The following is a 144,179-nucleotide window of genomic DNA, read 5'->3' on the forward strand; positions in this document are numbered from 1 at the left end:
TTTTGCAAAAACATACCAGACTGACGCTTATTAATAATATAACGTTGACAGGGTAGTGTTTTCAGTGGTGACCTGCTGTGAACCCGCAGCCTGGAACCTGATATTCTTTGACATGTGCTGAAACTGACACTGACAATGTGTTATGTGTTGGGGGCCTGTCTCTCAGTGACCTTGGACACTCAGTGTACCTTACATAAACATTACCCAGCTGATGTTCAGGAAGCAATAATGTTTAAATGTACAGATTTTCCCTAGTAAAGGACCCATCACAATGCAAAGGTGAATTCAATAATTGTTGACTTGTAAAATGCCTGTTTTAAAATATTTTACAAAATGAATGAAATCTTTGAGAAGGGGTGATAATATTGTGGTAACACTGGGGCATACAAAGCTACGATAGTTACACAGTGAATAAGGACATTGTGTATAATGCTAGAACAACATGGTAGAATGTGAAATGTAACCACATTGCCTTGTACTGTCTGGGTGACATGAAATAGGCAGTGTCGGAGTCTTTTTGTGCTCTCCCTCCCTATCTGTTGTGTCTTGCTGTGGGTTATTTTCTTGTCTCTGCTGTGAGCTCACCATGTTGACTTTAATAGAGTGTGACAGTAAATTACAATTACCCATATGCAAGATACTTTCAAAATAGTCCATGAAATTAGGCTGCCCTGATATGACAATTGTTTTATAAATCATAGATACATATTAAATAATTTAATTTACATATTAAATCATGTTTACTGCAAAAAATGTCATACATACTATATGATATAATTAGCATCAGACACAGCACGATGAAAACAGGGAGAAAGACTGCATACTGTGGTTTCATGTACTTGATAAGAAGTAGCTACAGTACACAGTAAGCATCTATCTGCCTGTGCATACAGCTATGAGACGTAAAACTACTGTACATGCACTATGAATTCATTATACACAGACAGATTAACTAACATTAATGTTAGTCTGATTAATATTATATTCATTCAAATATAATTGTTAAACTCTCTAATTAAATCCAATTCTAGACGTCATGCAGAAGACAAGACAAATGGAACAAATCTTTGAGCCATGACCAAATTGCAGGGTGATTTTAATTCTTGCCTCACCAGGCAAAACACGCACACAGATACACACACACGCGCGCACGCACGCACACAAGCACACACACACACACACACAGTGCAATAATGGTCATATTTATCATATTCACACTTTATTAATTAGCTGTGTCATCTCTAGGTTATTAGGAGACGGTTATGATGAATACATTTGGAACAGAAATAATTGTGAACTGTTAATGTTGAGTAGGGGAGAGTGGGGTAAGATTAGCCAAAGGGGTAAGTTGAGCCACCCTTGTTTCTAGTAAACCATACGCAAAATTAATCATTTGACCAATGATTAATTTAATGGAGTCCGTAAAGGAAGAAACCACATGGAAAAGTGCCAAGCAAGTTTCAGAAGGTCCAGAAAGCAGATTTTAAACAAGTCAAATTAATTTATTGTGTTTCAGGTTTCGTCATGTTTGGATCTAAACCAAACTACTAGATATTTTAAGATTGTTGAATACTTCAGTTGGGGTCTCAATATGAGGTCCTAAACCTAGCATGAAAGTGCATCCTCGTAGCTGTGTGGGCTAATATAGTCAACATGTTTGCCTTGGGGTACGTTTACAAATGAAAGTGTTTTCTTCCCAGGCATAATGCAAGGCAGTATCACTGGGATATGAGATAACAACAAGACCTGGCCTATGCTAAACGTTTTTATAAAAAAGTACAAAGGGTTTGTTAGGCGTTAAGCCTGTGTTAAAAGATACTTAAAATTATTAAAATACAAAAGAAGTGATTGTGATTGTGTTGAATTGTGTTTGGGAAATAAAGATAGACATGGTTCTAAAAAGGTAGTGGTAATATTTCATTCATTCAGGTGGCTTAACTTACCCTGTCCCGCTGCTCAACTTAACTTACCCTGTCCCGCTGCTCAACTTAATTTACCCTGTCCCGCGGCTCAACTTAACTTACCCTGTCCCCCGGCTCAACTTAATTTACCCTGTCCCGCGGCTCAACTTAATTTACCCTGTCCCGCAGCTCAACTTAATATACCCTGTCCCGCAGCTCAACTTAATTTACCCTGTCCCGCAGCTCAACTTAACTTACCCTGTCCCGCGGCTCAACTTAATTTACCCTGTCCCGCAGCTCAACTTAATTTACCCTGTCCCGCAGCTCAACTTAATTTACCCTGTCCCGCAGCTCAACTTAATTTACCCTGTCCCGCGGCTCAACTTAACTTACCCTGTCCCGCAGCTCAACTTAATTTACCCTGTCCCGCGGCTCAACTTAACTTACCCTGTCCCGCGGCTCAACTTAATTTACCCTGTCCCGCGGCTCAACTTAATTTACCCTGTCCCGCGGCTCAACTTAACTTACCCTGTCCCGCAGCTCAACTTAATTTACCCTGTCCTGCGGCTCAACTTAATTTACCCTGTCCCGCAGCTGAACTTAATTTACCCTGTCCCGCGGCTCAACTTAATTTACCCTGTCCCGCAGCTCAACTTAATTTACCCTGTCCCGCAGCTCAACTTAATTTACCCTGTCCCGCAGCTCAACTTAACTGACCCTGTCCCGCGGCTCAACTTAATTTACCCTGTCCCGCAGCTCAACTTAATTTACCCTGTCCCGCGGCTCAACTTAATTTACCCTGTCCCGCGGCTCAACTTAACTTACCCTGTCCCGCGGCTCAACTTAATTTACCCTGTCCCGCGGCTCAACTTAATTTACCCTGTCCCGCAGCTCAACTTAATTTACCCTGTCCCGCGGCTCAACTTAATTTACCCTGTCCCGCAGCTCAACTTAACTTACCCTTAACTTAAACCATAAACGGGGTAAGTTATGCCAAGAGAACACTTTCTTGGAACAAGCTATGTTTTCAAAACTGTAATGTTTACATTAATTTGGATTATTTCCAGGGATACACAACATCCTGAAATATATGTAGATATCTTATAAATAATACTATATTTCCCTTGACGAGGTGATGCTGAATGTAAAAACAAATCTCAATTTACCCCTCTCCCCTGAATCTCTGTAGGTTAGGTTAGACATCCTATACACTAGCATTAATGATTCTGTCACAAACATGACATTACATATGACCATTTGTGACAGTTAAGAAGATGTAAATGCCAAATAATTTTACAAGGTAATGATTTGGGCAGTGGTGAGCAAACAAGCAGGTTGACGTTTATTGTCATGAATCTTGCCCTGTAGTCAGAACTGAGAGATTTCCACTAGATGGGCCGGCCGCAAAATCAAATTGTCGATATCGTAAGAATTCATGAAAACTAAAATATGCTTTTTTATCTTAATTTAAGGTTAGGGTTAGGCATTACGGTAGGCAGTGTGGTTAAGGTTAGGGCTAAGATTATGTTTAAAAACAGATTTTCTGACTTTGTGGCTGTGTCGGCTAGTGACCACTTTGCAGAGTTACCTCCAGGGCAACAATCCTTACAATAAATGCCAACCTGTGAACAAACAACTCTTTGTGTTGAGTTTTACTCATAAATGACTGTCTGTCATGTTCTGATGGGTTGTTGTGATGTTGCTTTAGGAAGAAATTGGTTTACTGTATCATTGAAGCGCTGTATCATCAAAACAACTCGACAACGTAGTGGTCAAATGTAAAAACTTCGCTCCTGAATTCTGAAATTACTTTAAGAATGAACAAAAGAATGGCAATTATTATGAGTATAGGCAGATGTACAAAAGTGTTGAGAAGACAGAAAGTAAGAATGGTAAATGACATTAGAATGAATGTTCTATTTTGCTTGTAGACACAATTTGCTTGAAGGCACAGACGATTCTGCACCATTTCACATCATTGCTATTACAGAGGTCCTCTCCATGGGAGACGGGAGTTGGAAAGACAAACTAAAGCGTGATGTAAATACTCTCGGCAGTGAAGAAGCTTCTTTCCTCCCTCCTCCTCTCCTCGTGATTTGCATTTCAAACAGCCGTTGTTTTGCATCTGTCTATTTGCATGCCATCGCATCCTTGCAGGTGGTGGCTTGTCTAACTGGGTGAGATGAAAAGCTCTCTGTGCACGTGTGTGTGTGTGTGTGTGTGTGTGTGTGTGTGTGTGTGTGTGTGTGTGTGTGTGTGTGTGTGTGTGTGTGTGTGTATCTCTACACATATTGTATCAATAAGAATTCCCAAATCGAAGGCGCTTCCACTTGTCACAAGCAGGGCACATTGCTTAATGAGACAGTCTAGGCAAGAGTCTCTCTCCATAAAGCCAATGGTCCAAGTTCACAGTCTATTTATTGAAACATTGTCCAGTTGTGTCTCTGCGTGTGGCTCATCCAAAACTTAGCCGTAATGCATACAGCAATTCCCAGCTCAGCATTTATCTGTCACAGAAAGACAATGTCCCGCTGACAGAACACAATATGGAATCCCATTGAAAGACTTGCCAAGCTATATTTTTTATCTGCCCGTTAGTTAGTCTCAGGTAGGAGATGGCTGCCATGGCTAAACCCATCTCTGTCTCTCAGAGGACACAGTCAGGGAAGTAAGGATGAGTACTGTATGACATAGGCGTTCCTCTTGAGTTCACATCAGTCACTCTACTCATTTGATAGGGCTGCTCATTTGCTATTGTATTCCTCATTATATTCTGGGGACTGAAGCAGATCTTCACTTTTTTTCAAAGCAAAAAATGTGTGTGATTGACAACTGGCCAGGCCGTGGCACATTCAGGGTCTCAGTCGATTGGCTGAGATGTTTTTTTTTGCTACCGCGCCACCTGAAAAAGGAAAAAGAAGAAGAAATACAGGAACTTCCAAAAGGTCCATTAAATGCTGGGTCACCCTGAGCCAAGTCTTCTTTCCTGGGCATCATTATTTCTGCTGCAGCTAGCCTAATCCACATCTCAGACATATTTTATGTAGTTGACATGAAAATGGAAGCAAATAGTTTATTCCTCAGCAGATGTTAGATGGGTGTAATATACCTGTCCAGAAAGCTTCATGTTGGACTGTTTGTTGTCCGTTTTTATTAATCAATGAATGTATGCAGCACATGTTCAGCTGATTTTCTATTCTCTTTGAGTTGACTCTCATTAGATATTTCCCTACTGCATATCAATTTGAAGCTGATAAAAGCCAAGACATATCACAGACTTGCACATTCCTCAAGTCTGTAGTTTGTCCACAGGCATTTAAGGCTGTCAGATTGAATTACATCCCATTAAGATATCTGTATCAGATGGTTTACATGTATAAAACAGTCTCATTTCATGTTTTTCTTTTGGTCCCATCTTCCACAGGATTACCAAATGAGGCTTGCTTAGCCCTCTGTGGCTGATTGGGAGCAGCAGTGTTGATTCTGCCTATGGGAGCAGTAATTGTGACTGATTGTGGGATATTTTATCATCAAAGCAAGGCTTATTGCAAGTACTGTAATCGCATGTGATGATTCCGCATAAACACTGTCGTTCAATTTTTGCATTAACTAGATGTGCAAACATGGGGGGGATAGAGAGAGAACAGGAGAGAGAGAACAGGAGAGAGAAAACAGGAGAGAGAAAACAGGAGAGAGAGAACAGGAGAGAGAAAACAGGAGAGAGAAAACAGGAGAGAGAGAACAGGAGAGAGAAAACAGGAGAGAGAGAACAGGAGAGAGAGAACAGGAAAGAGAGAACAGGAGAGAGAGAACAGGAGAGAGAAAACAGGAGAGAGAGAACAGGAGAGAGAAAACAGGAGAGAGAGAACATGAGAGAGAAAACAGGAAAGAGAGAACAGGAGAGAGAGAACAGGAGAGAGAAAACAGGAGAGAGAACAGGAGAGAGAGAACAGGAGAGAGAGAACAGGAAAGAGAGAACAGGAGAGAGAGAACAGTAGAGAGAAAACAGGAGAGAGAGAACAGGAGAGAGAAAACAGGAGAGAGAGAACAGGAGAGAGAAAACAGGAGAGAGAAAACAGGAGAGAGAGAACAGGAGAGAGAAAACAGGAGAGAGAGAACAGGAGAGAGAGAACAGGAGAGAGAAAACAGGAGAGAGAACAGGAGAGAGAGAACAGGAGAGAGAGAACAGGAAAGAGAGAACAGGAGAGAGAGAACAGTAGAGAGAAAACAGGAGAGAGAGAACAGGAGAGAGAAAACAGGAGAGAGAAAACAGGAGAGAGAAAACAGGAGAGAGAAAACAGGAGAGAGAACAGGAGAGAGAGAACAGGAGAGAGAGAACAGGAAAGAGAGAACAGGAGAGAGAGAACAGGAGAGAGAAAACAGGAGAGAGAAAACAGGAGAGAGAGAACAGGAGAGAGAAAACAGGAGAGAGAACAGGAGAGAGAGAACAGGAGAGAGAGAACAGGAAAGAGAGAACAGGAGAGAGAGAACAGGAGAGAGAAAACAGGAGAGAGAGAACAGGAGAGAGAAAACAGGAGAGAGAGAACAGGAGAGAGAAAACAGGAGAGAGAAAACAGGAGAGAGAGAACAGGAGAGAGAGAACAGGAGAGAGAAAACAGGAGAGAGAAAACAGGAGAGAGAGAGCGAAAGTGTGACTGCAAGTGCTTATATTTCATCTTACTTTTATCAAAACCATCAATCATTACATTGCCTTTAGGCTATTTATCGTAATCTTTACACAGGGACCACTTTAAAACAAGTATGCATCATTGGTGTCATTTCCCTGATGGGTTCGTTGTTAAAACAGATGTGTAGTTTGCTTGTCATTATATTTTATATTTCTAAGACACTTATAGATTTTATACTTTGTTTTATGTGTTTTATTTTGGGACCATGGTGCTAGTGCTGTTCTTAACACCCTGTGTTCAGCTGGATTTTACTGTCTCCTGGAGCTAACATTAGCAGGCTAGCCTCGGCTAGCTCCGGCTAGCTAGATTACCTGGCTGTCACTGGCAAAGCTTGTCTCACGTCGGGACCGTTGTTTCTACCCTGAGTATAAGCATGTCAGACTCCTCTATTTTGGAGTCGGATTCAGAGATGGACAGTAAAGTCATAAAATGTTAGACCTGTGATATGTTTACTGTCGTGAAAGGGAAGAATTTACTGATTTATACATTTGTGAAAAGTGTAAGCAACTCGTTGCCTCAAAAGACTGGAAGACTGAACTACTAGAGGAGAACAGAGTCCTGCTGTTTTGATGCAACACTTCTAAATTACCGAGAGGATAATCGAGGGTGCTCTATGAGATTGGGCTACTCTGCAGTAGCTACTGAGGATACCACCTTGGACCATTTTCCCGTATTAACACATCCCACCGACAAGAACGGGAGAACTACTGCGTCTTGTTCTACACCCTCGGGGGCAAAGTGGAATCGAGTTAGAAGAAGGAAAGAAGGAATATTCCAACGTATCCTCCGTCTGCCCTCTCGCCAAGACCTGCAGCTCTCAAACTGTTTCGCGGCCCTGATCCTGGCCCTCCTACAAGGCCCTCACCCGCTCCCAGACCACTCCACCGCAGTACCCAGCGAAAGCCAAGCCACTGCCTCCGTGCGACCTGGGAATCCACGACCTGCCTCTGGGGCTGCAGGTAGCCTGGCGGGTAGAAGAGTTGGGCCAGTAACCAAAAGGTTGCTAGATCAAATCCCCAAGCTGGTAAAAATCTGTCGTTCTGCCCCTGAGCACGGCAGTTAACCCACCATTCCCTGGGTGCCGTAGATGTGTATGTCAAGGGCAACCCTCCGCATCTCTCTGATTCAGAGGGGTTGGGGTAAATGTGGAAGACACATTTTAGTTGAATGCATTCAGTTGAAAAACTGACTAGGTATCCCCCTTTCCTAGTGTGGCCATTGTAGGGAGTTCTATAGTACGGATGTGGTGGTTGCCGGAGCAAGTACATTCTGCTTTCCTGGTGCTAGGGTGCGTGATATTACTTGGGAGCTTAAGGCCATTCTAGACCGAAACCCTGAGCTTTAAACGGTGATACTAATGACATCAAGCTGCGGCAATCGGGGGAGTTGAGCCCGGACACCTTATGGACAGGCTAATGGATACTGGAAAGAGGATTGTCCTTTCTGGCCCTATCCCAACAGATGTTTCTGGAGGTAAATCTGCTGTCGAAACTCTGCCCCGAAAAAGCATTGGATTTTATCGACTTATCCACTTTTATCGATTTGTTTTGGGAGCTACCTCAGATCTTAAAATGAGACGGCTGACATCTGAAAAGAAGAGGAGCTAGAATGCTGAGTTTAACATTGCACATGCACTAAGCAAGTGATAGGATATAGATCCCTTTCTGAGTCAAAATGCAAGCCAAGATCTACTGCTCAGATTTTTTGAGAACATGACTTAAAAAACGTAAGCCTATGCAACATTAACCAATTAAAAACATTTCTGTAGCAATGAGGATTATGTAGTAGTGTCACGACTTCCACTGAAGGTGGCTCCTCTTCCTGTTCGGGCGGCGCTCGGCGGTCGTCGTCACCGGTCTACTAGCTGCCTTTTCCTTTTCTGTTGGTTTTGTCTTATTGGTTACACCTGTTTCTTGTTTGGGGTTTGTTTAGGGCTATTTAAGCCGGTTATGCCCGCCTGCTTTTGTGCGGGCTTGTTTCTCTGTTTGGTTTTGTGCATGTGTTCTTTTGTTTTTCTCCGGACAGTTTGTGTCCTGTTTTTGGGCCGGTCATTGTATGCACCTGGTGTTTTGGCGTGACCTTCCTTTCACCGGAATAAATACAGTTGTCCTTTAACCTCTGCTCTCTGCGCCTGACTCCGCACCCACTACTCCTAGAAGTCGTAACAAGTAGGCTATAGGCCCAATACATTATCACTGCATATTGGCTATGCTTGAATTGTCCTCAGACCATTTAGAAATAATATTTTTAAAATGTTGGTATATGATCACACTGGTAATAGATCATTTGTTATATTACTTGTGATGCTCAGCTACTGTAAGTGAGCATAATGTTTATTTATTTTACTGGACTAATGACCTGCATCTGATGGTCAGTCTAAGGGGGGGGGGGGGGGGGGGGGGGGGGCAGTGAGGCTGATCTTCACCCAACTCACCATCCCTCCTCTCTCCCTCCCTCCACTGAGAAAAGGGAACACAGTCTTGCAGCTGATGGCAAAACTTAAGTGGCACTTCATTATCTCTGCTTCATGCACCAATTCTTGTTGTTCGTCTTATGACCAGAGAAAGTGAAATATTCCTCGGTATTAAAGAAGAAACAAGCCAATAATAATAACCAAGCAAGTTTATTGGAACACTATGCTATACTCAATCCTTTCAGCTGCAGTGCTGGTTGTAGCATTTTATGGCTTATAAAAGTGTTGAACAAAGTGTTGATAGGGCTGAATAAAAACTTGGACTTACTCATAAAAACAGCAGCTCTGAGCTGTATTCGTTGAGTATCTCTGTAGTCATGGTTTTACAAGTTTTTCAATCTCACAGTATCAACTTTGCTGTACGTTCAAGGTTTTCTTTTTACAGTCTATGGCTCGAGGAAACTGTGCAGTAACGTGATCTGAGCTATCTGATTGGCCAGTGGTAGGCCTATAGGTGTTCTACCTTCAGACACATGAAATTATTCAAAATGGAAATGATTTTCCTTCCCGGCGCTAGGGCTGCTGAATCAAGTAGACCTACCGCCAACAGCATGACATGAATAAAAACAATAGGACCACAAGGCTTTTATCGTTGGGTTTTTTACAGACATTTTTGGTGATCGACTAGGAATGCCTTGGAGATCGCGATCGACCGGTTGGTGACCACTACTGTAGAGAATGATGTACCTCCAGATACACATTCTCTATTTTAAATTCAACCATTTTATATATATGATTTACTAAGTGTCCTGCTAAAAATCGACTTTAAAAAAATCCACATATTGCAGAATAATTTACTTTGATTCTTTACATGACAATTGTTCCCTAGCCAACCCTCAGCTAAGAACTTTTTAAACTTCTCATTCTACTCTAAATGCGCAACAGTCTGGTTTTAAGACCTGGACATAGCACAGTTTCAACTGCTACTCTTGTTCTTTGATGTATTAAATTGCTTAAACAATAAAAACCATTGTGCTGCCTAACGTACAGTGGGGCAAAAAAGTATTTAGTCAGCCACCAATTGTGCACGTTCTCCCACTTAAAAAGATGAGAGAGGCCTGTCATTTTCCTCATAGGTACACTTCAACTATGACAGACAAAATGAAAAAAAAAATCCAGAAAATCACATTGTAGGATTTTTTATGAATTTATTTGCAAATTATGAGGGAAAATAAGTATTTGGTCAATAACAAAAGTTTATCTCAATACTTTGATAAATACCCTTTGTTGGCAATGACAGAGGTCAAACGTTTTCTGTAAGTCTTCACACACTGTTGCTGGTATTTTGGCCCATTCCTCCATGCAGATCTCCTCTAGAGCAGTGATGTTTTGGGGCTGTTGCTGGGCAACACAGACTTTCAACTCCCTCCAAAGATTTTCTATGGGGTTGAGATCTGGAGACTGGCTAGGCCACTCCAGGACCTTGAAATGCTTCTTACGAAGCCACTCCTTCGTTGCCCGGGCGGTGTGTTTGGGATCCTTGTCATGCTGAAAGACCCAGCCACGTTTCATCTTCAATGCCCTTGCTGATGGAAGGAGGTTTTCACTCAAAATCTCACGATACATGGTCCCATTCATTCTTTCCTTTACACGGATCAGTCGTCCTGGTCCCTTTGCAGAAAAACAGCCCCAAAGCATGATGTTTCCACCCCCATGCTTCACAGTAGGTATGGTGATCTTTGGATGCAACTCAGCATTCTTTGTCCTCGAGTTGAGTTTTTACCAAAAAGTTATATTTTGGTTTCATCTGACCATATGACATTCTCCCAATCTTCTTCTGGATCATCCAAATGCTCTCTAGCAAACTTCAGACGGGCCTGTACATGTACTGGCTTAAGCAGGGGGACACGTCTGGCACTGCAGGATTTGAGTCCCTGGCGGCGTAGTGTGTTACTGATGGTAGGCTTTGTTACTTTGGTCCCAGCTCTCTGCAGGTCATTCACACTTTTTGCTCACCGTTCTTGTGATCATTTTGACCCCACGGGGTGAGATCTTGCGTGGAGCCCCAGATCAAGGGAGATCATTAGTGGTCTTGTATGTCTTCCATTTCCTAATAATTGCTCCCACAGTTGATTTCTTCAAACCAAGCTGCTTACCTATTGCAGATTCAGTCTTCCCAGCCTGGTGCAGGTCTACAATTTTGTTTCTGGTGTCCTTTGATAGCTCTTTGGTCTTGGCCATAGTGGAGTTTGGAGTGTGACTGTTTGAGGTTGTGGACAGGTGTCTTTTATACTGATAACAAGTTCAAACAGGTGCCATTAATACAGGTAACGAGTGGAGGACAGAGGAGCCTCTTAAAGAAGAAGTTACAGGTCTGTAAGAGCCAGAAATCTTGCTTGTTTGTAGGTGACTAAATACTTATTTTCCACCATAATTTGCAAATAAATTCATTAAAAATCCTACAATGTGATTTTCTGGATTTTTTTCTCTCATTTTGTCTGTCATAGTTGAAGTGTACCTATGATGAAAATTACAGGCCTTTCTCATCTTTTTAAGTGGGAGAACTTGCACAATTGGTTGCTGACTAAATACTTTTTTGCCCCACTGTATAGACCTTTCCAAGGCCTTTGAAACTGTTGACCATTACATTCTCATTCAAAGGCTGACTGAAATAATTCGCAAGTGGTTTGAGAATGATCTGTCTGATAGGCCATAATGCTTGATTTCTGATGGTGTCAAGTCTAGTTTCTTGAACATTATAAAAAGTGTACCGCAGGGGTCGGTACTGAGACCTGTTCTCTTTACTATTTATATAAATAATACTGGTCTATCTGTTAAAACTTGTAATATTCATCTGTAGGCAGACGACACAGTTATGTACACCATTGCCCCAACTGTTGACCAGGCTATGTCAGAGCTGCAACCTTGTTGTCTTACAGAAAGCCGTGGTTGGTTTAAAATGTTTGCTTAATGTAGGTTGACTACATATTTATTCATTAGATAGGTCTCCCATCAATCGGGTTCCCGCCTACAAATATCTGGGCATTTGGATTGACAAAGATTTAATGTTTAGAAAACCTATGGATGAGCAAGTTAAAAAGATCTTGCCTCTCCGTAAATAGCAGAAGCAGATTGTACAGTCAGCTTTCTGCCAGTTCTTGACTATGGTGACATTATTTACCAGAATGCACAGCTTTAAAGCACCTCATTGCTGGAACCAACTACAAAAAACATTACAATGTTCTGGTGCTGCTCAGGCAATTTAATATATTGAATGGGGACCATCTTACTGAGGAATGTAATCGTTTTTCATGAATATATGTGTTGTGCTGTATTTTACTTTTTTTTATATTGTATTTGATTTTTGATTTTTTTAATGAAACTGTATATGCAGAGCTCCCCTGTGAAATAGACCCTGGTCTCAATGGTGACTCCCTGCTTAAATAATAATATAAGAAATATATATTTTTTAAAGATACATTTTCTAATAGTTTCATTACCTTCTAACTGTAATAATGCATGAAGTCATATGATTTCCTTTGCTGTCCCTTCACATATACTCACCTTGGTGGTCTTGACTTTGTTTCCAGAGCTGCAGGACCAGCCAGTGAGATCCGGCAGTACTTTACACTCCTCTCCCTCCACACAGGGCTGCATCTGACACCACCACTTCTGACGCACGATGGATGCTGAGGAAAACAGCACAGTGGGCAGTCAGCCACTTGAAATGAGATGAGATGCAACGTGTGGTCTAGAGAGCACTTCAATATATGGGCGAGATAACAACTTTAACATTGAGAATATGTTGGTGCAATACAAACCCGTTGAAGTACTGAAACGCTACCATCTTATATGAAGCATCCTACCTTCAACACAAGAGGGCATTGCCCTTGTTGTCCCGGCGACCTGACCAGGGAAGCAGGAACACTTGACTGTTTGAGAGCGCTCCTCAATCTTGTTCTTATTGCAGCAGCGATGGGCAGCCACTACTTCACAGGTACCTGTCTTTACCTGTGACGAACCTGAGACAGAGGGATTAGGAAAGGTGGTTACTAACTAGCAGTAGCAGCATGCATAGAGAGGGATGAAAACAATTAAACAGCTCCTTAAAATCAGTCAAAATTACGTGAAGCTGTCTGTGCTATCATTTTAGTGCACTTTGCAAGATATGACATACTGAACTTGCCTGCCTTTCACATACTGCTTGAGTGTGAGAAGAAACATCTAACCATACATACAAGCCAACATAAGAGATTTCAACACTACGTAATTACATAATTCACATCAGTATGCACCAGGCATGCATGTAAGTATGAGGTCTTAAGATTCTTCTGCAGTTGATTAAATGAAGCTGAAGCTTGAATACATCTAAAAGGTATGTGACAAATGTTAAATTTACAATACTTCACGTTTGAACTGCCATTTATATAATAGTTAATTTTTTTAAAATTATCATAAAATTACACGAATTCACAATTCACATATGGTCCTGCGTATAACCGCTAGGGGGCAATGCAGTTCAATCTACCGCTGTCCAGTCTACCTAACAGACAACGCTCACCTTACTGCTGTCCCCAACCACTCAGCAAAGATGGTATTAATGCCGTTTTAGGTTCTCTGTTTTCAATTAATTGAACTTCATGTATAACATTGAACTTCATGTATAACAGCATGTTCATAGTACATCCAGCAATCTGTTGTTAACGCCACGCATGGCGTTTGAGACCTCGCACTTTGTACTTGGAGAGCAATCATTGTACAATTTCACCATCAGGGCCGATACATTTTTTAAACATGGCATCTTGTAGTCTGGTTCTAGATATGCCATTAGGGTATTGAAGCCGACATCCTCTACCAGTGACAATGGCTGCATATCAACTACAATCATTTCTGTAATCAGCGCTGTGATTTTCTCACTCCATCCCTTTAACTTCTCAAAGTAATGCCATATAGGACTTCACTGAGGCCGCTTCCCTCTCTCTCTGCCATCTTTCCAACTGTTAACGACAATGAGGTGTGGACCACTTTATATTGGTGGCAAACCATTTGAAAGATGCATATCTCTTCCTATTTACAGCATTGTTGTGTTATGTATTTGTTTAATTTCATACAATGGGTGGGTCTAATCCTGAATGCTGATTGGTTAAAACTGCATTACAGCCGGTGTCTATTCCACAAGTTATCACCGGCTAAATCTATGACGTTGAAATGCCTATTTAGTCTGTTCCATCTGACTGCGCAATCCAGTGTCTCATCAGCTCAGCCAGGCAATTTATATACTTGATCTACAATGTGAAAAGCCATTATCTCCCATTTCAACAGCAGAGATTTGTATAAACCTTGCTGTCTGTTTCTGCGACATTTGTAACAATATTTCAATTGTTCCAATGGTGAAATTTGATCTCCAGCTGTCCCATAGTAATGAATCTGTAGGGAGTCGAGTTGAGACGGCGTTTCTTCAGCGTTTCTCAGTCAGTCTCAGTCAGCCGTCCCCTCGCCCATACCCGGGCGCGAACTAGGGACCTTCTGCACACATCAACAGTCACCCTCCTCCTTTTTCCGCAGCAACCAGTAATCCGGGTCAACAGCATCAATGTAACAGTACAATTTTAAACCGTCCCCTCGCCCATACCCGGGCGCGAACTAGGGACCTTCTGCACACATCAACAGTCACCCTCGAAGCATCGAGAAGGTCCCATCGCTCCACAAAAGCCGCGGCCCTTGCAGAGCAAGGGGAACTACTACTTCAAGGTTGAATTGATTGAAACGCTATTTAGCGCCCACGCTAACTAAGCTAGCCGTTTCACATCTGTTACACTGGCATAATTTTTATGGGTATATACAAAGAAATGTCAATTGAAAAAAGGTCAAACGAAACGAAGTGCAGCTAGTTTGAAATCTTTCCATCTTCAGTTTGAAGTGATTGTGTTAGCTGTGTTGTTGGCTAGCTCCTCTGAACAACAGTGTCCTGTCGAGTGAGCACATTTTCTATGCCAGGTGAAATCGCGCCTCATTAGCTCACTGTTATGAATGCATCTAAAAAAAAATTATCGCTGGAAAACAGCTTTAAATAAATCCAAATTAGACTACTTTGCTGTTATTCTGGCTGCACTTTTGACGTGACTGTAAATTATCCGTAATTGGCTAGCTAGCATGCAAGGGATAAGAACGTTGCCAGCCAGTATGGCAATGGAGCATTTAGAACGAATACAGAATACAGATACAGAACAAAAAGACTGAATAACTGGGTCGCGTCTCTGGCAACAAAACCGATAGAACAAACGACCGCTTGGCTAGCGACCTTAGATTTGTATCGGGCCTATATCTTGTGGAAGGATGAAATAGTATGAATAAATTCATCAAAATCATGTTTTTAATGAAAATCTATTAAATTATGATTTGAATATGTTGGTAACCTGTTGTATAAAAGTGATAATGCCCTTGAAGCCGGTGTCTGGAGGATACATTGGCACCGTTTGCAGGCCAACGACTTAGTCTCGGGCCTAATAACACCCATGCCAATATATTCTAAAAACACCAGCTTCTCGGGCATTATCACTTAAATAATGTTTGCCTTTATGATGATGATGATTGAGACCTGTCAGTGGTAGTTTTGTGTATGTATGTATGTTTTCTTAACGATAACAATCCCAAATTCGTTCAAACATTTAAACATCACACCCTTAACATTGACACAGTATCAGCGTTCACATCCTTTTGGATTCTGGAGCAACAGAGCCCCCATGTGGATATAAGAAACATCACAGGGAACACAGTCAAAATGGAGGAAGTACAAGAGAAAGTGAACGAGACTAGACCAAAAGGGAAAAGCAGCATTCACAGGACTCCCTTTCGGTCATTGCAAAGTTCTCTCATTTCTAATGAGAAAATATACAATAAAATGTAGGTATTTAAAAAAAAAATCAGAATGTGTATGAATGTAATAAGATATTTTGACGTTGAGGATTGTGACCTTTTGACATGTTAAGTTATTTATATATGTTACGTTATTTATTTATGCCACATTCAGAGGGAACACTGCATAATGCATCAATATTAGTTGCCACTTGAGTTTCAATTACTACAATAACCTTATTTTAACACAAGATTTGTTCATAAATTTCTGTAAATGACCCGTTTCTTATTTATGAATGTATACTTAAATATTATAGTATTATGTAGTCCCCTCCCACAGTAGCTGTAGAAACACCATGAGTCTGGCAAGACAGATACAGTAATTGTAGCATCAGCACTTGTGTTTACTTTCTACCATGCAGACCACAAACACCTATTTTCACCTCATTAGTGTTGGCCTTGCTTAATTCCCAGAGGAGCTGGGAGTACTGGTGACCAGGGGCCATAATGAGTCCAGTGGGGACCAGTGTTCACTGGTATGAATGGTTCTGGGACTTACCTGACTGCCCCCGGGAGCTGTAGTTGCCGGTGGACACTGGTTGGCAGTAGAGGATCACTATGCAGAGCAGGAGGAGGCCCCAGTGTACTGACCACGCCATCTCACAGCTAATAACCTTCATCCGGTCAGCCAAGCAACCACAGAGACATATGTTGTTAGTGAGAAGATATGACACAGCTATCGCACAGTAATGGGGTCTGAAAACTCTGTTTGAAGTTAGAACATTCCGTATGAGATCAAAACACAAACTGTGCTTAGCCTACTCCAAATATTTGATTTCTTAAAAAAGATAAATAGTATCTACATTTTCTGTCAACATTTCATCAAAAAGTTGGATGAAAGCTTGATAAAAGACATACAATAGGCAACCAATGACTGTCACCTAGTGGTTATAAATCATCAAGTTCTTGGGACAAACGGTTATGAGGAGTACAGCTCATCAGGAGCATGTACCAACAATGTGAATTCACAGCCCAAACTCCAATTTAAGTTGCAGCCAGCCAAATTCAACAGGCTGTTTAAAATCAGAACATCTCATACCCTCTATTAGAAATGTAATCCACAATACTGCCACTGTGTATGTACCCATAAGAAGTATTAGACCCAGATTGTTGAGACCACCACGGAGTTAGTAGGACCAGCAATTCTTACAGTACATTGCCATAGTATAGGCAGGCTTTCAGCGCTGCAGGTTTTTGTGCTTATGACACCCAATAACCTGCTCTGAAGACAATTATTTTTTCTCTGTGATTTTATTTTAAGTGATTCAACATTGAATCTGCTCATGAGTTTTCAACCTCAATACGTATGTTTATATATATATATATATATATATACACAGTACCAGTCAAAAGTTTGGACACACCTACTCATTCAAGGGTTTTTCTTTATTTTTTTACTATTTTCTACATTGTAGAATAATAGTAAACACATCACAACTATGAAATAACACACGTGGAATCATGTGGCAACAAAAAAAGTGTTAAACAAATCAAAATATGTTATATTTGAGATTCTTCAAAGTAGCCACCCTTCGCCTTGATGACAGCTTTGCACACTCTTGGCATTCTCTCAACCAGCTTCATGAGGTAGTCACCTGCATTTCAATTAACAGGTGTGCCTTGTTAAAAGTTCATTTGTGGAATTTCTTTCCTTCCTAATGCGTTTGACCCAATCAGTTGTGTTGTGACAAGGTAGGGTTGGCACACAGAAGATATGTCATGTATTGTCATGTTGTGTCCTGTTCCTGTTCTTTCTCTTCACCCTGTCTCCCTCTGCTGGTCGTATTAGGTTACCTTTTCTTCCCCTCTTTCCCCCAGCTGTTCCTTGTCTTCTCTAACTACCTCGTTCACCCCTTTTCCCACCTGTTCCCTTTTTCCCTCTGATTAGGTCTCTATATCTCTCTCTGTTTCTGCTTCTGTCTTTGTCGGATTCTCGTTTGTGTTTCTCATGCCTGAACCAGACTATCGTCGTGTTTGCTGCAACCTTGTCCTGTCCTGTCGGAATCTGCCTGTTCATCTAACCTTGTCCTGTCCTGTCGGAATCTGCCTGTCCATCTGAGCCTACGTGTGTTTCGTCATTAAAGAAACTCTGTTTTGTTAATTCGCTTTTGGGTCCTCATTCACGCACCTGACAAGATATCCCTATTTGGTAAAAGATCAGATCAGATCAGAACAGCTCAAATAAGCAAAGAGAAAAGATAGTCCATCATTACTTTAAGACCAGTCAATGTGGAATATTTCAAGAACTTTTAAAGTTTCTTCAACTGCAGCCACAAAAACCATCAAGCTGCTATGATGGAACTGGCTCTCATGAGGACCGCCACAGGAAAGGAAGATCGAGAGTTACCTCTGCTGCAGAGGATAAGGTCATTAGAGTTACCAGCCTCAGAAATTGGTAAATAACTGCACCTCAGACTGCAGCCCAAATAAATGCTTCACAGAGTTCAAGTAACAGACAAATCTCAACAATAACTGTTCAGAGGAGACTGCGTGAATCAGGCCTTCATGGTCAAATTGCTGCAAAGAAACCACTACTAAAGGACACCAATAATAAGAAGAGACTTGCTTGGGCCAAGAAACACGAGCAATGGACATTAGACCAGTGGAAATCTGTCCTTTGGTCTGATGAGTCCAAATATGAGATTTTTGGTTACAACCGCCGTGTCTTTGTAAGGTGCAGAGAAGGTGAACGGATGATCTCCGCATGTGTGGTTCCCACCGTGACACATGGAGGAGGTGGTGTGATGGTGTGGGGGTGCTTTGCTGGTGACACTGTTTGTGATTTATTTTAGAATTCAAGACACACTTACCCAACATGGCTACCACAGCATTCTGCAGCGATTGGCCATCCCATCTGGTTTGCGCTTAGTGGGACTATCATTTGTTTTTCAACAGGAAAATGACCCAGCCTCCAGGCTGTGTAAGGGCTTTTTGATCAATAAATAGAGTGATGGAGTGCTGCATCAGATGACCTGGCCATCACAATCACCCAACCTCAACCCAATTGTGTTGGTTTGTGATGAGTTGGACCGCAGAGTGAAGGAAAAGTAGCCAACAAATGCTCAGATTATGTGGGAACTCTTTCAAGACTGTTGGAAAAGCATTCCAGGTGACTACTTCATGAAGCGGGTTGAGAGAATGCCAAGAGTGTGCAAAGCTTTCATCAAGGCAAAGTGTGGCTACTTTGAAGAATCTAAAATGTAAAATATATTTTCATTTGTTTAACATTTTTTGGTTGCTATGTGTCATTTCATAGTTTTGATGTCTTCACTATTATTCTGCAATGTATAAAATAGTATACTGTACATACAGTATATGTATATATCTATGCACAGTATATACAATAATTCCCTTCTATTGTTTTTGACTCAATAACCTGGGCCATATCACCCTTTAACAACCCTCTCTCTGAGCTGAGCACTTCTATCCCATAAACCCCATCCCCCAAATATAACAGCAAGTGTTCCAAACCCAAAAAAGTCGTCCCAGAAAAACTAGGACAAGGGTTTCTTCTTTTACATGTAATTACAGTGATGAATAATGCACAAAGGAAGAAGCATATCAGGAGAATTGACTGAGGTATTTTTAACTACCATCTGTTCTTCAACAAGGTCTTAAACCTGTTACTGTCTGTCTGTCTGTCTGTCTGTCTGTCTGTCTGTCTGTCTGTCTGTCTGTCTGTCTGTCTGTCTGTCTGTCTGTCTGTCTGCAGTAGGTAGCCTACCACAGTGTGATGGAACTCACCAAGGGTACACATCACATATCAAACGCCACAGTGAGCAGGCAGGTTATCACATTACCTCTCGGTGACCAGATGAACAAGACTAGCACTAAATAGACAACAATGCTTTTGTCATACACCCACTTTAATTCAAACAAATCAAATAATTATTCCCCTCAAGATCCATAGTGTATCTGCTTTCATTGTGATGAAAAAAAACAGCAGCAAGGAGAGGTCCTTCAGCCAGTCACCTGTCAAACGCAATATTAAAAATAAAATATGCATTGATATTAGGCCTACAGTATCTCAAAGTCTGTGTTGATCAACCCCTGGGGGGAATAGAGCTATTTACCACTGCTGGCAAGGATGTTATTGCTTTTATTGTGAGATCAAAATCCTTTTCAAGAGACATTAAAGAAAACAACATTTATGAGATAATTTAATCCCAGACAATTACCACTAGACACATAGATAATTCCTTGTGAACTAAAATAGCTTGGCATTACAATACGTGACACAATACAGGACTTGGGCTGTACAGTGATTCATTATGTCCACAGCAGTATCTATCTAAAGGGCAAGTAGTAGTATATGTATGTTTGTGTGGTGGCTGTGGTGATGTTGAATTTATTACAGCCATTTCCTTACATTTAGCCTGGTAATCACCATTTCTAATCTAAATAGAAGCAAAGTCAATCAATTTAGAAAACCAAAATGTCCAAGTTATTTGGAATCTAATCCACAATGCTGCAGCTGCCACATCATTGGACTGACAATTGTTTGCAGATAAAGCAGTCTGTCATTGACTGACGACCTAGTTAATTTTATCACATTCATGAAATAATGGATCGAATTAAGATATAGTCATCACTCACTTACCTTTGTCTTAGTCTTACAAATTATAGCCATATATATTTGTGATGCGAAAGTGGCTACTTTCCTGATGTGAAGTTGCGGTCCATCCACCTGACAGTTTATAAGTAATTCTCATATGCATGATAAATTACACTTTGATCTATCTGTTCCTATCTATCTTTGCTTTTATATAGCTAGTTTCGTACTAACCCCTAACAACTGGTTCCTAGTGAGTCGTCTGTAGTGTAGAGAAAGTATTATCCACATCGATGCGCAATAGGCGTGGAATAACGGTTGTAAAACAGTCCCCTCCTAGATAATTATTGGTTTCCGTTTAGTTTGTTTCTCTTCCGTACTCCGCCTCTCGTTTGGTGTAAATACTGATGAAAAACCGCGTGACACGTCGCTCCACTCCAGACTTTTGCTTTGAACAAGATACAGTCCGAGGTGGAAAAAGAAAAGAAAGATAACTTTCACTGCTGTTGAAATGTATTCCATCCCGGGCTTCGGAGATGTCCTCTTCTCATTGATAGACGAATAGACTAAACATTCAGGTTAGGTATCATATCTGCATGCAGTCGCCAGTGGGCAAAATGTGTGATTGGTATGTCCTTCCCCAAAGCTAAATTACACCACAGCTGAGGGCACAAGAGACCAGTTTTCACATGATAGGCCTACCGACTGCTTAGCACGCCAGGAGGCTTTCTCGTAATTAAAAAACTTAATCAAGAATCCATCTGTTCCCAGACCACACCAAACCTCAATCATTATGATGCGTAAGGAAGGATTTATGAGCTTATGCTGATTGAACACAGTGGTAGCGTGTGTGGTTACATTTTATTCACCAGCTCACTTACTGCGGGGTTTGAATGACAACATATCTGGGGGTGTTCCAATTTAAAACTCATCTTGCTAAAGAAAGTGTGAACTGTAAGTGGTTTATTGTAGTGGAAAAGTAAGGAGTTGGTCCCCATTGTATTACGCGCAATAAGGTCCGCACCATGGGTAGAACCCAATAACGAGGAATAGTTGGGAGTTACTTCTGTGTCCTCCTGCGACAAGGATATTGGTCATCAACCGAAGTAAAGACAGTCAAGTTGGATATTCGCGCTTTCAAAACTCAATAGCTTTCAAACCACTTGAGCCACAGACTCCAAATAAGTGTCACGATATTTGAGAAATTGCGCACAACATTGCACAGGTCTTATTTTCACGATTTGGACATGAATTCGCTTTCCAAAGCTAATAAACATGTGGAAATGTGATAGCATTTTGTATTCCTAGTTGAATTAGTTAGGGAGCGTAAACCAAGTACAAAAAAAATGTACATTCGAATTTCAATTTCGAATTTCTATAGCTCCTTGGTCATGTGACCTTATTGACTAAAACAAGGTTCAGAATGTCCACTGACTACCCTTCTATATTGCACACCCTTTAGATTGTCAATTTTCATCTCACAAGATTTGACATACATTTTTCCAAAAGTAACATTTCAATAGCTCCTTGGTCATGTGACCCAGTGACTTCAATCAAGGTTCAGAATGTCCACTGACTATGCCTTCATATCGCACACTCTGATGTTTGTCTACTTTCATCTCAGGCTATTCGACTTAAATCTGTAAGCTTGCAGGCCTTCATTTTACATGGGTGTTAAAAACAATGTTTTAAAGTTAACACATGTTCCATCCTCGCAATAACTATCTTTCACATGGACACTGAAAAGATCCGCAAATGACTGTATGTGGTATGGATCAAGGACAGGAGAGGTGTTCGAACAGAGGTGCTTAAAGGAAGGCGCACAGGTAGGCCTCATGAAAACAATGTTTCATATGCACTTTTTAATCACAGTAATAGGCATTGATTTGTCAGTCAGAGTGAGCTTGACAACGTGAAATAATCCTTTTCATAGCATCACTTTCATATACTGTACATTAAGACAAATCCTTCTACGTTGAGTATTAGAACCCAGTTTACAGAACCTGATAATGACTTGATATTTGGGTGCCTTCACAATAAGCCACCTGCAGACAACTTACAAAATGCAATAGTGCATTTGAGGGTTCGTTTTTCTGATGAAAATAGTTATTTGATGCATGGCCTACTATTTCTAACTGGAAAAATACATTCCTGTGTCTTTTGTGAGTAAAATCATTTTTCCAAAATTGATTTAGATACATTTTTGTGAAGAGGTATGAGGGTTGTGATATGGGTAATTTAATAGTAAAATAATTTCTATATTGCTTCCCCAGTATCTGCATGAACCATCAGGCCAAGTGTTTTTGGTTGACCCTGCTGGACAGAAAGAGAAGGAGGAATTGGAACAAGCTGCATTCAAATTCAGGTTTTAGTTATTCCATTGTACTGGATCTAATACATATTAGCATTTTACATACATAAATGTAATCATTTTTTATGACATACTGTGAAAAACTCTCTAGGCTGCTGGCTCTGTCACTTTTAGATATGCACAGAGCAGACTGAAAAGGGAAGGGTAGCTCTTGACTTGAACCACAGGGGTTCTCTGTAAAGAGAGAGTAATCTAAAAGGCACAGACACACCCCTTGACTTTCAATTGGCACCTTTGACCTGTATGCATTCTCTCCTGATTGGCTCTGTGGTGCAAAGTCTGGCAGTCTGACTAAAGTGCCAGAGGTATGAGGAGAGACATCCTCCTTTGTATTTATGGGAAAAAATATTTCCTAACATTTTGGATCCTATTCTTGGACAGTTAGAAGATCAATGCAAAAAATAAATAAATGACTAATTACTGTCCATGAGTAACAACCTTGTGGGTCTGTGGGTGTTTGGGCCAATAAAGTGCCAACTCAATTCTACCACTGACTAGTCTCTCATGCCTCTATGAACGGGGACACGGGGCAATAGTTTTTAATCTAAACCAAACCTTTTTTTACTGGAGTACACTAACCCCTAATTGGGGCTCTTTTCTTGACACACAGTAGCTTTTTACCAGATAAGAAGTCAAGAAGATCAAAAAGTAGATTGTTGTAAGGGTGTATTACATCCTGTGCTGGCCCCATTGTCAAATCCATTCTGGATTCTGAGTGGTAAAATCATAGCTGAAAAATGCCTCTATGTATGTGTATACATTTCTGCCAAGACAGAACTGCCAAAGAGGGTAGAGTTGCAATCTACTTCAGATACAGCCTGCAGAGTTCTGTCATGCAATCCAGGTCTGTGCCCAAACAGTTCGAGCTTCTACTTTTAAAAATCCACCTTTCCAGAAATAAGTCTCTCACTGTTGCCGCTAGTTACAGACCCCCCTCAGCCCTCAGCTGCGCCCTGGACACCATATGTGAATTAATTTCCCCCCATTTATCTTCAGAGTTTGTACTGTTTAACACCCCGGCCGCCTTATAATCTAAGATAGATGCCCTCAATCTCTCCCAAATTATCATGGAACCTACCAGGTACAACCTCAAATCCGTAAACTCGGGCACCCTCATAGATATCATCTTGACCAACCTGCCCTCTAAATACACCTCTGCTGTCTTCAACCAGGATCTCAGCGATCACTTCCTCATGGCCTGCGTCCGTAATGGGTCAAACGACCACCACTCATCACAGTCAATCGCTCCCTAAAAAACACTTCAGCGAGCAGGCTTTTCTAATCGACTTGAACCTAATTCCGTCAGTAGAGGATGCCTGGTTATTCTTTAAAAGTGCTTTCCTCACCATCATAAATAAGCATTCCACATTCAAAAATGTAGAACCAGGAACAGATATAGCCCTTGGTTCACTCCAGACCTGAATGCCCTTGACCAGCACAAAAACATCCTGTGGCGTATTGCATTAGCATCGAATAGCCCCCGCAATATGCAACTTTTCAGGGAAGTAAGGACCCAATATACACAGGAAGTTAGGAGAGCAAAGGCTAGCTTTTTCAAACAGAAATTTGCATCCTGTAGCACAAACTCCAAAAAGTTCTGGGACACTGTAAAGTCCATGGAGAATAAGAACACTTCCTCCCAGCTGCACACTGCACTGATGCTAGGAAACACTGTCACCACCGATAAATCTACAATTACGAAGAATTTCAATAAGCATTTTTCTACGGCTGGCCTTGCTTTCCACCTGGCTACCCCTACCTCGGTCAACAGCTCTGCACCCCCCACAGCAACTTACCCAAGCCTCCCCATTTCTCCTTCACCCAAATCCAGAAACCTGATGTTTTGAAAGAGCTGCAAAATCTGGACCCCTACAAATCAGCTGGGCAAGACAATCTGGACCCTCTCTTTCTAAAATTATCCGCCGCAATTGTTGCAACCCCTATTACTAGCCTATTCAACCTCTCTTTTGTAACGTCTGAGTTCCCCAAAGATTGGAAAGCTGCCACAGTCATCCCCCTCTTCAAACTGGGAGACCCGCTAGACTCAAACTGTTACAGACCTATATCTATCCTACCCTGCCTTTCTAAGGTCTTCGAAAGCAAAGTTAACACACAGATCACAGACCATTTAGAATCCCATCGTACCTTCTCCGCTATGCAATCTGGTTTCCGAGCTGGTCATGGGTGCACGTCAGCCATGCTCAAGGACCTAAACGATATCATAATCGCCATCGACAAAAGACAATACTGTGCAGCCGTATTCATCGACCTGGCCAAGGCTTTCGACTCTGTCAATCACCGCATTCTTATCAGTAGACTCAACATCCTTGGTTTCTCAAATGACTGCCTCGCCTGGTTCACCAACTACTTCTCAGATAGAGTTTAGTGTGTCAAATCGGAGGGCCTGTTGTCCGAACCTCTGGCAGTCTCTATGGGGGTGCCACAGGGTTAAATTCTCGGGCCGACTCTTTTCTCTGTATACATCAATGATGTCGCTCTTGTGGCTGGTGATTCTCTGATCTACCTCTACGCAGACAACACCATTCTGTATACTTCTGGTCCTTCTTTGGACACTGTGTTAACTAACCTCCAGACGAGCTTCAATGCCATACAACTCTCATCCCGTGGTCTCCAACTGCTCTTATATGCAAGTAAAACTAAATGCATGCTCTTCAACCGATCACTGCTCGCACCTGCCCGCCCGCCTAGCATCACTACTCTGGACGGTTCTGACTTAGAATATGTGGACAACTACAAATACCTAGGTGTCTGGTTAGACTGTAAACTCTCCTTCCAGACTCATATTAAGCATCTCCAATCCAAAATTAAATCTAGAATAGGCTTCCTATTTCGCAACAAAGCATCCTTCACTAATGCTGCCAAACATACCCTCGTAAAACTGACTATCCTACCGATCCTTGACTTCGACGATGTCATTTACAAAATAGCCTCCAACACTCTACTCAGCAAATTGGATGCTGTCTATCACAGTGCCATCCGTTTCATCACCAAAGCCCCATATACTACCCACCATTGCGACCTGTATGCTCTCGTCGGCTTGCCCTCGCTTCATATTCATCGCCAAACCCACTGGCTCCAGGTCATCAATCAGTCCTTGCTAGGTAAAGCCCCGCCTTATCTCAGCTCACTGGTCACCACAGCAACACCCACCCATAGTACACGCTCCAGCAGGTATATTTCACTGGTCACCCCTAAAGCCAATTCCTCTTTGGCCGTCCTTCCTTCCAGTTCTCTGCTGCCAATGACTGGAACGAAATGCAAAAATCACTGAAGCTGGAGACTCATATCTCCCTCACTATCTTTAAGCATCAGCTTTCAGAGCAGCTTACAGATCATTGCACCTGTACATAGCCCATCTCTAAATAGCCAATCCAACTACCTCATCCCCATATTGTTATTTATTTAATGTATATTTGTTGTTTTTTTTTGCTCCTTTGCACCCCAGTATCTCTACTTGCACATTAATCTTCTGCACATCTGTCACTCCAGTGTTTATTTGTGAAATTGTAATTATTTTGCCACTAAGGCCTATTTATTGCCTTACCTCCCTAATCTTACTTCATTTGCACACACTTTATATAGACTTTTCTGTTGTGTTATTGACTGTACATTTGTTTATTCCATGTGTAACTCTGTGTTGTTTTTTGTGTCACAATGTTTGCTTTATCTTGGCCAGGTCGCAGTTCTAAATGAGAACTTGTTCTCAACTGGCCTACCTGGTTAAATAAAGGTGAAATAAATAAATATATATACTGTATGTGGGAATGTCTTATGTCTGTCCTACATGTAGTGTTGGTAAATAGAATATTCCTCAACTGCATATATCATAAATTGCTATTGCAAATAGAAGTATTATGTTCATCAACTGACATTTTCAGATATTATTTTGACAAACACACTTTGGGGCTTATAAATCATTCTCTATTGTCATAGATTTGGTGGGCACTGTCATCTGTGATCTTTGTGATATGACTTTCTTTAAGCACGCACTGATGAAACAGTCACTTAATATTTTTTTCTTAAAGTCTACAAACGCTCTATATTTATTCACTCTGTGATAGGGTTGGATCCTATATGCTACTTTTATTATTGTCCTGTAAATGTGCCTATAATTTAGGCTGTGTGTAGAATGGAGCATAAAGGAAATTACCTCTACTACTAAATTACTACTAGATTATAGTGATAAGGAAAACAGCATACAAATTTGGCCTGTGTATTCATTTGCCTATAACTAATCAGAATTTCATTATGTCAGTGGACATACTGAACCTTGATTGAAGTCACTAGGTCACAAGACCAAGGGGCTATTGAAATTTTAAATTGAGAAAAATTCATGTAAAACGTGTGAGATGAAAATTGACAAACTAAAGGGTGTGCAATATAGAAGGGTTGTCAGTGGACATTCTGAACCTTGTGTGAGTCCAGTAGGTCATATGACCAATGCGCTATTGAAATTCAAAAACGTTAATAAATAATTTAAAATAGTGCGAGATGTAAATCGACCAAAGAAAATGTGTGCAATGTGTCTATGCCACCGGGTTAGCTAGAACCAGTTTTGAAAGTTTTAGGAGTAATGGTTAAATAGTAATTGAAATTTGAACATTTTGATTTGTCACTATGTTGACCTGACGGTCCCTACCTACTGTTGGAGGTAAGGAAAACTACAGGCGAATATCCAACCTAAAACTGCCTTTACCTCGGTTTCTCACCAGTCGAGGTTGCGACACCAAGAATTAAAGAGTGTAGCGAATTCGGTGGGCATTTTCTACCAAGAATGAACATACTAGCCGATGCCGACCCCGTATCGAATCCCAACACGGCTGCTGTATTTAGCCTTGAATCGTTTTAATGCTTTATTTTCCTTACCGTGACAATCTGAGTAGAAAAGTATCGGGCTTCTTCCGAAAATCCTCGTTCCTCTCAGCCTGTACATCTGTCATCATCATCCATAACTTTTTATTATGAAAACCTGTCTCTTTGTCAAACCGCTCACCCTCTTCAGGATTCCAATGTATAGAAGGGTAGCCTAAATGTGTTAAGCCTGAACACCACAGGAGTTAAATCTTATTTAAAATGAGAGAAATTGCTTAATTTATAAATGTAATATCAAGTTCACGTCGAAAACGTAATGTTGACGAAATAGTTTTGATTGTAAAATCAAGAAAGTAATTGAATACAGAATTGGAGGAAGACGTGAGAATGACAAATATACCCTAATTGTTTTATATCAGTGCACAAGGCACACAAGCAGGAAAATTAAATAGTTTATACAATGGAGCATTCAAAGACTGACATTAATTGATCAAAATGCAATTAGATAATTCAGCTAAGGGCTTTTGTGCCCTTAGTGATTTAAGGGGAGGATACTTTAGACACCAGAGGGACAAACAATTGAACACAAATAATTACAATTATATATAATTAACTGAAAATGGAGAGCGCCTGATCGCTGGCTCCATCAGAATGCTTAGCCCGTAAGGAGCAGAGGAGCATAGGTGTCGGGCACAGACAGAGGCCCAACTGGGCACAGATGTGGAGATCATGAACAGAGGCCCAGCCGGGCACAGATGTGGAAATCATAAACAGAGGCCCAGGAGGGCACAGGTGTCAGGCACGGGTATCAAGGGCATGGACAGAGGCCCAGCCGGGCACAGGTGTGGAGAGCATGAACAGAGGTCCAGCCGGGCACAGATGTGGAAATCATAAACAGAGGCCCAGGAGGGCACTGGTGTTAAGGTCACAGACAGAGAACCAGCTGGTGGTGGAGTAGTCCGTACAGGAGCAGAGAACTGATGCGGTTAGAGGTGTGGAATGGATGCTGGGACTCCTACAAAGTCATCTGATTGGCAGCATGTTTTTTTGCATCACTCTTCATCAATGCCACCAAATACCCAGCATACTACAGAGCATTTTCAACAACCTACTTGAAGGTCTGCTTCCTCTAAAGGCTGAACTGCATCTCATGTTGATCCAACAAGTGTGCCTTGTTGCTGGGTTGCCAACTCTGAGCAGTACAGCCCTCCTGGCCAAATTTGTCCAGAGATACTGTATAGCCCTGGTGTACTTTCTTTTAGAACTATGTCTGTTGAATTGGAAAGCATCCTTACTGTCAAAAATCAAATCAAATCCAATTGTATTAATAATACATAATTACAGAATACAGTGCAGTGTAAACAGTGCAATGAAATGCTTACTTGCAAGCTACCTCTCAACATAGCCCTTGTCATACAGCATGTCTTGGGGGTATGATATTTGTGCGTCTAACTTTCTCATTCATCACAATTCATCAGGCTATCCGTAGTCCTGGTAGCATCCACATTAATGTAGAAGTGTTTAGAAACATATTCTATTCTTATTTACAATAAGTGACTTTAAAATGACACAATACATTATTTACCAGTCATTTCTATTGGGCACAAAATAATCTGAAACACAACCAAAACAAAGAGCAACTGTTTGTAGAGTCACAAGCTTTATGTAATCATTGCGTGCTAGGAATATGGGACTAAATGCTAAACTTTTGACTACTTTAATACACATTAGTGAATTTATCCCAATATTTTTGGTTCCACTTAAATGGGGGGACTATGTACAAAAAGTACTGTAATAAAAAGTGCTGTAATATGGATGAAAATACCCTCAAATTAAAGCTGACAGTATGCACTTTGTATCATTGCAAATCCAAAGTGCTGGAGTACAGAGCCGAAACAACAAAACATTTCACTATCTCAATCCTTTAGATGGGGTATTTGGCTGTTTTGACTGCCAGAGCCAAATCACACTTTAAAAAGAACATTTATGGTCCATGGACTAAGGAGTAATGTTAGGCCAAACAGGAACAGGGGACTGACGAGCACAAGTGTGGAGGACAGAGGCCCAGGTGGTGGAGTAGCCCGTACAGGAGTGGAGGACAGGGGACTGACTGATGCAGCTGTGGACTGGATGCTGGTAGAGGGAGTGGGAGTAGGACGAAAGGTGCCAACAAGAGGCAGGGCTGTCTCCACCACTGGAACTGTCAGGCCCTGAAATTCCACAAGCTCCACAAAGCCCTCATCATCCTCCCCTTGGACATCAGGATCACCTGTCTCTAGTTCCTCAATGGCAGCCTTGTGATCCTGCAGCACCAAACCAGTCTGATCGAGGAGGTACTCCAAACCTATCAGCTCCCCTAAAGAAAAATAAACAACATAAATATATGAGAATACACCAGACTGAGAATAGAATAATTCTATAATAACATTTCACAAAGAGAAATGTGTTGCTGTTTGTATTAAATATAAAAGCTGCATTAGATTGTCAATTACATTTAAATGATATTGCCATTACCAGTGTATTTGCGTGGAACAGTGTAAGGAACCATATGTTCCAACTGATGACCTTCCTACTGCACAGACTGCTGGCAATGCAGCTTAACCTGCCAGAGCTTCCTGGGCATTCAGAGCAGCAGAGGACGGGAAAAGTACCTCTCCATCTCTACTGAGCTGCAGATGGTGGTGGAGGGTGGTCCCACTACATTTTGTCAACCCTGGCAAAGTCCATCTCTGGAATCCCATTCCCCGACCACCTGAACAATGCTCACTTATGGTCCACATCAGGCAAAATGTGTTGCATCCCTTGGGAGGGCATAGATCTCTCCCTGAAATCAAAAGACAACAACATCCCCACAAGATAAATAATGTATTGATGATAAATTCCCCGAAGAACAGGTCATCATATCACATGAGACATACTGTGTAGCTCTAGTATATCATTTAAAATGCTAGTCATCACTATAAATACTTCAAATACAGGCTGGAAGGGCTAAAAAGTAGAACTATTAATTTAATTAGATCAATAGATTAAACACCATCAAAAGACGATCCTTTGTTTTACTTATCTATTATCTCCATACACATCATTAATGAAAATAATAACACCAGATTAGTATGTAAATAGTTGGGTTAACACTATTTTGACGGCCAGAGTCATCATACATTAAACTAGCTAACGTTACTTCGATAACCTGTCAGTCAAAACACCAGTTTACTGCGCGTTAGATAGCGTTACTGTAGCGTTACTGTAAATCTTGTTAACCGAATTCTGCCAACATATTACTGATTTCGATCGATAATCAATGAAAACAGCAGACAACAACAAAAATTGTAGCTAACGTCACTTCAGAAAAGAAAGATAATTCGAGAACAAAATTACCTGAGGAAATATATTTTTCCATGGTCCTCTTCTAGCGTTTAAAGATCCCGCCATGACTTCAGAAAAGAAAGAAAACACGCTGGTGTGTTTGGCAAATGCTATTCTTGGTTGCAGACGTCGATATGTCGCAACCAGAAATGTTCTCGACTCGCCGTTGTCAGGGGGCGCCAAGGTATTTGTTTTAAATGTAATTAGACCAGTCAGTTTAAGAACAAATTCGTATTACAATGACAGCCCGGCTTGCTCATCCTCACCAGCCTGGCTTGCCCACCAGCCTGGCTTGCTCATCCTCATCAGCCTGGCTTGCTCATCAGCCTGGCTTGCTCATCAGCCTGGCTTGCCCACCAGCCTGGCTTGCTCAGGGGCAGAACGACAGATGTTTTACCTTGTCAGCTCGGGGATTCGATACAGCTGCATTGCGATTACTCGCCCAACACTAACCACTAGGCTACCTTCTGCCCCGTGGTACTGATCATCTTATTGTGCTTAGGTAGGTGTCAACTACTTTTTTTTCAGTCGACTACAAATTGCCACATGTTAAATATATTTAGTGAGAGAGTCCAGAGCTACTAACCCATGTACAATAAATCAAATGATCATAATCCTAAAAAGTTAAATTAATTTGGGCTGGTGAAACTACCTCTTTGTGTAATCAAAATGTCCGTGCTATCCAGAATCCCTGAACATCCCGACCCCCACTGAAGTTAAAATTATTAAGGTTAGATAGGGTTTAGGGATGTCCCAAAGATATGGAGCGAGATAGCTGCCAAAAGGTTGAACGTACGTATCGTTAGGATTGTAAGAAAATCCATGCATGAAACATTAAACGTAAACGTTAAATTATATCTGTTACTACTATGAATTAACATTTACACGTTAACACATTAACATTTGTCAGTAATAAGGCATTTGCAAAGGACATTGACCGAACGTAGCTAGTCAAGGTCAGCTAGTCAATCAAGCAACTGTAGCCCAGATGGAAGAGTTGCTTTGCAGCTTCCGGTTTCATTTCCAAAATAAAAGTCCAGAGCTTGTTTTAGAACTGCATTCAATAACGACGTTATATACGTTTTTCTTTAAAAAACATTTTGTATTTCAACTTTATTTAACCAGGTAGGCCAGTTGAAAACAAGTTCTCATTTACAACTGCGACCTGGCCAAGATAAAACAAAGCAGTGTGACAAAAACAAGACAGAGTTACACAAACGTACAGTCAACACAATAGAAACATATATGTACAGTGTGTTCAAATGTAGAAGAGTAAGGAGGTGAGGCAATAAACAGGCCATAGAGGCGAAATAATTACAATTTAGATAGTGCAGCACAGGCTTGGGCCTTCAGCAAATGACTTGTAGGAGAATGATAAAGACAGAAAAACTTTGTCTAGAATAACCGCCTGAGCTGCAAAATAGAAAGTAAATATGATTTAGGCCTATTCTGCTATCTAAGTATGTCATACTGTTGTGTGCTATTTAATGGCCATATAATTGCATATTTTATTTTTATAGCTGTGTGGGGCTACTGTGGTGATCATGTAACCTAATGAATCACACTTTTTCCAGTATTTGGGAGCACGGACTGCAGGACTTATATTAGGCATATTGACTGTGGTATTAGTGATTTCCACTCTGTATGTAGGCTCGATATAGCTATTTACGTTGCACAGTCCCGTCACACAGAGGTTATAAAATTTGATTTGATATCCATCACGGGGTCCCAAATGGTCAAGACTATCTATAGCCTATTCTTATTGCCAGATCTGTTTTCTCTATCAGCCACTGCACATGCTTCTTCAACTATTTTGTAAAAAAATATATATTTAGAGGCTATATTTAGAGGCCTGTGAGCTAGGGTGTCTTTTTAAAGGGAGCCCTATAATAAAAACGGTTATAAACACAGTTCTTAAACTATTCTGCAAGACACCAGTATCCAAAATGATAGCCTAAATTGCGATGCCTACAAGATGAAGGCACCCTATTTTTTATTTGGAAAGGCCTAAATTAAACATTGAATTATTAAAGTGATAGGTTAAAGAACTTGAGAATTTAGATTATTTTGAATACACACATGGATTTCAATAAACAAATGGATATGTTCTATTCTCTTTGATTTAGTTCCTATTGCAATGACAATGGATTACATACTGACTGAACTGAATTAAATGTTGAAATATGTTGGATTGAGGAGTTGCACGTATCATGCAGGCTTTTCACTTTAATTGGCTAGTAGGCAAATAGGCCTAAATGAAGATATGACTATTGTTGTATGCCTCCAGAAGGGCATCATCTGAGGTTTAGGGGTGCTTTTCTGAAGGCGCATGGTGCTATGGTGCTGCATGGAGATCACAAGCTCTTCAACTGGGCAGCAGTGTCGCAATGGAGGGAATAGCCTATATGGAGACTACCTAAGACCACCGCAACAGAGTTATTGCAAAGTGTGGGAACAAGCTTATGCCAGACTTAACCTCTCCCTTGTTCATTTCAAAGTCCATATGTTCATGTCAAATTATTTTTTATTCATATTAACCCCTCCTACAGAATATGCTTTGGCAAGATTTTGAGTGATGAAATAAACATCAAAATCTTCAATAAAAACAATATTCTGAATGGCAAAGACTCCAGTGGTCATACATAATTCATATTCTGTTTCATTATTCCTGGTAGATATGACTGGTTATGATTGCAGACAGAGCCCAGAGAATGTGATGGTGCAATATTGAATTAGTCATGCATGGCGATGTCCACATTTTTTCCACATTTTGTTAATACGTTACAGCCTTACTCTAAAATGTTTTTTTTAAAAAAATTATTCCCTCGTCAATCTACACACAATACCCCATAACGACAAAGCAAAAACAGGTTTAGATTTTTTTGCTAATTTATTCAAAATAAAAAACTGAAATATTACATGTACAGTGCCTTGCGAAAGTATTCGGCCCCCTTGAACTTTGCGACCTTTTGCCACATTTCAGGCTTCAAACATAAAGATATAAAACTGTATTTTTTTGTGAAGAATCAACAACAAGTGGGACACAATCATGAAGTGGAACGACATTTATTGGATATTTCAAACTTTTTTAACAAATCAAAAACTGAAAAATTGGGCGTGCAAAATGATTCAGCCCCCTTAAGTTAATACTTTTTAGCGCCACCTTTTGCTGCAATTACAGCTGTAAGTCGCTTGGGGTATGTCTCTATCAGTTTTGCACATCGAGAGACTGACATTTTTTCCCATTCCTCCTTGCAAAACAGCTCGAGCTCAGTGAGGTTGGATGGAGAGCATTTGTGAACAGCAGTTTTCAGTTCTTTCCACAGATTCTCGATTGGATTCAGGTCTGAACTTTGACTTGGCCATTCTAACACCTGGATATGTTTATTTTTGAACCATTCCATTGTAGATTTTGCTTTCTGTTTTGGATCATTGTCTTGTTGGAAGACAAATCTCCGTCCCAGTCTCAGGTCTTTTGCAGACTCCATCAGGTTTTCTTCCAGAATGGTCCTGTATTTGGCTCCATCCATCTTCCCATCAATTTTAACCATCTTCCCTGTCCCTGCTGAAGAAAAGCAGGCCCAAACCATGATTCTGCCACCACCATGTTTGACAGTGGGGATGGTGTGTTCAGCTGTGTTGCTTTTACGCCAAACATAACGTTTTGCATTGTTGCCAAAAAGTTCAATTTTGGTTTCATCTGACCAGAGCACCTTCTTCCACATGTTTGGTGTGTCTCCCAGGTGGCTTGTGGCAAACTTTAAACAACACTTTTTATGGATATCTTTAAGAAATGGCTTTCTTCTTGCCACTTTTCCATAAAGGCCAGATTTGTGCAATATACGACTGATTGTTGTTCTATGGACAGAGTCTCCCACCTCAGCTGTAGATCTCTGCAGTTCATCCAGAGTGATCATGGGCCTCTTGGCTGCATCTCTGATCAGTCTTCTCCTTGTATGAGCTGAAAGTTTAGAGGTACGGCCAGGTCTTGGTAGATTTGCAGTGGTCTGATACTCCTTCCATTTCAATATTATCGCTTGCACAGTGCTCCTTGGGATGTTTAAAGCTTGGGAAATATTTGTGTATCCAAATCCGGCTTTAAACTTCTTCACAACAGTATCTCGGACCTGCCTGGTGTGTTCCTTGTTCTTCATGATGCTCTCTGCGCATTTAACGGACCTCTGAGACTATCACAGTGCAGGTGCATTTATACGGAGACTTGATTACACACAGGTGGATTGTATTTATCATCATTAGTCATTTAGGTCAACATTGGATCATTCAGAGATCCTCACTGAACTTCTGGAGAGAGTTTGCTGCACTGAAAGTAAAGGGGCTGAATAATTTTGCACGCCCAATTGAAATATCCAATAAATGTCGTTCCACTTCATGATTGTGTCCCACTTGTTGTTGATTCTTCACAAAAAAATACAGTCTTATATCTTTATGTTTGAAGCCTGAAATGTGGCAAAAGGTCGCAAAGTTCAAGGGGGCCGAATACTTTCGCAAGGCACTGTACATAAGTATTCAGACACTTTACTCAGTACTTTGTTGAAGCACCTTTGACAGTGGTTACAGCATCAAGTTTTCTTGGGTATGACGCTACAAGCTTGGCACACCTGTATTTGGGGATTTTCTCCCATCCTTCTCTGCAGATCTTCTCAAGCTCTGTCAGGTTGGATGGGGAGCGTTGCTGCACAGCTACTTTCAGGTCTCTCCAGAGATGTTCGATCGGGTTCAAGTCTGGGCTCTGGCTGGGCCAATGAACGACATTCAGAGACTTGCCTCAAAGCCACTCCTACGTTGTCTTGGCTGTGTGCTTATGGCAGTTGTCCTGATGGAAGGTGAACCTTCGCCCCAGTTTGAGGTCCTGGGCTCTCTGGTGCAGGTTTTCATCCAGGATCTCTCTGTACTTTGCGCCGTTCATCTTTACCTCGATCCTGACTAGTCTCCCAGTCCCTGCCGCTGAAGAACATCCCCACAGCATGATGCTGCCAACACCATGCTTCACTGTAGGGATGGTGCCAGGTTTCCTCCAGATGTGACGCTTGGCATTCAGGCCAAATAGTTAAATCTTGGTTTCATCAGACCAAATAATCTTGTTTCTTAGGTGGCTTAAATTTTTTAATTTTTTTTTTAAATAAAATAAAATAAAAAAATTTAAAAAATATATATATATATATATACTTGATTTATTTAATATACTTGCAGTGAAGCCGCTCAACAACTACATCACATTAGTCATGTAACTCCCATCCAGAGCGACACACAGAAGCAACCAGGGTCAACACCCTGCTCAAGGGCACATCGACAGATCTCCCACAAGGTCAAAAACGGGGATCCAAATCAGCGATCCATCAGCCCAAGCACCCAACAGCCAGGCCACTAGCCCTCCAAGATCCCCCGCCACAGTTCCCCAAGAGCTGCCCCGCAACCATCCAAGCCCCCCCTCCATTCCATTCCCCATCCCCAAGACCCCGTCCCCAATGCACCAACAACCAACAGAATGAAAAGAGAAAAACAAAGCAAAACAGAAAACGCAAAAAAAAAGACATCAAGGACAACAAAAATCATAACAGCAAGGCCAACTGAATATGTTTAAGTGCATGTATGGCACTATTTACATGTGTGTGTCCATGTATGTGCACATTTGAATGAGTGTGTGTATATATACATGTGTACAAACACCTGCATGGCATCAGCCTCAGGCAAACAGGCATTAGCTGTAACAACACTGCCCCTAAGTGTCATTAAAACATACTTTTTGTTAGGTTTAATTTTGACTTTATTTTTTGGTACTTTTATCTTTGACTGTCATTCTATCCCCCACCCAGCAACTCCACTCCCACTTGTCTTCAGTTCCACATCTCAACCCCCAGCTTCCCTCAGCCCATTCCATCCACCTCTTCGGATTTCTATGCACCATATATCTTTCAACTATGCTGTGATGTTTAACGTACAGTTTTAATCTATCAAATCCAGAGTTGAAGATAAATACATTTACTAAGAGTATTAGTAATTGACTGACCCAGTCTCTCCAGATCTCCGAACAGTACTATTTCTAGTGTAAATTTTAGATAAATGTTATGCATTTTCAGCCATTCCTGAACCTGATACTAGAAACAGGCTAAAGGAGGGCAATACCAGAATAAATGTTCTATTGATTCTGTATCCTCACAACAAAATCTGCAGAGCTGCGATGATTGTATACCCCAAATATTCAACATTTTGTTGGTGGCAAGAATTCTATATAACAATTTTTGCTGAAAAGCACAAAGTCTTGAATCTTGCGTCATACACCCTGTACCATGGAATCGGTACATAAAATCTGTGTGGCACAGCGGTCAACATCCTGGTCCTCAAACAAAACTGGTATGCTTTCCTATGTATGCTATTTTTATTCCTCTGCCAGTTTTGATCCTTTAAATTGGGCAGACAAACTGGTTCCCTACCTCCTCCCACTGCCACATCCATTTTTGGGATAATGCTATAATCAATTGGTTGTAATCTTTGATTGAGCAGACCTTCCCATACAATTCTGATAACTCCATTAAACATAACTCTACCATTCCAATATAATTTAAAAACAGAATAACCTTTTTTTTTTATGTGTGTGTATTTTATCAACCAGCACATTTGAGTTCAGCCATAATTTGTTCTATCTTTTCAGGGGAATGAAAGTGTAGCCAGCTGTGCAATACTTATTTGAAAGATAGATACTTTGAAAAAATGACATATGGCAATCTGCACAAAGGCAATTTTAAACAATGGATAAGCTTTTCTTAGTAATCTACTTGAGAACCATCTGGGATCAAGTAAAACTTTTAAATAAGTGAAGCTTTTAGAGGTTTAGTGCTTTTATATTTAATCATCTCAACCCACCCAATTCATATTCATTCTATACAGTTGAATACATTTAAACTCAGTTTCACAATTCCTGACATTTAATCCTAGTAAGAATTCTGTCTTTGGTCAGTGAGGATCACCACTTTATTTGAAGAATGTGAAATGTCAGAATAATAGTAGAGAATAATTTATTTCAGCTTTTATTTATTTCATCACATTCCCAGTGGGTCAGAAGTTTACATACACTCAATTAGTATTTGGTAGCGTTGCCTTTAAATTGTTTAACTTGGGTCAAATGTTTTGGGTAGCCTTCCACAAGCTTCCCACAATAAGTTCGGTGAATATTGGCCCATTCCTCATGACAGAGCTGGTATAACTGAGCCAGATTTGTAGGCTTGCTTGCTGGCATACACTTTTTCAGTTCTGCCCACAAATGTTCTATTGGATTGAGGTCAGGGCTTTTGTGATGGCCACTCCAATACCTTGACTTTGTTGTCCTCAAGCCATTTTGCCACAACATTGAAAGTATGCTTGGGGTCATTGTCCATTTGGAAGACCCATTTGCGACCAAGCTTTAACTTCCTGGCCGATGTCTTGAGATGTTGCTTCAATATATCCACATAATTTTCCTACCTCATGATGCCATCTACCGTGCTTCACGGTTGGGATGGTGTTCTTGTGCTTGCAAGCCTCCCCCTTTTTCCTCCAAACATAACAATGGTTATTATGGCCAAACAATTCTATTTTTGCTTCATCAGACCAGAGGATATTTCTCCAAAAAGTATGATCTTTGTCCCCATGTGCAGTTGCAAACCCTAAGTCTGGCTTTTTTTAATGGCGGTTTTGGAGCAGTGGCTTCTTCCTTGCTGAGCGGCCTTTCAGGTTATGTTGATATAGGACTCACTTTACTGTGGATATAAATACTTTTGTACCCGTTTCCTCCAGCATCTTTACAAGGTTCTTTGCAGTTGTTCTGGGATTGATTTGCACTTTTCGCACCAAAGTATGTTCATCTCTAGGAGACAGAACGCGTCTCCTTTCTGAGTGGTATGACGGCTACGTGGTCCCATGGTGTTTATACTTGCGTACTATTGTTTGTACAGATGAACATGGTACCTTTAGGTGTTTGGAAATTGTTCCCAAGAATGTACCAGGTCTTGGCTGATTTCTTTTGATTTTCCCATGATGTCAAGGAAAGAGGCACTGAGCTTGAAGGTAGGCCTTGAAATACATCCACAGGTACACCTCCAATTGACTCAAACGATGTCAATTAGCCTATCAGAAGCTTCTAAAGCCATGACATAATTTTCTGGAATTTTCCAAGCTGTTTAAAAGGCAGTCAACTTAGTGTATGTAAACTTCTGACCCACTGGAATTGTGATACAGTGAATTATAAGTGAAATAATCTGTCTGTAAACAATTGTTGGAAAAATGACTTGTGTCATGCACAAAGCAGATGTCCTAACCGACTTGCCAAAACTATAGTTTGTTAACAAGACATGTGTAGTGGATGCAAAAACAAGTTTTAATGACTCCAACCTAAGTGTATGTAAACTTCCGACTTCAACTGTAGATAGGCACGCTTTATCTTGACTGGTTTAGCGTCCCAGATAAAGCTAAATCTTTTTTGCTCATATGATTTGAAAAACGAATCATCAGTAGGCAGCGCCATAAGTGCGTGAGTAAACTGAGATATAACCAAGGAGTTAATCAGGGCAATTTTTCCATAAATAGACAGGCATTTACCACTCAATGGTTGCAGGATATTTTCTATTGAAATTCATTGTGGAAAGCTCATTTATATCTTTGTGATATGAATACCAAGTATGTCTACTTCACAGTCAGCCCAATTTAATAGGTAAACTGCAGGGTAATGTAAGAGTAGTATTTTTTTAAAGATCCAATACGTAAGTGTACACTTTCACAATGAGTATTTCTGGACTAAAACCTATCTAGAACTTCAATGAGACATTGCTGGGATCTAGCTTGCAGACATAATATAATACTTTTTAAGCCTTCGATTTCTAATCCTAATGTTGTTATTTGATCTGATTTTAATAGCTAGCATTTCAATGGCCATATCGAATTGATATGGTGACAGTGGACACCCTTGTTTAACCAATCTTGACAATTCAAAACTGAGAAGTAGCTGCTATTTACTATTTTACACCTGGGGTTGCTAGCTATATATAACTTTCACCCATTTTGTAAGAAAATCAGCAAAATTGGAAGAAAAAAAAAAAAATCCAGTCTTACTTTATTGAAGGCCTTTTCAAAATCCGCTATAAATACCAGGCCTGGCTTCTTACATGTTTCATGAAGTTGCATTATTTCTAGTAGTAGTTGTATATTATATTTAGGCGCTTTTTGCAAACTCCAAGCGGGCTGTCATGTGCCTTTTACAAAAGGAGCGTCTTCCGTCTGACATCTAAAATGTTAGTCCGTAATCGTAACATGGTGTTTGTATGTTCACAGATTAAATTTCACGTTTCTGTTTCACGCATGGCTTTTCTTTACGATCCTAAACATTTACGGATTGATTTTCTTACAACCCTAACAATACGTACGTTCAAGCTTTTGGCAGGTATCTTCGCTCCATAAAAGGTCCCCTGATACCATCATTTTTATTACAGTCGGTGCTATCTAGTGGTGTTAGTTGTATAGCTCCATCTAGTGCACAGACTAAGGAAACCCACTTTGCACCAACTTTTATTAACAAAACACTTTATTGTAGCACAGTTGTCATTATTATGTATATAAGGAGAAACTACTTATTTTGAATGGGGGAAAGAAGACAGCCATTTGGAGCAAACATTAATAAGTGAAACATAATTGTTAAGGAAAACGTTCCGACTGATTACATTGTAATGATATAAAGTTGTTGACCTTCCACACTACCCGTCATAATGGATCTTACATACATGATCAGTCTCAAATATATTAAAACAATACCACGCTGTATCACTTTCCCCAAAGGTTGTCAAATGTCTTGATAGATTCTGTATGTGTACTTTGACGGTTTAAGAGGTGAGTTTCAGCTTGAAGAGGACCGTCTGAGGTGTGGTGATATCTGCCACTGCTAGTTCCTGTCCATCAGACAATCCCAGTTCTGCAACACCACAACATTACATGTACAAGATGGCCGAAACAAACATAGGTTTATATAGTCTACCATACACATATTTGAAGAAAAAAACATCTTACCTTTCAAGGTTTTGCAAAGGTTGGGTCTAGTTCTTTCTTCAATTGAAGCTACAGTCTGTAGATATAGTGTCTTATTTTTCCCTTCCAGGGTTGCTGTGATGGCTGGGGACTTCATTTGTCTGGAAAAGATGAATGCTAACAATGCCAACTTCACAATTACACCTTTCAGTAGCGCTAAAAAAAAAACTGCCTCTACTGTATGAAGACATGACAGACATCAATATCAGTCAGTCAATCTGGTTACTAGCAGATGTACTCACAGGGAGGCGTTCTCAGTCAGGTACTCCAGGACCTCCTGTAGCTTGGCAGAGGGTGGGAACTGTAGATCCTGGGGCACCTGGCTACAAGCTGAGCAGTTCTCCTGTCAGACCAAACAAGAACATGAAGACACAAAGTACTTCTGACATCACGCCACCCCCTTACAGCCTTGTGTCAATAGCACTGTCAGTAACATTGGTACAGTTCTCCTTAATAAAATGGGCAAATATATACCCATTAAAGACACTCATCTAGGTACTCCTGAGACATTACTAACCTTTCGCTCTGCCTCGAATGTGTAGGTGTACAGTCCGTCCACATCATTAAATACCAGATAATTATTCAGTGGAATATAAGCGCTGCAAAGTCAGAGAAAAGTAATTTGATACCTGGTATGAAACTGACCTGTTCTCTACAGTGAGTGCATCATGTGAAAACAGAATTATTCATTTCACAGTACTAACCTTGAAGCCATTTTAAAAACTTCAGTGGAGCAGGCAGCTACAGAGCAACAAAAAAGTGAAATAAGTTACACTACTTGAAATGTACAAAAGTAGCTACTTGTAATCAAGTTGGGATCCATCAAGATAAAATGAAGCTTACGTATGTAACCACAGTTATGTGAGCTATATGGATCACTCCAATATATTTGGTATCACTCCGTGGCGGAGGGATACATCCGAGGTGAGAATTTACAGATTTACTCCCGTGTACACCGCCCCTATATATAGACCCCATGGCCACGACACACGTTCTCTACACCATTTTTGAGGCGCCTCTAGCACTGAAGAGGATTGGAGTGATCCATATAGCTCACATAACGAAGGTTATGTATGTAACCACAGTTATGTTTCACTATACTGGATCACTCCAATATATATTGGTATATCTGTACCAGATTTAGTCAGTGCTAGAGGGACCTGGCCAGCCGGTGGCGAAATCCCAGTGTGGGACCGAGACGCAGGGGCCGTCAATGTGGAAGGGGGAGGGTCCCGGCGCAATGACTGGAATGAATTGCAAAAAAATAAAATTGCTGAAGTTAGAGACTTCTCTCACTCACTAACTTTAAACATCAGCTCACTAACTTTAAACATCAGCTATCTGAGCAGCTAACCGATCGCTGCAGCTGTACACAGCCCATCCAATCTACCAACCTCATCCCCATATTGTTTTAATTTACTTTTTTGCACACCAGTATTTCTACTTGCACATCTGCACATCTATCACCCGTGTTAATTTGCTAAATAGCAATTACTTCGCTACTATGGCCTATTTATTGCCTTACGCCATTTGCACACACTGTATATAGATTTTTTGTCTATCGTGTTATTGACTGTACGTTTGTTTATTCCATGTGTAACTCTGGGTTGTTGTTTGTGTCGCACTGCTTTGCTTTATCTTGGCCAGGTCGCAGTTGTAAATGAGAACTTGTTCTCAACTGGCCTACCTGGTTAAATAAAGAAAGTTTAAAAAAATAAAGTCCCTGGAAGGGGAGGCGACGCCCAGGACCGCTGAATCAACCGCAGAGGGAGGTGCCACATTTACCCAATAGTTCCATAGCAAAGGTGCAAGAGGAAGCCCAGCTGGCCGCAGCACAGATATCAGCGAGGGGCACTCTTCTCAGTAGAGCCCAGGACGCAGCCACACCTTGCGCCGAATGTTTCCACCACAGATCCTAGCACTGGCCGGCCAGCAAGACGGTATGCTGTTATAATCCAAGTCCACAATCCTGTGAGAGCACCTCTGCCCAGCCCGCAGGACTCTCACCATAGCAGACAAAGAGCTGGTCTGTTGTTCTCACTGACCGTGTTCGCTCCACATAAGCAGCTAGTAACTGCACAGGGCACATCATGCCGGAGGGAGGCCCAAACTTCCACCACTGCCGGGGGGGGTCGTAAGCAGACAGGATAAAAAGGGAGGTTCAAATGCCTGTCTGACAGAACTTTTGGAAGGAATGAACCTGGCATCCCTGAGCCCAGAGGAGCTCCCGTGCCATAAGATGTAGGCGGTGGGACCTCAGTCGAACTGGGAGGCGTCTGTGCTGACCAGCTCCCGGCGGCACATCCTCAGCATCTCCACCTGAGAGAAAGGAGCGTCAGCGCCACCTCAACAATGCCCTGAGGCACTGTGCGGTCACCCGCCGCTGGCGGTGACGGGGGTGCTTCGGGTGCAGCCGGCGGGAGTTGAACCCCCGTTGAAGAGGCCGGAGATGGAGCAGGCCCAGGAGAATCAGCAACAGGGTTGCCGGCGGCAAGCCCAACAGGCGTTGGCAGGTCAGGGTGGATACCACCAACCCCTGCCAAAAGTGGTCGAGGCAAGATAAGATTGCCTGAACCCTTCTGGTGGACAGGTGTGGTCTCATGAGGACTCATGAGTCCAGTTCCATGCCAATGAAGGCCACCCTCTGGGTGGGCGTCAGATGACGACTTGTCGTTTACAGTAATGCCCAGCCCACCGATGTGGGTCAGGATCGTCCAGGTAATTGAGGATCAACAATCATCAGGATGTGAGAGGTGCCAGGACAGCATCCATGCACTTCGTGAAAGTGCGGGTTGCCAAGGGGAGGCCGAAGGGAAGAACCATGAATTCCCTTCGAAACGAATCGGAGGTACTGCCAATAAGCTGGGTGAACAAGAACATGGAAGTACGCATCTCTCAGGTCCAGCATCACAGACCACTGGTCCCTGGACACGGCCTGCAACACGTGGGCTGGGGACAGCAGGTGGAACCTCAGTACCCATTGAGGTTGCGGAGGTCCAATAAGTGGAGAAGAACCCACATATCCTTTCTGATGTCTTGATCCTGCGGATGGCACCCTTGTCCAGGAGTGAGGAGATCTCTAGCCGCAGGGTTTTCAGGGAGTCGGCCAACATGGTGACACGAAAGCCCCTGAAGGACGGGAGCCGGCACCGAATATGAGTTGGTACCACTCGAGCAGGGGACTCCACACCCTCCTCCCACTTTGCCCTTTGAGACGGAGAGAAGCAGCCGAGGAAGGGTGTGTCAGGGGTCCTGCCGGGGCCAGCCTCTCCTCTGGCGCCCCGAGTGCCTGGGTTTCCCAGCCACGTCCCTATGGCGGTCACGGTTGACAGGTTGTTGCTCCACCACACACTGTGCCTCTCCCCTCTACCGTGCCTCAGCACGAAGAGATTGGGCAGGAGGGGGACCCCACCGTCGTTCGGGTGGCAAAGTTTCGTCTGCCTTGGACTCGGGGCCTGAAGAGGCGGCATGAACCGTCTCAGGGTCTCCCGGTCCCTACGAACCTTTTGGTCTCCTCCAGAATGTCATCAGCCTTGGGGTGATGGGGAGAGTGGCAAATATGCTCTGGAGAGCAGCTGAAAGGCGGGATTAGGCCAGCCAGGGATGGCGCCGGGAGATAACCACCTGCGCCATGGTCCTGCCGTTGGCCACATCCCTCTGGTGCAGGCAAGACACCTCCATCGCTTCCTCTGTGCCCTCCTGCATCTGGGGCAACAAAGGCTGCAGGTAGAACTGCAGCAGCTTGGCCGCGTTTGTAAGGTGGCCAAGAGAGCAGAGGGACCATATGTGGCTTTCAAGTCCGCATCAAAGACTCTGGGGTGTCCCAGCTTCAGTCGCGGGTTCTGCCGTATAATCTCCCGGTCCGGGAGGACCATTGCAGCTATCATGGTGTCCATGGTCGGGTACTCCCAGAGGTCGAGTGACACTGCACCCGCAGCATAACTCCATGGTCCAGTTTCTGCTGTGAGTCGGAAGCGCTCCCTGGCAGAGGCCCAGCAAGGCCTTGTGGAACTCAGGGATGGGGACAGATGAAGAGTCACCACTATCCACCAGTTTGATGTCCAGTGCAGTGGCTACCCGAGTGAGTAGGCTCCTCATTGCCTCTCGAGCCGCTGGAAGCGATGAAGCCCCGCTGCCGGCTTCTGATGGCCTGTCAGCTCGGTAGCCCAGCTCACGGTGGTGAACAGTGCTAGGCTGTTCCTGGGGGATGATGCAATCATTGGCCAACAGGGAACAGCTGTCGTCGCCATTGAAGCTATCAACCTACTGACGCAGGGCATGCGCCCTCCATTCCAAGGTGGTCCCAGCGGTCCGACTCCTGCCCCTGTCCATGACTGGCAGCAGATGGGCTGTGCCTGCGGTGGCTCCAGGCACGCTTCCTGGGAGGGGTACTGGGCCTAGTAGAGGGAATAACAGCTCGCTGGCGCACCACTCCTGAGGGAGCTCGTCCCCAGCCGGAGCCCAAGCCTGGCCGACTCACTCACGCATGGCTCAGGCGTTCTGAGAACACCACACAAAACATACATCCAGTACGGCGCTTCACTGCCCTCTCAAACCCAGGTCAGTGCATAAACAAGGTATGTGGATCCCCAGTGGGTGCCACCATCACACGTGTCACAACGGGAAGCCATAAGCTCAGCCAAGCCAACAGAGCAGGGGTCCGACGCCCTGGGAGAGCTTATGTCGTGACCCACTTGGAAGAGTAGGAACCCGGTGAGGGATAAATTACCCAGCACCTCTGCAAAAAACAGGGAAGACCCATGTAGGAAAAGCAGGCAGACAAAACAAAACAACCAGGTAATGTATTTTTAATAAAAAAAATATAATAATTGGATTTTTACACCAACTGCAATATTACCTAGCCGGTTTAATATCCAGGCAGTAAAAACTCCATTAAGGAACTCCAAAGTTAATGTCTCAATGTAGTGGAAAGCCCACCTTGATAATCTTACACTCTACAGGAGAAGGAACAAGAAAAAAAACCCTGCAGGGTAATTAGCAGAGAACCCATGTGAGCAGCATGTTAAAGCAATTCACAAAACACACATAGAACAAGCCAGTGGGCAAGTTGTGTAAGGTAAATTACAGTTTGTGGCAGCAAGAGCCATCGTACTAATGGAGGCACACGGAGTCGTAGTGTAACGCTAACGAAAAAAAATACGACAAACCACAGGCGGAAGACACAGATCAGTGGAGCTCTCAAGAGGGGCTGGCCATGTGGCCAGCTGCTCCAGGCTGCAAACAGCCAGTGAGTATACTTCCACGCAAGATATTACACACTTACCAGTGACTTACCAAGTGAACTTCAGAAAGGTTGTACCTCACACCATACGGACGTCCGCCGAGAAAATGAAAGACGTGTCGCGGCCATGGGGGTCTATATATAGCAGCGGACCCCAACCGTGACACAGATGTACACGGCAGTAAATCTGTAAATCCTCACCTCGGATACATCCCTCCGCCGCAGAGTGATACCAATATAGTGAAACGTAACACAATGACAGTCAGAAAGGGTTTCCTACCAGCTATTACAGCATTAGTTGACGCGACAGCAGGGATGATCCTCTTCACGACGCCTGAGGCAAAACCATGTGAAAAGAAATCTAGCCACACTGTTCCCAGATTTTTTACAACCAATACTTGTAAGTGGGGGAGGTAGGGTTAATACAATTTCAACTTAAAATTGTAATAGGCCTACAGTGCTCCCCCCCCCCCCATCCTCATTTAAAATGGAACAGAACCTAAATGTTGCTTGCACTATATAGTATGTATAGCCAAAAGCTGATATAGCATGAGAGTTTTACCATCTCTGCCAGACAGGTTGTTACAGTATGGTACTCCTCACCTTGTGTTAGTCTGTATGTGACTCCTGTGATGTTGTAGTCAGCAGCTCTCTCATGGGCCCTCTGGAACACCCACTGGATGTGCTCAGGGTTATCCCCATCCAAACCAACACCCTCTGATGGACAGACAAGAGCCTGTGTCATTATCTGTAATTCTCTGTTATAATAGGTATTATGTTGATCTTAATGTGTGTTATGAAGGGATTATGGCCACCTAAGGGTACAGTGAGCAATAAAACAATGATTTGTTGCCCTTTTTGATTGCAATCGAGAGGTGATAGACAATGAGAAGTGTTATTCATGGACGTACCTCCAAAAGGCTCGTCTTTGGGCCACTGTAGCATTCTGACATACTCAACGCAGTGCTCTGGCAACCGCGGCATAGACGCAATGGTGCACATGGGGAAATTAATCTAGGGACAAAAATAACACAACACATTAGGCTATACAACACATACACCAAAGCGGTCACTGATAAGTAACACAAAATGGCTGCATTACACAACTCACTGTCCAGCTTAACAAAGTAGTGGGCTACTGAAGCAGTACACTATAAATATTATATTTGGCAGGTCTGAGAGAGCTTGTAGCACCTGTGGTGGGTAAAGCGCCAGAGTGCAGTCGATGCACGCGGTCATGCCAGGCAGAATGACCCGAGCATTGCCTTTGAAACCCTCTGTCCCACCGTCAATGAGGGGGATGATGGAACTGGGGTCCAGAACACCATTATTGTAGCTCAGAAGGGATATCTGTAAATGGGGTGATCGGGTAACTGGGGTGATCTGACATTTTACATACATACACACAATCCACATAGCCTATAGTTCATATTAATACATACATACCAGCATGCCATTCATCCAACGCCTGGCGATGATCGAATCTAATCCACAAACAATAATGTGGAATTCTACAAATCCAATTTAAAAAAGTGTCAGCACCATTGTTAAGTACAAGTGTTTTTAGAAAATTCCATAAAGTAAACAAAGTTTGCACTTACGTCTATAGAAAGATTCATCAAAGTCTTGTATTTTGTTGAAGTGTCTAAGCAGAATATGAATTAAGAAAAAGAATAGAACATACTTCTATTACTCACATGCTCAAGCTTAGTAATGCAGTCATTTGTACGGGGTAAACCTACACTCCGGTATTCTACACGTCAGTTGCAAAGGATACGGGACAACTTTACATCCAGGGATGCGATTATTGACAAAGTCAGCAGCCACATCTGCTTTTGGCCGTCCAACATCTTTGGGCCTAAACAAGATATAGAGGTGAGCACTGACATCCGCTGATGTAAAAATGGCTTTATAAATACATTTGATTGATTGAGGTGTATGTTGAAAAGTAAACTTTTAAAGACACTTTCACTTTGTTTCTTCTATCAAACGAGAACACACTATGGTTGTTATTGATAGAGTAAGGGCCATGGGAGAAGGTGGGAAAGGCGAGCCAAACCTGAAAAGGAACTGCCTGTTGAGGTTGGAGATATCGATGGTATCCATGTCAACAACATGAATTTGACGAAAACCTGACAGAGCCTAGATCCGAACAAGGAAAAACCACACATTAAGTTACTGAGCAGAAATAGAACAAGATAACAAAACCTGTTCATGCATTTGCACCTGGAAGCTGGACATTCTCTCTCATACCAGATTTTTGAGCAGCTCACATCCAAGTCCTCCAGCTCCAATGACCAGGATTTTGCATGTCTCCAATAAGAATCCAAGGGACTGAAAGGAATATCAGAGTTGGTGTGGAGAATGCTTTTCTCTATCCCCTAAATAAAAGGACATGTTATTATCTGATTCCTTACCTCAATGCTTGGCTCAAAGTCAGGATGAGTGAATGGGCCGGGTCTTTCCAGGAACTTCTTCACATGGTTCCATCGGCCATCCCAGTCTCCACTATCTCCATGTCCTCCATCTACAGCCATTCTGCACACAGAAAACAAGATGCTCTGCTGCACATATCAACCAGCAATCACTCAAACCTATCACAAGTGTGATGGTGAGTCAAAAATAGATGGCTAACTACGTAGATAAATATAGGTCTGTAGCATGTCAATTAACATCAGGATGATTTCCCTAGAATAGCTAACGTTAATCAATCATTCTATATGTGAAAATTCAGACAGAGGATGCTGCTGCTAACTACCGTTAGCTACCAATCATATTAGCTAACTAGCTAGATACCATATTAGCTAAGGTAAACTGGTTTTCTTTGATGTTGAATTGGGCACACTTCGACTAAGCATGTTCATGTGCCTGGTTCTTAGAATCAGCTAGTTGTCTACTCGAATTAGCCCAATTTCCATAACTAACTGTGTGAAATTGTTGAATCAATGAATTTCCACACTCCATGCTAACAGGCTAACTTAGTTGGGTAGCTCACTAACGAACTGTGCAACTCAAAGCTGCTGCCAGTTTCAAGCATTTCGTCACTAACTTCTCAGTCAGCTCCTCTATTTTCCTTCTTTTCTTCTCCCTAAAGAGGAGAGAATAAAAGAAGGTTCAATGCTTAAACAGCAGCATAATGTCGATTATGTCAGCTAGCGACAATAAATATCATTTTTTGTACTTACGGCTCCTCAGCATCCGCCATACTTTCAAGGTTCCATGTCCTCACTGGCTGTACTATATGTTCACGAAAATCAAACCTGCGTTAGCATATGTGCCCAAAATTCACAGGGATTTGCAATGACTGTACATGAAGGATGTTCTGCGCATTATGTGCAGCACAGCGCAATTGTGATTTCCATCAACATTAATGCACTTGTCTTACTCTCGCGAGAAGCTAAACTGACCACAACAAGAACACGAGCCAACCCAAAGATGTTATATTATATTGACAAGATAGTCGAGTGACTTCTCTAACAATGGAAATACATGTCCTCAAAGAAAAGCAGGCAAGATCAGGTGGGACCATTCTAGCTTAACGAGAGGGCGGATACACGTGTGAAGAACAGATACAAGTCCGATATAAAGTTGCCCAGTAGAAGTGAGGATACTCACATTTTTCCAAATGCCCCAGGAAGGAAAGGTGGTCCTGGTGGTTTACAAAACTAAAAGAGAAAAAGTGACATCCACTCTGAATTACCTAAAATGATATATCCCATATTGGTCTTTAACAGTCAGTCCAACCTGTACTGTGCGAGTAGGCTACAGTAATAGTAAGTCACTATAGAAACAGATACATGTTAAATTCAAAGGTTTTAGATTGTTCCACTCAATGTCACACGTCAACAGAAGAACAACAAAATGGTATGTTTTAAGTCCAAAACTATGCACACATCAGGAGACCACTTTTGAGTTCTGGAAAAATCGAAGAAATTTAGTTTTTTTGTGTGTGTAGTTAGCCTTTCTAATTCAATTTCATTTGATTAGTAGTGTTTCTGTAGTGGATGGGGTTGCAAAGAAAATGGCTACTGGATTGATGCAAATAATCATATTCTGTCAGTTAGGCTAGTTAACATTTAATTGAGAAGGTTTTTGAGAAAACCTTTCCATCTACCAGAATACGGGGAGGCCTATCATTAACAGCTTTTTAAAAATGTTTTATTCCTTAATTGTTTGAAACCTGAACGTTTTACTTAATTATGAGGCTTGTTTTACCTTACTTGAAAGTAGACAAAAGCCAAAATCCCTCCACAGAATCGTGGAGGCAATTTATTTTTTTATAAAGACTTACTCGTATGCTTTTCTCCTGTTCTATTGATTTTCTTTCAACTTTCTATCATTGTCTAGCAGCCAAAGGCATCGTAGTCATATTAGCAACCAATGATAGTTGTTGCATATTTCAATCACCCCTCTTTCTACATTTCTGATGGATAATTCCTTCTCTGCCCATTTTAGAACGGCGTTTTACTGCAAATAGAATTCTGGAAAATTCACGCGAAGGTCTACAGTACATAGCTGCCCCTAAAATGTTAAATAATATTTTATCCAAAATATAAACTAAATATTCGGATCTGTTCCATCAGCCTTATTAATTGAAATGCCGTATACCTACACTACTTTGGTACGTATTAGTGCCCACGTGGGGAAAAGGTGTGTATAAACTACACCACTGAACCTAACCATTACGAAACTTAAATTCGATAATAAGCTTCACGTTTTGGTTGACCAAATGTGACACTCGTATTAACCTCCATTTAAAAAATGTAAAAAAACATCCCAATTCGTGGTCTTATTTTCGTTAACAGATTTGTGGCGAAGTAAACCCTCTCGCTTCGCCTCTTCCTCTCTGCCCGAGCCCATCCTATAAATTACTTTGGTAGCTAGTCTCTGGTATTACTGTTCAGTTGATCTGTTAAAACATCCGAGCAGTGAACTCGGAGATGGCAAGAATGGAGCTTGCACCGCTCAGACCATGGGACGACTTCTTCCCAGGAGCTGATCGTTTTGCTAAACCCGATTTCGCAGATTTAGCTAAATGGAACAACAGGGTGATCAGCAACTTGTTATACTATCAGACCAATTACTTCGCAGTGGCCATCGTGGTTTTCCTGGTCGTGGGGTAAGTCAGCTTGCTAGCATTTTCCACCCAGCTGCTAGCTATCTTATTTGGTTTGTCTGCAGTCTGATTCACACCAAGTCATGGCTACTTAATTGTCATGCACGGGCATTTTATTTACAGCAATGAGCAAGATTTCCCTATCTTTTCCTATTCTCCTCACAACTGCAACGACGAAATAAGAGATGCAGTCATTATCATGTGATGGAATTGGAATGGAGTCTGGTACTAGCTGGCCTGCTAAAAACAAATGTAGCTATCAGCTGCCTGCAACTGTGTGAACGGTGAACATAATTACTAACGTTAGGTGGTTTAGGCCTGCTTGTAACCAATTTATCACAAATTGTCATTTGGGTACCTTTTTTTATATTTTGAAATAACCATTTGACAGATGAATTTCCAATGTTTTCTAAATATATTTTTATAATAGTTTCTACAGCATATTTAACACATGAATGCTAAAAGTTGTCCAAGCAGTTGGATCCTTATCTCAGCCACACATTGCATGTACAATGTAGAAGTGTACTTGTAATACCCGAAGAGCAGTTTTGTATGTGTGTCCTAATTGCTAAATTGCAGCTACGAGAGTTTTCAAACTCTCGTATTATTTTTGAAAATGGCAAAAAAAAGGAAAGGTGTTGCTCTTATTCCAGCCACCAGGGTTTGCTCTTCGTTGCTTTTATTGTGTTTTACAACTGCCCAATTAATTGTTTTGCATTGCCATACAGAATTTGAGTGGATGTAGATGTTTTGTGTAATGTGTTTCCCATCTGTGTAGATTTCTGAACCCTCTTGGGATGTTTCTGGGCGGGGCAGTGGTTTCTCTGGTCTTCATGGTTTCGGTGTGGGCAGGAGAGAACAAGAATTTCATCAAGAACTTCAAGAAGAAAAACCCCACCCTGTTTGTCATTGCTGTCATGGGAACGAGCTACTTCCTGCTGTCACTATGTGGTGGAGTGATGGTCTTCATCTTTGGAATTACTTTTCCCTTGCTGTGTGAGTCTCAGTATATTCCATACTCTTGGGGACAGTTTCTTGGACACAGAGGCTTTATCTGTGTTTGAAAAATCTGACCCTTTAATGTTTGATTTTTGTTAGTCACACAATGCACACAGTAACTAGCATATAGATTTAGCCTAGCTTTCAGGCCTTTTTCCAGTGGCAACCTCCATTGGAATATGGTGCAAACGTGGAGGATTAGTCACAGGAGGAGGAGCAAACTGTTTTTTCAACCACTCCCATTCTGACTCATTGAATGGGTTCAATATGGGGAATGCGTGTGCTTCTCCACCTTAAGAAAATGCTCCCCCCCCAGTTAAACTTTCAAGAACATTGTTTTGGAAATAAATAGTCAAGACTAACTGCTGGATTCTGAAATGCACATTACAGAACACAATGTTTTTAGGGTAATTGGTGGTTCTGAGAAAAGGAGTGCAGGCAACAGCTGCCACATTGTGGTGGGGATCAGGAGGCAGTCAGTGACGGAGCCCTTCCCAAGAGGGCTGTCCTGTGGCTGCCTGCGTGTGTTGACTGGTTGCTATGTACTGTCTGTACAATACTCGACTACATTTACTGGCTTACATCATGCAGTCAGCATCTCTGACGAGGGGAGTAAAGATGCCTCTCCTTAACCATAAGTGTGCATTGTATTTCATCACATATACCTGGAAACTAATTATCCTTCTCGGTTGAAGCTGCATCATTTTAGATTAAGGCACAAACGTCATGTTTCCATCTGTCAGAATATGAAAATGCTATCTCCATTGGGAGTAGCGCATCGTGAGCGGGTAGGAAACTAATCCAGCCTTTCTTCCTTGTAGTGATCCTGGTCCATGCGTCTCTGAGGCTGCGCAACATGAAGAACAGGCTGGAGAATAAGATCGAGGGAGTGGGCATGAAAAAGTCCCCAATGGGCATCATCCTGGATCTACTAGACCAACAGGAGGAGAAGATCAACAAGATCCAGGACTTCCTGGAGTCTAAGCTAAACAAGGAGTGAGGGGAGAGAGCCAAAATGTTACCCTCATTCAATTCAACATGGTTTGCTTTTTCCTTTAACACTAAAGTCAAGTGTTGATTTTTACCCCGCATAATGTCAGTGCTGTCACATTTCCTCCATTTGTCATTCTCACTCCATTTTGTTATATTGAATGAACACTTTTTTTTAATACATTTTGTGTCAAAGTACCTGATTTCTTTAGAGCATTTCAGAAAGATTTGTACAGTCCTGTATGGATCGTATGTTGGGGGAAGGCACTCGGCACAGTGAATTGAGGCATGAGTGTTTCTGTATATTTGCCCAATAAGGTTCAAAGGAACACAATACACATGTTGTCATTATGTAATTGCAATATATATATAAAGCTGAATGCCAGAATGCAGTAACTATTGCACGTTAAAACAATTGTGGTCAGTTGCATATCTTCTAGATTTATTATCTAAAATAAATAAGCAAATAATTTAATCAGAATCAATTTATTTGCTACCTCAGAAGATAACTATATTTCCTCTCCTAATGCTGAACTAGTGTCACTAAGGCTCCCCTTCTATTCACTGGACCAGTGACTGCATATTAACAAGTAGCAATAATATCCCTCTTGTTACTTCAGACCCTGTGGGTTGGGCTTGAGATGAACATTTTCAGCTCATGGCTATGCAATATGGGAAAAGGAATGGCAAATGCAGCTTTATTCATTCAAGTAATCATGGTGTATATGTTTACGTTGTGCTTTCATGTCTCATTGAATCTACTTGTGTATTCAGCAGAAAACAAGTGTTTGCATTATATAAAACAGTGTCAAGCACCAAAGTATTGTTGAAAAAAGAATCAATGCATGTTACCTCTACTATTAAATATCACACCCATTATGAATGCCTGATTGTGCATTGGGGTTCTGATTATTTCCCCTCGGTAGCAGAGGATCTGAGATTTTATTCTAAATCCACCATAATAGCCTACCTAATTCCAGGGATCACCATCAGTAATAGATGAAAATGATTATTTTATGAGCTATTTGTGTTTAGGACTGACACAGATGCAGTCTTCCAAAGAACTAAGGAGAATCACAGTTTGTATCTGACATAGCCAAATTGCTTTTAGGAAAAAGGTGTGCACACTAATACTATGGTTACAGTTTCACAGACGAGTTCAGAGAAGGTTCTATTATCAGGATGTTATAACTGCTTTTTCTTTGTGTGTAAGTATTTCCATTGATGAGTAGCGATAACATAACTACAGAATTGGAAGCAGAGCACTGTGTTCCACCATAATGAAACTTAATTTAAGAAATCCATATTGTCTTTTAACTATGTTAATTAATGAAAAAAACATTGAAATATTAGAAATTTTGATTGTACACTGATTTTTAATGTCAACACTCGTTAGAATTATGAGTTAAGATGGACTGTTCCGTGAAACAGAAGTCTGATTTGAAATCTAGCTTCTGGACCACTGGCCCACAGTGTTTTACACAGTAAAAGACAAATCCTATACTCTATATTCTGGGGTTCAGCTGTTTGCAATTGCAAAGCGGACACCAGTGGTTATGAAAATCTGTAGATGAAAGACCTGTCATCAATAGATGATGGATTTGTCCACACTCATTTGTGAGTGTTCAAAGTAAATGAATTTTACCCAAACAAACATAATTATTGAGACTACTTATACTATGCACATTGTATGGTGTATTTTCCAGCTGTAGACTCCTATCCAAATACCATACCAGTTCTTCCAAACCTCAAGGAACAAAAGGTGCTCTACATGAACAGGAGTAGTGAGGCAAACTAGTGTTACAAGTGCAAGCAGATTATTGTTCATGAAGAGATTAAACATGTTAAACAAATGCAGAAATAAAGGTATTGTAGATTCCTCAGAGATTGAAGAGACTGGTTTCTCTTGATTCCAATTCTTTGGGGAGTGGCACCTGTAGGAGTAATACATTACACAAACAGCTGTGAGAAAGATGTGATTGGAGGAGTGGAGGATGCACACAGGTATAAGGGATGGATGGAAATGTACAGAATAGCTACCTGGAGGGAAATGGGGAGGGTCCTGCTTTTAACATTTCAGTCAAGGGGACTTCATTTTTTTTTTTTTTTACAACTAGTCCAGGGGAGAGTTATGTAATTTATAATATATTAAATGTATATATTTCTCAGTGTTTTAGAATTAGTTGCTTATTAGACTATATATTGATGTGTTACCGATGCCGCCCCTCATCTCTGATTCTCTGCTGGGCGCGCAATATCAAGTGCCCCTATAGGCTATTTAGTGCGGTCTCAATCAAATGATCCATAGCCTATAGGCTATTTAGTGCGGTCTCAATCAAATGATCCATAGCCTATAGAAGCACAGAGCAAAGCTACATTCCTAAGATAGCTGCTGGCGTGGTGTAAATACAACTAAGCTGCATTACACACTGCAATGGATATTCCAGCCCTGAGCCCCGTCCTGCTCTGCTCTTGCTGATCAAAAACGTTTTTGTGTGCTGCGCTATGTAGGCCTACGGTGGCAGTTCAGGAGGAGAGTCAAAGGCTTCTTCCTAAAATCATTTTTGATTAGAGATAATCCCAAAAATGTTCTTCCTTGTGCGCAAACTTCTTCCCCCTGCTGCGTTGTTCCCCATGCCACTATTGGACCAGGTCTCTCTTGGAAAAGTGATGTTATCTCAATGAGAAAAACCTGTATAAATGAAGGTTAAATTTAAAAAATTAATTAAAAAAAGACTAGCCTATGTTCTGTTCAGTTTGAAAAGGAGTGTTAAAGATGATTGATTTTGTAATAGATTTTTATCAAAAACAATGTTTCTTGCTCGTGATTTATTTATCAGAGTTATTGACCTCCCAATAAGCCAGATTCAAGTAACTAACATAGCAACTTACATTGTGGTGCTGAAACTTGAAGCATCAGCAGCGAAAAAATCAATTAGAAATGGACAGCTCATGGTGCTGAACGTAGGCATAATTCATTTCATTGTAATTAGACTTTAGTAACCACAAGAAGGGTTTGTGTTGGAGCGAATTTCTTCATATTTAAAAAACAAAAGGTAGGCCTACCTGTTTGATAGACAAAATTAGGCAATAGGCTGCTATGTCCATAGATTTGTAGGTCAATTCCTCCACCCACCATGCACTCTTTAAATAGCCTACCTCCATGTCAGTGAAGGGCAGTTCAGTTAAAACCAAGACTTGAATTAAGAGGGTATGAGAAGGTATGCCATAGGTTTACCTTTTATTAAAGAAAATGGGGGGGAAAAAGCACAGGTATAGCTTGTTAGCTTAAGACTTTGAAGAAAATTCAACGGATCTGATTATATAAAGTGATCTATAACAGTGCTGTGAAATACCCTGGAAAGATGTGACTCCAATGCGTATGGGGATATCATTGTTTAGCTTCTTTGACATTCAGAAGCAGACTTTGCTTGGGAAGTAATCTAATTCTGTCACTATCAATTGATTAAGCAATTCACTTTCTGTACACTATAACATGTTTAAACCCAGACATTTGTGACCTCTCGTTGGGTTAAGCCACAGCAAAAGAGTGGCCAGCAGTGAAAGCTTAAATGTTTCTGCATCGGTAGACCTACTTTGTCTGGGTTGGAAAGGTAGGACCTACTCTGTCTGGGGTGGAAAGGTAGGACTACTCTGTCTGGGGTGGAAAGGTAGGACCTACTCTGTCTGGGGTGGAAAGGTAGGACTACTCTGTCTGGGGTGGAAAGGTAGGACCTACTCTGTCTGGGATGGAAAGGTAGGACCTACTCTGTCTGGGGTGGAAAGGTAGGACCTACTCTGTCTGGGGTGGAAAGGTAGGACCTACTCTGTCTGGGGTGGAAAGGTAGGACCTATTCTGTCTGGGATGGAAAGGTAGGACCTACTCTGTCTGGGGTGGAAAGGTAGGACTACTCTGTCTGGGGTGGAAAGGTAGGACCTACTCTGTCTGGGGTGGAAAGGTAGGACTACTCTGTCTGGGATGGAAAGGTAGGACTACTCTGTCTGGGGTGGAAAGGTAGGACTACTCTGTCTGGGGTGGAAAGGTAGGACTACTCTGTCTGGGGTGGAAAGGTAGGACTACTCTGTCTGGGATGGAAAGGTAGGACTACTCTGTCTGGGGTGGAAAGGTAGGACTACTCTGTCTGGGATGGAAAGGTAGGACTACTCTGTCTGGGGTGGAAAGGTAGGACTACTCTGTCTGGGATGGAAAGGTAGGACTACTCTGTCTGGGGTGGAAAGGTAGGCCTACTCTGGGTTGGAAAGGTAGGACTACTCTGTCTGGGGTGGAAAGGTAGGACCTACTCTGTCTGGGGTGGAAAGGTAGGCCTACTCTGTCTGGGGTGGAAAGGTAGGACCTACTCTGTCTGGGGTGGAAAGGTAGGCCTACTCTGTCTGGGGTGGAAAGGTAGGACCTACTCTGTCTGGGGTGGAAAGGTAGGACCTACTTTGTCTGGGTTGGAAAGGTAGGACCTACTCTGTCTGGGATGGAAAGGTAGGCCTACTCTGTCTGGGGTGGAAAGGTAGGACCTACTCTGTCTGGGGTGGAAAGGTAGGACCTACTCTGTCTGGGGTGGAAAGGTAGGACCTACTCTGTCTGGGGTGGAAAGGTAGTCTACTCTGTCTGGGGTGGAAAGGTAGGCCTAACTTTTGAAAGTACCATTCTCAGATTCCTAATGATTTCTCAGATTAAATGATTTGCAAACAGGGACAGTTTAGTTACAAACAAGACACACTGTGGCATTGGGGAAATAAAGTATGATAAGATGAACACATAGGCCTATCTCTCTGTCCATTCTTAGCCTGTAATATGTGTAGTATTAAAAAAGATTCTGCTAATATGTAAAATTACATACAATTGCAGGGAATGTTTAAAAAAGGAAACATTTTCTCGAACCTGCAAATACGATCATAGATTCATGCAATACTTTTACTATAAAGGTTATCTTTCCACCCCTACTCTTGTGCGGCCACAGTGGACTATCAACCCACAACCTTCTGGCTCTCAGCCCTGTGCATTATAAAAATTCAGACGTTTCCATGTAATGTTTACTGGAATAAGGCTACGGCTCTGGTAGACATGTTCTCTGCTATCCACTTTGTTTTAATTATTATTTGGGGTATAAGGGAGGGTCACTTCTTTAATTTTTTAAGCGTTCAGGGAGGGCCAAACATTTCAGAAGGTCTGATTTTCTCCATGTAACCCCGTATTATAATTCATGTTCACTCCCTTAAATCATTTTAATTTCACACTAATCTCGTCTACATATTTGCTAGTGCGTGTCTAATATGGGTTAAAACTAATAAGCTTGATTAGAAGGTATGTGCTCTCCAGTTCAAGGTAGTTCCACAATGCATCTTAAAAAAAAAAATTGTGATTGCTGGTAAAATAAAATTACCTAAGAATATGACTGTAATCTGAGAATCATCAGTACTCACAGCTTTGAGATAGGCCACGTTGCTCTTTTTGATCTCATTAAGAAGTTCATCACGGGGCGTCACATCCACCTTGGCCGGCTGCCGCCTCCGAGGGACAGGCTTCAGTGTCTTCATCACGTCTTTCAGAGTGGCCTTCAGTTCTACCATCTCATCAACGCCTGTGTCCCTCGTTTTTCCTGATGTCTTCCTGAGCTGGACATTCGGCCTCTCTGCTCTCCTGTCCTCCCTAAGGTCTATGTCCAGGAAAGGGTCACGCTTTTTGGGGGTCCTCTTCAGCTGGATGTCCTTCAGAAGGTTACCAGAGGAGTCCGTGCTGGGGGGTTGTTGTGGAATGGGGTTGCACTGCATTTGTTTAAACTGCTTATGTTGATACTGTGGAGAAGTGTTCTGCTGCTTTTCTGGTTTGGGTTCCATGGGACCCTGGGGACCCTTGGGAAGCTGCGGCATGAGGGCCTCGATTTCGGGAGGGACATAGCCCAGCATCGCCAGCAGCCCTGGGGGCAGGTTCAGAGCCCGTTCGTACATCTCAAACACCTCTTTCTGCTGCTGCTGCTGCTGCTTGCTCTGCTCCTCGTTCCTCTGCTGTCTCTGGCGGTCCAGGTTCCTGGTCAGCAGGTTGGTTACCACCATTCTGGGACCCGCCTGCTCAAAGTGGTAGCCCATCTTCAGGAGGGTGTTGTTGGCCTTGAGCAGGCGTGACACCTCCATCTCCGCGTGGTGTCCCAGCATGTGTCTCTGGTTGTGGAAGCGGAGCTCAGTGAGCGTCTCGTTGAACTGTAGGCAGCGGATAATGGCAATAATGCCCTTCCCTGTTATGAAGTTAGACTCTATGTTCAGTGTGGTGATGCTACGGTTCTCTCTCAGCATGTTGGCCAGGGTGAAGGCAATGTTTTCGTCTGCGCCGGTGTTGGCTATGCTGAAGGTCTTGACGTGTTTGTTCTTCTTCAAGGCATCGACGTATTCTATTAGCATTTCTTTGGGAATGTTTTCTATGTTATTCAGGTTTACGTCTGTGATAGCGGGGTTGTTGTTGCGGATCTTATCCAGAGTGGTGTCCAGGTTTGTCTCATTCCCTGAGGGTCTTGATGTCTTCTTGGCCCCACCAAGGCCACCAAGGCCCCCACCAAGGGCCAGCTTTGGAATATTTAGTTTGTTAATTACCCTCACCTCTTTCTCTGGAACAAAACAGGCCCTCTTCTCCTCTGGAGTCATCTCTATTTCTTCAGGAGCGGTAGCATCTGTGGTGTTACTTTTTACTTTCTCGGGTATTTGTGATGTGCTCTTTTGCTCTGTTCTCTCAATGTCTTTATTTTCTTTCATGTCTGCGGACTCTGGTGGGGGTTGCAGAGGACTGGTCGCGTTCACAGTGTTAGTGCTGTTATCATCCGGTGACTCTTTTAGATGCTCATTCACTGGCTGTTTTTCTATGACCCTTTCATATTTTACGGGCATGTTCTTTGTCTCCTGTTCCTCTTTCTCCTTCTTCACATCCTCTTCCTCCTCCTCCTCCACAATCATTACCTCTATAATCTCCTCTATCACTTCCTCTCCTTCAACACCGTCTGTAGCTTCCACCTCGATGACTTCTTCTACCACCTCACACACAGTCTCCAAGTCTTCAGCGATTTCTTTCTTTTCAGCATCCTCTTCCATAGTTTTCTGATGAAGACAAGTAGTACAATCATTTAATTAATGTAGCTTTGTAGAACATACAGTGGTATACTGTATGATGTATGATATATTGAAGACTATAGCGACAATATATTGACCGTTGATTATGTAGTTTCTTACCTTACTGGGCAGTAGAGTGACGGGGATCCTCTCCTCCTCCAGCATGCGTTTGGACTCCTTCTCCCAGTACAGATAATCCACCAGGCCCCTGTGATCAAACGAACCTGTGGGCACCTTCTCTGTCTGGCTCTTCTGCCTCTGACCCACAGGTACCCTCTCATCCGGGGCTATAACGTCCATCTCTTTCTGGAGCTCTTTGAGCTCCTCAGGAGACAATTTTGCCAGGATATCATCTTCATCAATGTCTTCTTCCTCATCAGAGTCGGCGGATGGCTTCTCTTTCTTCTGGTCCTTCTGTCTCTGACCAAGCGGTACTCTGTCGTCTGGTGCTAAAACGTCCATCTCTTTCTGGAGTTCTTGAAGCTCCTCAGGAGACAAGCTGGCTAGGATATCATCTTCATCAATGTCTTCCTCATGGATGTCCTCCATGTCCCGGTCCCTTTGGCTGGACATATTTGAATAGTATTTGTCTTAAGAGTTTATTTTCAACCTAAAGGGTAAAAACTATATCCACGACGACTACACAGTTCTAGAGCTGAGTAGACAGTGCTATTGGCTCTGTCTCTAGCTGGTAAATGGTCTGCTCACACCCCAGGCAAAGTCTAAAATTAAACACATAGGACCTCATGGAAGATATTTATGGTGCAGAAGGGCCAGGAGAGACATACTAACATGTTCTTTTTTCAGTAGCTTGAGTCAGATGGACAGGCTGTATGATCTTTCAGTATGGCAGTTGATTGGGAGACGGGAAAAGGGGGAGATCGACAGGAACAGGTGGACAGTTTTTTTTACAGGACTGGGAAGGATTCCATGGTCCACTACGCACAGGGCTCCGCCCAATCCCCCAGAGCTTCCAGGAAAGTGTAATAATATCTCCCTGAAGTGGTGCACAACAACTGACAGCTGATGTAAAACCAGAAGAGATCACATTTTGTGTAGGGGGTGAGTTCACTCACTTGGAATGTAAAAAAAAAAAGGAAGAATAATGTTTTATTGTGACATAGCCCCAGATAGATGCAGTGCAATGTGTTGTTTTACAGCACATTAGGGTTAAGTGTCTTACTTAAGGGCACATCAAAATATTTTTTACCTTGTCAGCTCAGTTACTGGCTCAACGCACTAACCGCTAGGCTACCTGCCCCCACCAATGGAGAAATCTAGTCTTGAGGAGGGCTAAAGAAGTCACACCACATGCTGTGTGTCTCACACAGGTTTTTTATTGATGTCCCAAATCCAAATGGGAAATATTTCACTTAGAGTAGGTGATGACAAAGCCTAACGATATGTGGACAATGTACAAATGTGTAGAGAAAGACAATAAAGAAAAAACAATAAAGAAACATTATTTTAAGGCATATCTTTTTACAATATACAAAAAAGCTGCTTATCAAAAGTTTATGTTCACATGCAAGCAATATACACCACATTAACACGATCACAAAAAGGAAAATATGAATCATCTTTAAACAATATCAACATGTACATTCAGATTCATACTTGGGAGAGGAGAGAGCGCATCAGTCCATTGACTGACAAACCGCAGTCAGGAAGGGTTGGTTTATTATTTTGTTATCACACTTTGTGAATAGTAACTCCAAAATGTATACCTAAATGTTTTACAAAGATATTCAAGTTGATTTACAACATGTATAATGAGTAGCTCACTAAATAGTGCTCTGTGTGTACTGTATGGCGCAACACTTTGGAGGTATCCTGCTTTAACTCCTTATCCATACACTCCCAACACACAGTTTACTGATTATCATAAAGACAATGATAACTTTTTTTTAAAGACTTATTTTTGTCATAATACAATAGGGTAATATATTTGGGTCAAAGGTATCCCGGGGTTTAAAATGCTGTTTGTAGATCCTTCACAATATTCACAATGATGAAGCTGGTTTCCCAGATCACCAAAACCTTGCATTTGTGCCATCACCACATCCCATGTCTTCCTGAATAATATCCATCTCCATCTAATCCAAGGCACATGGGAGAGTGATTCAAGAGTGTCATAATGCAGCATGTCCAGAGGTTAGTTGGTATCCTTCCAGAGAACCGTGCCTCCAATGTTGGGGTCATTGTGCCAGTGATTCTTTTGGTCCTCTTATCTCCATTGCATGCCCATATAATTTCCATCCATGTATACTCTTCTGTAATGAAGAGATGAAAACAAACAAACAGAAGGTCAATATAAAAGTCTCCCATACTGTAGGACAGCATAGTACTTCATGAAACCCCCTGCATGCTGCAACAGCTGGAGGTTATTATCTCGAGGCATGAAAATGGAACACAACAGACCATGGATACACACTATTCAACAAAAGAAAACATGCTACTGTCTTGTCAAGCATGCCATGCAATAAAAAAGGAATGGAACATTTGAAATGAGATTTTCTCCACTTAATATGATCACAACTCACAGTAATGAGAGGCAAGCAAAAGTAGGTCAACTCTACTACTGGTTCTATGAGTTATGAGGAGGATGTGGTGTTTTAACTGTGGATGTGACGCTAGACACTGTGAAAGTGTTTTAACTGTGTATGTGAACCTAGACACTGAAAGTGTTTTAACTGTAGTTGTGAAGCTAGACACTGTGAAAGTGTTTTAACAAAGGATGTGAAGCTAGACACTGAAAGTGTTTTAACTGTAGGTGTGAAGCTAGACACTGTGAAAGTGTTTTAACAAAGGATGTGAAGCTAGACACTGAAAGTGTTTTAACTGTAGATGTGAAGCTAGACACTGTGAAAGTGTTTTAGCTGTTGATGTGAAGCTAGACACTGTGAAAGTGTTTTAACTGTAGGTGTGAAGCTAGACACTGTGAAAGTGTTTTAACAAAGGATGTGAAGCTAGACACTGTGAAAGTGTTTTAACTGTTGATGTGAAGCTAGACACTGTGCAAGTGTTTTAACAGTTGATGTGAAGCTAGACACTGTGAAAATGTTTTAACAGTTGATATGAAGCTAGACACTGTAAAACTGTTTTAACAGTTGATGTGAAGCTAGACACTGTGAAAGCGTTTTAACAGTTGATATGAAGCTAGACACTGTGAAAGTGTTTTAACTGTAGATGTGGAGCTAGACACTGTGAAAGTGTGGTTTCTAGCTACAGGATGTAATGAACACAACATTTTCTCCACATGCGTCCATGGTGAATTTGTGAGCCTGCTTAAAGACCAAGATCATTTGGCAAAACCTTTGGCCAACCGGGTAAGACATGGCCACTCATGAGCTGTAAGTATCTGGAATGGAGTGGAATGTGGCCAACTAGGCCTTGGCAGTGTGTGTTACCACTGCTCTGGCTGTACATTTAATGAATGGTCTACATATTGATTTCACCTTGATTGAACCTGTGGTGGACACCACTAAATGAGCTACAGTATATTGATCAACATGACAAATGATGAGACATAGATGGAAACTGACAACAGTGACACTGATGGAAATGGATTACCACTACGACAGCCTATTTGCATCTCATCTCACCCTTCTGTGTTTGAATAGTTGCCTAATGGTCTTCCTCAGTGCTATTGGCCACAGCACCAAACACCTCTACTGACTCCACTGGCATTGTATCAGACCTCTTCAACACATTGCATTCTGGGGGAAATCTATGTACATGACGATTGAGCATGGACAGTTAGTGAAAGGAGAGAAAGATAGAAAGAAAGTGAAAAGATCACCAGTTCATATAAACTATAGACTACTTCATTATTGGGGTTTAGTTTCACACCAACAGACCAAACAAACTGAACATGCTGCCACATGATGTCACTTACTAGCAAAGACTGTTCATAGATAAGGATAGCATTTGAATCTCTGTTAATGTCGATATGACAGCCAAAATAACCTGTCCAATCATGAGAAGAGCTGGAGGAACAGGAGGAAGAAGGTGGAGAAGAGTAGAGGATGCAGGAGGAGTAAGAGCAAGTGGAAGGACAGTGGCAAGTGGTGACAATGCTAGAGAGGTCCTGAGGCTCAATATCGTGACAGGCACACACAGAGAGTGAACAGAGGTGACATCCACAAGAGTACATGCCATTGAGTATGGGGTGGAGAAAACATTAGCAGACAGACAGCCAATTATAAGAGTGGTCATAGTCTTGAGTGAACCACTTCATTTCCCATACTTAGTGATACTGTTGTCAATTCTATATTTAAGCAGTACGGCCCGAGGGGGTGTGGTATTGGCCAATATACCACGGCTAAGGGCAGTTCTTCTGCACGATGCAACATGGAGTGCCTGGATAAAGCCCTTAGCCATGATACTGTATATTGGCCATATACCACAAACCCTCAAGTTACCTTATTACTACTATAAACTGGTTACCAACCAAATTAGAGCAGTAAAAAATAAATGGTTTGATATACCACAGCTGTCAACCAATCAGCATTCAGGGCTCAAACCACCCAGTTTATAATAGCCTGTATGGTATGGAAAATGTAGGTGCGGTGCTGTGGTAGGTTACTGGTATCACCTGGTATGGGTGGGACTGCGGTTGTAATTGCCATGGGCTCCTGGGTGAGGGTGCTGTGGTGACTCTGTCATGTTCTCATAGTCTGTTACACCCACAGCCAACTGGCTGCGCCAGTTTCCTGTGCTGGTTGATGAGGAAACTAGAAAGAGAGACATTTTTTAGTTGGACTAAAGTAACAGACACATACTGGGGAGTGTCAGACAATGACACCCTAACACTAGTTTCATGTCCACATCCCGGGTCCAACCCTAACCCTCAACCCTAACCCTAACAAACAATACAGCATATATTGTCATACAGTATGTTAGGAATGTATGCATTATATTGATCAGAAAAAAACGTGTCCCTCTGTGTTACTGAGGGTGAGCAGACCGAATATATTATTCTGAGGTGACCTGTTGCAATATGAGGAGAAGCAGGATCTATTTCTACCTGAGGAGTAGGAGGTGGTTCGGCTGGAGTGGCTGAAGGGGGCTGGCATGGTCTGGTATCCCAGGCTGAGCTGAGAGCCGTTGTCATAGTCATACCCAGCCAGACCCCTGCCTGCCTCTCTGTGGCCACCGCTGCGGTGGTACCAGCCTCTCAGGTGCTCAGCCACCAGAGCCTTCTGCATGTTCTTCTGCAAGGGCTCGTTGCGGGGCCCCTGTCTGGTCCGGGGCAATCTCATGGTGGCGTATGGGTTCTGAGCAAGGCTGTCCGCTCGATCACTACTATAGGTCCTGTAGCGCTCGTGTCTGTGATAATTGTGGACTTGGTAGGAAGGGTTAACATTGTAGTGGCCCTCCATCTCGTTCTCATACACGTAAGCACCGTTGGAGTAGGGCTCCATGTCTGGACAGGGGTAACCTGCCACGTAGTAAGCAGTCGGTGCATAGTGCGCTGGGGGCTCATACAAATAACTACAGCCAATATGATTCTGGACCAGATTAGGCATACTGCCTGTGTTTCCATAGACCTCCACCCTCCTGTGCAGCTGATGGTTGCGGGTTCGAGAGTCCAAGGTGCAGTAGTGGGGGTTGCCTGGGTAGTCCAGGCTGGACTGACTGGTGAAGGAGGAGCAGTCCTCCAGGGCCTCTGTGCTGTTGCTCCTGCGGGCAGGGGACAGGGTGAAGACTGGCTTCTCTGAGTCGGTATCCTTTAGTATCCGTTGCTGGGACTCCAGACTGCCACTGCGGTGCCTGAAGGACTGGGAGTTCCCATCCGACCTGCAAAAGTCACACACCCCAAAAATGTTAATAAAAAAAACAACGTAATGTGTTATTGTCACATAAACGTGTTGTTAGACAGTTATCAAGCAAATAGTGTTAAGAAATCCGGATGTACAGCATACAGTACTAAATACTTATGATTACAATAGTTTTCTGTTAAACGTTTGGATGCAGGTATTGCTGATGTAGTGACCGGGTAAGGGTTTGGGTAGGCTGGTCTGAGAGGGGGGGTCTCACCTGAGATGGCTGCTGCTGTAGGCGTTGCGGGTCATAACGGGGGTGGAGGGCATGCTGCGTGGGTCCCGTGGAGATCTGGGTAACGTTATGGCGGGGCTGCTGTGTGCAGATGACACCTCTCTGGGGTGAAAATGATGTGAAGCATCCTGGCCGTCAAACGCTGCTAACCTGCTGAGACTCTTGTTGTGGTGGTGATCCAGGGAACGTGCAGGGCTGACCTGAGGGGAGCACTGGACCGACCGTGACCGGGGCCTCAGAGCACCATCCGAGTCATCTGGACAAAGAGACAAAACTCATGGTCAGATGGGATTCGTAAAGGCGCTGTTGCAACAAAGGTCATATAGCTACTGTTTAACTGAAATTTGTCCCACTCACCGTCATCCAGAATCTGACTGTCTGACAGTGAGCTCGTCTCTGAACGGAGGAGCTCATCTAGGGATGAAGGACGAAAGCACATTATAGATGAAAGATTATAGTACAAATCAATAAACTCATACAGTGGAATGTGTGTGTGCCTACTTTTATGTCCAGTACCTGCGATAATCACAGAGGCTCTTTGGGTAGGCTTCTTGCCTTTCTTGATTCTGTACTTGTTCATCTCATCCTCGACCTGCTGCAGTTTCCTCATGGCGTCCTGACAGTTCCTCCTCCTCTTCCTCTTCACCGTCTTACAGATCTCTGCCTCCGAGGCCAGTTTCTTAGCTGCTTCCACGATCTTCCGCTGCAGAGCAAACCTGCTCTCCAGGTTCCTCAGATAAGGGTCCTACAGATCAGAGTATACATACATCAGTATAGACAATATTGCAGCAGAGAACGGCAGATCCATTTCAATTTCAACTGAGCAATTGACATGCATATCCAATTGAAAATTACAACACAATGTAGCCATAACAACAAGGTAATATTTTGCAGTAGTTTGTGTGCGTATTGGGAAAGACAGAAGACAACTCATCAACACGTGATCCATACAAAACAGGACAGGACTTGAATGCAATCCAATCACATTCCATTCCTCACACAAAAACGGTACGGTACAGATGTTACTCTGCATAGAATAATATCCTAACAACCCGGTTTACAACCCTCTATGAGGAAATCATGGAATTCATGTCATGTCATATTCTACAAAATATTAGTCTCTCGTGACAAACATACATAATCATTTACCTGCAGTTGAATGAACAAATCGCCCTCTAGTGGTCTCATGGGTGAATGTTATTAATTTTTTAAATAATTTCATAATAAACGTTTATTTTTTTTAACGAAGACAGTTCTGTTATATTTCAGTCTTCTATGATGTATATAAAGTGTAATATTGGATCCAAACTCAAAATTGAATACATTTCAACTCTATATCTGACATGGTACAGGTGTCTTGTTTTTTCCCCCAAAGCAAATCAAAATCTAATTTAAGCCCATAACCATGTGTGCGAGGTTGTATACGTTTGTTTCAAAGTAGATTTGTTTAAGACTACAAAAAAACACTATGTGTGACCCTGATTTAGCACACTGCAGTAAACTTAGGAAGGCCATCGTGCACGTGTGATTAGGTTCTGGGTGCCAAGATTAGCTAAATATATATACATATACTGAACAGTGCTGTTTCAATACAGACCTCGTTGTATGGGAAGAGGTCATCCAGTTTGAAGGCTGTGCCAACTCTCCGTCTGACCTGAGGAGGTCTCTCGCCTGCAGACAGGGGATACTCTTTGGGCAGTTTGCCCGTGAGCTCCTGAAAACACACAACAAAGCATCCAGGTCATTTAACTTTACAGCAAACAACTGGAGGAAACAGACACACTCTTCACTAAAGGAGAGATCACGTACAGGCTCTTACAGTTACGGAACGTTTTACTCCAATAGTCTCAACTGACCAAACTAAGGCAATTTATAAAGTAGTTTCACTGGTGTTCTACTGAATGAGCCTGGCTGTAAAGCAAAAGGAATTCCTTAACTGTATCAGCCCAGCACCTCCAGGTGCTCGTAATGAGCAAAATCAATGTAAGCAATTGTCTACAAGCAGAGAGTAACAATGAGAGTTAGCTCACCGCCTCTCTCAAGCAGATTTTCTTCAGCTCCTTTGTTTTCTGGGTCAAGACATCTTGGATCTCTTGTTCCTTCTTCTTTAGCTCAGAGATCTTCTCCTTTTTCTGCTCCTCGTCCACTGCTGAATCTGCAGACCCTGTAGTGGTGACGTTGTTTACACTGTAAATGTACCCTAGGTCTATTTGCTTGTTTTGGTTGCACATTTTCTAACACAAAGTACATACAAATACCGGTAAATGTGTCCTATCCCTTTCCATATACAGGTATTTCAAAAGAGAAACATTTAGCTAAAGAGGTGACTTTGAGCGCTACCAGAATACCTGTTGACGCCAGGCTGCCAGTGCTAGCCATAATAAGGTTGTGCTTTAGGTTATCTCCCAGTCTGGTTATCTTGGTTCCTCCTCCATGTTCTGTTAAATCCATGGCAATATCACCCAAACTTTTCGCTGCACTTATTTTACCCTGTTGGGATGGAGAGATTGAGGTGATTGAGGATTAGGGATTGATATAGTCAATACATACCACAGACCTACACTGTCTACATGTAAATACAAGCATTTAATCCTACATGAAGAAATTGATCAATTTGGTTGGTATGGGGATGCATAAAGGTGCAGAACACAGACACAGTGATTGAGTCAGGACTCAAAATGGATCATATTACATGGTACCTTACACCTTACCTTGCTTTGCTTCCTGTCCAAGTAAAACTGATGCTGACTGATGGCCATGACCCAGATGGTTTTGATCAATGAGTGGCTGGCGTACCATGTGTGGATGACTAAGCCAGTCTGGCCAAATGTACGCTTCGTCACTGCCCGCCTGTTTAGAGATACACCATGATTATTCTCAGGAAGAAGAGCTTCTTCGGTTGTCTAAAGGGAATTCAAATACATGAAGTTGTGATAAATATCTATAGTTTGACTTGCCCTCACCTGTGGGGGTCATTCACCTCAACAGCAAATTTCTTCTCCCGAAAATACAAGTTCTCCAGTTGCTTCCACTGGTACAGCTATGGAGGTAAACACAGAGAGACACAGAAACAACTGATTAACGGTTGGTGAAACCTTTCACTTAAACTATGACTGTCAAAGCCATTGTAATTAAGAATTTGTTCTTAACTGACTTGCCTAGTTAAATAAAGGTTAAATAAAATAAAAATCTAATTTTAAAAAAGCCTGCATATGACACCTTCATATGTACTCATTTAAGGTACATGATTAAATCATTACCATGATTAATTACCATGATTAAAGCAATGGTGAATCACAACAGATTTCTAAACACTTCTACATTAATGTGGATGCTACCATGATTACGAATAATCCTAAATGAATCGTGAATAAGGATGAGTGAGAAAGTTACAGAGGGTCAAAGATCATACGGCAGGGTAGCCTAGTTGTTAGAGCGTTGGACTAGCAACCGGAAGATTGCAAGTTCAAACCCCCGAGCTGACAAGGTACAAATCTGTCGTTCTGCCCCTGAACAAGGCACAATTGACACTGTTCCTAGGCCGTCATTGAAAATAAGAATTTGTTCTTAACTGACTTGCCTAGTTAAATAAAGATAAAACATTTTTAAAAAACATGCTAACCTAGCAACCAAAAACGAACTGCAAATGCATCAAACAAGTTTGTAGAGTCACAAGCTTGATTTAGTCATTGCGTGCTAGGAAAATGGGACCAAATACTAAACTTTTGCCTACTTTATTTTTAGAATCTTTAGGAGTGTCAATTATCTTGACCTGAACCTTTTTTTTATTGCTTGTTAAATCTCTTTCTCTGAGCAAGTGTATTAGTATAAAATAATATAATTTCCCAATGTTAAGCACAGACTATAGCTCAGTATTTGAATTATTTCATCATTATTGCTCATCTTTATCAAGGGTGTCAATAATTTCACACCACTGTAGCTGTTTTTCGTTGAACAAATGAAATGGTCAGCATCCAATATGGAAAACTGTACCTTCATCTCAGACTCTTACCAGTAGAGGTCCAGTAAATAAATCCTTGCTGTCTGTATTCCTCTCTGTCGAGCTCAAACAACACAAACAACTCCTTCCTTCCCTTTCCCTTTCTCTCCGCTTCCAACAATTCTCCTCAGGTATTCTCATCACTCCGAATGGTAACACCCAGGCCCTGCCTCCCTGCCTTTGACATCACAGAAACACCATCCTCCCTCCTCTCAACACTAAACGTCTGCCCAACCAGCTCTCCTTCTCTCTTCATGTTCAGACTCATAAGCCCATAGACCATAAACTTAATAATGTGATACTGTAGAGACCGGATCACAAAGCTGGGTGTTCCTCCTCTTCTTAACAGAAGAACACCAAGCTAGAAAACATCCACTGAACCAGAAGAACGGGTTACACACTTTACATGCAGGATTCTCAGAATGATAAATAAGTACATTTGTTAACTGGTCAGGACAAAGTAGTGCAGGCATACCTCTGTCCTGACATTGATTTGGTTATGAGTGGTAGGTTGTCAGACAGAATTATAAGAAATACAGGCCTCCAAAGTCATGTTTACCTGAAGGGATCGATCAAACAGTCTGGTTATGAACTGACTGTCACTTGGATTTTCAAGTCTGGCCTTGTCTGCTCCAGCTGTAATGAGGGCCCAACCCTGATCAGTGGAATAGGTGATGAATGTGTGCGAGAGGTCTAGTGCTACGTGCCAGAGGACTCTTTATCCCTGCCCTGTCATTTCATCATTCCTCAAATAGACTGATGAAGCTCCTAGCGCTGTCAGACATAATTTGACTGTAGCAGGCAGACATCTTGTCTGCAGAATGAATCTCCTATGTGCCTGTATAAAGGCTATACTGCACAATGACTGCTGTACACTGCCAATAAAATAGCTCATGCAAAAACGAATCCTGTACTGTAAGTAGAGGAGAACACAAACGGGAACAAACAAATGACCGTACCTTCCGTGGTTTCAATTTGTCCTGCAAATCATACTGGCCAATTCCTTTGTAGCTGATCCCAAGCCACCATGGGATGCCTTGCTTGTCCTGTGAGGCAAAAGCATAGCACCATGACTGAACAGCATACGTCCATTCCCTTAGAGAAATCTGATTTTATAAGTGCAATAGCTGTTGTTGTGTGCATAGTGCAATATACTGTATTCTTACCTTTACTTCATAATAATGGACACCATAGGTGGGTAGGGATTCCACTAGGGTCAAATACCTGAATTAAAATAAGGTTCTATTACAGTAGCATCCCAAATTCCCTCTTTCATTTTCAAAAGGTGGTTCACCATATAAACATTATAGATGGTACTTTACACAGGACAATGAGAGCCTGATCTGTTAAAGATGCCTACAGTGAATCACAATGATTCACTGGCCAGACAGTAACTGGAGTGGGTTATTGATTTCTATCAGACCTTGGTTGCGAGAAAGGAGATAGAGTGTGTATGTGTGAGTGAGAGAATAAGGGAGAGAGAGAGCAATGACAGAGTGTGAAAGAGAAGGAGGGAGAGAGTGTGCAAGACAGCGAGAGAGAGAGAGAGATGGAAAGAGAGAGGGGGTGAGGGGTGAGAGCAAGATGTATGAAGCCAGGGCCTGATGTCTTTTATCTGATGACTTGTGGTGAACAGGCGTGTATGAGAGGGAATGAGGGATCATTGTTTTTACAATACTCACTTCACTATGGCCTGTCCTCTGGAGACTCCTTTCAGCTGTTTGTAATGCTCTATCACTCGATCCTCACTGTAAAAAGCATGATGATGACACCTTCAACTCCTAAATTATGGGCTGCATCACTCCTCCCTCTCAGGAATGCATCATGCATCACAAATCATTGTCTGCAATAACATTGCTGTTGAACCACTTGATATTGAGCAGTCTTTCTAAACTAAACCGTTACCAAGGTTAGTTTACCAGTATGTAAGTGATGGGTGCTCCATTAGCACCTTGTTGGGAAGAGTTGGAAGCTTCTTCAGTTCCGTTCTGGTGGTTTCATCACTGAGAATAATGATTAAACAGAATGGTTATGAAGATATGGATGGTGAAATTCCTTAACTACTGCTGTACATAACAGTTAGAAAACTATGTAGAGAAACCATGACCATGCATTGAGGCCTTCTAAAGTCCAAACAACCTGGAATGAGCTTCTAATGGATATCACCCCCATTCAGTTGGAGTCAGACTGTCTGACCCACAGGTGCAGAAACCTAATTGGCAGACATGCTCCAGGTGCATGGCCACATGGGAAGTTCCTGATAATGACCTAACTTAAGGCCTTTTCTCTGAAAGGACACAGGTGGAAATGCAGACAAAGGTCCACAGTGTTCCATAATTCCCTTTCTCTGGTTCCACCTGGATGGTCCCTGACAGTGAAGAAGGTGCTGCTGTTGCAATAGAAGCTTTATTAAAGGTGGTAGAGCTATGCCGTTAGAATCCAGCCCTGCAGACCTCAGCCTTGGCCGAGCTGTCAGTGGTATGAGACTCATTAGAAGGCCTCTGTGAGGTTTTAACAGCCTCACAAGACACAACATCAGTGCCTTCCCTCTTATAACAAACTATGCTGTCATTGATTTGACTGTAATTCTGTAGAAACAGTTCCATTATTGAAGGTCTTTGTTAAATGTGTGATGTTGTCTTGCTCCTTAGATACCTGCTGTGTTAGATCATTCATCACACTCATTAAGAGTGTTCAAAACCTTAAGAACACGTTTGCTCAGAACAGCCTCCAGTGTTCCACAGGGATGTTGACTCCAATGCTTCCCAAAGTTGTGTCAAGTTGGCTGGATGTCCTATGGGTGCTGGAGCATTCTTGGTACACAACTGTGGAAAAACTGTGAAGAACCCAGCAGCGTTGTAGTTCTTGACACTAACCGTTGAGCCTGGCACCTACTCCTAGACCCTGTTCAAAGGTGCTTAAATATTTTGTCTTGCCCATTCACCCTCTGAATGGCACACATGCACAATTCATGTCTCAATTGTCTCAAGGCTTAAAAATCCTTCTTTAAACATGTCTCCTCCCCTTCATCTACACTGATTGAAGTGAATTTAACAAGTGACATCAATAAGGGATCACAGCTTTCACCTGGTTTCACCTGGTCAGTCTATGTCATGGAAAGAGCAGATGTCCTTAATGTTTTGTAGACTCAGTGTATGTCCTTACCTTGAGAAATCCCCCTTTGCTTCCTGAATAGATATAAAAATAACATGTCAGACGATGTATGCTTTAGAGTAGCCAATTAATGTAAAGTACAAGGCCCCAAGCAAATAAGGAACTAACCTGCAAGGCGTTTGCTGCTAATTTGAAGACATTCTCACTTTCCACCTCTATATCCCCCTGTAAGAATGAAATCTTAATCATACATGCGTACGTGTACATATGGGCTCTTGAGACGCTTTGCAGGTGTCTGCATCTGAGCTCTGTCCCTATGACTAACTCATAATCATCGAAATAGAATTCTCTTGGACTGAACCGATCAGCAGTCTACCCTTACTGACTGTCTCATCTCATTCCAACATAGCTGTGACAAAACAGTGCTTCACAGCCACAGTCAGACTGTTTGAGGTTCGGTGGTATATAAAGAGGGAGAATGAGACGGTGAATCAGAGCAACCTGACCCTTGAGAAACCGAAGGTTATCAGTGTGATTCACCGGTTAGATCAACACAAAGCAGAATAAAATAACAAGTAGCTTACATTGTAGACGGCAGCTTTTGCATTCAGGAAGAATAATTCCACCGTCGTATTGTCTTTCAGCAGTGTTATACTCTCGATGTAAAACCTTCGGGGAAAAACACAAATAGAGGTTTGAAAAACAATTAGTTGAATACAATGATAAAATACATATTGCATGCATAATCAGTAAGACAATCCTTACATCTCAGCACCCACTACAAGACATTCCCTAATGTAATAAAACCCCATTCCTCATCATCTCAAACCAATAGAGGAGTGCTCCCTACTGGAAGGTATGCGCTACAGATATGGCGATGGTGCCATTGCTACCTGACCAGGAAGTTGAGGGCGATAGGCCCAGTTGCCTTCTTAGAGAAGTCATGTTCCAGAACTCTCCGGTCCAACTGCAAGTATTTACACTGACCACTGCAAGAGTCAATGAAGAAAAGTGTTAGATAAACAAACAGCACTGTGAAGACATGCATACAAGCATACATACAGTATACACACACACACACACACGCACACACACACACACACACGCACACGAACAAACAGCACTGTGAAGACATGCATACAAGCATACATACAGTATACACACACACACACACACACACACACACACACACACGAACAAACAGCACTGTGAAGACATGCATACAAGCATACATACAGTATACACACACACACACACACATGCACACGAACAAACAGCACTGTGAAGACATGCATACAAGCATACATACAGTATACACACACACACACACACACACACACGCACACGAACAAACAGCACTGTGAAGACATGCATACAAGCATACATACAGTATACACACACACACACGAACAAACAGCACTGTGAAGACATGCATACAAGCATACATACAGTATACACACACACACACACACACACACACACACACACACACACACACACACACACACACACACACACACACGCACGCACGCACACACACGCACAGACACGCACACACACACACGCACAGACACACACACACACAGACACACACACACACACACACACGCACACACACGCACAGACACGCACACACACACACGCACAGACACACACACACACACACACACGCACGCACACACCCTGTATACTCTAACACCCATATACTTACATACTTACACAAAATAAGCAATGTGACTTACCTGTCATCAGCAAACGTTAGTCCGAAGTATTCCTTCTCTTTGAGGTTAAAATGGGAGGACACCAGGTCTAGCAGTTCACGGGACAACAGCTTGGGCTGTGGAATAGGAGATTGTTTGAAGAGGGCATTAGGCCTATCTATTTGAGTGCATTATCATTTTTTGTCAAAACTATTTGAAATTCATAGGAACTAAATTAAATGTTACAATAATCTCAAGGGAAAAAATGAAGGCAGTATACTGTACCTGAACCAGCAGCTCGAGTTTCCTGTCGTCAAGGAGATGCACCTGGCAGAGTCTCCCCTCCGTCATCTACAATGGGGGACAGGAAGTTAGGTTCAAATTAAGTTCAGTACTTGTAGTATATGTAGTAAATGGTGTATTGGAATTGATCACAGTCAATCAACATCATCCCTGTTTAGATAATGCAAATCATGACATTAGTAGGACATTTCAGCTGTGTAGAAATCTTGTCTCTGTCAATGCAAATTGGCAAAGATCAAACATCAGGCTTCAAAGAGCGGTTTTGTTTTAGAAATGGTTAGAAAGCAAGTATTTTTTATTAACAAAGTCCCATATTGAGCAATTCACAGTCCAGAGAGCTTAATCCTGTTAAGGAAATAATCATTGATGTTGTTAATTACAATGACTCCATTGTCTAATGGATTTAGCACTATGGTAAACCAATAAGGATTTAAAGTCATTCTGTACACAGTATCTAGCCTTTTGTAGCATTTAAAAACATACAATACATACACATACAGTACTCCCAAAACTATCAACATCACACCTGATATCTCCCAAATTATAGCATACAGTACTGCTAAGATATAGGTTTCTCATACAGCACTGCTAAGATATAGGTTTCTCATACAGCACTGCTAAGATATAGGTTTCTCATACAGTACTGCTAAGATATAGGTTTCCGCTACATCCATACAACCTACAATGACTTACACATCCATCACAATATCACATAATAGGCAAGACTACAGCAGACAAAGACACACACCTCAACCAGCCCCTCTAACTGCCCTCTATTGTATGTGACAGAATGGGGTTGACCAGATGAAGTCCCCCTACTGATCTATAGAGTGCTGCTGTGCCTTGTGGAGTTCCCCTGGGACTACTGTCTCTGTGGTAATAAAACTACTATCACACATGTCTGAACACACTCCAGTCCAGAGCTCATCATCCTCAGCATGAAGCCCTTCTTCCTCAATTTCCACACACTGACATCCAACACGAAGCGAGCGCCTCTGACCACCAGCTTGTCCATTCTGCACGGTGTGCACGCTAGCTAACCCTCACCCGGGCCTGGGCTGTCCCTGCCCTGCCACGTCTGGTACCAAACCCAAGTCTGGCTGGGTTTGTTTGCGTAACAACATCAGTGCTATGTGCTGCCAACCCATTGAGCTAGGGCACGTCTGGCTCAGATGCTAGACTACAGACTGTGTTTTCAGAACGCTGCTTCTGCTAAGCCTGAGGGAACATGGGTAAGCCAGAAGACCTGGTGCAGGTGACTTATATTGTGGCCAAATTATTTATGCTCTAGGGACAACACAGGGCATGAGGAAACACAGATGATGGATGGTGTTAGATACCAGACAGTAACTACACTACTACCTCTTTAAGCATTCTCCCTTAAGGGCTGTCTCAGACAAGTCTAGTCAGTTTGGCTCCATCTAGATAGCCAGGACAGACAGAGATCAATGTCTGCTTCACCTGCCATATTTAGGCTCATTTAGGCCCAGATGCGTACACGTGCACACACACACACACACACACACACACACACACACACACACACACACACACACACACACACACACACACACACACACACACACACACACACAGGACCGACTTCCCAGTCTGCCATACAGTAATGGCTAAATTGATTGGTTATCTCACTGAAAGGGAAGTGGAACACTCAATTCCACAGTATCACCCGTTGTTGATTATGTTAATTATCACTCATTCAATTAAGGGCCCTGACTTAAAGGCCATGCAATACTGACAATGTGATAAATTAACATTTTTATGATTGAATGTGAAATATGCACATTCAATGGATTTAATTCATTTAGCATGACTGAATGTAACGCACAGCGAACAAAGACATACATTATTTGGCACAGTGCATTGACATTGTTCTGCCAGTATTATAGCAGCAGGATGTCTAGTGTCTTTGTGATGACAATACTATCATAGTTGATTCTCCTCAAAACCTGCCGCTAAGAATAGTCACAGTTGCATTTACATGTTGACCACTAGGGGGAGCATGGTGATTTGTCACTACAGTACAGAATTCTATGTGGGGCAGAAAATGTCAAGAAATGTTTCTTACTTTAGGCCCTCATGTGCGTGCACATGTGAGGATTTGTTTCCAATGTGTATTTACAGTATCAGCCAATTTAATTGAATGAACCATCAGATTGGTGTGCCCCCTTTTAACATCTGGGCACAGCGGGCAGCTTTAAAGCCTATCTATTTCTATCCATCTGGACACAGCTTTCATCTGGACAAAGCTCTTTTCCAGAAGAACAAACTCAGTAGGGCTGAAGCTAAATTCTATGTCACTTCTGATGTATTTTCTTTAATTCTTAAAAGTCTAAGCTGTTGGGGGGAGGGGGAGGGGGAGGGGAGGGGGTTCTAAGCTGACATATGGAATTGTTTTAAGAAGGTCATACCATGGATCATTTAGCTATTTGATTTGGAATATTATGACCCCTTTAGGTATCCCCAAAAAATCTAAATACATAATTTGATAAAATATTTAATTTGGCCTATAGCGTTTAATAATACATTCAAAACGTCTCTTTCTACAGTGGGGAGACTGTAGCCCAAACGGTTCGGATGCTACAGACAAAAGTTGGCACATCAGCGTTACCGACTTCAGACGAGTCCCGTGGGGATTTTCGGGATGTCTCCTGGTCTGACAAACAGTGCTGTAGCTCTGCCACTTTCCACCACAGATGCGGAAGGGAGACATAGAGAATGTGGTGGATTGAGACGCATTCCATGCAACAAAAAAAACAGATATCTCTATCTTAAACAGACAGATTTTGATGGGATCATTTTATTATGTTACTTAGATATAGACTCTAGGGGGTTTTAAAGACCTTGTTTACTGTCAACCTCACACCAAGCTTCAGTGAGAGAGAGAGACAAATAAAATTAATAATATTTGGAGGTATATCTATGCAAATGTATATCTATACTAATGCATGATAATGATAATATACAGTATATTGGTATCGATTCACTGGAATATTGATTCCAATTTTCCAGTAGGCCTACAGTATTAATGTTTATCCAAGACCACTGTCACTGTTCAGTCAACCAAACACAGTCTATTCAACAGCTTTCAATAAAACACCCCTTGCCTTCAGGGCCGAGACATGCATTTAATCCCACATGGCAGAGATGTAGCGAGACATGGTGAAAGAAATGTAAAGGCTTTTTTTTGTCTCTGCTGTCTGAAAAGTGGGCCACAGGCCATGGGCAAGGGACTGTAAGTACTGGGGCCTAGAGGCCTGGTTGGTATAGATAGCGTGTTACAGTGAAATGGTTTAATGTTATGGATTGGAGCTTGCCCTTGACTGCTCTAATATCAACTGTATTGAGGGGACATAAACAGAACCCTCTATAATGCTTGGCTTGAATCATGTCATCGTAAATGACTTGTTTCACGTAACTTTATCAACAATGTCACTTTCACATGACAGTTTAAAACTGTACATGATTATCCACGATGTGAGAACAATGAACGTGTTTAATGGCAGACTAAATATTCCGGCATATTGGTGCACAACGTATTGGGCAGTGCGTGACCTCATTACTGAGGAACCCTTTAATTGGTAAGCGGACGATAATTACACATGTACAGTACTCTTATTTTAAATAATGTTTTAATTAGCTGCTTCTTTCACTTGAAAAGCTCCAAGTCCTTCCGGAGATATTTGTGTTGATTACACATTGTAATTCACACAACGTAGAGTATCTGGCTAGTCTACCAAAGAAACACCAGACTGAGTGCATGATCAATAGATTATACCGTCTTAAAAATAGAAAGAGAACCATGCGTTTTCATGAATTGCTACAGAAGGATTAATACAGGCGCTGAACAATTTTTTCCCTGTGCATGAAACGTCTGGTTTTGTTAAAGATATGTGATGCTGGTTGGATGTCATGTCCTGGTTGCACCCTATCTTATCTCAGTTTCCTGTTTTTGTGCATTATTGATGAAACCTTGTCTCACACACCAGCTCATGTCTGCTCTTTAGACTGTTACTGTACATATATGTCCTCTGAACATGGTTAAGACATGTAGCACAGGGCTAAATGCTTGCGATTCATTTTGCACATTTCTATGATCAGGTTCACACTTCCTGGTGTCGTGCTGCAAAGCAATGCATAAGACTTAGTCTATATTTTTGTGGTAATTAGCCTCAATGTGTCATGGGTGGATTTGACAACCAGTAAAAACTCATTAGGATCTGAACTAGTTAATATCAGGGTTATAGGGTTTCCACTCTTTAAGAAAACCAAACACTCTACGCAGTCAAAACAATGTCTTCCTGTGAGTTCAAGTGCCAGTAAACAGCCTACTAAACAGGATACCCTGCTCCCATGCTATCAAGCCAGGGTTATTGAAAAAGGACCTAATCTAATCACGTGTACTGTAGTAGATTTCCATTCAGCAACAACACTCTTTTCAGTCAGAGCACAATCGCACGAACACCCTCTGGTGTTTTGACACGAAACGACTGGATGGTTGTACGGCAAGTGAATTCCCCTCAGTAACTTGTCACTGATATGTGAATGCACCTTTGGCTTCTGCTGGTGACTGGTCATGACACTGTAGTTGAGCCCCAAAGTAAACATCTACGTAAGACTATATGGAGCAGAATTATTTGAGGGGAGGCTGGGACACCTGTTCACCTAGGCTGTGATCCTGAGGCAGTGAGCTGAAGGGAGTGGTGCTGGGAAGTCTCCCATACTTGATTTCTCCCTTGGCCTAATTGGTAATTGGTCAAATATAATGGCCGTTGGCCATCATCTACCAGTCTTTATAAGACTGTTCGAAGCGTTTACTGATGTTGGAGAGAATTATAATATTGGACACAAATGAAACACAGGATAGTATGCTGCATAAACTGCTTGAAATATGAATTATGCTTTTGCAATATCTGCTGCAATAAAATAATTAAGCGATGACAGCCTTCATCTAAGAAGTTTGATTTATGTCATTTGATATTATTGCCATCAACGAGCACTAAGCCCTGAACACTAACCAAGCTGTCTACATTGTCTAATCATGACAGCTGTAGTAGCAGTATTAGTACAGGAGTAGTAGTAGTGGTAGTGGTAGTAGTAGCAGTAGTAGTAGTGGTAGTAGTAGTATTGGTAGTAGTAGTAGTAGTAGTAGTAGTAGTAGTAGTAGTAGTAGTGGTAGTAGTAGTAGTAGTGGTAGTAGTAGTAGTAGTAGTGGTAGTAGTAGTAGTGGTAGTAGTAGTAGTAGCAGTAGTAGTAGTAGTGGTAGTAGTAATAGTAGTGGGAGTAGTAGTAGTAGTAGTAGTGGTAGTAATAGTAGCAGCAGTAGTAGTAGTAGTAGTGGAAGTAGTAATAGTAGTGGTAGTAGTAGTAGTAGTAGTAGTAGTGGTAGTAGTAGTAGTAGTAGTGGTAGTAGTAGTAGTGGTAGTAGTAGTAGTAGCAGTAGTAGTAGTAGTGGTAGTAGTAATAGTAGTGGTAGTAGTAGTAGTAGTACTAGTAGTAGTGGTAGTAATAGTAGTAGTGGTAGTAATAGTAGTAGTGGTAGTAGTAGTAGTAGTAGTAGTGGTAGTAGTAGTAGTATATGTCTCAGCCTCCAGTATTTATGCTGCAGTAGTTTATGTGTTGGGGGGCTAGGGTCAGTTTGTTATATGTGGAGTACTTCTCCTGTCCTAATCGGTGTCCTGTGTGAATCTAAGTGTGCGTTCTCTAATTCTCTCCTTCTCTCTTTCTTTCTCTCTCTCTGAGGACCTGAGCCCTAGGACCATGCCCCAGGACTACCTGACATGAAGACTCCTTGCTGTCCCCAGTCCACCTGACCGTGCTGCTGCTCCAGTTTCAACTGTTCTGCCTTATTATTATTCAACCATGCTGGTCATTTATGAACATTTGAACATCTTGGCCATGTTCTGTTATAATCTCCACCCGGCACAGCCAGAAGAGGACTGGCCACCCCACATAGCCTGGTTCCTCTCTAGGTTTCTTTCTAGGTTTTGGCCTTTCTAGGGAGTCTTTCCTAGCCACCGTGCTTCTACACCTGCATTGCTTGCTGTTTGGGGTTTTAGGCTGGGTTTCTGTACAGCACTTTGAGATATCAGCTAATGTACGAAGGGCTATATAAATACATTTTATTTGATTTGATTTGATTAGTAGTAGTGGTAGTAGTAGTAGTGGTAGTAGTAATAGTAGTGGTAGTAGTAGTAGTAGTAGTAGTGGTAGTAGTAGTAGTAGTGGTAGTAGTAGTAGTAGTAGTGGTAGTAGTAGTGGTAGTAGTAGTAGCAGTAGTAGTAGTGGAAGTAGTAATAGTAGTGGTAGTAGTAGTAGTAGTAGTAGTGGTAGTAGTAGTAGCAGCAGTAGTAGTAGTAGTAGTGGTAGTAGTAATAGTAGTGGTGGTAGTAGTAGTAGTAGTAGTAGTAGTAGTATTAGTAGTAGTAGTAGTAGTAGTGGTAGTAGTAGTAGCAGCAGTAGTAGTAGTAGTAGTGGTAGTAGTAATAGTAGTGGTGGTAGTAGTAGTAGTAGTAGTAGTAGTAGTGCTAGTAGTAGTAGTGGTAGTAGTAGTAGTAGTAGTAGTAGTAGTATTAGTAGTAGTAGTGGTTGTAGTAGTGGTAGTAGTAGTAGTGGTATTAGTAGTAGTAGTAGTAGTAGTATTAGTAGTGGTAGTAGTAGGAGTAGTAGTAGTAGTAGTAGTAGTAGTAGTAGTAGTAGTAGTGGTAGTAGTAGTAGTAGTAGTAGTAGTAGTAGTGGTAGTAGTAGTAGTGGTAGTAGTAGTAGTAGTAGTAGTAGTAGTGGTAGTAGTAGTAGTGGTAGTAGTAGTAGTAGTAGTAGTAGTAGTAGTAGTAGTAGTAGTGGTAGTAGTAGTAGTGGTAGTGGTAGTAGTAGTAGTGGTAGTGGTAGTAGTAGTAGTGGTGGTAGTAGTAGTAGTGGTAGTAGTAGTAGTAGTAGTAGTGGTAGTGGTAGTAGTAGTAGTGGTAGTAGTAGTAGTGGTAGTGGTAGTAGTAGTAGTGGTAGTGGTAGTAGTAGTAGTGGTGGTAGTAGTAGTAGTAGTAGTGGTAGTAGTAGTAGTAGTAGTGGTAGTGGTAGTAGTAGTAGTAGTAGTAGTAGTAGTAGTAGTAGTAGTGGTAGTAGTAGTAGTGGTAGTGGTAGTAGTAGTAGTGGTAGTGGTAGTAGTAGTAGTGGTGGTAGTAGTAGTAGTAGTAGTGGTAGTAGTAGTAGTAGTAGTGGTAGTGGTAGTAGTAGTAGTGGTAGTAGTAGTAGTGGTAGTAGTAGTAGTAGTAGTGGTAGTGGTAGTAGTAGTAGTGGTGGTAGTAGTAGTAGTAGACGGCCGGGCCTCAGAGCCATATGAAACATACTTTTTGTATTTTTGAGCACCTCCGAGAAGTAAAGTTTGATACCTACTAATAGTCTAGTTACTTTAGACAGAAACGAAAGAAGGGATGTTGGTCGGGGAGGATGGGTAGGCGTAATCAGTCTAGCAATCCAAAGGTTGCATGTTTGACAACGTGTCAGCGACAACTGTAGCATTTTAGATAACCCTTCCCCTAACCCTTATTCTAAACTTAATCCAGTTCACCTAACCTGCTATGTAAATTCACTTAAGTTCTCCTAACCTATTTACGTAAATTATCCTAACCTTTGTCATTAGTTCCCCTAACCGCCAACATAAATTCTCCCCGTAATTCTCCTTTGTTGTTACGGCACAACAAGCAACCTGGTCTCAGATAAAGACGTGAAATACTATATTGTATGTCCTCCAAGATGTATGATAAATTAAGTCATCCAAATCGTATGATATTCTACGACCGGGTGAGATGTATGATACTATACGTCCTCTCATTCATATGATATTGTACGACCACTATTCCATTCATAATGCAACCTAACATAACGTATAAATGGAGTACACATACTTACGTACAGAATAATACGAATTGCCTTGATACCACGCTGATGCAGCAGCAGTGGTAGTAGTAGTAGTAGTATTAGTAGTAGTAGTAAGAATAGTAATAATGCCAATTACTGTTGCTATGCGACTAGCATGAAAAGCTTTTCCTCCTCATATAGGGTCAGTAGCAGGTGCTGTAGTGATGGGTTTGCCTGCCTACTGAAGGGGACTGCAGAGTTGTACTAGCAGGAGCTGCAGTGATTTTCTGCAGAGCCATGGGAAAGGGATAGGAGCAGTCAGTCACTGAGGAGCGGGGTAGAGATTGGGCTAGGAATGATGGAGGAACGCTGGGACGCGGAGCTGGGATGCGGGTAACATAACTATGAATCACAAAGATTTGACAGATTCTATCATCAAAAGAAAACATTAGCTGTCTAAAACAATAGTATGTTGACATAGCATTATTAATTTTATCATAAATTAGCATTTACTGTCATCAGTTGTTAATACAGGTATTAGCAAGAGACATGAGTTTGAAGCATTTAGAGTTATGGAGTTAAACAGGTGTATAATACAAATGGATGTTTGAGGATTAAACTTGCCATAATGGTTAAAGTCTTATGCACACAGTTTCATAGAAAGTGTATACTGCCCTACTTATGGACTTCACAACATGATTTAGAGTACGTCTTCCAAGGTATGTCTAAATGCAGGATAACCAGCCTTTCCAAAAATAATCCTCTCTCCAGTCAGTGTGTTTCATGTAGATCCTCAGGAGACTTCATGGTTCCTGAAGGGAAAGCTGCCAACTGAGTGTTGCTCATCACCAGTATCAAACAGCCTCACAAACCACCTCTCATGTACTGAGGTAGATTCACTAGACTAGAAATGAGATGTACATACAAAATAAAAATCTATATAGAGCCAAATAAGGATTATTTGGCTTGTAACCAAAGCGGACCCCTTTTTGGTGCTATATAGAACCTTTTTTTAACGTTCTATACAAAAACATGCTCATAAGGTTCTAAATGGAACATTTATGGTGCTATAAATAACAATTTCCTAAGGTTCCATAAAGAACCATTAATCACAAGTTATATATAGCACCAAAAAAGGTTTATGCTATGGTTCAACCCTTTTGGGGGCTATATAGAACCCTTTTTTATGGTTCTTTATAGAACCTTTATAGAAAAAGGTTCTATAAAGAACCTTTGTTAATCTCAAAGGTTCTTTGTAAATATTTTTGAAGAACCATATAGGGTTTTCTATTCTGGTTAGCCATATTATATTGTTAAAATTCCTTATATGTAATTATTGTTTTAATTAACAAGTTGAATCATAATGCTAATTAATTACATAAAAATCATACACTGTGATTTTCTGGATTTTTGTTTTAGATTCCGTCTCTCACAGTTGAAGTGTACCTATGATAAAGGATTACAGACCTCTACATGCTTTGTAAGTAGGAAAACCTGCAAAATCGGCCGTGTATCAAATACTTGTTCCCCCCACTGTACGTTAGACGGGGGGGGGGGAAGGTCTGTGCATATTTGTAAATAGCAGCTGGTGCACGAAATCTAAGGAAGTCTCTAGATTTTGCTCGCCTGAAGTAGAGTATCTTATAATAAACTGTAGATCAGACTATTTGCCAAGAGAGTTTTCATCCAAACTTTTCGTGGCTGTTTATTTACCACCACAGATGGATGCTTACACTAAGACCGCACTCAGTCAGCTGTATAAGGACATAAGCAAACAGGAAACCGCTCACCCAGAGGCCGGGAGTCTTCCGATGGCATTGAGGAGTACACCACATCAGTCACTGGCTTTATAAATAAGTGCATTGAGGACGTCGTCCCCACAGTGGCTGTACGTACATACCCCAACCAGAAGCCATGGATTACAATGCTTCTACACCTGCACTGTGCTTCTACACCTGCATTGCTTGCTGTTTGGAGTTTTAGGCTGGGTTTCTGTACAGCACTTTGAGATGTCAGCTGATGTAAGAAGGCTATATAAATCAATTTGATTTGATTTGATTACAGGCAACATTTGCACTGAGCTAAAGGGTAGAGCTAGTGCTTTCAAGTTGCGGGACTCTAACCCGGAAGCTTATAAGAAATCCTGCTATGCCCTGCGATGAACCATCAAACAGGCAAAGCGCCAATACAGGGCTAAGATTGAATCATACTACACTGGCTCTGACGCTCGTCGTATGTTGCAGGGCTTGCAAACTATTACAGACTACAAAGAGAAGCCCATCTGCGAGCTGCCCAGTGACACGGGCCCACCAGACGAGCTAAATCACTTCTATGCTCGCTTTGAGGCAAGCAACACTGAGGCATGCATGAGAGCGTAAGCTGTTCCGGATGACTGTGTGATCTCGCTCTCTGTAGCCGACGTGAGTAAGACCTTAAAACAGGTCAACATTCACAAGGCCGCGGGGCCAGACGGATTACCAACATGTTTCAAGCAGACCACCATAGTCCCTGTGCCCAAGAACACTAAGGCAACCTGCCTAAATGACTACAGACCCATAGCACTCACGTCCGTAGCAATGAAGTGCTTTGAAAGGCTGGTAATGGATCACATTAATACCATTATCCCAGAAACGCTAGAACCACTCCAATTTGCATACCGCCCAAACAGATCTCTATTGCACTCTTCACTGCCCTTTCCCACCTGGACAAAAGGAACACCTACGAGAGAATACTATTTATTAACTGACAACAGCTCAGCGTTCAACACCATAGTACCCTCAAAACTCATCACTAAGCTAAGGATCCTGTGACTAAACACCTCCCTCTGCAACTGGATCCTGGACTTCCTGACGGGCCGCCCCAGGTGGTGAGGGTAGGTAGCAACACATCCGCCATGCTGATCCTCAACACTGGAGTCCCTCAGGGGTGCGTGCTCAGTCCCCTCCTGTACTCCCTGATGATTGTGGACTACAGGAAAAGGAGGACCGAGCACGCCTCCATTCTCATTGACGGGGCTGTAGTGGAGCAGGTTGAGAGCTTCAAGTTCCTTTGTGTCCACATCACCAACAAACTAGAACGGTCCAAACACACCAACAGTCATGAAGAGGGCACGACAAAGCCTATTCCCCCTCAGGAAACTAAAATGATTTGCCATGGGTCCTCAGATCCTCAAAAGGTTCTACAGCTGCAACATCGAGAGCATCCTGACTGGTTGCATCACTGCCTGGTACGGCAACTGCTCGGGCTCCGACCGGATGGCACTACAGAGGGTAGTGCGTATGGCTCAGTACAACACTGGACTAAGTTGCCTGCCATCCAGGACCTCCAGCGTTCAGGATACTACCTCAACTACCTCTACTAACGGGTGCCACCCGTAGCACATTGGCTACCCCGACTATTTGCATTGTGTCCTGCCACCCACCATCCACCAACCCCTCTTTTACACTACTGCTACTCTCTGTTTATCATATATGCATAGTCACTTTAACCATACCTACATGTACAGTTGAAGTCGGAAGATTACATACACCTTAGCCAAATACATTTAAACTCAGTTTTTTACAATTCCTGACATTTAATCAGAGTAAAAATTCCCTGTCTTAGGTCAGTTAGGATCATCACTTAATTTTAAGAATGTGAAATGTCAGAATAATAGTAGAGAGAATTATTTATTTCAGCTTTTCTTTCTTTCATCACATTCCCAGTTGGTCAGAAGTTTACATACACTCAATTAGTATTTGGTAGCATTGCCTTTAAATTGTTTAACTTGGATCAAATGTTTTCGGGTAGCCTTCCACAAGCTTCCCACAATAAGTTTGGTAAATTTTGGCCCATTCCTCCTGACAGAGCTGGTGTAACTGAGTCAGGTTCGTAGGCCTCCTTGCTGGCACACACTTTTTCAGTTCTACCCACAAATGTTCTATTGGATTGAGGTCAGAGCTTTGTGATGGCCACTCCAATACCTTGACTTTGTTGTCCTTAAGCCATTTGCCACAACTTTGGAAGTATGCTTGGTGTCATTGTCCATTTGGAAGACCCATTTGTGACCAAGCTTTAACTTCCTGTCTGATGTCTTGAGATGTTGCTTAAATATATACACATAATTTTCCTCCCTCATGATGCAATCTATTTTGTGAAGTGCACCAGTCCCTCCTGCAGCAAAGCAACCTCACAACATGATGATGCCACCCCTGTGCTTCACGGTTGGGATGGTGGTCTTCAGCTCCCCCTTTTTCCTTCAAACATAACGATGGTGATTATGGCCAAACAGTTCTATTTTTGTTTCATCAGACCAGAGGACATTTCTCCAAAAAGTAAGATTTTTGTCCCCATGTGCAGTTGCAAACTGTAGTCTGGCTTTTTTATGGCGGTTTTGGAGCAGTGGCTTCTTCCTTGCTGAGCGGCCTTTCAGGTTATGTTGATATCAGACTCGTTTTACTGTGGATATAAAGTGGGGCAAAAAAGTATTTAGTCAGCCACCAATTGTGCAAGTTCTCCCACTTAAAAAGATGAGAGAGGCCTGTAATTTTCATCATAGGTACACTTCAACTATGACAGACAAAATGAGGGGAAAAAATCCAGAAAATCACATTGTAGGATTATTTATGAATTTATTTGCAAATTATGGTGGAAAATAGGTACGTTCATCTCTAGGAGACAGAACGCGTCTCCTTCCTGAGCGGTATGACGGCTGCGTGGTCCCATGGTGTTTATACTTGCGTACTATTGTTTGTATAGATGAACGTGGTACCTTCCAGCGTTTGGAAATTGCTCCCAAGGATGAACCAGACTTGTGGAGGTCTACACTGTTTTTTCTGAGGTCTTGGCTGATTTCTTTTGATTTTCCCATGATGTCAAGCAAAGAGGCACTGAGTTTGAAGGTAGGCCTTAAAATACATCCACAGGTACACCTCCAATTGACTCAAACGATGTCAATTTGCCTATCAGAAGCTTCTAAAGCCATGACATAATTTTCTGGAATTTTCCAAGCTGTTTAAAGGCACAGTCAACTTAGTGTATATAAACGTCTGACCCACTGGAATTGTGATACAGTAAATAATAATAATAATAATAAGTGAAATAATCTGTCTGTAAACAATTGTTGGAAAGATTACTTGTGTCATGCTCAAAGTAGATGTCCTAACCGACTTGCCAAAACTATAGTTTGTTAACAAGAAATTTGTGGAGTGGTTGAAAAACGAGTCTTAATGACTCCAACCTAAGTGTATGTAAACTTCAGACTTCAACTGTACATACTACCTCAATTAGCCCGACTAACCGGTGCCTGTATATAGCCTCACTACTCTTATTTTTCACTGTCTTTTTACTGTTGTTTTTATGTCTTTACTTATCTATTGTTCAGCTAATACCTACTTTTTACTTAAGAATCACAATGTTGGTTAGGGCCTGTAAGTAAGCATTTCACTGTACAACACTAACCTGTTGTATTCGTCGTACGTGACAAATAAACTTCATTTGTTTTATCAAACTGATTTGATTTATTTAACCAAATAGCTACCTGGACTATCTGCATTGACTGTCTTTGCACAAACTCTTTTGACTCTTCACATACACTGCTGCTGTTTATTATCTATCCTGTTGCCTACCCACTTTACCACTACCTATTTGTACATATCTACCTCAAGTACCTCGTAGCCCTGCACATCAACTCAGTACTGGTACTCTGAGTATATAGCCAAGTTACTCATTGTGTATTTATTCCTCATGTTAATCTTTGTTTCTATATATTTCTCTCTGCATTGTTGGGAAGGGCCCGTAAGAAAGCATTTCACCGTTAGTCTACACCTGTTGTTTACGAAGCACGTGACAAATAACATTTGATTGATTTGATTTGAAAGCTATGATTTACTATTTCAAATGACTATATATTTAGTTACCCACTTAAACAACACTTGTCTGTAACGACCCCGTTTTCATTTTCAATGGGTCAGTCATTACTTTATATCGGTTTTAAGCAATCTCCAGTGGTGCAACATCACATTAGTCACAATACTGTTTTCAACAGGATATCCTGACCAACAACTGCAGGGGCCATCACAACGGGATAAATCTCAGGATAGTGAAGTTTGTTCACTTCCATATCTGAAAAACAGGCCATTCCTGTTTAGCATGCCAGCTGCCTGAAACTATGTCAGGACCCAGTGTCTCTTTCTGAATCTCACTGAGAACATGACAAATAGTGACGACTCGTGACAAAGTCGGTGGAACATTCAGTGGTAGTGTTGCTGTTCTTTCTTTGTTCTGTTCACTGCTAAATCTAGAAGTGTAAAAAAAATTATAATAATGCAGTTGAGACATGAGTGTACATTTTTTTTTACAAGTGTTTCATGAGTAAACTACATAAAATATGCAAATGGTAACATTAGGCCAGAGCTGGCCAAAACCACTGCCATTAAACATTATTATTTCTTACAACTACAGATGTAGGATCTTAATTTGAGCAAGTCTGCTATAGCAGGAAATAATCATGCAGCAACAGGACATTTAAATTATTATGTGGATTATAATTAATTGAGATATTTGTAGGGGTTGATACATTTTTCGTTAAGGGAAAATAAGGTCAGAAATTTCTAAGTGGAAATGACAAACTTCAGAAGCCATTTTAAACCTCCAAGCTTTAAATTTCCGGGAAAGTTCCCCTCAAACAGGGTGATCAAATTAAGATCCTACATTTGCACTGCTTCAACCACTAGCTACTGGCACTGCCACCTGTACAACAAGGACCTCCCACTGTGTCCTGCTGTTGCTTTGGCTGCTAGTACACAGGTGACATTTTTTCATGGAAATTATGGAGTGAGCCAGCTGCTTTAGAGCAGCCACTAACAACATACAATGCAAAAAATGGCCAGCAGATAGCCTAGCAGTTAAAAGTGTTAGGCCAGTAACCGAAAGGTTGCTGCTTCAAACCCCTGAGCTAACTAGGTGAAAAATCTGTTGATGTGCCCTTGAGCAAGGCACTTAACCCGAATTGCTCCTATAAGTCTGGAAGAGCGTCTGCTAAATGTAAAATAAATTATGCAAATCATCCACAACTCTTCATCACTATCTTATTTACATGTAGCCTAAGTACTCAGCATGGACAAAAACAGATCAGCAAAACGGAGAGACTTTAAACTTGCAGAGTAAATTGATGTTTCTATGAATTAATCAACTGAACTGAGGCCCCTGAGTTTCTGATGCTAACAGATGAATTGTAAACGCTTACTGTATTTACTACTTATACAACAGGCCTAATCCTGAAGACAACCTTTCTACATCAATAAATCTAGATAATCATTGCCTATTTACTTTAGGTCTACCCAGCACAATTACTGTAAGGATGCCTTCTTTTTGTACTGTATCCTTCCTCACTGACCAAACCCAGGTCCCTATCCCTCCCTATCTCTATATACATTGCTGTTCAGTGCAGACTAGACTGGATATAGCAACCAAGGTGTGTCAGGCAGAACGCAAATGTATTGTGTTTCTTATCTGATCATCTATAAACTCGTTTTTGTTTTCTTCCATTCACATAAAGAATGGTATTTACCATTTTGATACAGTAAGATAATGCAAAATTAAAACGTTGTATGCTATTAGTTACACGTTTTTCAAAATGAGGGAGGAACAATGAACATGTATGGCTAATGGTGGTTTATGTTCTGTTAAATGACAAACCTGAGTCCCCAATTAGAGCAAAAAAAGCCCATGGATGGATGGAATCCGTACGATTATTTTGTTGAAAGAAAAAACACTGATGCCGATATTGATAATAAAACAACAATGGCACAACCAAGCCTAAAACAACGATATGATAAAGCCGGTTAATGTATCACTCCCAAAGATGCGTGAATGAACCCGTGTACTTTTCCCCCCGCACAGTTCAAAGAATACTCCCATATCGATTATTGTCACATCGTAACCTGACAATCTTACCTTCGGTTTGGGCGTTTCCTTGTATTTCAGCTGGTTGGTTTCTTGATTCTAAAATAGGTCTCCCCTGGCATATTGGAACCCCATTCAATGCATGCCTCTTTCGTTTTCAGCAGAGGAGAGAGTCGGTGAGCTGTATCGCTGTCCACTATTCGTAGCCTTCTCCAGTATTCGTGCACGCTTGCATTCATCCACGCTCACCACGCCTTCGCCCCGCGGGCATTTACGTGACAGGGGCTTCTAGCGCTCGCTCTCCTCTTAGCTACTGCCACTGTACTGAACTGTACACACAATGGGTCACAATCTGCTCATTGCTGGTGATAAACGTTCGTGCTTTAGACATGATGCAGACCTATTCATAATAGATATTTTGTGTTTTACCCTGGTATTATTATGGAAACCTATCAGGCCTATCAGGGTGTTAAAAATTATAATAATTGTAAGCAATGGACATTGTGTAAATTAATGCATTTCCATGTGACATGTACCCCACCTGCAGAAATCAGTCAGAAATTAATAAGATTGAACAAAAGTGACATACAAAAGTTTCTCAATATTGCAGAAAATATCACATTTAAGTGTGAACCTGAGGTCGTTTGTGAAGTGGTATTGATATAAGATGCTGTCAATAAAACACAGATATAATCTATTAATCTCACTGTCTATTTTGAACAAATGCAACTGAACATTTGAGAGCTTAACTGGATTGAATCCTATGACTGACATTTACAATAAGGTCAATGGAGAAGATTATTGGTGTATATTTCATATGATCAGGACTGCTCCTGCTCCTGAAATATTTATTGTTGCCTTAACACAGGCAAAACACATGCAGCATGTATGGTATATAACCAAGCTACAGGGAAGGATTCATGATTCATAAGGACACAGCGAAAGAAACAATGGCCTGTAACTTCGCTGTTTATGAACGATAGCACAATTTACATTTTCTCCTAAATAATATTTACAAACAGTTGTCTTATTTGAAAATGTTGTGCTGAACATATTCTGCAAGTTAATTGTAACTAGCCTTGATAATTTTACAAGCTGCTGATTGATGAACCAAGACGCTGGTTTGTTACCATTCTCTCCCAGCCTACTGTAAATGATTTACCCTGGGGACACCCATCCCCTAGTGCCCCTCCAACCCTCACCCCCCCCCCCCCCTCTAGGGTCTCTGTCATCAGACATGAATAAGCATCTCATTAGCATTCCCCAAAACCATCTGTCCTCTGGATATCTCCTTCTCACTGCCAAGATCCAACCATCTGAGTTGTTTAGATATTTATGCTGCATAAACTATACAAACAGATTGCAGTTTAGTTTATGTTTTTTGGGGGGATAGCCCTATAAACACCCTGTGAACGGCCCTGTGCAGTTTCCTGTGTTTTATATACAGTACCAGTCCAAAGTTTGGACACACCTACTCATTCAAGGGTTTTTCTTTCTTTATTTTTTTACTATTTTCTATATTGTAGAATAAGACATCACAATTATAAAATAACACATATGGAATCATGTAGTAACCAAAAAGTGTTAAACATATCAATATATATTTTGTATTTGAGATTCTTCAAAGTAGCCACCTTTTGCCTTGATGACAGCTTTGCACACGCTTGGCATTCTCTCAACCAGCTTCATGATGTAGTCACCTGGAATGCATTTCAATTAACAGGTGTGCCTTGTTAAAAGTTCATGTGCTGGATTTCTTTCCTTCTTAATATGTTTGAGCCATTCAGTTGTGTTGTGACAAGGTAGGTGTTACGGTGCGTGAATGAGGACCCAAAAGCGAATCAACTTAAACAGAGCTTCTTTAATTACCAAACATAGGTAGGCTCAGATGGACCGGCAGATTCCGACAGGACAGGACAAGGTTACAGCAAACATGACGGCAGTCTGGTTCAGGCATGAATGACACAAACAAACAAGAATCCGACAAGGACAGGAGCAGAAACAGAGAGAGATATAGGGACCTAATCAGAGGGAAAAAGGGAACAGGTGGGGAACGGGGTGAATGGGTAGTTAGAGGAGACAAGGGACAGCTGGGGGAAAGCGGGGGAGAAAAGGTAACCTAACACGACCAGCAGAGGGAGACAGGGTGAAGGGAAAGGACAGAGACAAGACAACATGACAGTACATGACAGTACCCCCCCACTCACCGAGCGCCTCCTGGCGCACTCGAGGAGGAAACCTGGCGGCAACGGAGGAAATCATCAATCAGCGCACGGTCCAGCACGTCCCGAGAGGGAACCCAACTCCTCTCCTCAGGACCGTACCCCTCCCAGTCAACTAGGTACTGATGACCACGGCCCCGAGGACGCATGTCCAAGATTTTACGGACCCTGTAGATAGGTGCGCCCTCGACAAGGATGGGGGGGGGGGGGGGAAGACGAGCGGGGGCGCGAAGAACGGGCTTAACACAGGAGACATGGAAGACCGGGTGGACGCGACGAAGATATCGCGGAAGAAGAAGTCGCACTGCGACAGGATTAATGACCTGAGAGATACGGAATGGACCAATGAACCGCGGGGTCAACTTGCGAGAAGCCGTCTTAAGGGGAAGGTTCTGAGTGGAGAGCCAAACTCTCTGACCGCGACAATATCTAGGGCTCTTCGTTCTACGCTTATTGGCAGCTCTCACAGTCTGCGCCCTATAACGGCAAAGTGCAGACCTGACCCTCTTCCAGGTGCGCTCGCAACGTTGGACAAAAGCCTGAGCGGAGGGGACGCTGGACTCGGCGAACTGAGATGAGAACAACGGAGGCTGGTACCCGAGGCTACTCTGAAAAGGAGATAGCCCGGTCGCAGACGAAGGAAGCGAGTTGTGGGCGTATTCTGCCCAGGGGAGCTGTTCTGACCAAGACGCAGGGTTGCGAAAAGAAAGACTGCGTAAGATGCGACCAATAGTCTGATTGGCCCGTTCTGCTTGACCGTTAGACTGGGGGTGAAAGCCGGAAGAGAGACTGACGGAAGCCCCAATCAAACGGCAAAACTCCCTCCAAAATTGAGACGTGAATTGCGGACCTCTGTCCGAAACGACGTCTGACGGAAGGCCATGAATTCTGAAAACATTCTCGATGATGATTTGTGCCGTCTCTTTAGCAGAAGGAAGCTTAGCAAGGGGAATGAAATGAGCCGCCTTAGAGAACCTATCGACAACCGTAAGAATAACAGTCTTCCCCGCTGACGAAGGCAGTCCGGTGACAAAATCTAAGGCGATGTGAGACCACGGTCGAGAGGGAATAGGAAGCGGCCTGAGACGGCCGGCAGGAGGAGAGTTACCGGACTTAGTCTGCGCGCAGACCGAACAAGCAGCCACGAAACGACGCGTGTCATGCTCCCGGGTGGGCCACCAGAAACGCTGGCGAATGGAAGCAAGCGTACCCCGAACGCCAGGGTGGCCGGCTAACTTGGCAGAGTGAGCCCACTGAAGAACGGCCAGACGAGTAGGAACAGGAACGAAAAGAAGGTTCCTAGGACAAGCGCGCGGCGACGGAGTTTGAGTGAGTGCTTGCTTTACCTGCCTCTCAATTCCCCAGACAGTCAACCCGACAACACGCCCCTCAGGGAGAATCCCCTCGGGGTCAGTGGAGGCTACTGAAGAACTGAAGAGACGAGACAAAGCATCAGGCTTGGTGTTCTTAGAGCCCGGACGATAAGAAATCACGAACTCGAAACGAGCGAAAAACAGCGCCCAACGCGCCTGACGCGCATTAAGTCGTTTGGCAGAACGGATGTACTCAAGGTTCCTATGGTCAGTCCAAACGACAAAAGGAACGGTCGCCCCCTCCAACCACTGTCGCCATTCGCCTAGGGCTAACCGGATGGCGAGCAGTTCGCGGTTACCCACATCATAGTTACGTTCCGACGGCGACAGGCGATGAGAAAAATACGCGCATGGGTGGACCTTGTCGTCAGAGAGGGAGCGCTGAGAAAGGATGGCTCCCACTCCCACCTCTGACGCGTCAACCTCGACAACGAACTGTCTAGAGACGTCAGGTGTAACAAGGATAGGAGCGGATGTAAAACGATTCTTGAGGAGATCAAAAGCTCCCTGGGCGGAAACGGACCACTTAAAGCACGTCTTGACAGAAGTAAGGGCTGTGAGAGGAGCTGCCACCTGACCGAAATTACGGATGAAACGACGATAGAAGTTCGCGAAGCCGAGAAAGCGCTGCAGCTCGACGCGTGACTTAGGGACGGGCCAATCAATGACAGCTTGGACCTTAGCGGGATCCATCTTAATGCCTTCAGCGGAAATAACAGAACCGAGAAATGTGACGGAGGAGGCATGAAAAGTGCACTTCTCAGCCTTCACAAAAAGACAATTCTCTAAAAGGCGCTGGAGGACACGTCGAACGTGCTGAACATGAATCTGGAGTGACGGTGAAAAAATCAGGATATCGTCAAGGTAAACGAAAACAAAGATGTTCAGCATGTCTCTCAGGACATCATTGACTAATGCCTGAAAGACAGCTGGAGCGTTAGCGAGGCCGAAAGGAAGAACCCGGTATTCAAAGTGCCCTAACGGAGTGTTAAACGCCGTCTTCCACTCGTCCCCCTCCCTGATGCGCACGAGATGGTAAGCGTTACGAAGGTCCAACTTAGTGAAAAACCTGGCTCCCTGCAGGATCTCGAAGGCTGAAGACATAAGAGGAAGCGGATAACGATTCTTCACTGTTATGTCATTCAGCCCTCGATAATCTATGCAGGGGCGCAGAGACCCGTCCTTCTTCTTGACAAAAAAAAACCCCGCTCCGGCGGGAGAGGAGGAGGGGACTATGGTACCGGCGTCAAGAGCTACAGACAAATAATCTTCGAGAGCCTTACGTTCGGGAGCCGACAGAGAGTATAGTCTACCCCGGGGGGGGGGTGGTTCCCGGAAGGAGATCAATACTACAATCATACGACCGGTGTGGAGGAAGAGAGGTGGCCCTGGACCGACTGAACACCGTGCGCAGATCGTGATATTCCTCCGGCACCCCTGTCAAATCACCAGGCTCCTCCTGTGAAGAAGAGACAGAGGAAACAGGAGGGATAGCAGACATTAAACATTTCACATGACAAGAGACGTTCCAGGAGAGGATAGAATTACTAGACCAATTAATGGAAGGATTATGACAAACTAGCCAGGGATGGCCCAAAACAACAGGTGTAAAAGGTGAACGAAAAATTAAAAAAGAAATGGTTTCACTATGATTACCAGAAACAGTGAGGGTTAAAGGTAGCGTCTCACGCTGAATCCTGGGGAGAGGACTACCATCCAGGGCGAACAAGGCCGTGGGCTCCTTTAACTGTCTGAGAGGAATGTCATGTTCCCGAGCCCAGGTCTCGTCCATAAAACAGCCCTCCGCCCCAGAGTCTATTAAGGCACTGCAGGAAGCTGACGAACCGGTCCAGCGTAGATGGACCGACAAGGTAGTGCAGGATCTTGAAGGAGAGACAGGAGTAGTAGCGCTCACCAGTAGCCCTCCGCTTACTGACGAGCTCTGGCCTTTTACTGGACATGAAGTGACAAAATGACCAGCGGAACCGCGATAGAGACAGAGGCGGTTGGTGATTCTCCGTTCCCTCTCCTTAGTCGAGATGCGGATACCTCCCAGCTGCATGGGCTCAGCACCCGAGCCGGCAGAGGAAGATGGTAGTGATGCGGAGAGGGAGGCGACGGAGAGCGCGAGCTCCTTTCCACGAGCTCGGTGACGAAGATCAACCCGTCGCTCAATGCGAATAGCGAGTTCAATCAAGGAATCCACGCTGGAAGGAACCTCCCGGGAGAGAATCTCATCCTTTACCTCTGCGCGGAAACCCTCCAGAAGACGAGCGAGCAAGGCCGGCTCGTTCCAGCCACTGGAGACAGCAAGAGTGCGAAACTCAATAGAGTAGTCTGTTATGGATCGATTGCCTTGACATAGGGAAGACAGGGCCCTGGAAGCCTCCTCCCCAAAAACAGATCGATCAAAAACCCGTATCATCTCCTCCTTAAAGTCTTGATACTGGTTAGTACACTCAGCCCTTGCCTCCCAGATTGCCGTGCCCCACTCACGAGCCCGTCCAATAAGGAGAGATATGACGTAGGCGACACGAGCAGTGCTCCTGGAGTAAGTGTTGGGCTGGAGAGAAAACACAATATCACACTGGGTGAGGAACGAGCGGCATTCAGTGGGCTCCCCAGAGTAACACGGCGGGTTATTGATTCTGGGCTCCGGAGATTCGAAAGCCCTGGAAGTGGCCGGTGGATCGAGGCGGAGATGGTGAACCTGTTCTGTGAGGTTGGAGACTTGGGTGGCCAGGGTCTCAACGGCATGTCGAGCAGCAGACAATTCCTGCTCGTGTCTGCCTAGCATCGCTCCCTGGATCTCGACGGCTGAGTGGAGAGGATCCGAAGTCGCTGGGTCCATTCTTGGTCGGATTCTTCTGTTACGGTGCGTGAATGAGGACCCAAAAGCGAATCAACTTAAACAGAGCTTCTTTAATTACCAAACATAGGTAGGCTCAGATGGACCGGCAGATTCCGACAGGACAGGACAAGGTTACAGCAAACATGACGGCAGTCTGGTTCAGGCATGAATGACACAAACAAACAAGAATCCGACAAGGACAGGAGCAGAAACAGAGAGAGATATAGGGACCTAATCAGAGGGAAAAAGGGAACAGGTGGGGAACGGGGTGAATGGGTAGTTAGAGGAGACAAGGGACAGCTGGGGGAAAGCGGGGGAGAAAAGGTAACCTAACACGACCAGCAGAGGGAGACAGGGTGAAGGGAAAGGACAGAGACAAGACAACATGACAGTACATGACAGTAGGGGTGTTATACAGAAATTAGCCTTATTTGGCAAAAGACCAAGTCCATATTATGGCAAGAACAGCTCAAATAAGCAAAGATAAATGACAGTCCATCATTACTTTAAGGCATGAAGGTCAGTCAATACGGAACATTTCAAGAACTTTGAACATTTCTTCAAGTGCAGTCACAAAAACCTTCAAGTGCTATGATGAAACTGGGTCTCATGAGGACTGCCACAGAAAAGGAAGACCCAGAGTTACTTCTGCTGCAGAGGATAAGGTCATTAGTTACCAATCTCAGAAATTGCAGCCCAAATAAATGCTTCACAGAGTTCAAGTAACAGACACATCTCAACATCGACTGTTCAAAGGAGACTGTGTCAATCAGGCCTTCATTGGCAAGTTGCTACACAGAAACCACTACTAAAGTACACCAATAATAAGAGAAGACTTGCTTGGGCAAACACGAGCAATGGACATTAGACGAGTCGAAATCTGTCCTTTGGTGTGATGAGTCCAAACTTGACATTTTTGGTTCCAACCACTGTGTCTTTGTGAGACGCAGAGAAGGTGAACGGATAATCTCTGCATGTGTGGTTCACATTGTGAAGCATGGAAGAGGTGGTGTGATGGTGTGGGGTTGCTTTGCTGGTGACACTGTCAGTGATTTATCTAGAATTCAAGGCACACTTAACCAGCATGGCTATCACAGCATTCTGCAGCAATACGCCATCCCCTCTGGTTTACGCTTAGTGGGACTATCATTTGTTTTTCAACAGGACAATGACCCAACACACCTCTAGGCTGTGTAAGGGCTATTTGACCAAGAAGGAGAGTGATGGAGTGCTGCATCAGTTGACCTGGCCTCCACAATCACCCGACCTCAACCCCAAATATATGTTGATTTGTTCAACACTTTGTGGTTTCTACATGATTCCACATGTGCTATTTCATAGTTTTGATATCTTCACTATTATTCTACAATGTATAAAATAGTAAAAATAAAAACCCTTGAATGAGTAGATGTGTCCAAACTTTTGACTGGTACTGTATTAATTTGACAGTTTTAATTGAAAACAATCACAGTAAGGTAAAAACTTATGCAATGGACTTTTAACTGTATTAGTAGGGTTGTTCCACGAAATGAGTCCCTTTTGGTGGTGCAACTTGCTGAACAAGTTCACCTTATTTTAACATTCTGTCATGAAGAGCACATGTTCAACTTAATAAAAAAGCTGTGTTTTCCCATCTCAAGAGGTGAAATAAAAACAAATACTATAGTAAGTGCCTATTACAGAGTTGACCATAACAAGGTTGACTATAACAGTGTTGATGATTTCATCTTAAATCAGCCATGAATCCCCGTATCTCAGGTGGAATGGAAACTTGTTGTGTGCAACAGGGTGGATTAACATGGAATGCAAGCTTCACAAACATGTTTTATTGTTAAAACATTTCTTTTGAAAACGTTATTTGAAAATGATTTATTTCATCATATTAAATGAGAGTTCAGCTCACATAACAGGATTTGTTTTTATTACAGGTTTTTATGACCTTCAAATTAATCACTAATCACATAAAATAAATATTAATCTTCAGAAATGACTTTGTCAAAGCAACAAAATAACTCGGGCTTTAAAAGGATGGTGAAAACGATACATGTCAAAATGCAGCATTTTGGCACTTAGGCAAGTCTTTATTTATGTAAGAAATCTGATTTACTTAATTGTCTGTGTGATCTATATTAAACGGTACTTCATTTAATATAACAGGATTTTAAAATTCAATATTGGTGCACAATTTCTAATTACAATGTCAAAAGGATGCAATTTTGTGTAATTACCCAGTACCTTAGTGAAATGGTTTATCCAATAAGAATATAGGCAAGACTATAGGAAACTTGAGGAAAAATCAACAAAGTACTTTACTGACTTAGACCAATGCATCAATAGAGCTTGTATCAATTTAGGGTGGTTACACTGAAATTGTTGGAGCATGACACATCCTTGAACTGAATGTGTTTATATAGTGTAGTAGTCTGCCACAGATACTGTGACAGTATCCAGGCTGCATAGGAAATTGTCATAGAAAGCACCTATAAGGTAGTGCAAAGGTAGGTCAAGGAGGACAGCATTCCCACAAAGACCTGAGCATGTGCACGAGACAGTGAGCAGAACGTAATTCATTAGAGATTACATGATTTTATAGAAATAGAATAGAAAGGAATAGAAAATAACAGTGTAGAATATATTTATTAGAATGATACATACGCAGAGGCTTATTAGAGAAGGTTCAATGTTGACAGGTGTGCCTTGCTTCCTTTCCTAGAAACATTTGTTTTTATCTTTATTTGCATGGTGAAATGTAGGTCTTTTCGCCAGGTGAGCAGGATGACACAAATGCAAATATTGAACTTGCAATTCTTGCATGCGCTGTCACGAATGGTGTCGCCTGCAGGCTCAATGAGGTTGATTTTCCTTGCTTTACACTGCCGCCCAGTGGAGAAGAAATTACTTTAAAAGGGACAGGGGCAGATTGCAAGTCACAAATAGGAGACACCCCTGTGGTGATCATGGCTATTATTTTCACGGTACGGTATGTAATGTAATGTAACACTAGGCTATCGTAAATCCGAACTGGTTGTAAGATCAGGTTCACAGCTATTGCTAGTGTGCGGTAGGGTGATAGCTCAGAGGATAAGAACAAATATCTACCGAATAAATATCCTACCTACATTTGTAGATAGAACAGATTTTCTCAATGTTATTCTGCTACGATCATCAAAAAACAGGAGATAAAACATTGAATTAAATTAAAACATGATCGACATTGGATACGTGCTATTAACATGGCTGTGTAATATCTTATATTTAGGAATAGTCCACTCATCTGATGTTTTTCAATGTGATTTGTACATGGCAGTTGTGTAATTACAGTGTGGGTATACAATGCTGCACAATAGGCTTTATATTGTGTTGTAACACTGTAGCCTAGCTGCCTATTGTAGTGAGAAAAGTAGGCTTTGTGTGACAATTATGGAAATGCTGTTTAGGATATTATTATATGAACAGATATTGATATTTGTAAATGTAAACAATGCATATAGAAAGCTATATGGCCTGCTCCGGCATTTGACCTATTCAGCAGAATTGAGGGTAAAATGTGGTAAAAGCCCATCAGATGTTGGACCAATGAAAAAGCTGCTGACATTGACAGATCAAAACACAAACTTGCGGGGTACGGTATCATGGTGCTTGTAGTTCTCTATCCCATACACTCCTATTTCTACGGCCACTATTCCCTACTTTACAGAACTACATGTTTTTTTGCGCTGTTTGCTCGCTGGCTCTCGGAGCAAGACGGGTTTGCGATTTCAGTGGCTTGTACTGCGAGTGTTTTAGAGAGGTGGCCATACCATCGTTCGTTTCTTTATAATTTGTTATTGTCAAGAGTTGACAGTGGCAAGTATGCAAGCAGAATCCGGAATAGTTCCTGACTTCGAGGTTGGAGAAGAGTTTCAAGAGGAACCAAAAACGTATTACGAATTGAAGAGTCAGCCCTTGAAAAAAAACAGGTCAGTGCTTTGACTGTGTGCACAGTTATTTCCTCCGGTAAAGAGGAATTTGTTTTCCCAGCGTTGTTTTCAAAAGTTTTAAATAGTCAGTAATTGAAATATGTTTTGAGAGTTGTTATAATAATTACGTTATTTCCAATTGACGCGCTTTCAAGGATGTCATCCTATATGCATTCGGTCCTATCCTGTTGAGTACATTCTAGGAGGGATTTGTTTGCCTCCCATTCCTTATGGCTCTTTTATTGCACAGTTAGTTATGCAACACTTGGGTGTTGTCTTGTCAACATGCAACTTCAAATATTAGCCTGTGAAGAATAGCCTCCTATACAGTTTGTTCATGGATTTTGAACAGTCCGACTAGGGATTAGATTATGATGTCTTCTTCATACTGGTGTTGAGCTTGGTGATACCACTTCCATCGTTATTTACAACATAAATATTAGGCTACTATATGTATAGTCTAAATGCATTTTCTTTTGGAAGAAATATATTTAATGCATTGGAAATGTAGTTACAATGTCAAGGTAGAATGGCATCTTAAATGGTGTTGTACAGTATTTCACACATGTTAAAATATGTGTCACATTTCACTGGTGCATCACTCATCAGTCTGTGCATCAGCTGTAGGCTTATTTGGAGAGAATGATGAACATGATAAATATCAATAGAGACCTAGTAAGAAAACTTCTTATAGATTCTAAAATATCCTAAAATATTGTAGCCATGTTACTTCCCAATAAAGCTTATGTAACTACATAAGGGAAAATGGATAGATACTTTCCTAAGCAGTTGACAAATAACTTATTAGAGCGCTATTTGTATCGATATTGTGTCCTCTGTCCCCAGCGCCGAACAAAGAACAGGGAGCTGAGTCAGGTCTGTTCTCTGGACATGACCTTATACCCCTCTGCTGCCTGGGGTCCAGGCCTCAGCTGAATTGTTGTCACTTTGGTTATGTCTCTCTTTGTAAGATCAGACGGAACAAATAACTGGAACTTTTCTATTCTCAAGACTTCTACATTTAACGTAAGTCTTTATACCATAATCTTGCCTTCTGTGTAATGGCATAGTGTATGGGAATGCCTTACATTCAGCGGTGGTCTAAAACGCCTGTCAATGCATGCCTATTGCCAGGAAGTTGTTTAAAGCAATATTGTCTCTTTGCGTCTGGTAATTCTGTATCATTTCTTTATTGTCCTAAGTGGTGGAGACATGTGACCTTTCTGCTAAACAGAGGTTCCCCAGATAGAAGGGTGGTGTATGTCTGAAACACTGTCTGAACATGACAGTGCTCTTCTGTGTCTAGAGTTCTTATGGCATTCTTGTGGTGGACCCAATCTATTTTTTGCATTCTGGATCTTGGCATTTTGTCAGCAATTTGTTGGATATTTTTCCAGTTTCATTGTTGTGGAGTTTTTTTCCAAAACTTCTTTGGAGAGAGAGAGAGACTAACCTAATTCATAATTTTAAACTCGTTTCTTCATTAGTAAATTTCATTACATTGTTATAAGCTGAATGGTATTTTTGTGCCCTCATCGCAGCAGTTGCATTCTTAGTATAACTAAACAGGTCTAGCTTTGAGTTGTGATTTAATGTCAGTTTTTGTGACTTTTGTGTGTCTCCAAAATTACCTGACATGCATGAATTAATTTCATTTTCTTATTTTCCTGTGAGAATGCCCTACTAAAAGCAGTGCATGGCTTTGCAACAATGACAGAAAGCCAAACATTGTGTATAGTAATTTTGACCATGCTCATCCTCACATACACTTGTGGTTATGACACTCACAGCCCACTGTGGTTCATTCGTTTGACTGATGCAGTATACCCTAACAACTACAGTAAAGCAAGGACAAAGCTTAGGCATAGATTTACCGGCATGATAGGCCTAAAGTTCAGTGTTTCTAAATTTGAAATCATACGGTGATAACATCATGAATTATCTTGCTTTTATTGACATTTAGTTTGTTTTCTTGCTGTCTCAGAGAGCTTTTGGCACAAGCAGCCGAACGAACCCCTGCAGACTCAAAGCCAGACTGTGTGTGCTTGATATAGACTTGAGACAGACTGTGAAACTTGTCTTCTATGCAGTGTAAATTAGCGATGTAAATTTAGCAATGTATATGACACCTTCAATGCAAAGTGGGCCTGGTGTTGTTTGTAGCTGAGATATTTAGCAGGGCAACCCATGGAGCCAGCTGCACATGTTAGAGATTATAATTAGACTGTCATTATTCTGCAAATTTCTTGAAAGGATTTGTTAATGTCTCAGTTTTAATTTGCAGCATAGCTTCTGTTAGGCCCAAAGTCAGGACTACACCATTTGTTGGGCTCCAGCACTAAATAATGAAATGGACATATGAAAATAAAATTGAGATACATTTTGGAGAGATATTTCATGTCATGACATTACGAATGGAATAGTATGTAACGTCACTGGTGTCCAGTCGTCACCTACTGTACCTGTCACACTATCTTTCATCTGTCGCAGATGTGGATAAGAGATGAGGTGTCAATGCAGCATTAAACCTCTGTCAAAGCATCTGTCAAAGTCACATTGTCAATGTTTTTCCATTCTGGATCTTCCCGTTTGTGTGATATGATGACTACAGTAATTGAGCGGTTAAGGATGCACCATTCATGCACTCAAACACTACCTACATGACTATATGACGCTTTCAAGGAGCAGAGATGTCCCTAAGAGTTGTCCTCCAATGGTCATGCACTCAAACTCAAAGGCTCCCTCCAAGCCTCATTACATAAACAGCAAATGCATATAGTGTAAAAGTTCCCTCAAGGGCATCAAATGGCAAAAGCAGAGAAATGTACAGAAAGTACATACTGTATTCCATTATGATGAATGTTTTTTCATGAGCATCCAGTATCCATTGCTGGTTTCAATGTGGCCTCTATAAGAAGGGGATTGTGGCTCAGAGTCTCAGGAAGCTTTCTGTTCTGTGGAGTCCGAACCAGAGATGCCAGATGCTCACATAAACTGCATTGCATTGCTTTTAGGTTCTATGTTTTTACATGAGTATCGGCATTCAGTGCGGGCATCAATGCAGCCTCTGAAACATGGTGATTAAGGGACAGTCAAGGTCTCAGGGAGCTGCTCTGTTCTGTTCCATATCGTGCCAAAGAGGGCAGGCTAGGACCAGGGTGTTCCTCTCCTGATCCAGGATGAGGATCCGATTGCATCTGAGTGACAGACAGGTGCTGGAGTGGAGTGAGATACTACCCATCTCAATGGTTATGTAATCACTCTGACTGCATCCTTACTCCCACTTTGGCTCTAAACAAATTCACTGGAAAACGACCATGTTCATTTAATTTCTCTATCATTCCAGTTGAATCTGACAGTCAGAATAAACAGATGTAAGACTGACAAATAATTTTCTTTATCAGTCTGACTCCTCTTCCAGGACACAGGGATAAACCCATGCCCTTCTGTATCCTTTCATGACAATAGATAATTAAAGGAGTAAAACCACAATGTTCCAGTCTGCATCATCTATATTTGTGACCATCAGGCTCAGGCGGATGTGGTCAGTTATTTTTCCTCAAGAGTGGGGGGGATAAGGATGGAGTCATATTTTCAGGCAGCTGTCTGTGTACAGGAACTGCGAGTCATTTTTCACCATTCACCCATTTCCAAGTGAAGACATACTGTACAGTATGGTAGCTAACATATTTTAGAATAGAGGACGGCTAACGTCTGTATCCAGGCACTCCGTGTTGTGTCGCACAAAAGAACAGCACTTAGCTGTGGTATATTGGCCATATACCACATCTCCTCGGGCCTTATTGCTTATTTATAGCCACCTACCATTCTGTACACAGCAGCAGTAACATTAAAGTAATACAATGATCATCTGAATGTAGTTGTTGTTTTCTGTTGTCCTTGAGAGTGCCGTCCTAGTCATAGCACCCAGAGAGGGGAAGTCGAGCAGGACTAGAGTAGGAAAGTAGGCCTTACTACTGTAAACAAGTGACAAGACTCATGAAAGGCATGAAACCTAATTACAGACATAGGACCCGGCAAGTTCAAATGATCCCAACCTGCCCTTCCTGTCCCATAACTACGACAACAAAAGACCCCATTATCAGTAGTAACATTTGTCAACTCGCTGTTTTGTTTTCCTGACAATTTGTACATCAACTTTATTTATCTGTAACTGTAGTACTCTTTGGACTTGTCTTACTTAACCAAAGCACTGTCTACATGTGCATAGACTTCCCTTTGCTGTGAGTGTTCTTCACAGTTATGTCAAGGTCAGTTTTATCCGTGTTGAATATCTCCTTACTGTAGTCAGTGTTTTTGTGTACAGTACCCTTTAGCCAGTCTGTACATTGGAACTGCAGACCTTGCCATTTATAATGTCAGAGATTTGTATAGTAGTGGTATGGATTCCACAAACAGAGAAATATGTACTGGCTAGAGGCAGCAGGCGGCAGTATTTGGTATTTTATTAGGATCCCCCATTAGCTGTTTCGAAAGCAGCAGCTACTCTTCCTGGAGTCCAGACAAAACATGAAGCATTACATAATACAGAACATTAAAAGACAAGAACAGCTCAAGGATAGAGCTACGTCAGTGTTCTGAACAGTGGGCAGGCTTGGGGAGTAACGGATTACATGTAACTGTTTACAAAAAAACTGTAATCTGTTACCAGCTTTGTTTTTGTAAACTGCAGTCAAAGCTACGGTATGTCTTCCAATGGTGCGACTGCTGTCAGCGTCAAAGGTTATACAACCAACCTGAATAAACGCTTAGAGGTAAGGACGACAGCTGTGGTGTAGCCTACTAGCGATACTGATGTAATTTAGGTCCATTATTGATATCTACATAGCAATTATGTGAATCACGCTGCTGCTCTCTCAATTATTCACTCCTTACGGATTGTGATTGTTTGTGGATGGCTGTTCACCAATGTGTAGGTGTATTTTAACCCAATAATGGTTGAATTGAGGAAGTGTAGGCTAAGCTGCCTGTCAATCATTGTTTTTGCAACCTGTGCACAGCCAGAGAAAAATGTGGTCCTGCAACAGCTGCATAGTGTGGATCACAGCCTAGATAATACAAGTTTGAGGGAGCACCTCCCTTGTAAACTCTTCCATGGTAATGTACTTCACGTACATGTATAAAAAAAACCAGAAATATCACATTTACATAAGTATTCAGACCCTTTACTCAGTACTTTGTTGAAGCACCTTTGGCAGCGATCCATGATGCTGCCACCACTGTGCTTCACCGTAGGGATGGTGCCAGGTTTTCTCCAGGCATGGCTCTTGGCATTCAGGCCAAAGAGTTCAATCTTGGTTTCATCAGCAGAGAATCTTGTTAATCATGATCTGAGAGACTTTAGGTGCCTTTTTGGCAAACTCAAAGCGGGCTGTCATGTGACTTTTACTGAGGAGCAGCTTCCGTCTGGCCACTTTACCATAAAGGCCTGATTGGTGAAATGCTGCAGAGATGGTTGTCCTTCTGGAAGGTTCTCCCGTCTCCACAGTGGAATTCTCAAGCTCTGTTAGAGTGATCATCGGGTTCTTGGTCACCTCCCTGACCAAGGCCCTTCTCCCCCGATTGCTCAGTTTGGCCGGGCGGGAAACTCTAGGAAGTTTCTTGGTGGTTCCAAACTTCTTCCACTTAAGAATGATGGAGGCCACTGTGTTCTTTGGGACTTTCAATGCTGCAGACATTTTTCAGTACCCTTCCCCAGATCTGTGCCTCAACACAATCCTGTCTCAGAGCTCTACGGACAATTCCTTCAACCTCATGGCTTTGTTTTTGCTCTGACATGCACTCTCAACTGTGGGACCTTATATAGGCAATTTCGAGTCTCATAGCAAAGGGTCTGAATACTTATGTAAATAAGGTATTTCTGTTTTTTATTTTGTATACATTTGCAAAAACTGTTTTTGCTTTGTCATTATGGGGTATTGGGTGTAGATTGCTGAGGATTTTCTATTTATTTAATCCATTTTAGAATAAGACTGTAACGTAACAAAATGTGGAAAAAGTCAAGGGTTCTGAATACTTTCTGAAGGCACTGTACAGTCAAAAACAAGTTTAATTTAAGAAGACCTACTTAATTGTAATTCGTTCTGATTTATAAAATAAAAAAGAAATAAACAAAAAGTCCTAATGCTTAATGGACACAAACTTGCACACTTTAGACTTCAACAGCTGCAAATGATTGAGATATAAAAGTGTCACCCATAGAGATCCTATTCAATGAATTAAGTCTTTTAACTGCCAATTCTATGGTGTCACTAACAGGCAAATAGCACTTTTCAGCAGGTAGTGCTCAAAGCGATGCCATTCCATGAGACCAGATTTTTTTGAAACCATGTTTTGAAGCAATGAGCTCAGCCAGTCCTCCATGACAAAAACATAAACAACAGAGTAGGCCTGAGCCATGTATTTAGAAATATAAATACACTACCGTTCAAAAGTTTGGGGTCACTTAGAAATGTCCTTGTTTTTGAAAGAAAAGCACACTTTTCTCTCCATTAAAATAACATCAAATTGATCAGAAGGGCAGTGTGAACATTGTTAATGTTGTTAATGACTATTGTAGTCATGACTATTTCTATGGAATATCTACATAGACGTAGAGGCCCATTATCAGCAACCATCACTCCTGTGTTTCAATCGCACGTTGTGTTAGCTAATCCAAGTTTATCATTTTAAAATGCAAATTAATCATTAGAAAACTTATTTGCAATTATGTTAGCACAGCTGAAAACTTTTGTTCTGATTAAAGAAGCAATTAAACTGACCTTCTTTAGACTAGTTGAGTATCTGGAGCATCAGTATTTGTGGGTTCGATTACAGGCTCAAAATGGCCAAAAACTCGTCAGTCTATTCTTGTTCTGAGAAATGAAGGCTATTCCATGCGAGAAATGCCAAGAAACTGAATATCTGGTGCAACGCTGTGTACTACTCCCTTCACAGAACAGTGCAAACTGGCTCTAACCAGAATAGAAAGAGGAGTGGGAGGCCCCGGTGCACAACTGAGCAAGAGGACAAGTACATTAGAGTGTCTAGTTTGAGAAACAGACACCTTACAAGTCCTCAACTGGCAGCTTCATTAAATAGTACCTGCAAAACACCAGTCTCAACGTCAACATTGAAGAGGTGACTCTTTTGCCCATCTGAATCTTTTCTTTTTATTGGCCAGTCTGAGGTATGGCTTTTTCTTTGCAATTCTGCCTAGAAGGCCAGCAACCTGGAGTCGCCTCTTCACTATTGACGTTGAGACTGGTGTTTTGGGGGGTACTATTTGATGAATCTGCCAGTTGAGGACTTGTGAGGTGTCTGTTCAGGGTCCTGTTGGTTCAGGGTCCTGTTGGTTAGACTTGGTGCACTGGTACCGCTTGCCGTGCGGTAGCAGAGAGAACAGTCTATGGCTTGGGTGGCTGGAGTCTGACAACTTTTGTCTTCCTCTGACCCTGCCTGATATATTCCATTTCTGGCCTGCGACGTAAACTCTATCATTGATTTATCTTGCAGTAGATGTCATTCAATTGGCAATATTCATTTTTGTCTTCTTCTAATGCCTCTTAAGGGGAAAGTAATCTAAACGTAACTGAAAGTCATCACATTACTGAGTTTGGGTAATCCAAAAGTGATGTTACTGATTACAGTTTTCGACGGGTAACTGGTAATTGTAACAGATTACATTTAGAAGGTAACCTAGCAGTGGGGGTTGGGTAGGTGGAGGTTCTGAGCAGAACAGTGTGCAGTAGTGCAGCCAAGCATGTCATTAGTGCTGCTCTACCTTCACTTCCAGCAGTGAGACTGTATATAACACCTGATCCCAACCAGGAACCAAGGCACCTGCATACTGCAGACACTGGGCTCTGTGTGTCTCAGATGATTCCACACACACTTACACATAGACACACGTTAACACTTCACAAATACTGCTGATACTCTATTTATTATATATCCTGATTACCTAGTCACTTTTACCCCTACACTAACCACCGGTGAGTAGCTGAACCTCCATGCTGTTATGTGCATTAGTGTGTGTGTGTGTGTGTGTGTGTGTGTGTGTGTGTGTGTGTGTGTTAGAAAGAGTGAGAAGGTATATGCGTGTACATGTCTATGGATATTTAATAGTACTCTCTTTAGGCAGTTACAATAACTGTATATGATTGGTTGTTTGTTGCTCTGGGTGTTCTTTGGATGGATTAGATTTTCGACAGATAGGTTGGAAGCTTTTGCATTGGAATTCAAGGAATGTATGTGCAATTTAGAAAAAAGTAGCACTGCACCAAATACCCTATTTTCAGACTCCTAATTATCCTTACACCTCTGAAGACTCTAGCCACTTCCGTGCCAGACGGAAGAACTTGGTGTTTTATCTCTGCCGACAGTTGGATAAGGGGAACCATGGGGTGCTAACGACACTCAGTGGAGACTAGAGATCCTGACTGCCAAACACCCAGTAAAAAGTAATGAAAAAACAAACAGAAGAATTGCACGCTCTAACAGCGCAATACACATTGATGAAAAACAAAACAGCGTGAAGACTTGAATCAAAAATAAATAAGTCAAAAGGGTAGTAAAAATAAGAGGGCAACATGTTCTTTGAGTTTGTGTCTGTATTTAACAGTGGGTGAGTGAATGCAATTGTATTTGACACATGCTTCGTAAACAACAGGTGTAAACTAGCAGTGAAATGCTTTCTTACAGGTCCTTTTCCAACAATGCAGAGTTAAAGAAATTGTGACACAAGGAGTAAATACACAGTGAACAACAATAATATGTAAAAAAATAACATGCCTATAGACAGGGAGTGCCAATGACGAGTCAATGTGCAGGTGTATGAGATAATTCAGGTAGCTATGCACATATACACTACATGGCCAAAGGTATGTGGACACCTGCTAGTCGAACATCCCATTTCCAAAATCATAGGCATTAATATGGAGTTGGTCCCCCCATTTGCTGCTATAACAGCCACCACTCTTCTGGGAAGGATTTCCACTAGATGTTGGAACATTGCTGCGGGGAATTGCTTCCATTCAGCCACAAGAGCATTAGTGAGGTCAGGCACTGATGTTGGGTGATTAGGCTTGACTCGCAGTCGGCGTTACAATTCATCCCAAAGGTGTTCAATGGGGTTGAGGTCAGGGCTCTATGCAGACTAGTCAAGTTCTTCCACACTGATCTCAACAAATAATTTCTGTATGGACCTCGCTCTGTGCACGGGGCAATTGTTATGCTGAAACAGGAAAGGGCCTCCCCAAAATGTGACCACAACGTTGGAAGCATAAAATAGTTTAGGATGTCATTGTATGCTGTAGCGTTAAGATTTCCCTTCACTGGAACTAAGGGGCCTAGCCCAAACAATGAAAAACAGCCCCAGACCATTATTCCTCCTCCACAAAATGTTTCAGTTGGCACTATGTATTCGGGCAGGTAGCGTTGTCCTGGAATCCACCAAACCCAGATTCGTCCGTCGGACTGCCAGATGGTGAAGCATGATTCATCACTCCAGAGAACACCTTTATAGGGCTCCAGAGTCCAATGGTGGCGAGCTTTACACCCCTCCAGCCGACGCTAGGCATTGCGCATGGTGATTTTAGGCTTGTGTGTGGCTGCTCGGCTGTGGAAACTAATTTCATGAAGCTCTCGACGAACAGTTCTTGTGCTGACGTTGCTTCCAGAGGCAGTTTGGAAACCGGTAGTGAGTGTTGCAACCGAGGACATTTTTTTACGTGCTTCAGCACTCGGCGGTTCCGTTCTGTGAACTTCGGTGGCCTACCACTTTGCCGCTGAGCTGTTGTTTCTCCTAGACGTTTCCACTCCACAAGAACAGCACTTACAGTTGACCAGGGTGGCTCTAGCAGGGCAACAATTTGGCCTGTTGGAAACTGGCCTGTTGGAAAGGTGGCATTCTATGACAGAGCCACGTTGAAAGTCACTGAGCTCTTCAGTAAGGCCATTCTACTGCCAATATTTGTCTATGGAGGTTGCATGGCTGTGTGCTTGATTTTATACACCTGTCAGCAACCGGTGTGGCTGAAATAGCCGAAATCCACTAATTTGAAGGGGTGTCCACATACTTTTGGCCATGTAGTGTAGGGGTAAGGTAACTAGGCAACAAGATAGATAATAGACAGCAGCAGCAGCGTATATGGTGAGTGAAAGCGTGTGTTAGTGGCTTCAGTATGCATGTGTGTTGTTGGTGTTGGTGTGTGAGTGTGCATAGAGTCAGTGCAAGAGAGTTAGTGCAAAAAAGGGTAAATTCAGGTAGTCTGGGTAGCCATTTGATAAGCTATTTAGCAGTCTTGTTCAGTAATCTTATGGCTGTTCCGGGTCCTGTTGGTTCTAGACTTGGTGCACTGGTACCGCTGGTCGTGCCAGTAGTAGGCATTCTTCCCTCTGGTCTAAAAAAAGATTCCAATGTGCCAGGGCAGTGATTGGGGACACTGCCCTGTGTATGGTGCTGTCTTTCAGATGGGACGTTAAACAGGTGTCCTGACACTCTATGGTCACTAAAGATCACAGGTCACTTATCGTTAGAGTAGGGGTGTTAACCCTGGTGGCCTGGCTAAATTCCCATTCTGGCCCTCATACTATCATGGCCACCTAATCATCTTCAGCTTCCAATTGGCTCATTCATCCCCCCTCCTCACTCCTGTAATTATTTCCCAGGTTGTTGCTGTAAATGAGAATGTTTTCTCAGTCAACTTATCTGGTAAAATACATTTTAAAAGACATTTGAAGATCTGAGGGCCCATGCCAAATCTTTTCAGCCTCCTGAGGTAGAAGAGGTGTTGTCGTGCCCTTTTCACAACTGTGTGGGTGTATGTGGACCATGTTAATTCCTTAGTGATTTCGACACAAGGAACTTTGCAGGTGATTGTCTGTGGTCTATTGCACATTCAGTTGTTCTGGGTAGGTCTGCAGTGGAGGTGGACGGCTGCTCTGGTTTGTGTTCTGACGGAGCATTTTCTCCCCATATGCACGCTGGCATGACCTTCCAGAGCCGACTAGTCAAGACTAGTCAAGCTCTGTTTTAATTCTGACTTCTCAGTGCTGAGCTCTACTTCTTATCATTTAAAGATATTCTGACTTAAAGTACATGTACACACTCGGAAACAGGCCATTTTACACAGTGTATGCTACTGTTGCCAGAATGCACTAAATGTTTTGGTGTATTGTCCTTTGTTTGGAACTCATGTGTTATTATACTGAAATGCAAATACAACGTTTGAAAAATATTCATTCAGCCACGATTGAAGGACAATTAGAAGTTGACTAGAGAAATACTTTTGTATATGAAAATCAAACGTGTTTCGGCTAATAGCATTGTTTATTATGTTTGCAGACAGAATAGAAAGCACATCGATATGCTAACATGTGTTGTTTATTGTGTCTTCATTATCACTCTTGGTTTTTTAACAGGTGTTAGTATTGTTATAGAGCTGTTATTGTGCCATTGTCCATTGTGAGGTTTGATTGACTGCTCTCCCACTGACTAGACCAAGCCATTCTATATCCAGCAAGTCATTAAGGTGTGCGAGGGTGGGCTGCAGCCTCCTCTCCTAGCCATTGAACCACCTCTAGTCCAGGAACTCTCTCTCTCGCTCGCTCTCTCTCTCGCTCGCTCTCTCTCTCTGTCTCTCTCTGTCTCTCTCTCTCTCTCGCTCTCTCTCTCTCTCTCTCTCTCTTTCTCTCTCTCTCTCTCTTTCTCTCTCTCTTTTTCTCTCTCTCTTTCTCTCTCTCTCTCTCTCTCTCTCTCTCTCTCTCTCTCTCTCAAAAACCTCTCAGCCAGGGGGTGTGGCTATGCAAGACTGTGCAGCCATTGTGTTTCCTGATACACATGCACAGAGAGGAGGTGTGTGCACACAATAGTGGAAAGTTAAACCAGACAACGGGTCTTTTTATGGTTTTCAGTATTCTGCTTAGAAACAACTGGGCAAAAAGCCATCTGGCAGTCGGTTAATGTGTTAGTGGGGGCAGACCCTACACACACAGTGGTCACTGGTTGTAATCTTGAGGCTGCCTCAATACAACTATGTAAGATGGTAAGATTCCTGGTTATAAAACTTTTACTGATCTTTGTGTCTTCTTAATGCTTGTTAGGGGATTTCCAACATTCACTTGATAAAGGGGCATAGCAGCGCCACAGATCACTATCATTTAGAGATCCCAAAATATAATGTGCGGATGGAAAGGATCCACCACTGGAAACATTTGGGTCTGGTTTAAGTCAGTCATGAGGTCTCCCGGTCACAGTTTTTCAAGGAGATGATTCGCTTGCCCCAGACATGCCATAATCAGTTTGTAAAAATGGGGAACAGACACAGACTGTATTTCCTCCATGTCCGAGACCTCAGATGTAGATACTGTATTAACCTCTCTCAGTGTAGTTACAGTGTAGAAAATGGGGAACAGACACAGACTGTATTTCTTCCATGTCCGAGACCTCAGATGTAGATACTGTATTAACCTCTCTCAGTGTAGTTAGTGTAGAAAATGGGGAACAGACACAGACTGTATTTCCTCCATGTCTGAGACCTCAGATGTAGATACTGTATTAACCTCTCTCAGTGTAGTTACAGTGTAGAAAATCGGGAACAGACACAGACTGTATTTCTTCCATGTCCGAGACCTCAGATGTAGATACTGTATTAACCTCTCTCAGTGTAGTTACAGTGTAGAAAATGGGGAACAGACACATACTGTATTTCCTCCATGTCCGAGACCTCAGATGTAGATACTGTATTAACCTCTCTCAGTGTAGTTAGTGTAGAAAATGGGGAACAGACACAGACTGTATTTCCTCCATGTCTGAGACCTCAGATGTAGATACTGTATTAACCTCTCTCAGTGTAGTTACAGTGTAGAAAATGGGGAACAGACACAGACTGTATTTCCTCCATGTCTGAGACCTCAGATGTAGATACTGTATTAACCTCTGTCAGTGTAGTTACAGTGTAGAAAATGGCTTTTTGTACTGTAGCAGGCTTCTTCAGGTCTATTAACCTTTTTGGGCCTAACATTATTGCATTCTTTTGTGTGTGTGTGATCCAATTCAAACTTAAAATAAAATGTGTATTTGTAATACACTTCAGTTGTAAGAAAATTGGTCAGATATAAAAACACCTATGAATGTATCTTTCAGTTTACGAGGGGTTGACGTTAGCTTATACAAAGTAAAGAGGAATGGTGGTATGTCTAGAGCGCAGTGCGGAGGGATGGCTTTGACCAAGGCTGCGTTTGACTGGACTGGCTAATTAGTCCGATTACTGCACAGCTGGATTGGCAAGACTTTTTGCTGAGGTTTTCATCAAAAGGATCACTCACTCTGGGAAGGCTCCATCCCGGCAGCTTCTGCTCCAGCACACCCTCTCTATTTTAGGCCTGCAGCAGGATTCTGTCTGGAGAACAGCAAGTGTCTAAATTTGAAAACACATTGAGAACTGAAATTGTGTGTGAAGAAAAGTTCCCCTTTCTGTGATAGTCATTGTTTTAATCCAAGTATAGGATTTTGGCTACATTTAGACACTATTCAGACTAGGATTTAGGCTTTAGCCTACACATACAGTATGTGTCATTTGTTATGCTCCAGGGACATGTGTGTCACAGTCACTTGTTTAGTGGGGAGGGAGGATGGCTGTGAATGAAGGAGGGCTATGATCAGTGATGTAGAAGGGTGAGATAATCAGTTAACACATTGACAAGAAGAGGAAGAAAAGACACCTGCAGCTCAGCAGATGTTCCATCCATTATCACTACCTTGCTCCTCGGCCCTACAACACAACACAGAATACACTACTAGTCCATATCTGTTTATGACATGAGATACCTTCTACAGTGTCCAGGTCGTGTGTGTGTGTGTGTGTGTGTGTGTGTGTGTGTGTGTGTGTGTGTGTGTGTGTGTGTGTGTGTGTGTGTGTGTGTGTGTGTGTGTGTGTGTGTGTGTGTGTGTGTGTGTGTGTGTGTGTGTGTGTGTGTGTGTGTGTGTGTGTGTGTGTGTGTGAGAGAGTTAACATGGTGTCCGTTCAGCCTGTGAGATGCTAACCTGCTTAGGGATCTAGCTGTCTGTGTGACATGTGATACGGTAGGCCTAGAATGAGCATGATACATTGAAAGGAAGTCAAATCTCATAATTGGTTAGCATGCACGTCGATGGATACTAATACATAGGAGAGAGAGAGACGAGACCAGCAGCACATGCCAGAGAAAATAATGAAGTCAATGTGAAGAGGGTATCGGTGCAGTTCAGTTGAGAGAGAGAGAACGAGAGAGAGCGAACGAGAGAGAGAGAGAACGAGAGAGAGAGAGAACGAGAGAGTAGGGAAAGAGAGAGAGAGTTGGAGAGAGTGAAAAAAGCAGCGCTGGCCAAGTGTTTGAAGTGTATAACTGTAGAGCAAACATCTGAAGAGGACAAGATTGCAAACATGGCACTGTATTGCCTGCTTGAACTTAACAACAGATGTTAGGTCTCTCTAGGCATGCTAATGGGTCCATACTCAGGTTTGCTTGACCTGATGAATGAATAATGTGCTGCGCAAAAAAAATGGAAACTGTAACAAGTAGAGGTCGGCCGATTTAGGATTTTTCAACGCCGATACCGATTATTGGAGGACCAAAAAAAGCCGATGCCAGTTAATCGGACGATTTTTATTTATTTATTTATTTATTATTTATTTGTGATAATGATAATTACAACAATACTGAATTAAAAATGTATTTTAACTTAATATAATACATCAATAAAATCAATTTATCCTCAAATAAATAATGAAACATGTTCAATTTGGTTTAAATAATGCAAAAACAAAGTGTTGGAGAAGAAAGTAAAGTGCAATATGTGCTATGTAAGAAAGCGAACGTTTAAGTTCCTTGCTCAGAACATGAGAACAAATTAAAGCTGGTGGTTCCTTTTAACATGAGTCTTCAATATTCCCAGGTAAGAAGTTTTAGTTATTATAGGAATTATAGGACTATTTCTCTCTATACCATTTGTATTTCATTAACCTTTGACTATTGGCTGTTCTTATAGGCACTTTAGTATTACCAGTGTAACAGTATATCTTCCATCCCTCTCCTCGCTCCCACCTGTGCTCGAAGCAGCGTTACCCATGCAGAGCAAGGGGAACAACCACTCCAAGTCTCAGAGCGAGTGACGTTTGAAACGCTATTAGCGCGCACCCCGCTAACTAGCTAGCCATTTCACATCGGTTACACCAGCCTAATCTCGGGAGTTGATAGGCTTGAAGTCATAAACAGCTGCTGGCAAACGTACAAAAGTGCTGTTTGAATGAATGCTTACGAGACTGCTCTATCAAATCATTGACTTAGTTATAACATGATAACACACAGAAATACGAGCCTTAAGTCATTAATATGGTCGAATCCGGAAACTATCATCTCGAAAACAAGACGTTTATTCTTTCAGTGAAATACGGAACCGTTCCGTATTTTATCTAATGGGTGGCATCCATAAGTCTAAATATTGCTGTTACATTGCACAACCTTCAATGTTATGTCATAATTACGTAAAATCCTGGCAAATTAGGCGGCCCAAACTGTTGCATATACACTGATTCTGCGTGCAATGAACGCAAGAGAAGTTCACCTGGTTAATATTGCCTGCTAACCTGGATTTCTTTTAGCTAAATATGCAAGTTTAAAAATATATACTTCTGTGTATTGATTTTAAGAAAGGCATTGATTTTATTTTTTATTTTTTATTTTACTAGGCAAGTCAGTTAAGAACAAATTCTTATTTTCAATGACGGCCTAGGAACAGTGGGTTAACTGCCTGTTCAAGGGCAGAACGACAGGGGTATGAACTTGCAACCTTCCGGTTACTAGTCCAACGCTCTAACCACTAGGCTACCCTGCCGCCCCATTGATGTTTATGGTTAGGTACTAGAGGTCGATCGATTATGATTTTTCAACGCAGATACTGATTTATTGGAGGACAAAAAAAGCCGATAACGATTAATCGGCCGATTTAAAAAAAAAAAAAAAAAAAAAAAAAAAAAAATGTATATATACTGTATATACACACATTTTTGTAATAATGACAATTGCAACAATACTGAATGGACAATGAACACTTTTATTTTAACTTAATATAATACATATGGGCTTTTGGATGGGTGTTCTTAAGGTGATTCCACAGGTTGGTGGTATTTTTTGATTTAGCCGTTGCTGACCCCATGCTTACATCTTTATCACAAATAAGACACCTTGCTTTCCCTGGTGCCAATTCCATGTAATAGTCCCACACTGGTGCTCTGCTTTTCTCTGCCATCTGTAAAACACACACACACAGCTCTGAAGTGACAATGATACTGAAGAGTCTGCTTAGGGGACAAATACTCTCAACTGTTTGAATAAAAATAGAGTTTAAGTTACCTGTGACGAATGTTGAAAACAAAAACTGTAATTCCTATATGCAGGAAATCCTATTTTAATTATGGACATGGTAAGAATTGACTACCAAAGTGCGAGTCATAATTCCCATGACACCTTCTAGCAAAATCTGAAAAGCGGTTCCTTCATTCATTTATTCCATAAGATATTTTTAGATTCACTTAAAATAAGGTCTGTGTTTTGTGGAGGCTTACACCACCTTGCCAATTTTATAACTGTGTAGATATCCATAGGACAAGGTAACTCTGATCAATATTGGCTAAATATAAGCGAAGATCATTTTTTTTGTAGAGTGGATTTATGAAAATATGTTGACAAACGTGACCTTATCCTAGTGAGATTTACACGGGTATCAAAACGCAGAGGCGGTTTAAGCACGAAACACAGACCTTATTTGAAGTAGATCAAGACATTCTCTTTGGAAGACATGAATGGTGAAATAACGAAGGAAGCCCTTTCAAGTTCAGCCCCAAGTTATTACAGGAATTATAACGCGTCGACTATTTCTCTCTAAACCACATACTTTTGACTATTTTTTTATTTATTTTATTTATTTCACCTTTATTTAACCAGGTAGGCAAGTTGAGAACAAGTTCTCATTTACAATTGTGACCTGGCCAAGATAAAGCAAAGCAGTTCGACACAGAGTTACACATGGAGTAAAACAAACATACAGTCAATAATACAGTATAAACAAGTCTATATACGATGTGAGCAAATGAGGTGAGATAAGGGAGGTAAAGGCAAAAAGGCCATGGTGGCAAAGTAAATACAATATAGCAAGTAAAACACTGGAATGGTAGATTTGCAATGGGAGAATGTGCAAAGTAGAAATAAAAATAATGGGGGAGCAAAATAAATAAATAAATTAAATACAGTAGGGAAAGAGGTAGTTGTTTGGGCTAAATTATAGGTGGGCTATGTACAGGTGCAGTAATCTGTGAGCTGCTCTGACAGTTGGTGCTTAAAGCTAGTGAGGGAGATAAGTGTTTCAAGTTTCAGAGATTTTTGTAGTTCGTTCCAGTCATTGGCAGCAGAGAACTGGAAGGAGAGGCGGCCAAAGAAAGAATTGGTTTTGGGGGTGACTAGAGAGATATACCTGCTGGAGCGTGTGCTACAGGTGGGAGATGCAATGGTGACCAGCGAGCTGAGATAAGGGGGGACTTTACCTAGCAGGGTCTTGTAGATGACATGGAGCCAGTGGGTTTGGCGACGAGTATGAAGCGAGGGCCAGCCAACGAGAGCGTACAGGTCGCAATGGTGGGTAGTATATGGGGCTTTGGTGACAAAACGGATTGCACTGTGATAGACTGCATCCAATTTGTTGAGTAGGGTATTGGAGGCTATTTTGTAAATGACATCGCCAAAGTCGAGGATTGGTAGGATGGTCAGTTTTACAAGGGTATGTTTGGCAGCATGAGTGAAGGATGCTTTGTTGCGAAAATAGGAAGCCAATTCTAGATTTAACTTTGGATTGGAGATGTTTGATATGGGTCTGGAAGGAGAGTTTACAGTCTAACCAGACACCTAAGTATTTGTAGTTGTCCACGTATTCTAAGTCAGAGCCGTCCAGAGTAGTAATGTTGGACAGGCGGGTAGGTACAGGTAGCGATCGGTTGAAGAGCATGCATTTAGTTTTACTTGTATTTAAGAGCAATTGGAAGCCACGGAAGGAGAGTTGTATGGCATTGAAGCTTGCCTGGAGGGTTGTTAACACAGTGTCCAAAGAAGGGCCAGAAGTATACAGAATGGTGTCGTCTGCGTAGAGGTGGATCAGAGACTCACCAGCAGCAAGAGCGACCTCATTGATGTATACAGAGAAGAGAGTCGGTCCAAGAATTGAACCCTGTGGCACCCCCATAGAGACTGCCAGAGGTCCGGACAGCAGACCCTCCGATTTGACACACTGAACTCTATCAGAGAAGTAGTTGGTGAACCAGGCGAGGCAATCATTTGAGAAACCAAGGCTGTCGAGTCTGCCGATGAGGATGTGGTGATTGACAGAGTCGAAAGCCTTGGCCAGATCAATGAATACGGCTGCACAGTAATGTTTCTTATCGATGGCGGTTAAGATATAATTTAGGACCTTGAGCGTGGCTGAGGTGCACCCATGACCAGCTGTGAAACCAGATTGCATAGCAGAGAAGGTATGGTGAGATTCGAAATGGTCGGTAATCTGTTTGTTGACTTGGCTTTCGAAGACCTTAGAAAGGCATGGTAGGATAGATATAGGTCTGTAGCAGTTTGGGTGAAGAGTGTCACCCCCTTTGAAAAGGGGGATGATCGCAGCTGCTTTCCAATCTTTGGGAATCTCAGACGACACGAAAGAGAGGTTGAACAGGCTAGTAATAGGGGTGGCAACAATTTTGGCAGATAATTTTAGACAGAAAGGGTCCAGATTGTCTAGCCCGGCTGATTTGTAGGGGTCCAGATTTTGCAGCTCATTCAGAACATCAGCTGAGCAGATTTGGGAGAAGGAGAAATGGGGAAGGCTTGGGCGAGTTGTTGTGGGGGGTGCAGTGCTGTTGACCGGGGTAGGAGTAGCCAGGTGGAAAGCATGGCCAGCCGTAGAAAAATGCTTATTGAAATTCTCAATTATGGTGGATTTATCAGTGGTGACAGTGTTTCCTATCTTCAGTGCAGTGGGCAGCTGGGAGGAGGGGTTCTTATTCTCCATGGACTTTACAGTGTCCCAGAACTTTTTTGAGTTAGTGTTGCAGGAAGCAAATTTCTGCTTGAAAAAGCTAGCCTTGGCTTTTCTAACTGCCTGTGTATAATGGTTTCTAGCTTCCCTGAACAGCTGCATATCACGGGGGCTGTTCGATGCTAATGCAGAACGCCATAGGATGTTTTTGTGTTGGTTAAGGGCAGTCAGGTCTGGGGAGAACCAAGGGCTATATCTATTCCTGGTTCTAAATTTCTTGAATGGGGCATGTTTATTTAAGATGGTTAGGAAGGCATTTAAAAAAAATATCCAGGCATCCTCTACTGACGGGATGAGATCAATATCCTTCCAGGATACCCCGGCCAGGTCGATTAGAAAGGCCTGCTCGCTGAAGTGTTTCAGGGAGCGTTTTACAGTGATGAGTGGAGGTCGTTTGACCGCTGACTCATTACGGATGCAGGCAATGAGGCAGTGATCGCTGAGATCTTGGTTGAAAACAGCAGAGGTGTATTTAGAGGGCAAGTTGGTTAGGATGATATCTATGAGGGTGCCCGTGTTTAAGGCTTTGGGGAGGTACCTGGTAGGTTCATTGATAATTTGTGTGAGGTTGAGGGCATCAAGTTTAGATTGTAGGATGGCTGGGGTGTTAAGCATGTTCCAGTTTAGGTCACCTAGCAGCACAAGCTCTGAAGATAGATGGGGGGCAATCAGTTCACATATGGTGTCCAGAGCACAGCTGGGGGCAGAGGGTGGTCTATAGCAGGCGGCAACGGTGAGAGACTTGTTTTTAGAGAGGTGGATTTTTAAAAGTAGAAGTTAAAATTGTTTGGGTACAGACCTGGATAGTAGGACAGAACTCTGCAGGCTATCTTTGCAGTAGATTGCAACACCGCCCCCTTTGGCAGATTTATCTTGTCTGAAAATGTTGTAGTTTGGAATTAAAATGTCTGAATTTTTGGTGGTCTTCCTAAGCCAGGATTCAGACACAGCTAGGACATCCGGGTTGGCAGAGTGTGCTAAAGCAGTGAATAGAACAAACTTAGGGAGGAGGCTTCTAATGTTAACATGCATGAAACCAAGGCTATTACGGTTACAGAAGTCGTCAAAAGAGAGCGCCTGGGGAATAAGAGTGGAGCTAGGCACTGCAGGGCCTGGATTCACCTCTACATCGCCAGATGAACAGAGTAGGAGTAGAATAAGGGTGCGGCTAAAAGCAATAAGAATTGGTCGTTTAGAACGTCTTGAACAGAGAGTAAAAGGAGGTTTCTGGGGGCGATAAAATAGCATCAAGGTATAATGTACAGACAAAGGTAAGGTAGGATGTGAATACAGTGGAGGTAAACCTAGGTATTGAGTGATGAAGAGAGAGATATTGTCTCTAGAAACATCATTGAAACCAGGAGATGTCATTGCATGTGTGGGTGGTGGAACTAATAGGTTGGATAAGGTATAATGAGCAGGACTAGAGGCTCTACAGTGAAATAAGCCAATAAACACTAACCAGAACAGCAATGGACAAGGCATATTGACATGAAGGAGAGGCATGCTCAGTCGAGTGATCAAAAGGGTCCAGTGAGTGGAGAGGTTGGTTGGGGGTCACGGCGATTTAGACAGCTAAATCGGTAGCAAGCTAGCATAAGATGGAGGTCTGTTATTAGCCAACTCTTGCGTTCCGTCAGTAGATTAGTGGGGTTCCGTGTGGTAGAGGGGATGAATCCAAATCACACAACAACAACAACAATAAAAACAATAGATATAGTTATAGAGGCCCAAGAAGAAAAATAAATAAAAATAAAATAAAATAAAAATTGTCCGATTGTCTATTCAGATAGCAGCCGATAAGATAGCCAACGGCTAGCAGGCCGCAGATGGGCGCCCAGGCAACGTTGCGCCAGAGGAGCCAGCCGGACAATTCCCTCGGGTAGACAACGTCGGCAGTCTAGCCGTGAAGGCCCGGTGGGGCTCCGCGTAGGCAGCAAAACGGGTCCGGATAGGTGACTGCAGCCCAGGAGTGATTGATGGAACTCTTCAGCTGGCTAGCTCCGGAACAATTGATGTTAGCTCTGGAATCGGCGAAAGCCGATAGTCACACGGATAGCAGCTAGCTAGCTGCGAGATCCAGGCATGGACGTCCAGAGCCAGCGGCCGAAATCCAGGGACATGGAGAGAAAAATTGGTCCGATATGTTCCGCTCCGAGCCGCGCTGCGCTGCACCGCGCCGTACAAAACTGGCGATAGATTCTTGAGCCAAAGGACAGCCGATGACCACAAACCGTGGTCAGCTGAGTACCAACGATTAGCCAGTAAATAAGCTAACTAGCTTCTGAACTAGCCCCTGAACCAGCTTCAGAGTAGCTTCTGGACCAGCTTCTGGCTAGCTCCCGGCTAGCTTCTGGCTAATTTCTGGCTAGCCTCTCGGAGGATCACAGATCTGAGGTAAATAATACTTTTTTATATAAATATAAATTGGTGAAGCGGATTGCAGGAGAGTGTTCCGAAGATGAGCCTTTGGAAAATCAAAAATGTATGTGAAAAAAAAGTTGTAAATATATATATTTACGGGACACGACAGGACGAGGACAAAAATACGTCTGAACTGCTATGCCATCTTGGGAAAAAAGATTACGAGCCTGCTGCTGCCTACCACCCCTCAGTCAGACTGCTCTATCAAATATCAAATCATAGACTTAACTATAATAAACACACAGAAATACGAGCCTTAGGTCATCAGTGGTCTTGTATGTCTTCCATTTCCTAATGATTGCTCCCACAGTTGATTTCTTCAAACCAAGCTGCTTACTATTGCAGCTGCAGTCTTCCCAGCCTGGTGCAGGTCTACAATTTTGTTTCTGGTGTCCTTTGATAGCGCTTTGGTCTTGGCCATAGTGGAGTTTGGAGTGTGACTGTTTGAGGTTGTGGACATGTGTCTTTTATACTGATAACAAGTTCAAACAGGTGCCATTAATACAGGTAATGAGTGGAGGACAGAGGAGCCTCTTAAAGAAGAAGTTACAGGTCTGTGAGAGCCAGAAATCTTGCTTGTTTGCAGGTGACCAAATACTTATTTTCCACCATAATTGCAAATAAATTCATTAAAAATCCTTCAATGTGATTTTCTGGATTTTTTTTCTCATTTTGTCTGTCATAGTTGAAGTGTACCTATGATGAAAATTACAGGCCTCTCTCATATTTGTAAGTGGGAGAACTTGCACAATTGGTGGCTGACTAAATACTTTTTTGCCCCACTGTACTTGTGTATTGATTTTAAGAAAGGCATTGATGTTTATGGTTAAGTACACATTGGTGCAACGACAGTCGTTGATTGATTGTTTTTTATAAGATAAGTTTAATGCTAGCTAGAAACTTACCTTGGCTTACTGCATTTGCGTAACAGGCGGGCTCCTCGTGAGGCAGGTGGTTAGAGCGTTGGACTCGTTAACTGTAAGGTTGCAAGATTGGATCCCCCGAGCTGACAAGGTAAAAATCTGTCGTTCTGCCTCGTTCCTAGGCCGTCATTGAAAATAAGAATGTGTTCTTAACTGACTTGCCTAGTTAAATAAAGATTAAATAAAGGTAAAAAAATATATACTGATTTCCGATTGTTATGAAAACTTGAAATTTGAGCAACGATACGCACCGCATCAATTATATGCAACACAGGACACGCTAGATAAACTAGTAATTTCATCAAATCAAATCAAATCAAATCAAATCAAATTTTATTTGTCACATACACATGGTTAGCAGATGTTAATGCGAGTGTAGCGAAATGCTTGTGCTTCTAGTTCCGACAATGCAGTAATAACAAGTAATCTAACTAACAATTCCAAAACTACTGTCTTGTACACAGTGTAAGGGGATAAAGAATATGTACATAAGGATATATGAATGAGTGATGGTACAGAGCAGCATAGGCAAGATACAGTAGATGGTATCGGGTACAGTATGTACAAATGAGATGAGTATGTAAACAAAGTGGCATAGTATAGTATAAAGTGGCTAGTGATACATGTATTACATAAGGATACTGTCGATGATATAGAGTACAGTATATACGTATGCATATGAGATGAGTAATGTAGGGTAAGTAACATTTATATAAGGTAGCATTGTTTAAAGTGGCTAGTGATATATTTACATCATTTCCCATCAATTCCCATTATTAAAGTGGCTGGAGTTGAGTCAGTGTCAGTGTGTTGGCAGCAGCCACTCAGTGTTAGTGGTGGCTGTTTAACAGTCTGATGGCCTTGAGATAGAAGCTGTTTTTCAGTCTCTCGGTCCCAGCTTTGATGCACCTGTACTGACCTCGCCTTCTGGATGATAGCGGGGTGAACAGGCAGTGGCTCGGGTGGTTGATGTCCTTGATGATCTTTATGGCCTTCCTGTGACATCGGGTGGTGTAGGTGTCCTGGAGGGCAGGTAGTTTGCCCCCGGTGATGCGTTGTGCAGACCTCACTACCCTCTGGAGAGCCTTACGGTTGAGGGCGGTGCAGTTGCCATACCAGGCGGTGATACAGCCCGCCAGGATGCTCTCGATTGTGCATCTGTAGAAGTTTGTGAGTGCTTTTGGTGACAAGCCGAATTTCTTCAGCCTCCTGAGGTTGAAGAGGCGCTGCTGCGCCTTCTTCACGATGCTGTCTGTGTGAGTGGACCAATTCAGTTTGTCTGTGATGTGTATGCCGAGGAACTTAAAACTTGCTACCCTCTCCACTACTGTTCCATCGATGTGGATAGGGGGGTGTTCCCTCTGCTGTTTCCTGAAGTCCACAATCATCTCCTTAGTTTTGTTGACGTTGAGTGTGAGGTTGTTTTCCTGACACCACACTCCGAGGGCCCTCACCTCCTCCCTGTAGGCCGTCTCATCGTTGTTGGTAATCAAGCCTACCACTGTTGTGTCGTCCGCAAACTTGATGATTGAGTTGGAGGCGTGCGTGGCCACGCAGTCGTGGGTGAACAGGGAGTACAGGAGAGGGCTCAGAACGCAACCTTGTGGGGCCCCAGTGTTGAGGATCAGCGGGGAGGAGATGTTGTTGCCTACCCTCACCACCTGGGGGCGGCCCGTCAGGAAGTCCAGTACCCAGTTGCACAGGGCGGGGTCGAGACCCAGGGTCTCGAGCTTGATGACGAGCTTGGAGGGTACTATGGTGTTGAATGCCGAGCTGTAGTCGATGAACAGCATTCTCACATAGGTATTCCTCTTGTCCAGATGGGTTAGGGCAGTGTGCAGTGTGGTTGAGATTGCATCGTCTGTGGACCTATTTGGGCGGTAAGCAAATTGGAGTGGGTCTAGGGTGTCAGGTAGGGTGGAGGTGATATGGTCCTTGACTAGTCTCTCAAAGCACTTCATGATGACGGATGTGAGTGCTACGGGGCGGTAGTCATTTAGCTCAGTTACCTTAGCTTTCTTGGGAACAGGAACAATGGTGGCCCTCTTGAAGCATGTGGGAACAGCATACTGGTATAGGGATTGATTGAATATGTCCGTAAACACACCGGCCAGCTGGTCTGCGCATGCTCTGAGGGCGCGGCTGGGGATGCCATCTGGGCCTGCAGCCTTGCGAGGGTTAACACGTTTAAATGTCTTACTCACCTCGGCTGCAGTGAAGGAGAGACCGCATGTTTTCGTTGCAGGCCGTGTCAGTGGCACTGTATTGTCCTCAAAGCGGGCAAAAAAGTTATTTAGTCTGCCTGGGAGCAAGACATCCTGGTCCGTGACTGGGCTGGGTTTCTTCCTGTAGTCCGTGATTGACTGTAGACCCTGCCACATGCCTCTTGTGTCTGAGCCGTTGAATTGAGATTCTACTTTGTCTCTGTACTGGCGCTTAGCTTGTTTGATAGCCTTGCGGAGGGAATAGCTGCACTGTTTGTATTCGGTCATGTTACCACCTTGCCCTGATTAAAAGCAGTGGTTCGCGCTTTCAGTTTCACACGAATGCTGCCATCAATCCACGGTTTCTGGTTAGGGAATGTTTTAATCGTTGCCATGGGAACGACATCTTCAACGCACGTTCTAATGAACTCGCACACCGAATCAGCGTATTCGTCAATGTTGTTATCTGACGCAATACGAAACATCTCCCAGTCCACGTGATGGAAGCAGTCTTGGAGTGTGGAGTCAGCTTGGTCGGACCAGCGTTGGACAGACCTCAGCGTGGGAGCCTCTTGTTTTAGTTTCTGTCTGTAGGCAGGGATCAACAAAATGGAGTCGTGGTCAGCTTTTCCGAAAGGGGGGCGGGGCAGGGCCTTATATGCGTCGCGGAAGTTAGAGTAACAATGGTCCAAGGTCTTTCCTCCCCTGGTTGCGCAATCGATATGCTGATAAAATTTGGGGAGTCTTGTTTTCAGATTAGCCTTGTTAAAATCCCCAGCTACAATGAATGCAGCCTCCGGATAAATTGTTTCCAGTTTGCAGAGAGTTAAATAAAGTTCGTTCAGAGCCATCGATGTGTCTGCTTGGGGGGGGATATATACGGCTGTGATTATAATCGAAGAGAATTCTCTTGGTAGATAATGCGGTCTACATTTGATTGTGAGGAATTCTAAATCAGGTGAACAGAAGGATTTGAGTTCCAGTATGTTTCTTTCATCGCACCATGTCACGTTAGTCATAAGGCATACGCCCCCGCCCCTCTTTTTACCAGAAAGATGTTTTTTCCTGTCTGCGCGATGCGTGGAGAAACCTGTTGGCTGCACCGCTTCGGATAGCGTCTCTCCAGTAAGCCACGTTTCCGTGAAGCAAAGAACGTTACAGTCTCTGATGTCCCTCTGGAATGCTACCCTTGCTCGGATTTCATCAACCTTGTTGTCAAGAGACTGGACATTGGCAAGAAGAATGCTAGGGAGTGGTGCGCGCTGTGCCCGTCTCCGGAGTCTGACCAGAAGACCGCCTCGTTTCCCTCTCTTTCGGAGTCGTTTTTTTGGGTCGCTGCATAGGATCCACTCCGTTGTCCTGTTTGTAAGGCAGAACACAGGATCCGCGTCGCGAAAAACATATTCTTGGTCGTACTGATGGTGAGTTGATGCTGATCTTATATTCAGTAGTTCTTCTCGACTGTATGTAATGAAACCTAAGATGACCTGGGGTACTAATGTAAGAAATAACACGTAAAAAAACAAAAAACTGCATAGTTTCCTAGGAACGCGAAGCGAGGCGGCCATCTCTGTCGGCGCCGGAAGATTCAACCATGTGTAGTTAACTAGTGATTATGATTGATTGATTGATTGTTTTTTATAAGATAAGTTTAATGCTAGCTAGCAATTTACCTTGGCTTACTGCATTCGCGTAACAGGCAGGCTCCTCGTGGAGTGCAATGAGAGGCAGGTGGTTAGAGCATTGGACTAGTTATCTGGAAGGTTGCAAGATTGAATCCCTGAGCTGACAAGGTAAAAATCTGTCTTTCTGCCCCTGAACAAGGCAGTTAACCCACCGTTCCTAGGCCGTCATAGAAAATAAGAATGCGTTCTTAACTGACTTGCCTAGTTAAATAAAGATTAAATAAAGGTGTAAAAAAAATATGGTCAAACCTGGTCAAGAACTACAGGAAACGTATGATCTCTGTAATTGCAAACAAAGGTTTCTGTACAAAATATTAAGTTCTGCTTTTCTGATGTATCAAATACTTATGTCATGCAATAAAATGCAAATTAATTACTTAAAAATCATACAATGTGATTTTCTGTCTCTCACAGTTGAAGTGTACCTATGATAAAAATTGCAGACCTCTACATGCTTATTAAGTAGGAAAACCTACAAAATCGTCAGTGTATCAAATACTTGTTCTCCCCACTGTATATGTTTTAAATCGGCCAAATCGGTGTCCAAAAATGCCGATTTCCGATTGTTATGAAAACTAGAAATCGGCCCTAATTAATTAATCGGTCAACCTCTAGTAACAAGCACATATCACCGATCGCAAATCTTTCGCTCTCTTCCTCTTTCACCTCCGCTATTCCCTCCGTTCTCACCCCCACTCCCCCGCTTCTCTGCTACTTCCCCCATTGCAGAATGCCCATCCACGCTTCCCGTTTAGTGTGTAATTACTTTGAAGGTGACGGAAGCCCATACATTCTCCCCACATAACGGCATCGAGGCAATTTAACTCCTAATTTATGGGCGAGGGGTTCAAAGTTTGAATAATATTTGTCTAATATCATGGCAGGCCCTGTCTGCGCTGCTGTGATAAATGGAGGCAGGATCAAGCCATTGTGATTCTGAGCATGGCGAGATATTGGCATCAAACAACTTTATACCCCCACAACACAGTCCCTTATAGGGCTGGCCCCCACAACACAGTCCCTTATAGGGCTGGCCCCCACAACACAGTCCCTTATAGGGCTGGCCCCCACAACATAGTCCCTTATAGGGCTGGCCCCCACAACACAGTCCCTTATAGAGCTGGCCCCCACAACACAGTCCCTTATAGGGCTGGCCCCCACAACACAGTCCCTTATAGGGCTGGCCCCCACAACACAGTCCCTTATAGGGCTGGCCCCCACAACACAGTCCCTTATAGGGCTGGCCCCCACAACACAGTCCCTTGTTGGGCTGGCCCCCAAAACACAGTCCCTTATAGGGCTGGCCCCCACAACACAGTCCCTTATAGGGCTGGCCCCCACAACACAGTCCCTTATAGGGCTGGCCGCGGCTGACCCGAGGTTGGACATGGCATGGGAGAGCAGTTTACATACACTTTGGTTGGAGTCATTGAAACTCGTTTTTCAACCACTCCATACATCTCTTGTTAACAAACTATAGTTTTGGCAAGTTGGTTAGGACATCTACTTTGTGCATGATACAAGTCATTTTTCCAACAATCGTTTACAGACAGATTGTTTCACTTATAATTCACTGTATCACAATTCCAGTGGGTAAGAAATGTACATACACTAAGTTGACTGTGCCTTTAAACAGCTTGGACAATTCCAGAAAATTATGTCATGGCTTTAGAAGCTTCTGATAGGCTAATTGATATCATTTGAGTCAATTGGAGGTGACCCCAAGCGTACTTCCAAAGTTGTGGCAATTGTCTTAAGGACAACAAAGTCAAGGTATTGGAGTGTCCATCACAAAGCCCTGACCTCAATCCAACAGAACATTTGTGGGCAGAACTGAAAAAGTGTGTGCGAGCAAAGAGGCCTACAAACCTGATTCAGTTACACCAGCTCTGTCAGGAGGAATGGGCCAAAATTCACCCAACTTATTGTGGAAAGCTTCGCAAAACGTTTGACCCAAGTTAAACCATTTTTAAAGGCAATGCCACCAAATACTAATTGAGGGTATGTAAATGTCTGACCCACTGGGAATGTGATGAAAGAAATAACATTTCACATTCTTAAAGTAAAGTGGTGATTCTAAGTGACCTAAGACAGAGAATTTTTACTTGGATTATATGTGCAGGAGGGAGGGTGTGCAGTATTCTGCTGCAGAAAGGACACTCTAGCTTGCAGACCAGCAGTTCCGTGTAACATCTAGAACACATTTAGAAGACATTTGTATATTTTCTCACTGTGATGTGGCTTCTTCCTGATCCCAGTACTGTAGATCATAATGGTTCAATGCCCCTTTCTTTTCTCTGACCTTTCTTCCACTCCTTACCCCTCATTGTCTTACCCCCCTCCTCACCCTCTTCTTTCCTGATGCCCTGCCTGGCGTCTGTCTCGCCGTCCTGCAGTAATCCTTCAGACCAGCCATGCTCATCTTCCAAGCCCCCATTGGGCTCCTCGACCACAACATCACGGATCCTGCTGCGGCAGCAGTTGATGCGAGAGCAGCTCCAGGAGCAGGAGCGGCGGGAGCAGCAGAGACGCCAGGCCTCCTCCACCTCACAGTACCCAAAGATCACCGCCGCCCACAATCGCACGCACGGCCAGACACCGGCCATCAATGTCAGCGCTCCTCCCAGCCTGCCCCCCGCATCCCAGCTGCCCATGGAGGTGCTGAAGGTAAGCAATTAGTATCATCCTCACACCTAATGACACAGATGACACACCCACTTCCTGACTGGCTTCTCTGTGATCTGACAACCGTGACAACAATGCCACTCCTCACTCTGACTTCCAGAGCTCTCACTGTCGCCTATAGATGCAGGCATACATCATCAGATGTTTTGTTTGTTGAAGGTACTGTGGGTTTGATGACTCTATATTGGCAACTTGATCATAAGTCTTCTGGACAGTCGATCAAACATGGTTTACTATGATAGGGTGTAAAAACGTGGGGATGAGTGAAGTGAGTTAAAACGCACATGGGGATTATCTTTCCTGAAAGAATTCCTCTGTAATGCATGCTGTGCTTCCAGCCATTTGGACATAGCCATCTTTAATCCTATTTGCTGAGCTAAATTCACATATTTTCATAGCTTTGATTCATTGTTAGTCTGCTCTTGGGGACTCGAGACTGTTGTACATTTTCTGAACTAATGGAGACAGTGTGATAACTACCACAACGCACGTACTATACAATACTTGATGAGAGTATACCCAGCAAAATAAAGATAATTTGGTAAGTGTTTTAGATTGCATTACATTTTATTTGTCTTTCTTTAGAAATAGTATTACTAATATCAAAACGTGCATATTCTAAAAAATAAATGAAAACCGTTCCAGATGTAAATGGAAAGTGTTCTATATTGAAGAACTATCCGAAACGTCATATCTCAAGCAGTTTGCATGACTGGATAGATATTTCTCCTTTGTCTTTTCCTTAACATATTACAATTTTCCTGTTGTTTCCAACATTGTCACTACAATCGTCTTGATTGAGTGATTGGTTATCACTGTACAATATATACCATTTTCATTTCTGAAGTGAAATTTATTTGAGAATAAGAATCATAAAGGATATAGATATGAACACAATGATACAGTACATTATAGCGTGAACTGCCTGACATGGTTTTCTAAAGGCCATACTGCCACCCATTAACAAAACAGTGAGGGAATTATTTTACAATTGTTTTACCAATGTGTTCACACTTTTCTGAGGCAGAACCTCATTCTAAGGAGATCAGGCGAGACGGATTCATGGTGACTGATTTGGCTCTGGATTATCTGTGAACGCTCTGAACATGAAGATTTACTGGAAGCGTTGTAATAATTTAGCAGTAGAAAAAGCCCTAGTCCACGTTGTACTGGAATCCGTGTGATTGTTGTGATTGAAGTTTACTCATGTAGGATTTTGCCATCTGGGAAGTCAACCGTTTCTGTTTGTGAAAGTTAGTTGTATCTGTGCAAGTGTTTCATATCACTGTAACATTTTATCATGTCAATAACACTGGCAGATGATATAGATTATTCATAGAGAATTGATTCTTTGAAAGAAAAATGTGTTACCTTCCTAATGTGTCAAAGCCTTAATCCCATTATGTAAAATAACATTTAATACAGTTTTAAAGTAGTGGATTAGTTCCAATAGTACAAAGAGCAGTGGGGATAGAAGTAGTGCCCCCCTCTTGTCCTCATACTGAAAGTGTGGCATGGGTCCACACTTGCAAGATAATACAACCATTGAAGGCATTGCCCTCCACATACAACATAAACATTGCTTAGCCTATACTCTGTATAATATTTAGCTCTTTGAGAGGTTTAGGATATCCCCCATTAAAGTGTTTGACATGACAAGCTGGAAGATGATTCTGTGATTCTGGGGTCTGAGTTGACGGCATTCTTCATTGACTGAAATTCCACAAATGAAAGGCCTGTTCCTGCCTAGCACTGTGCACTGCAGAGCAAGGTTAACCTGCTTGCATGTCTGTGACTAGATTAGCACCGTCTACACAAAGCTACACAAAATTAGCTTAGGGGTACCAGGTGGAGCAGCTGGACCTTAAAAGGGAAAGCATTAACCTCAGATAGGTTTGTCTAAAGACCGATTTGGGCCCTTAATTAACCAAGTGACCCCTGACCTTCGGAGGAATAAGTACAGGATCAGTTTGGGGATCAGGACAAAGGCAAGCACAGTCTTACCAAACACCCCAATGCTAATTCAGCTAAGAATGCTCGTAATTAGCCCCACTGCTTTCATTCCATGGCATATTTAAGGTTAAAAAAAACACTAGCTTTGAAATTTATGTAGGATCATTTCCTAAAAGGGTTCAACATGATTTCCAGATTTATTGAAAATGAATTAGCATATTAAGAGAGAACAAAGTATTGTGCATAGTGTTCATCTCTGAAAATGACAGAATGTGTTCTTTTAGATCAAAGTTATAGATTTAATGAAGCATTATGTATTTATCCATGGATGTCACATACTGTAATTCTCGTATTTACTAGTTTACAGCCGGTCACTTTGGTCCATTTTAAAGCAACAGTTAATTCATCCAATGCAATATTATTAAACCTTTTGAGACAAATTTATAATATATATAATTTTAAAAAGGAAATGTTGTTAAGAATTATAAAGCTCAGGAAATGATTTAATTTAGGTTTGCTCTCATTGATAAGATTTTCATAAGGTCACCTTCTCTATCTCTTACAACAGGGACTTGCACAGACTATCAGCTTCATAGGGAACCATTGTGTGTTGTACAATCTGGTACACTATTGGATGAGGAAAGACACGTTCCTTGTTTTTCCTTGAACAAATACACACTCGAGGTCAGTGGTTCCCAACCAGGGGTACTATGACTGCTGGGGGTACTAGGCCTTTCCACAGTGGGTACGTGAGAAGACTCATGAGACCATAGGCCTACTGGTAAAATGCACATGAAGGGGCACTTCTGGAGTATTGCGGGCAGAGCAGAATTCAGTTGGTGCCAGTGGCGTGTATTCTTGGATGCCAAGGGAAGCCAGGCTTCCCCCCAAAATTGACCAATAAAAATAATTTCTCTTTCGTCTCTGTGTTTCAGAATTTTTCTTCAATTCGCAAGAGGCTGAATGTACTGTATGTCACAGGAGAAAGCATCAGAGTGAGCGAAACAGCGCCCCGCTGTCTCTCTACGTGTAGGCCATCTATCTGATGTCTGGTCCAAACAAGTATGACATTGTTGCCGCCCCTAGCATTGAAGGGAAGCCATTGAGCATTTGGCCTCCCTTGATAAAAATGTAAAACATTTGTCAATCAGCTAAACTGAGCGAGCTCAACTGTGAATGGTCCTGGCGCATCCAAAAAAAATCACTCACTCCTATCAAATCCCATTGAGTGCATACGTCATTGACAGAAAAACTTGAATTGTTGCATCTCGTTGTGTTGTTGTCCTCCTGTGGCTATGTAGCTAAAACTGTCCCTTTCCTAAATTAGCTATGGATGGAAATAGGGATTTGGACTTGTGGTTTTACTTAATTTTCCATACTGGCCAATGATTATAATGGCGATTCTGTTCCAACCATTAATTCATACATTGTTGTGCCCCCGGCCAGAGAGGATGGAAGTTCAATATATAGCTAGATGTAGAAGGCTAATGTTAACTAGCTAACATTGCCCATAAATGGAAGTTAGGCTAGTGAGCAAGCATTTTAGCCAGGTAGCCTAGGACAGCAAAATATAAAAGTGTGTACTGTATGACAGAGTGATAGATGTTTTGTTAACATGGAAGAGAGGAGGATGGCGTTTCTCAACAAGTAGGGTGAATCAACATGTTTTTCTACTTGCATGAAAGCACACACGCTCACAGACATCAGGACCATGGACAGCCACATCATATTTAGCTTACATTGATTGGACTAAATCGTTTTTAGTATCTTTAAGTTGTCACTTTATTACACTAAGCATAGGGGATTTGATAATGTTGAAGTATACATGGTGCTGGAAGAGTGGAGACAGCTCCTGTTTTCTTTGTGACTTGCGGTAACTCTGTGGTTCTAAATCAATAGTTGTTTAGTGGTCCAAAAATGTCGGAAACATGAACTTGCTTGACCATGCTATCTGGCATATAACTGTCTGTTACTGTACATGCAATATGCTTTGTGGACTTCACTGGACAGCGGTTGCTCATCCGGTTTTGTGATGAAACAGGTGTGGTTGAATTTATTCTGCCCCTGTATCTTCTTATTGTCTCGGGTTTGGACACACCTACTCATTCCAGGGTTTAGAACTTTTTTGGTTACTACATGATTCCATATATGTTATTTCATAGTTTTGATGTCTTCACTATTATTCTACAATGTAGAAAATAGTAAAATAAAGAAAAAAAATATTTTTAAATGGGGGAGGCTTCTCCCCAATTTCGTGGTATCCAATTGTTAGTAGTTACTATCTTGTCTCATCGCTCCAACTCCCGTACGGGGTCGGGAGAGACGAAGGTCAAAAGCCATGCGTCCTCCGAAACACAACCCAACCAAGCCGCACTGCTCCTGGTTGGTGGTACAGTAACCGAAAAAGGTTGGGAACCACTGCTCTAGGTGATGGTTTTATGGTTTCAATGCTGTGTCACTGTACTCACCCGTAGGAAAGAAAGCATCCTGGACCAGAATTGTTTTAGTACGATGTCTGTTTTTAAAAACTAACATTGGCAAAAAGGGTGTTTGTTTCGATGTTTGATTTGACAGTATGCTTTAGCTAGCTTTTCTTTGGACTCATCAGTTTGTCTATGGTCATGAACAAACATTAAGACCTCATCATAGCTCCCTAAAGGCTCCTCAGTGATGCATGCTCCTCATCACACAAATAGTTGTACAAAGTGACCTTTTTTATTGACTTTTACTGGGGAGGAGCTGCTTGTGGCCTGAGGACTGTATTGATGGCTGCAGCACATGGGCTGCAGAACAGAGCCATGTCTTGTTTTGGTGGATAGATTATTTCCTGTGTCTTTTATTCTATTAATGTCCTGTTAATCAAGTTTGATCTAAGACAAAGTTAGTAGTGTTTATTTCGTGGAAGTTATATTATATGACATCAAATAAGAACCGTAAGGCAAAGACCACAAAGTGTGATTTCAAGTTCAGTTACCGGAGGCTTAATGTTCAATCTGTGTCAAGAGTGAAATCCATTTTTATCACGCCTGCATTCTGCCATTCCGGCCAATACTAATACATGTTTTAGGTATGTAGAAATAGTGCAGATTTTTGTTACCTGCTTCTTGGTTTACTATTTTTGGGATATCCAGTGTTATAATCTACATTATTATTTCAATGGCAATCAATTTATATGTATGTATGTACAGTGGGGCAAAAAAGTATTTAGTCAGCCACCAATTGTGCAAGTTCTCCCACTTAAAAAGATGAGAGAGGCCTGTAATTTTCATCATAGGTACACTTCAACTATGACAGACAATATTAGAAAAACAATACAGAAAATCACATTGTAGGATTTTTAATGAATTTATTTGCAAAATATGGTGGAAAATAAGTATTTGGTCACCTACAAACAAGCAAGATTTCTGGCTCTCACAGACATGTAACTTCTTCTTTAAGAGGCTCCTCTGTCCTCCACTCATTACCTGTATTAATGGCACCTGTTTGAACTTGTTATCAGTATAAAAGACACCTGTCCACAACCTCAAACAGTCACACTCCAAACTCCACTATGGCCAAGACCAAAGAGCTATCAAAGGACACCAGAAACAAAATTGTAGACCTGCACCAGGCTGGGAAGACTGAATTTGCAATAGGTAAGCAGCTTGGTTTGAAGAAATCAACTGTGGAAGCAATTATTAGGAAATGGAAGACATACAAGACCACTGATAATCTCCCTCGATCTGGGGCTCAACGCAAGATCTCATACCGTGGGGTCAAAATGATCACAAGAACGGTGAGCAAAAATCCCAGAACCACACGGGGGGACCTAGTGAATGACCTGCAGAGAGCTGGGACCAAAGTAACAAAGCCTACCATCAGTAACACACTACGCCGCCAGGGACTCAAATCCTGCAGTGCCAGACGTGTCCCCCTGCTTAAGCCAGTACATGTCCAGGCCCGTCTGAAGTTAGCTAGAGAGCATTTGGATGATCCAGAAGAAGATTGGGAGAATGTCATATGGTCAGATGAAACCAATATAGAACTTTTTGGTAAAAACTCAACTCGTCATGTTTGGAGGACAAAGAACACCATACCCACTGTGAAGCACGGGGGTGGAAACATCATGCTTTGGGGCTGTTTTTCTGCAAAGGGACCAGGACGACTGATCCGTGTAAAGGAAATAATGAATGGGGCCATGTATCGTGAGATTTTGAGTGAAAACCTCCTTCCATCAGCATTGAAGATGAAACGTGGATGGGTCTTTCAGCATGACAATGATCCCAAACACACCGCCCGGGCAACGAAGGAGTGGCTTCGTAAGAAGCATTTCAAGGTCCTGGAGTGGCCTAGCCAGTCTCCAGATCTCAACCCCATAGAAAATCTTTGGAGGGAGTTGAAAGTCTGTGTTGCCCAGCAACAGCCCCAAAACATCACTGCTCTAGAGGAGATCTGCATGGAGGAATGGGCCAAAATACCAGCAATAGTGTGTGAAATCCTTGTGAAGACTTACAGAAAACGTTTGACCTATGTCATTGCCAACAAAGGGTATATAACAAAGCATTGAGATAAACTTTTGTTATTGACCAAATACTTATTTTCCACCATAATTTGCAAATAAATTCATTAAAAATCCTACAATGTGATTTTCTGGATTTTTTTTTCTCATTTTTTCTTTCATAGTTGAAGTGTACCTATGATGAAAACTAAAGGCCTCTCTCATCTTTTTAAGTGGGAGAACTTGCACAATTGGTGGCTGACTAAATACTTTTTTTGCCCCACTGTATGTGTGTGTGTGTGTGTGTGTGTGTGTGTGTGTGTGTGTGTGTGTGTGTGTGTGTAAGACAATTATTTATATAAATTGCTGGCCTTGTTCCATTGTCTCAATTGCACCCTGGTAAATAGATGTTGCTATATCAACTCAATGCAATTCATCATGACAAAAGCGGTATTTACACCCCCTCCCCTCCACTGTGGAGATATTCAACATTAGCAGAAGGAATTTGACCAGGTCAAGAAAATACTGAGGGAGATTGGCTTGGAGTATGAATTGGTATTCCCTGGTGGGAACAGATGTAGGACTGCAGTGGGAACGATGTCAGAAAGATTGCCGTATTATGAAGAAACTCTGAAATGTAGAAAATGTATTGTATTCATAGTGTAACTTCATGTCAGATTTGCAATAACATTTGCCTGGTCACTCACTACCTTGTAGAATGATATTACCATGAGATGTAGTAAGTACATGCATGTAGTAGTCATACTAGTACAGTAATAGGAGTGTTGAACCGCATGTGATGAAGTAAAGAGACTCTAAATGACCTTGTTATCAGATTGTTCAGCATGTTGTTATGATCCACGATGATATGTGAGTGGCACTTTCAAAGAGAATCTCAATGCTAGTGAATTGCACAAATTCATTAAAACATTAAAACACACAAGTGCACAAACACATATACATACACACTTGGCATGTAGCCTAGCGGTTTGAGCGTTGGCCCAATAACTGAACAGTCGCTAGTTCGAATCTCCGACAAGTTGAACAATTGGTCGCTGTGCCCTTGAGCAAGGCACTTTACCATAATTGTTCCAGGATCGCCGTTGATATTGTCAGACACTGGCCGTGACCCCAGTCTCCGAGGGTGTCTCAGGGAAAGTTGGGATATGCCAAAAACACATTTCCAATTCTCATGTGTATAATACACACTTGTACATACAGTACCAGTCAAACGTTTGGACACGTCTACGGATTCAAGGGTTTTTCTTTATTTTTACTGTTTTCTAAATTATAGAATAATAGTGATGACATCACAACTATGAAATAACACATGGAATCATGTAGTAACCAAAAAAGTGTTAAACAAATCACCAGTCACATTCTGTTAAAGGTCCCCAAAGCACACACATCCCTGGGTCGCTCCTCTTTTCAGTTCGCTGCAGCTAGCGACTGGAGCTGCAACAGACACTCAAACTGAACAGTTTTATCTTAAAGACTCAATCATGGACACTCTTACTGACAGTTGTGGCTGCTTTGTATGGTGTATTGTTGTCTCTACCTTATTGACCTTTGTGTTGTTGACTTTGCCCAATAATGTTTGTACCATGTTTTTGTGCTGCTACCATGTTGTAACGGCTGTCGTAGGTGGAAGAAGGAGAGGACCAAGGTGCAGCGTGGTATGTGTCCATATTTATTTAATGAACACAGCAATAACAAAGCGAACGACCGAAACAGTTCTGGCTGGTGTAGACACACAACAGAAAACAACTACCCACAAATAATAGTGGGAACACAGGCTACCATAAGTATGGTTCTCAATCAGAGACAACGATTGACAGCTGCCTCTGATTGGGAACCATACCAGGCCAAAAGCAGAAATACAAAACAGAACAAAAACATAGAATGCCCACCCCAACTCACGCCCTTACCAAATTAAAATAGAGACATAAAAAAGGAACTAAGGTCAGGACGTGACACGTTGTGTTGCTACCATGCTGTGTTGTCATGTTTTGCTGTTATGTTGTTGTATTATGTCTCTCTTTATGTTGTGTTGTGTCTCTCTTGTTGTGATATGTGTTTTGTCCTATATTTATATTGTATTTATTTTTATATTTCTTTAATCCCAGGCCCCCATCCCTGCAGGAGGCCTTTTGGTAGGCCGTCATTTTAAATAAGAATTTGTTCTTAACAGACTTGCCTAGTTAAATAAAGGTTAAAGAAAAAACAATTTCAAAAGTTGCTGGATATTGGTGGGAACTGGAACATGCTGTCGTTCACGTCGATCCAGAGCATCCCAAACAGCCTCAACCGGTGACGTCTGTTGAATATGCAGGCCAAGGAAGAACTGGGACATTTTCAGCTTCTAGGAATTGTGTACAGATCCTTGCGACATGGGGCAGAGCATTATCATGTTGAAACATTAGGTGATGGAAGTGGATGAATGGCGTGACAATGGGCCTCTAGGCTCTGATTCTCTGTGCATTCAAATTTCCATGATAAAAAGCTGTTGTGTTCGTTGTCGGTAGCTTATGCCTGCCCATACCATAACCCCACTGCCACCATGGGGCACTCTGTTCACAACGTTGAAATCCGTAAACCACTCGCCCACACGACACCATACATGCTGTCTGCCTTCTGCGCGGTATAGTTTAAACCAGAATTCATCCATGAAGAGCACAGTTCTCCAGCGTGCCAGTAGCCATTGAAGGTGAGCATTTGCCCACTGAAGTCGGTTACAACGCTGACCTGTAGTCAGGTCAAGACCCTGGTGAGGACGACAAGCGTGTAGATGAGCTTCCCTGAGACAGTTTCTGACAATTTGTGCAAAAATTCTTCAGTTGTACAAACCCACAGTTTCATCAGCTGTCCAGATGGCTGGTCTCAGACGATCCCGCAGGTGACGATCCCTTGAATGTATTGAGTGAACTGTCGAAGGATATCCTTTGGTAGCAACTTGATGTTAGAAAGTTTGTTACAGATCGCTGTAGGCTCATGTTAAGAAACTGTGACATCTTATCATGTTAGTACAGTTAGTAGCACGTCAGGCTCCTGTGCGTAACGGATGAATGAAGTAGACCTTCCTTTTAGTTTTATTTTCTTACAAATATTTGTATTTGTTTTTCATTCTGTTTGAATTAATTTTGACAAAAAATGAATATACTATGTAGCCTGTAGTTTCCATGAAACATTTTAGCTTCGTGAACGATTATTTGACCATCCAAAGAGATGACAGAAGAACCGACCAGTAGCCATGCATGGTGTTTAAAAAAGAGATTAGTTATCTGGCCCAGGGCAAGTGTCAGTAGACAGGGTGGCCTGGCTGTAGAAAGATCCTCTTTGTAACGCTCCCATTCTGACGTCAAACAAGCAACATAAAGGCATGCATTAATAATTTACATAAAACAACACAAACTTAAAAAGGTTCATTGTATCTTACTCAGATGTGTTAACATGTGTAGCTAATGACTTTTTCTCCACCTTTTATAAGCTGAGCTGAACGTGTTCCTCCCCATACTATCAGTATCGAAGGTGGAGCATCACAGGCACAGTCTCTGGTCCTGCTGCATAGTCAAAGGGAATATAAATATAGAGGGTTTTAAGCATCTAATTTGGAGTTGGAATATCAGTTGTGCAATATGTTGGAGATGCTTGAATACCATAATTATCAGGTAGGTGCAATAATATCCTTATTGTAATCTGTCTTTTGGGACAGGTTGTATTATAAGCACTTGAGAAGTCCCTTCTGTCCATTTGTGTGGCTTTTAAGTTCTAGGGTTTAAAAGGAACGAGTAGTGTGAAATGTTATTCATGTATTTATAACAAGGGATCTTTTATTAAGCAATAGAGAGGATGCAATGACGCAGATCCAAATTGTACAGCAAAAATATGAATAAAAGTACAAATCTGATCACTATTTTGTTGATCAATAAAGGGATCTTCATACTTTATAACATTTCAACCCATAGTTGACTTCCCCTGGTCAAGTCAACTACAGTATCACTAGTTGAGCTGACATTTTATTTTGTTTTCATATTTTATTCAGTAACCCAGGTCCACTGCCTTTGTCAAAGGAGAAGATACTGTCACTCGACTCCTTTTATTTGAACTGATTGCTCTGCTTCTTTATTCTTTTACTATGCAATGTCTTTATGATCGTTATTATCTCTGTATGGGAAAATGTGTTCAAGACTGTTTATTATTCATCAGTGAGATATAACGCTTGAAGGCTCCTTTATTGACTACACAGCACAACTGAAACATAACCCACGATCATCAACCCACGATCATCAACCCACGATCATCAACCCATCCTATCAGAGTTTAAGGATTCTGACTCTCACACTTACATCTTTTCCTCTCCTCTCTTCACTCTCTCTCCCTCTTCCAGGTGCAAACTCACCTGGAGAACCCCACCAAGTACCACATCCAGCAGGCCCAGCAGCAGCAGGTAAAGCGCTACCTGGGCAAGATTGGCTCCCTGCCCTGCCCTAACCAGCCCGCTGACCACGGGGGCATGCCTCCGGGGCTGGGCAACAGTGCCCCCAACAGCCCCATGGCCTTACTCACCCTCAACATCAACTGCGAGAAAGAGGTAAAGCTTCTTTCTCTCACAGACCTGGCTGCAACATGGCCATAGACACCAAGCTACAATGCATTGTGTGTAAATTCTGTGAGCTTTTCACTCCATGATCTCTGCCAATTTTCCATGAATTCTGCTTCATAGCAATGTGTATTCAACTAATGAATGGTTGTAACACCATAAATGTAGTAACACCATGAATATTAATTGAGAAGTAAATGTGATTGTCTGTTGAGTAGCCCTTTACACTCGTACCTATATATATTTGGACACTGATAAGCACCTAAATTGGAATGGTGTGGCTGTACAGTAACATGCTATAAATGGTTTCAGAGCTCAGGCTCTGCGCTTCACAGGGTTTTGACTGACAGCCGTTCTGAACTTGAGCACAGCACATGACAATAAGTTGCCACCATCCCTCCCGCTAATTTAAAATGATTTTGTTGTCTGAGTGAGGGAAATGCTGTAAATTACGAGGCGCATGAAAATAAAATAAAATGTCAGCTCAACTAGTGATACTGTAGTTGACTTGACCAGGGGAAGTCAACTATGGGTTGAAATGTTATAAAGTATGAAGATCCCTTTATTGATCAACAAAATAGTGATCAGATTTGTACTTTTATTCATATTTTTGCTGTACAATTTGGATCTGCGTCATTGCATATTATGAAAGATGAGACGGAGGAGTGTCAAAGTTTATGATCACTATGGTTTTTATTTATTTACTATCTTGTCTCATCGCTACAACTCCCGTACAGGCTCAGGAGAGACGAAAGTTGAAAGCCATGCGTCCCCGAAACACAACCCAACCAAGCCGCACTGCTTCTTAACACAGCGCGCATCCAACCCAGTTGCACCAATGTGTCGGAGGAAACACCGTGCACCTGGCGACCTGGTTAGCGCGCACTGCGCCCGGCCCGCCACAGGAGTCGCTGGTGCGCGATGAGACAGGGATATCCCTACCGGCCAGACCCTCCCTAACCCGGACGACGCTAGGCCATATGTGTGTTGCCCCACGGACCTCCCGGACGCGGCCGGCTGCGACAGAGCCTGGGCACGAACCCAGAGTCTCTGGTGGCACAGCTAGCGCCGCGATGCAGTGCACTAGACCACCCAGGAGGCCTCATGATCACTATGTTTGATGTACAATTACAAGATGACAAGGCATGAACAGAATGCGCCTGTTGTATTGTGAAGAAGATTTGCCGTGGACCACTCATCTGAATGCACTCATGACTCCATTCTATTCACACCAAAATTACCATCTGCATCTCTTAATTGCCTTGTTAAAGCCTAACACTGTAAGATCGTATTTGATAATTTAGCTAGTCATGTTGACAATAGAATATGTTTTTAAATTATGCCCACCTGACCCAGATTGCGATTTATAATGGACCGTTTTTGGATCGCGTAAACAACAACAGTAATTGTGTAAAAGTGGGAATGCAGGGCTGTGTTCCAACAAAACAAGTACAAGTGTGCTCACTCTAGTTCCTCAACGGCACAGCTAGGAGAGCTCTAAAAAGCACCTTATAGTTGAAGACTCTTCTTTGAGTCATTGAAATGCATTGAAATTACTTTGAAACAGTGCACACTTTGGAGAGGTGTTTGGCCACTTGGAAACACCAGTTAGACCTCTCACTCAAACGCTTGTATTTTTTTTGTCTTATGTTGCACCTACCCCAAATTGTCCAAGAATATTCATAAAATGTTACTGATTTCATCTAGAGAATTTTCAGATTTTGTATTCAACAAATGCTGCGAAAAGTACAGTAAATGTAAAATGCACATTAAACCAACAGTGTAATGTTTGGATTCAGTCTTGTGGTGAACTGTTGTGTCCACACCTTTAGTTTCCTATAACCTCCAAACTGTACCCTTTTAATTGATATCATGTTTATGCATATGCTTTCCATATTTCTTATGTAAGAAACATTTCAATTTAACCCTATCCATACAGGCCAATTCCTACAAGTGTAAAGTGTTAACCGCTAATTAAATGACTGTCTCTGTTAGAAAATGTTTCATCTTGAATTTAACTTAGTTTTTTATTCTAGATGGATGATGTCATTGATGACATAATTAGTCTGGAATCTAGTTATAACGATGATATCCTTGGATTAATGGACCCGCGGCTTCAGATGGCCAATACGGTATGATTGTCTTAATTTACTGTCTGCGTACCTGCTCATAGAAAACCCAGATAGCCTTTTCACAGTAGATGGGTCCACAA

The 144,179-nt window shown here is 42.3% G+C and overlaps 6 protein-coding genes and 1 long non-coding RNA gene across 21 annotated transcripts in view; 2 read left to right on the forward strand and 5 right to left on the reverse strand.

Moving 5' to 3' along the window:
- Positions 1–3,372: 3,372 nt before the first annotated feature.
- Positions 3,373–16,521, reverse strand: LOC110491083 (chemokine-like protein TAFA-4). Its single transcript, XM_036945780.2, has 4 exons — positions 16,417–16,521; positions 12,869–13,024; positions 12,567–12,691; positions 3,373–4,803 (listed from the first exon to the last, which is right to left on the reverse strand). Exons 1-4 carry the CDS (start codon positions 16,514–16,516, stop codon positions 4,792–4,794), a joined length of 393 nt encoding a protein of 130 aa, XP_036801675.1. The 5' UTR covers positions 16,517–16,521; the 3' UTR covers positions 3,373–4,791.
- Positions 16,522–29,253: 12,732 nt separating this feature from the next.
- Positions 29,254–32,064, reverse strand: LOC118939552 (uncharacterized). 2 transcript variants are annotated; one of them, XR_005036536.2, is made up of 3 exons: positions 31,052–32,064; positions 30,188–30,497; positions 29,254–30,029 (listed from the first exon to the last, which is right to left on the reverse strand). It is a non-coding gene; the product is annotated as an uncharacterized LOC118939552 (long non-coding RNA). The 2 variants fall into 2 exon arrangements; XR_005036537.2 differs by having other exon boundaries at positions 30,325–30,497; positions 31,052–32,010.
- Positions 32,065–40,592: 8,528 nt separating this feature from the next.
- On the reverse strand, positions 40,593–49,780 carry LOC110492159 (NEDD8-activating enzyme E1 catalytic subunit). 2 transcript variants are annotated; one of them, XM_021566216.3, is made up of 17 exons: positions 49,535–49,780; positions 49,399–49,437; positions 48,767–48,887; positions 48,603–48,683; positions 48,409–48,491; positions 48,127–48,207; positions 47,951–47,994; positions 47,796–47,860; positions 47,544–47,699; positions 47,261–47,363; positions 46,953–47,066; positions 46,630–46,683; positions 41,812–41,848; positions 41,625–41,706; positions 41,350–41,450; positions 41,090–41,208; positions 40,593–40,994 (listed from the first exon to the last, which is right to left on the reverse strand). In XM_021566216.3, the coding sequence occupies exons 1-17, from the start codon at positions 49,552–49,554 to the stop codon at positions 40,906–40,908; spliced, it is 1,389 nt and encodes a 462-aa protein (XP_021421891.2). In that variant the 5' UTR covers positions 49,555–49,780; the 3' UTR covers positions 40,593–40,905. The 2 variants fall into 2 exon arrangements, with proteins under 2 accessions (XP_021421891.2, XP_036803005.1); XM_036947110.2 differs by lacking the exon at positions 49,399–49,437 and having other exon boundaries at positions 49,535–49,748.
- Positions 49,781–49,980: 200 nt separating this feature from the next.
- LOC110492162 (PRA1 family protein 3) lies at positions 49,981–55,339 on the forward strand. 2 transcript variants are annotated; one of them, XM_090203146.1, is made up of 3 exons: positions 49,981–50,213; positions 52,244–52,461; positions 53,286–55,339. In XM_090203146.1, the coding sequence occupies exons 2-3, from the start codon at positions 52,263–52,265 to the stop codon at positions 53,462–53,464; spliced, it is 378 nt and encodes a 125-aa protein (XP_090059272.1). In that variant the 5' UTR covers positions 49,981–50,213; positions 52,244–52,262; the 3' UTR covers positions 53,465–55,339. The 2 variants fall into 2 exon arrangements, with proteins under 2 accessions (XP_090059272.1, XP_021421895.1); XM_021566220.3 differs by lacking the exon at positions 49,981–50,213 and adding an exon at positions 50,770–51,468.
- lmod3 (leiomodin 3 (fetal)) lies at positions 54,811–61,394 on the reverse strand. The gene is made up of 3 exons (XM_021566218.3): positions 60,682–61,394; positions 58,891–60,549; positions 54,811–55,388 (listed from the first exon to the last, which is right to left on the reverse strand). Exons 1-3 carry the CDS (start codon positions 61,132–61,134, stop codon positions 55,335–55,337), a joined length of 2,166 nt encoding a protein of 721 aa, XP_021421893.2. The 5' UTR covers positions 61,135–61,394; the 3' UTR covers positions 54,811–55,334.
- A 486-nt stretch (positions 61,395–61,880) lies between these two features.
- Positions 61,881–91,831, reverse strand: LOC110492160 (FERM domain-containing protein 4B). 7 transcript variants are annotated; one of them, XM_036947106.2, is made up of 23 exons: positions 91,546–91,820; positions 75,721–75,786; positions 75,478–75,572; positions 74,629–74,724; positions 74,320–74,404; positions 73,904–73,960; positions 73,787–73,809; positions 72,541–72,624; positions 72,304–72,369; positions 71,788–71,845; positions 71,581–71,667; positions 69,585–69,661; positions 69,333–69,471; positions 68,970–69,111; positions 68,652–68,785; positions 68,219–68,335; positions 67,138–67,366; positions 66,979–67,035; positions 66,604–66,877; positions 65,591–66,363; positions 65,159–65,297; positions 64,167–64,291; positions 61,881–62,834 (listed from the first exon to the last, which is right to left on the reverse strand). In XM_036947106.2, the coding sequence occupies exons 2-22, from the start codon at positions 75,784–75,786 to the stop codon at positions 64,189–64,191; spliced, it is 2,901 nt and encodes a 966-aa protein (XP_036803001.2). In that variant the 5' UTR covers positions 91,546–91,820; the 3' UTR covers positions 61,881–62,834; positions 64,167–64,188. The 7 variants fall into 7 exon arrangements, with proteins under 7 accessions (XP_036803001.2, XP_036803000.2, XP_090059267.1 ...); XM_036947105.2 differs by having other exon boundaries at positions 67,123–67,366; XM_090203141.1 differs by lacking the exon at positions 64,167–64,291 and having other exon boundaries at positions 91,546–91,831.
- Positions 91,832–100,837: 9,006 nt separating this feature from the next.
- The window catches only part of LOC110492164 (microphthalmia-associated transcription factor), a 49,445-nt gene continuing 6,103 nt past the window's right edge, over positions 100,838–144,179 (forward strand). For 3 of the 6 annotated variants that reach the window (XM_021566221.3, XM_021566222.3, XM_090203147.1), the window contains exons 1-4: positions 101,613–101,899; positions 130,649–130,919; positions 141,755–141,958; positions 144,004–144,099. In XM_021566221.3, coding sequence (XP_021421896.1) covers positions 101,793–101,899; positions 130,649–130,919; positions 141,755–141,958; positions 144,004–144,099 — 678 coding nt within the window. In that variant the 5' untranslated portion in view covers positions 101,613–101,792. Of the gene's footprint in view, positions 101,900–130,648; positions 130,920–140,897; positions 141,036–141,754; positions 141,959–144,003; positions 144,100–144,179 lie in introns of those variants that run through there. The other 3 variants (XM_090203148.1, XM_090203150.1, XM_021566224.3) reach the window with 2 other exon arrangements.

This window comes from Oncorhynchus mykiss, chromosome 16, assembly GCF_057628025.1.
Source record: "Oncorhynchus mykiss isolate SJ-2025 chromosome 16, ASM5762802v1, whole genome shotgun sequence".
NCBI classification, from domain to species: Eukaryota; Metazoa; Chordata; class Actinopteri; order Salmoniformes; family Salmonidae; genus Oncorhynchus; species Oncorhynchus mykiss.

What these genes read in the sequence shown, in the direction of transcription:
- LOC110491083 (XM_036945780.2), bottom strand. Translation starts at nt 16,516, where the DNA reads ATGGCGTGGTCAGTACACTGGGGCCTCCTCCTGCTCTGCATAGTGATC. An exon ending in CAGCTCCCGGGGGCAGTCAG is followed by an intron (nt 13,025 to 16,416) that starts GTAAGTCCCAGA and finishes CCTCTGTCTCAG; the next exon opens with GTTCGTCACAGGTAAAGACA. An exon ending in AATGCCCTCTTGTGTTGAAG is followed by an intron (nt 12,692 to 12,868) that starts GTAGGATGCTTC and finishes TGTTTTCCTCAG; the next exon opens with CATCCATCGTGCGTCAGAAG.
- lmod3 (XM_021566218.3), bottom strand. Translation starts at nt 61,134, where the DNA reads ATGTCCAGCCAAAGGGACCGGGACATGGAGGACATCCATGAGGAAGAC. An exon ending in TCACTCTACTGCCCAGTAAG is followed by an intron (nt 60,550 to 60,681) that starts GTAAGAAACTAC and finishes TGTCTTCATCAG; the next exon opens with AAAACTATGGAAGAGGATGC. An exon ending in ACGTGGCCTATCTCAAAGCT is followed by an intron (nt 55,389 to 58,890) that starts GTGAGTACTGAT and finishes TTACTCCTACAG; the next exon opens with GTGCCACTCCCCAAAGAATT.
- LOC110492159 (XM_021566216.3), bottom strand. Translation starts at nt 49,554, where the DNA reads ATGGCGGATGCTGAGGAGCC. An exon ending in GTGAGCTGCTCAAAAATCTG is followed by an intron (nt 48,492 to 48,602) that starts GTATGAGAGAGA and finishes GTTCGGATCTAG; the next exon opens with GCTCTGTCAGGTTTTCGTCA. An exon ending in TGGCGCTTTACCCACCACAG is followed by an intron (nt 47,364 to 47,543) that starts GTGCTACAAGCT and finishes TTTTGTCCCTAG; the next exon opens with ATTAATTTCCCCATGTGCAC.
- LOC110492160 (XM_036947105.2), bottom strand. Translation starts at nt 75,786, where the DNA reads ATGACGGAGGGGAGACTCTGCCAGGTGCATCTCCTTGACGACAGGAAA. An exon ending in CTAACGTTTGCTGATGACAG is followed by an intron (nt 74,725 to 75,477) that starts GTAAGTCACATT and finishes TGACTCTTGCAG; the next exon opens with TGGTCAGTGTAAATACTTGC. An exon ending in TAGCAGCAAACGCCTTGCAG is followed by an intron (nt 73,810 to 73,903) that starts GTTAGTTCCTTA and finishes ATATCTATTCAG; the next exon opens with GAAGCAAAGGGGGATTTCTC.
- LOC110492162 (XM_021566220.3), top strand. Translation starts at nt 51,290, where the DNA reads ATGGCAAGAATGGAGCTTGCACCGCTCAGACCATGGGACGACTTCTTC. An exon ending in GTGGTTTTCCTGGTCGTGGG is followed by an intron (nt 51,469 to 52,243) that starts GTAAGTCAGCTT and finishes CCATCTGTGTAG; the next exon opens with ATTTCTGAACCCTCTTGGGA. An exon ending in AATTACTTTTCCCTTGCTGT is followed by an intron (nt 52,462 to 53,285) that starts GTGAGTCTCAGT and finishes TCTTCCTTGTAG; the next exon opens with TGATCCTGGTCCATGCGTCT.